Source organism: Pantherophis guttatus, chromosome 3 (genome assembly GCF_059756535.1).
Source record: "Pantherophis guttatus breed Tessera chromosome 3, ASM5975653v1, whole genome shotgun sequence".
NCBI lineage: Eukaryota > Metazoa > Chordata > Lepidosauria > Squamata > Colubridae > Pantherophis > Pantherophis guttatus.
This window is the reverse complement of record NC_142065.1, coordinates 182,684,165-182,828,343: the sequence shown is the minus strand read 5'-3', so window position 1 is coordinate 182,828,343 and position 144,179 is coordinate 182,684,165. Positions and strand designations below refer to the sequence as shown.

The 144,179-nt window shown below is 37.5% G+C and overlaps 3 protein-coding genes across 16 annotated transcripts; 1 reads left to right on the top strand and 2 right to left on the bottom strand.

The window, feature by feature from the left end:
• Window positions 1–28,018: 28,018 nt before the first annotated feature.
• On the top strand, window positions 28,019–55,801 carry IL7 (interleukin 7). Of its 3 annotated transcripts, none has more exons than XM_034430011.3 (6): window positions 28,019–28,717; window positions 37,482–37,556; window positions 44,408–44,490; window positions 52,901–52,966; window positions 54,619–54,741; window positions 55,425–55,801. In XM_034430011.3, exons 1-6 carry the CDS (start codon window positions 28,708–28,710, stop codon window positions 55,584–55,586), a joined length of 519 nt encoding a protein of 172 aa, XP_034285902.2. In that variant the 5' UTR covers window positions 28,019–28,707; the 3' UTR covers window positions 55,587–55,801. The 3 variants fall into 3 exon arrangements, with proteins under 3 accessions (XP_034285902.2, XP_034285901.2, XP_087746847.1); XM_034430010.3 differs by having other exon boundaries at window positions 44,366–44,490; XM_087890721.1 differs by lacking the exons at window positions 28,019–28,717; window positions 37,482–37,556 and adding an exon at window positions 41,415–41,489 and having other exon boundaries at window positions 44,366–44,490.
• Window positions 55,802–66,566: 10,765 nt separating this feature from the next.
• ZC2HC1A (zinc finger C2HC-type containing 1A) lies at window positions 66,567–91,045 on the bottom strand. 2 transcript variants are annotated; one of them, XM_034430008.3, is made up of 9 exons: window positions 90,809–91,045; window positions 80,877–80,953; window positions 76,643–76,759; window positions 75,382–75,523; window positions 73,319–73,467; window positions 71,837–71,912; window positions 70,736–70,838; window positions 68,308–68,418; window positions 66,567–67,381 (listed from the first exon to the last, which is right to left on the bottom strand). In XM_034430008.3, exons 1-9 carry the CDS (start codon window positions 90,822–90,824, stop codon window positions 67,210–67,212), a joined length of 963 nt encoding a protein of 320 aa, XP_034285899.1. In that variant the 5' UTR covers window positions 90,825–91,045; the 3' UTR covers window positions 66,567–67,209. The 2 variants fall into 2 exon arrangements, with proteins under 2 accessions (XP_034285899.1, XP_034285900.1); XM_034430009.3 differs by having other exon boundaries at window positions 90,393–90,843.
• A 7,982-nt stretch (window positions 91,046–99,027) lies between these two features.
• Window positions 99,028–137,529, bottom strand: PKIA (cAMP-dependent protein kinase inhibitor alpha). 11 transcript variants are annotated; one of them, XM_034430003.3, is made up of 7 exons: window positions 136,128–136,397; window positions 122,841–122,940; window positions 117,390–117,462; window positions 116,493–116,527; window positions 115,259–115,323; window positions 101,853–102,030; window positions 99,028–100,459 (listed from the first exon to the last, which is right to left on the bottom strand). In XM_034430003.3, exons 6-7 carry the CDS (start codon window positions 102,001–102,003, stop codon window positions 100,380–100,382), a joined length of 231 nt encoding a protein of 76 aa, XP_034285894.2. In that variant the 5' UTR covers window positions 102,004–102,030; window positions 115,259–115,323; window positions 116,493–116,527; window positions 117,390–117,462; window positions 122,841–122,940; window positions 136,128–136,397; the 3' UTR covers window positions 99,028–100,379. The 11 variants fall into 11 exon arrangements, with proteins under 11 accessions (XP_034285894.2, XP_034285895.2, XP_087746869.1 ...); XM_034430004.3 differs by lacking the exons at window positions 122,841–122,940; window positions 136,128–136,397 and adding an exon at window positions 136,404–137,529; XM_087890743.1 differs by lacking the exon at window positions 117,390–117,462.
• Between the last annotated feature and the right edge of the window lie 6,650 nt (window positions 137,530–144,179).

Sequence of the window (144,179 nt, the reverse complement as noted above, 5' to 3'; positions counted from 1 at the left end):
TAAAACTTTAAATGTAATGTAAAAATATGAAAAAGAGTAAAAAGATAAAACCAATACTTAATCGTCACTACTAACCTGCCTTCCACTGAGGACCTGTATACTTCACGAGTCAAAAAGAGGGCTGTGAAAATATTTACAGACCCCTCACATCCTGGACATAAACTGTTTCAACTCCTACCCTCAAAACGACGCTGTAGAGCACTGCACACAGAACAACTAGACACAAGAACAGTTTTTTTCCGAACGACATCACTCTGCTAAACAACTAATTCCCTCAACACTGTCAAACTATTTACTAAATCTGGACTACTATTAATCTTCTCATCGTTCCCACCACCCATCTCCTTCCATTTATGACTGTATGACTTGTTGCTGGTATCCTTACGATTTATATTGACTGTTTCCTAATATGATTTGATTGCTTATTTGTATCCTATGACTATCATTAAGTGTTGTACCTTATGATTCTTGACAATTCTTTTCTTTTATGTACACTGAGAGCATATACACCAATACAAAATTCCTTGTGTGTCCAATCACACTTGACCAATAAAGAATTCTATTCTGTTCTATTCTATTCTATTCTATTCTATTCTATTCTATTCTATTCTATTCTATTCTATTCTATTCTCAGAACCAGACACACCTTATATGGGCTGCATTACTCCAGATAGCCACTAGATGACAGCAAAGAGATAAATAAAGCTTTTCTCCTTTATTGAAATCTAGTTATCATCTGGATCTGCAGCCCAGCCTAAGTAGGGAAGCTGGCTAAAGGACAGAGCATGCATTGTTGCCTTGAGTAAGTGTCACTGAATTTAGTGATAATTATGTTCATTTTGGAATGCATAGATTCAGCTTGTAATACTTATAAATATATATTAAAAACATTCCTCCAACTGCACTGCAACTGTTTGCTTTTAATCAGAGATGCTAACAAAATTTAAACACAATCATATTTAGTAGAGCTATCTGGCATTTGGAGTGAGAGCCAATTTTCAAAACGTCAGAAGCACATAGCCTAAAACCAAAATAGTCCATTACCAAAACAAGGGGAAGAATTTTTTTTACGATGTGTGGCAGGGAAAAGACACAAGATTTTAAATTTGATCTCATTATAGATAAAAACTTGTAAACTTGTAATTCACTGGAAGCCTTCCGTAATATCTTTATTAGCATTTTTGTAATAAAATACCCATCTTGCAAGTCTGTTCATGCCAGATTTTAATCTAGCCTATTGGGAAAAGCCTGACACTGGATTGGATGCTAGAAAGCTGCTTTAGAATACTGTATACAGGTGTGCAACTATAGAGTCTTTCTGAAATGTTTTAAAGCAGCTGCATCTTTTCACATGTTGGCCACAAAGGGCTTGTCTGAAGAGTTGGCAATAGATGCTATGTTTGCACTCTCACGTACAAAGAATCATTTTGGAAGCAAATCTAACATGATGCAAAATATAAGAAATATAGAAACAGCTTCAAAACAAAAAGGAGGAGGGGAAGTATGTATTTCTACTTGAACAGTTACTCATTTTGTTTTTAAAAAATTCATGCTAATCTATCATAAACAAAAGTGACAACTGAAAGCCATGCAGACCATACTAATAAGGTTCAAAAGACAATAAATTAATCTGGAATTTGGCAGGTTTTACAATTGCTGCTTCTTTTGGGGGTGGAGGGGATCCAAAGCTGTATTTATCTATATGATCCACTCAGGATCACACACTGATTATAGCTTTTTAATTTTTGTTTCTTTTGTTCAGGCCTCCTGATATATATATATATATATTTGTTCAGCTGGCATCAATGGTGGGTTGCTACCAGTTTGCCCCGGATGGGCAAACCGGTAGTGGCGGTAGCAGGAGGCTCCGCCCACCCATCCAGATGCTTCTGCGCATGCACAGAAGCATCGTGCGAGAGCGTGCGCGTGCGCCCACGACCAAAATGGTAGTGACAGGATGATATTTAACATTAATTAGTCAAGGAATCATATTGGACAAGCATCCTCCTGCACTTGTTGGTGTTATAAACTACTGCATTCATTCTTCCATTAAGAATGTTTTGAAGAAGCATCTGAGCTTTTTCCAGTAGCATGCAGAAAGCCACTTAAAAAGGCCAAATTTCAAGCTGGTTTTACAGTGAAGCATTTTTATGAGCTTGTCAGATGAGGTTCATTAATTCCAAAGCATAAGAATTTGAAGAACTGAAACTTTACCTGTGTAGCTTGTATCCAGTACTGGAAGCCTCCTGTGTGAGCATTAATAACAATGAAGACACTGAAAGGGAATCAAACTGATTTGGAATGGTGAATGTTTAATGAGTCGTTTCCACAGTTCTAGCTGATGCATCAAATCAGTATTTTCTCTCTCTCCCTCTCTCTCCCCCCCCTCTCTCTCTCACACACACACACACACAAGAACATATTCTTCAGTATTCTGTACTGTACTGCATTCTGTACAATATTGTGTGAAAATATTTTAAAATACTAAATCACTCTGCCAGTGATCTTCATGTAGCCATAGAAGAACCTTTAGGGAAATGTCAACATGAAACTGCTGCTTTAACAAAAAGTCAAACTGAGTTCATGTGACTTGGACAGAGATAACAGCTCTCCTTAATTCCAAGACACAGTCCATCACTTTCCTGTGTAATTCCCCCCCCTCATTTTTGCATTCTAATATCATTCAACTCCAAATTATATCTTTTAAAAAGTATATGAATCTTCATTTGGATTTTACACACTTTCTTTAGCTAACATAAGACACCATACGGAATCTGCTCATTGTGTGTAATGCAGTCACAGTGATTCTTGCTTGTTCAGCTGTTTGTTCCCATTTTGTTTGCACATGTTTACTTTTCCAATTGAACTTCTAGTGCTTTATTATTGCTCTGTGTGAAAGATTAAAGATTCTATTTTCTGGAAAGTCTCCTGGGTGAATGTTTGTACTTCTAGTCATTGAATTAGCTTCTCCTCCCACTTCCATTCAATCATGTCCAATTCTCAAAGACTGCCTGCCATTTTCCTGGCAAGATTTTTTCCCCAGAAGTGGTTTGCCATTTCCTCCTTCATAGGGCTGAGAGAAAGTGACTGGTCCAAGTCACCAGCTGACTTTCATGCCAAAGGAGGCATTAGATAGAATTCAGTCTTCTGGTTTGTAATGTTGGAAGAAATACCCCTCTGGTTCAGTTCCAAGCTGAGAGAAAGGCACTGGAGACAAAATGGAGGCTAATTGGAAAGAGGGTCCATTTATTGATGAAGCAGAATCACATGGGTTAGTGATTCTGCGAAGTGACCACATGAAGTTGAGGGGGGGGGTTGTCTCTTGGGCTTTGCACTAGAGTTTCCTGTTCCTGTACAAGAACATGTATTCTATTGGCTGTTGTCAGACTCCAATGGCTATGTAGGGGTCATAGTTGGCGCTATAGGCAAAGTACAAATCCTAGATGTTTGTCTGAACTAAATTTGGTTGAAGTTTCTGAGGGTGATGCAATGAAGGGGCTTGTGTTCTGAAAGGGTGTTGGGCAATTCCTATTGTGGCTTAATGGCTTTTTCCTGTGTTGGATCTTGGGTGATGGCTGCTTGTAATCCTACCATTCTGCCTTTGTTTCAAAATATCCTGTCTTGAATGGATTACCAAATCTGCATTTCTAAAAGCTGGCCTCAGCATCTGCTGGGGCTATTAAGAAAGACTTGGAGGCTGCTTTCTGTCTCCAAGAGCATGTTTCTCCATTTCTCCTTTAGAGAAATATAATATTCTGCCTTTTTAATATTTCCCAAAATATTTCATTCTTCTGGGAGATGGGTGCTTATTTTCTACGCTAGTCTGATGCCTTGACCATTATATTAAGCTAGCTTAACAAGGAATTAACACTAGGAGGCAGCTTCAATATGATTAATATAGTGTCATTTTTCCTATGAGAAGTCTAGTGGGAGCAACTTCCCACAGAAACACAAAGACATTTGATATAGCATCAGAATGCTCAAAAGAGCCCTGTTAGATGGGCATGTGTCACTTTCAGAGACAGAAAACAATTTATTTGTTCATTCAATTTATACAGCCACCCATCTTACTTTTATGTGACAGTAGGTAATGTACAATTAAACATTTCTTTAAAAAAGAACAAAATATAAAAACAAATAAAAATAGAAACACATAGTAGCTGGGCCTAATTGTCCAGAAAATCAGCTTAAAAATGATGATGTTCTGTATCACTACTTTTAATTGCTCCTATCATTATGATAAAATATTTTACCATGGTTATGCTACCCCAGTAATATCTATAGCCCAAATGGCATTGTTGTATGGCTGTAAAAGCATTTCTTTCCTCCTTCTTTTGTTTCCCCGCTCCCATCTTCTCTTTTTCTCTCATAGACATATATATACACTTATTGTTATGCTGTGTCCTATCTTTTGCTGTCTGGTTCATGAATTATGTGTCTGCTTCACATTTGTGCCTTTTGCCAGGGTTGTTTGCTCATCAGAAGTTGATCATTTTTCATCAGCTATGTGATATATAGTCATTGTGTTCAACAGTAGCCATTCCCAAGCAGAAAACAAAATCTATATATGTGATACAGAATTTAAATGCCTTTGGGGCCAATCTCTTTGGCACATCAAAATCTAAGCCTGACATAAAATGGCACCTAACCACTTAAGTATATTTGCTGGCCTTGACAGGCATGATCAATTACCTCTGCACTCAACACCATAGTACCATGAATTAAATAATGGTAGAACTGATCCTGAAAATATTCAGCCTACCTCCTCAGAAGTCAACAATACATTTAATCTAAGCCAGATAGAACAGACAGTATATAAATAAATTTAGTCTTTATTTCTCCAAAGAATAAGGTTTAATTCAAGATGCTAGGTTATCTTGTTACAACTAATAGACTGCTTTGCTGCAGCTTCCAATGTACCGTAAATACAATGGCATGTTAATTTACAGAAAATGTGCTCTAGTAAATGGATAACGTTAAATGGAAAATTTAAAAAAAAACACCTTTGCTTTAGAGGCTTCTATGCTGGCTTGTTTAATTTTTTATTAAAGGGAAAGGACTAAGATTGGCAGAAATTGATGCAAACTTAACAGGCTGCATCTGACAAGCTTTTAAAAGAAATTCCCTTGAGTTTTGCCATGAAATATTATCTTTCACTCATTTGTATGATCTATCAGTCAGTATCTCTTCTGATCTCCTTTTCTTGTCCAGTGCAATGAAGCCTGCATCTAGGCATCCCATCACCAGATCTAACAAGTCCGAACAGAAGATAGTCATATAGATCTATCATGCTTTTATATTGCAGAAGCTGTTCAGTCATTTCAAATACTGTTTGCATTGTACTAAGGTGATTAGAAGAGAGAGCAGCTGACAGAACTGATTTCTGTGAAAGAGAGAGAATATTTCATGGCAAAGTTCAAGGGAATTTCCCTTAACAGCTTGTTGAATGGGATCCATATGACAGCAACTGTTTTCCTTGAAGGAACTGTGCAATTTAGGTTGGCCATTCAGGTATCCCATTTCTCCCACATTTATCCAGCCCTGTTATCTTTAAATACCATAATGGCAATATATATCCTTCCATTTAACATGGCTATAGTATTATTGAATAGGATATGGAATGCATGTAGAACATAACTTCTAGGACATTTTCTAAACTGTTTACCAGCAGTGGATATAGAATTTGGAAACTTAGAATGGGACAATCCATGTGGAAAAAATAACACAACCAGAAGAGACTCTGGAAAAAAATCTCTGGAAACGATGACTTTTTGGGGCAGGAGGGTGAAAGAACTAGGAGTGCAGATAGTTTTTCCATCAATGGAAAACCGTTTCACAAAACATGGCACAAAACTCTGAAAGTCAACAATTGACTACGCAAGTGATGACACCAAGAAAGATTTAGATTCTATGACAATGGCATGTGCTATCCTCAGAAAGGAGTCCTGGGATGAATTAGATATTTATTACAAAACTGGGAAAGAAACATTGAACAAGTGCCTTGTGAAATCATCAGAAATATATCAAAAATATATTAAACTAAAAGAAAATGGAGACAATGGAAAACAAACAAACCCAAAACTGAATCTGTAGCCAGGCAGAATACAAAGGGGGGGGGGAAGGAAACTCAGAAATTTTGCAGGTGTTTCTATAGTGATACCAGGAGTATGGGAAAAAAACAGAGGGAACCAGTGATCCTAGTTCAGGAAAACAAATGTGATAAGACAGAAGTCATTCAGATTTGGTGGGATGATACTCATGATTGGCACATAGCACTGGAATGTTACAATTTATTTAAAAGGAACAGACCCAATAGTAAAGGTGCAAAAGATACACAATATCCAGTATTCTTGTACCAGGGGTAAAATCCAGCAGGTTCTGACAGGTTCTGGAGAACTGGTAGTGGAAATTTTGAGTAGTTCAGAGAACCGGCAAGTACCACCTCTGGCTGGTCCTAGAGTGGGGTGGGAATGGAGATTTTGCAGTATCCTTCTCCTGCCACACCCACCAAGCCATACTCATCAAGCCACGCCCACAGAACCGGTAGTAAAAAAAATTGAATTCCACCACTGTCTTGTACAGAAAATCTGGAATCAAGATGGGCATCATGTAGAAAGTATGCATAAAAAGGAGACATAACAAAAGTAAAATTAATGAGGGAATTTATTATACATTGCCTGAACAGGCAAATGATACAGATAAAACACTTCTGTATCAGATGATTAGTCTTTCAAATAATTAAAGAAGACCGATAATAAGGAATTTCACTTATCTTGACATCTGCTAGGAATCTGCCAAGAGAAAGAGATCCCACAAATTCTTGTCATCTGTTGTTGAAAAAAAACCCCAGACCCAGGAAACTACAGACCAATCAGCCTAACATTAATACCTGAGAAATATTGGAAAAGATAATAAAAAAACAGATCTGTCAACACCTAGAAACGAGTAAAGTAATAACTAGCAGTCAGCACGGTTTTGTTAAAAACAGATCATGCCAAACCAATCTTATTTCATTCTTCAACATAGTGACTAAATTAGTAGACCAGCGAAATACTGTCAACATAATATACTTAAACTTCAGCAAGGCATTTGACAAAGTAGACCACAACCTACTTCTTTGTAAGCTAGAAAAAAGTGAGATAGCTAGCTTTACCACTAGATGGATTCGCAACTGGCTGACATACCGTACTCAATAATAGTCCTTAATGGGTCTAAGTCTACATGGAGAGAATAAGCAGTGGGGTGCCACAAGGTTCCATCTTAGGCCCAGTACTCTTCAATATCTTCATAAATGACTTAGATGAGGGAATAGAAGGGGAACTCACCAAATGTGCAGATGATACTAAGCTGGCAGGAATAGCTAACACTCTAGAAGATAGGCTCAAGATCCAGATGGATCTTGACAGACTTGAACACTGGGCTCTATCTAACAAAATGAAATTCAATGTAGAGAAAAGTAAAGTCTTACACTTAGGTAAGAAAAACCAAAAGCACACATATAAACTGGAGGAAACCAGGCTTAATAGCAGTGACTGTGAGAGGGATCTTGGAGTCTTAGTGGACAATCGGCTAAATATGAGCCAGCAGTGTGCAATGGCAGCTAAAAAAGCCAATGCAATCCTAAATTGTATTAACAGAGGGATACAATCAAGATCAAGTGAAGTACTAATACCACTCTATAAAGCCCTAGTAAGACCATACCTAGAATACTACATCCAGGTTTGGTCACCACACTATAAAAAAAGATGTTGAGACTCTAGAAAAAGTGCAGAGGAGAGCAACCAGGATGATTAGGGGACTGGAGACTAAAACAGAGTCTAGAACGGTTACATGAACTGGGCATGGTTAGTCTAGTGAAGAGAAGGTCCAGGGGAGACATGATAGCAGTGTTCTAATATTTGAGGGGCTGCCACAGAGAGGAGGGGGTCAAACTGTTTTCCAAAGCACCTGAAGGCCAGACAAGGAATAATGGATGGAAACTGACCAAGGAGAGATTCAACATAGAAATGAGAAGGAACTTTCTGACAGTGAGAACAATCAACCAATGGAACAGCTTGCCTTCGGAAGTTGTGGGAGCTTCATCACTTGAGACTTTCAAGAAAAGATTGGACTGCCATCTGTCAGAAATGGTATAGGGTCTCCTGCTTGAGCAGGGGGTTGGACTAGATGACCTATAAGATCCCTTCCAACTCTGTTAATCTGTTAAGTATTTGATAATTTCATCTGGTAGAAGTGGAAGACGGACAAAGGAGCCTGCTGTCCTGGAACTAACCTTTACCAAAATGGGGTCAGGTCAGTGTCTCTCACCACCTAATCTATTTTACAGGATTTTTGTTTTAAGGATCAAATGATGAATAACAGCCCCATTTAAGCTGCCCTGAGTTCTTACAGAAAAATCAGGGCATGAATGGAACTAATTAAGTATATGTGCTAGCTATAACCATATTTTGTCAATGTAAAAAGTTCAAAGATGATAAATCTAATCTTAAACTTGTTGAGAGCAAACTTGGTATTTTACTCTAACTGAATTAATGGCAGGCACAACTACCACCACAAATGAAACTCAGCTGTTTCTTTTCCAGGAAAAAAACCCTTCATGGAAACATTAAATATTGAATACACAGAAGAAATGATTTGTCAAGTGTAAGATACCTTTATTAACCTTTAGCTTTAAATGGTCCACTTAATTGCCATGTGGCTTGGGTCAAAGTTAATGGGAGAATTCTACAAAGGGGAGTTTCTAACACACGTCAATGACTAGAGCTGTCTTTTCTGTTTAAATGCTTTAAACACGGAATGACTGAGATATAATAATCTCAGCTTGAGGGATATAATTACAGATTTTCATGCAGACTTTGATAATTTTCAACAAGATAAATTGCTGGCAATTATAGACTATGCAGGACAGTGGCTTACATTCTGCTACCTTGGAAAAATATTGCTTTGCTTAAGGTACTTGAAGATGTCGATACATAAAAAGCAATTGTTTGGAACGTCTTTAAGGAAAAGCCATTTCTGCTTTTAAACATTTTATACAGAGGTACAAGAGTCACATTTCATATTATTGCAGCAAAAAAGCCATTTTTTGGACCATTATCTAGATAGACATTGAAACTCTTTGGTAGAATTGAACTAATGACATATACAGTATTTTGGAAATCATTTATCTCATAGGACAAGGAATCAATCAGTAAAGTGTACCTAAATACATACATCCCAAGTGATCTAAATGTATTTTCTTATCACAAAAATTTCAGCATAAATGGCAAAAGAAATAATATGCCTATCATGATCTTTTGGAATAAATGCCTGCATTTTATTCTGCACAATAACAGAAGCAACTTTATCTCTTTGATTATTTATGGGGAAAGTATCCTAGGTATTTAATGCAGATATTATTGCTATGAACAGTGACCTCAGCTGGATCAGATTCTGTCTGGGTTTTTTTCTGTCAGGTAGCTGGATGTACAAACAAGGTTGTATGAATGTCCAAACACTGGTCTTATTGGGAATTTTCCTCTCATTAGTACTTAAATGGGGACAAAGTTTTAAAGCCCTCTTTCTCATGCCATTTTGCCAATCCAGCCTCTCATCCCATTATTAAAAAAGAAGTAGACATATCAGCCCTAAACGCATGAATCACTTCTTAATTTGATCCACTTTTCTCAAGTTGTTTAGATTTGTTCTCCACTGAGACATAGATAATTTTCATGTTGTGCATCAACTTGCTATGTGCCATCAATGGCCACTATTAATTTTTCAAAGCAGGGTTCAAGATCAATAGCTAACTATTATAATTGTTATGAATGCCTGACACTTAATAGCTTTACTTTACTTTGCTATTTGAGGGGTGAATGCACAATATATCATCTTTGCTTAGTGGTAATTATGCTACTTCTCAATTTTTATCCTAGCCTATATCTGTCCTTCTATACTCATATACTGTCAAAGTTCTGACTAACGAACCCAAGCAAATCAGAACTCTTGAATCTTAGCTCTTTCTCAAAGGTCTGTCTTCTTTAATGAGTACATCATATTGGCACAGCTTCAATGGAAAACCAAATTTAAATCTTTCCCGCAGTTTCAGTATACTTAAACTAGGAAATAACCCCATCCCCAAATGTCACAGGTCATGTTGGCCAATTGGGTTAATTGGCGAGCTCTTCAGGGACTCCTTCTCCAACTTTATCTGCTGCCAGTAGAGACAACCTTGGCTCTCATGAAAAAGCTCTTTGTTGTGTCTAGCAATGCATTTCAACTTCCTTCTCCCCTTCCCCCGCTGTGTGGCAACTGAGGAACAGAAAGATGGCTGTGGCCAAATTCAGTTCGAAGTTGACATAAATAAATAAATAAATAAATAAATAAACAAACAAACAAACAAACAAACATATATATATATATTTGTTTTATTCTTTTATGATAAAATTCGTAGAACTAGGTGTTTTCTAGTTCTAACCTGAACTAGAACTATCTAGAACTAAACTAACTAGAATTCCTAGTTATTATTTATGTTAAATACAGATAGTCCTTGACTTACGACCACAACTGAGCCCAACATTTCTGTTAAGTGAGTTCTGCCCCATTTTACGATCTTTCTTGCCACAGTTGTTAAGTGAATCATCACAGTTGATAAGTTAGTAACATGGTTGTTAAGCGAATCTGGCACCCCCATTGACTTTGCTTGTCAAAAGGTTGAAAAAGGTGATCACATGACCTTGGAACATAGCAACAGTCATAAGTATGTGTCAGTTGACAAGCATCTGAATTTTGATCTCAAGATCATGGGGATGCTACAAAGGTCATAAGTGTGAAAAACGGTCATTAGTCACTTTTTTCAGTGCCGTTGTAACTCTGAATGGTCATTAAACTGTTGCAACTTGACGACTAGCTGTACTTGCAATATTCAGTACTTTAAAAATTTCTTCCCATTCAAGGATTGATTAATCTGGACATCTTTAATTCTTATGCTTTGTCATTTCAACCCATTGTGTATTTCTTTTCAAAATGCTTTGTCATTTTGACCCATTTGTACCTCTTGTGATCTTTTTTTTTTCTTTTCTTATGAGAATGAAAAAGTTATAATTAGTACATTCTCATCTGGAATACTGGATATGGTTTGGTTACTGCTATTGCACAGTTCCTTGTAACTAGGAGGGCAAGGAAGGGAAAGAAAGAGTCTTGGATTGGCCAGGAGTGTATTATGACCCAGGTGGTTGAGGCAAGGCAGGCCTCTAGAGAGTTCTTTATTTCTCTTAATGAATGTTCAAGCCAATATCTCTCCGACGACTGGTAAGACTCCAACCCCATGCTACCCTGAAGGCAGCCACGCTCAGTCTCCCAAAGACAGCCCTGGTAGTAAAAAGAAAGCTCACAGAGTAGGAGCATGCCCACAGGGCAAGGTCTAGGGTTCCAGTTCCAATCCACAAGGCACAGTCCAGGCACAAGACAAGGGCAGTCTTCAGGATAAGAAACAGGTCCCAACCAAGAAGCAGTTCCAAAGGCACAGTGAAGCAAAGGCCAAACATAGGACATAAGAGAAGCGCTAGGTCCAAAATGAAATGCGAAGAGCAATCTTCCAAGCGACGCAAGGCAAACAGCAACAGGCATGAGTCAAAGCCGGAAGCGTGTAAGCCAAAGTAAACAATTGTTCCTGGCAAAGACTAACTTCCCATAGATTCTCCTTAAGTTACTCCCCACCAGGTGTTCCTTGTGAGGAGGGGTGGGGCAACCTCTTCCCGAGTAGCCTTGCAGCCCTTCTCTGGGCTTGCCTACTCTTCACTATCCTTACCTTTAGATCGAATAGAGTAGGCAGCTGTTCCTCATCAGAGATCAGCTGCCTATCAGCACCACTGGCAGTCAGCAGCTGATCTCCTCTGTGTCTGTGCAAGCAGGCAGCTCTCCATCTGGGGCCCAGGACAGCATTGTCCTCAGGTCCTGGTGTACCTTTTGGATAGTCCCAGTTCCAGTTCCAGCTCCTCCTCCTTCGAACCGTCCTCTGATTAGGTCATGACAGAATGAGAGGTAGAGGCCTGATTTGCTTCAGACAACTACTTTTAGAAACTAATTTAATGGGTTAGTGTAGCTGACTATTGCTTTTGGATAGACTGGGAAAAAGCCAGTCAAATTTTCACTGCCATATGAAAATAACTATAGGAAAACCAATGGCAACTTGAACTATGAGTAATATGATTTATTACCAGATTTATATAGCTGCCCATACTATAGTAGTAGTAAGAGTTCTGGCTAGCATACAAAACAGTAACACTAACAAAACTCCCAAACCAAAAATAAAATCAAGAAACCTCTGTAAAACTCTGTAATATTCACAAAAACTCATGGCACTCCAGACTAGTACTTTCGCAACATCTGTATACCATTATGCTGCATTCTAGCCTCATTGTATGCTAGTGTTTTAGGAAGTGCCAGCTCTATGAGGCCTTCCAGAAGGAAGGGGGCTTGCCAGATTTCTGGGGGAAAGGGTGTTCTATAGGGCAGGAGAAGCTACAGAATAAGCGCAAGTCCCACTAGATGACACATTTAAGGGAAGGGACCTGGAATATGCCACCCTATCTGATCTGGTGGAACAGGAAGATACCCAGGGAGAAATGTCCTGCAGATAAATTTGGTCCGGGGTGGGTTCTACTTACCTTTACTACTTTTTGCACAAGCGCAAAAGCTTCTGCACCTGCGCAGAAGCGTTTTGATGATGTCGGGATCGGTGGACGGAGCCTCCCGCTGGTTTTACTACCGGTTCTATAGAACCAGTGCCAAACGGGGGCAACCCACCACTGGTTTCGTCCCATGCCATTTAGGTCTTTAAAGGTGATAATCAGTACCTTAAACTGCATCTAGAAACTGGGAGTCAGTGCAGCTTGCACAGCAGTGGTGTAATATGAACAAAATATGGAACAGCCATCACTTCATGCATTGCCACATTCTGGACCAGCTGTAGTTTTGGGATGATCCTCAAAGGCAGGCCCTTGTAGAGTGCATTGCAGGACTGACTACAGGCAATACTTCTGGGTCCAGGAATGGCTGCAATTGGTGCACAAAAAGGTCACCTTAAAAAGCCTGTATTGGAGACCATGCATGAATAGGACTTATTTTCAGAATTTACTATTCAAACTGTCCAGACTGGATTTAGTGCAGAACTAAGGATGTTGAATATGCTTCATGCCCCTTACAATATGCTTACATAGTCTGTACATGTATAAGTACTGAGAAGAGTATATATCAAGATTAGTATAATAGAATAGAATGGCTAGAAATCTGTGCCTTTTTCAAGAGCAACATTTCATGTAAATTAGAGGTCTAAAGCCAATGATACCGATTTTAGTACTTCATCATGGCCTATTGTACTGACTAGAGAGTGGCAACATGGTGAAGACAGAAAATCAAAGATTTAATCTGTGTCTTCTGTTTAATCTATGCTGTGCTTGCTTTTTAAATGAGTTAGTTGGAAGGATGATACCAGGCTCCTTCTGATTTCAACTACAGATAAGAAATCTTATAGTGCTTTAATCTGAATCATATAGATAGTGCTGTTGCTTTATATGGTGGTTCAGAAACTATAATCTGTTTTCAAAATCTTTATGAAGCCAGTAAAAGTTCATTATTTCCAATTTTGTAATATATTAGTATATACTATTAGTAAAATTTGTTAGAGGTTAACATTGGAATCACCATCTGTTGTCTAATTTATTGGTAACAGAAAGTTACTGATGTGTTTATATGTGACAGATCTATAGCTGTCCTATCAGTTACAGATCAAACATATAAACAATATGTCAGAATGTAGTTATTTACATATGGGCTGGACCATATCAAATCAAGTGAGACTTTATATGTGGCCAAAGGTGTTTCCACAGAAAGCCATTTTTCAAATTGGGATTATCATCAGGACACATTGAGTCAGTGGTGAGAAAGGAAAGGAATCTATATCACAACAAATTATTTTTAAAATTATATGTATCAATAAAATCAACTACAGTGATGCATGTAATGTGTATTAGTGCAAATGATTTATAATACTTAACTAATGTCAAACAGCTGTGATTATCCCATATATTGAATATATTATTTCTAGCCAATATTCTGGTCTCATAATCTACTTTGCCTGACATGTTTTTGACCCAATATCCTGGAAACAGTTGTGTTTTGTAATATATAATGTATGGTAGTACATAGACTTCAGAAATATTGTGCCATTTTGAAAACAAATTATATTGCATATAAAATGATCATCTTAAAAATATTTACTGAAATTTAATAACATTGGCATATATATATGCCAATTATTAAAGAAAACCACAATGAATAATGAAAGACGAAACTTTTGTGATTTTTAAAACCTTGGGAAAAGCTATAGTGCTAGAAAAAGAGAAATATGAGTGCTTGGCAACTGGCAACTATAGCTGCTGCATCCTAGGGTCATATGATTGCAATTTGAAATGTTCCCAGCCTGCTTACAACAAGCAAAGTTAATGGGGGGAAGCTAGATTTCTTTAATGACCATGCGATTCACTTAGCAACTGTTGTGATTTTCTTAACAACCATTACAAGAAAAGGTACAACTCACTTAATGACTGCTTCACTTAGCAACAGAAATTCCAATTGCAGTTGTAAGTCAAGGACTGCCTTTATCTACAAAAGTTTAAGTGAATTGGTTTATATATTGTTTATACAACGCAAGTAAGTATGTCCCTTAGATCAGGGGTGTCAAACTCGTGGAGTCATGGCAGTGTCATGTGATGTATCATGACTTTCTCCCCTTTTGCTAAACCGGGTGTGGGTGTAGCCAGCGCATGATGCATCCGGCCCACGGGCCATGAGTTTGACAGCCCTGCATTAGATAGTAGATTTTGGTCATACTAAGAGATAGCAAATTGTCACCTGATTCAATTTTTACTGCCATAATAAAAATTCCAAACTACAGAAGGGATTTTTTTTATCATCTTGTTATTAATTTATATTAATTTATGTTAATTTAATTTATGTTATTGGATTGTTACTATATTATCTCAATATAGTAATCAACTGATTTTCTTCTTTTAAAAAACACAAACCAGTAACATGAATTAAGTAACAGGAGGATAAAAATTCCCCTATATTTCATTTCAGATCCTTCTTTTACAATAGAAAAGCTAATTAAAATAAAATATTTGCGGAAACTCGGGATAAACATTATAGGGTGGATAGATAAGGGGAACTTGAATAAGTTACCCAGAACAATTTTAATTCCATGCATATGAATTTTATTCAGAAATACATTATATCCATCTACTAATCAGGCAACATCTAACATTTTTCAATAAACTCAATATAGGCCCGAAAGAGCTTGTGTGGATAAGGGTTAAATTGCAGGATTGACATATATATAAACATGTAAACATATGTTTATATCCTCACTAGATCATGGAGTTCACCAGATTATCATCTTTGGGTCAGTAGCTTTTATTGTTGTGAGGATATATGAACTACGTTGAACCACTAGAAAAAAACTGGGATTGCAATAAGATATTGGGTAATCTTTAATAATTCAATTTCTGTGAAAACGTTGCATACCAATGAAGCTTAAAATTTGTAATAATATTTATTTTTGTGCTTATCAAGTCAACAAATGTATTAATCTTCTCTGAAGAGATGATTAATACATGATTTATGAATACATAATGCCTGCGGTGGTCTGCAATCTTTCGAACAACTGCTCTGTCCTCTTACTCCATTTTAATATGATTTTTAGTGCTGCTCAAAAGATAGTTTGGGTTCCCTCTGGTGGTTGATTCAATTTGTGACAGTATTCTACAAAAGATGAAATCTTATTAATAAAGTTTGAACTTTGCTAAAGGAGCAAATAATAGCAATACTTTTCAAGTACTAAATCCTATTTACAATGAGGGATACATTTCCAAATTGTTGTTTTACTATCTGAAGTGTAACTGATGTGAACACAAACATCAGTACCAGCGGCAACAAAGCCATATCAAATGGCTTGCATCAGACTTTGAGAATGCACTGGTTCTTGCATTAGTACTGTGTTTTCCCGAAAATAAGACCTATCCCAAAAGTAAGCCCTAGCTTGGTTTTTGAGCCAATATAAGCCTTACCCTCCACAAAATAAGCCCTAGTTAAGACCCCCACCCACTCCTGGATGAATGGGGTGGGGGGAGGTGCATGGTAAAAATCAAACTAGGGTGGGGATGGGAGGATGGAGCTGCCCTACTGGTACTTACCTTCAGACAGGTGCAGACAGGCCTCGCACACCCCTACACCTGCCTCGCCTTGCCAGCCCACTTCTTTTGCAACCACTTGCCACATAACAGAGCTCCATCAGCTGCAGAGGCCTTTTGTGAAGGCCTCTGATGGCGAAATGAGGCCAGGGGGCACCATGTGCATCAATCTGGAGCTCGTTTCTCAACTGCAGTGGCCTTTTCTGAAGGCCTCTGACAGCAAAATGGAGGATGGGGGCAACATGCGCAAGTGGCGACAAATGGCCGCAGAAGAAGTGGGCCAGCAGCAAGCTCCTGCTGGGCAGGTCTGTTGATGCCATCACCACGAGGTGACTCAGTGGAAGACATCACCCAAAAATAAGAGCTGGTGGCTTTTTTGGTGGAAAAAAAATATTAGATAGGGTCTTATTTTTGGGGAAACATGGTATTGAATATGCTATCCGATTTAGAAGATCTAATTCCTCAGGAACATGTTATTAATATTTGAATTTTTAGAAAGTAAAATTGTAGCTCTCACAACAGTTTAAGATTTTACAGTAGTCCTCGATTTATGACCATATTTGAGCTCGCAATTCAGGTTATAAAACGTGACGATCATTAAGCAGGTCATCAGGTGATTGTATCTCATTTTATGACTTTTTTAACCATCAACATCAGCACCATCAGCTGTCAGCCGTGGAGGCCATCTTTTCTTTGGATCTTCAGGGCTGCCACATTTAGTGCTGTAGGAAACTGGGAGGAGGGATTGCATGGAGTGGTGGAGATATCTAGCCATAATAACATTCCTTTCTCTGAGAGTCAAGGACTTTTGGGCCTGCACCTAGAGTGGCGTGACTGGGAGGTATCTCCAGTTGGACGGTGCATTGATTGGACCATGTGATGGACATGTGGGTGCAGGGGAAGGGACTTGGACTTTCTTTTGGGTGGGGAAAACCCGGAAGCTTTCAGATTCGGGTTTTCCCAGATGTGCCAATATGACATTTTTAATAAAATGGAACTTTGAGGAACTTCTAGCCTTGGAGTCTTCTTTCGTTGGGGGTGTTACTTGGAACCCTGACACCAGCAACAAAACTACATCAAATAGCTTGCATCAGACTTGAGAATGCACTGATTTTTGCATAAGTATTGATATGCTATCTAATTTAGAATATAATTTCTCAGAAACATGCATCTTATTAATATTTGTATTTCTAGAAAGTAAGATTATAACTCGCACCACAGGTTAATATTTTACAATAGCCCTTGATTTACAACCATAATTCAGCCTGCAGTTCACGTTATAAAACATGACGATCATTCAGTGGGTCATCAGGTGAATGTTTCTGATTTTATGATCTTTTTTTGGCTGTCAAAATCCTGTGATTATAAGTGAAGTTATTGTTCACTATAGGGCGCAACCTTATGCTCTAACAGTATAAATTATATCTAGACTTCAACAGTTATTTTATAGAGAGAGAGAAAGGATGTCAGGAAAGAGGATTTTTGGGAAACAGAAAATGAATTCTTAGTTCAGCAGTTAAGAGTCATTTTCCAGGGGCTATGGGTAGCAACACTATGCCAGAACAAACTCTTTTGTCCTGCTTACAACTTAACCATTAAGTAACAGCAGGTATTTTCTCTGGAAGAAATCCCAGAGGACCTGCATAATTATGGGAGATACAGCATAACAACTCTGTTGGCTGCACCTGTATTGAAATCCCCATTTCATAAAATGATTTACTGTTCCACCCCACAACCCTTTAAGTAAAGCTTTTTAAAAATGTATTTTACATTTATTGCATATTTATTTATAAATATTTATTGCACATTTATAAATATGGCAGATTCTGAAAGCCACAAATGACTTTGGCAAAAAGGATTACTATGGAATAGGTACAGTAAATATAAATGTAAATATTTGAAGTACAAAAACCTTGCTAAAAAGCACAAAAATGTATGGCTTACTGCATTACTATCATGATAGGAACTTGTCTTCAAATCAGGAGGATGGGGAAGAAAGGAGCCAAAACATCAAGTGTGAAGAGTCCTGTCGCTGGACAATACTGTGACTGGTGACCCCACTCTGATTTTGACAGATCCAGCAAGTTCACAGAACCCTTTGTTCACACCCACTGAAATAACTCAGATTTAAAATGTTTTGGTGCTTAGTCTTAATGGGACCGAAGACTTGCGAGCTGACCTTTGCAGATCTGAGAAACAAGTCAAAAGGCATGGAAGCCAAGAAAGCAGACTCTGCAACTATTGTTTGATGAGTCTCAGATGTGCACTGTATGAGGTTCAGTATGCCTTATTTACTGTGCTTATTTCTGTTTGACATGCCAGGCCTAATACTGCTCCTGTAACTTTCTGCAGCACAGAATATTTTTCCTATTCCACAGAAAGGAATAGTATCTAGGTTGGTCATCCACACAATAACAGGTGCTGCTTTCATTATTATATAAATATATGCTGTGTAAGGATTGCCTCTCCTTCCAACTTAAGAAAGTAAAAAGTCTTGAAATGTGGTTGTTCAAAAGGATCCTTTTATTAAGCAGAAGTGATAGCCACTTAAAGCAAGATCTGAATACCCTTAGGCAAAACAAGTAGGATTAAAGCAGTAGAGACCCTCCCTTTAAGTCAGAATGCAGATTTTAACCAATACACAAGTGTGAAGATGCTTTCTTTCCTACTTTCCGTGAGAACCTGAACAACCATGCATTCACACTGTTATCCTTTAAAGTGAAACAACCCACATGGCTATCATAAAAATTCTTCCAGGTAAAGAGGATCTCAGGGCTCTTTGGTGCCAGGATGTAGGTTGTAAAATATCTGTTGACACAGGCAATGCTAGTAAATCGAATCCAAGTCTCTCCCTTCCTCCAATTGAATGGCAGTATCACTTTTAGGGATCTGACATGCTGCATCCTTCACACTGGGGAAGCAAGAAGTAAATTCAATTTTATTCCCATACTTTTAATGGTTCTCCAAAGTATGTGGGTTTAAAATATGGAAATGTCCATAGGGAGATATTCTTTTGAAAGCCAATTTGGTGCAGTGGTTAAAACTTAGGTTAGAAACTGGAAGACTGTAGGTTCTAGACCTGGCCTAGACGCAAGCCCAGCTTACTGACTTGAGCCAGTCACTCTCTCTCAGCCCTAGGAAGGAGGCAATGGCAGACCATTTCTGAAAAACTTGCCAAGAAAACTTTAGGGTTACTCTAGGCCAGGGGTGTCAAACTCGATTTAATTGAGGGCCACATCAGGGTTGTGTTTGACCTTGGGGGGCTGGGATGGGCGTGGCCAGCTCAATATCACTCATTGGGGGTGCCTGTGGAGGCCTGAGCACTCTGCCAGTGAAAATGGGCTCCCAAGCTCCATTTTCAGCTGCAATGGCCTCTTGCAACCCTCTATCAATAAAGGTTGCCAAACAGAGCTTGGGAGGGCTGCACACAGTCCTCCCAAACTTCATTTTCAATGGCAGAGGCATTGGGGAGCAGTTCTTCATTGTTTCCAGGTAGAGCCCGCGGGCAAGACCTAAGCACCCCATGGGCCAGATCTAAGCACCCCACGGGCTGGATCCAGCCTCCGGGCATTGAGTTTGACACCCTGCTCTAGGCAGTTGAAAGGAATCAAAGCTCACTAGAAGCTCTATCACCCTCAAAACATATTACATATTAATAAATAATTAAAAAAATACATGTCAGAAATATAGCAACAAATGCAAAGAGTAGAATGGCTGCTAAGGATAAGAAGTGATAGGAAATGTTACTTATGTACTTTACCAATGAAGTAATACCATATAGCAGTCTAAAATATCTGTCTGGGTGAGTTGAGCACTTTATATGCACTTGATCCAGATATTAAAGTTGCTTAGCTGCATCACTGCCTTATATGTGTAAAATAACAAAAAAGCTTTTTCAGCAGGATAGCAGAAAAACTGACCTTGTAACAGAAGTTTACAAAGCTCCCAATGTTTAGGATGCCTAAAGTATTTATACAAATGCATGGATAGGATTGGTGCTAGACACCTATTCATTCACAGCACAGCAGAGCACAATGTTGTATACATTGTGAGGTTTACAAAAGATCTCTGTTCTGTAAAGCATTTTTTGGAACCTTGCAGACACGATGCAATGTATAATCTATTCTAAAGACATTTTGTTGTAAATCTGAAATTATTTTGTAGCCCAGAGTCATGGTTTATAGATAATGGAGTGTGATAATAATGAAAAATGAGTGATTTATCTAACAGGTAAATCCCAGTTCCTGCTAACTCAATGTTAGTCATGGGAAGATTATGATATGAATATTATTCATTTATGCCAATAGGTTTTTAATAGACATTTAGATAAGGGGTATTAAATATACTGAGATATAAAATTAAAACTGATGAATTCAAACCTTAACATCTTTTTCTTTACTTTATACTGTATATTTGAAATTAAGATGGTTAACAGAACTAAGTAAACAAAGCATTGTGCATATTCTTTTTCGTTAGTATCTACTGTATTATCTTTTGCAGAGTATCAATATTTTGTACCCAAACACTGCAAAGATGATGTTAAAATAATTCCTAGTGATCATATAAGAAAGAGCAAAGAGGGGCAGTTAGTATTTGATTAACCAATCATCATAGCAAACTTAAACTCAGGCATACAAGTTTGTAATCAATAGCAAAAATCTAAAAAAGAAAAATGTGAATATCTCCAAGACCTATAATCTTTTATGGATTTTATTATTTATTTTTTCTGGGTTTATGTGAATATACTTTGAAAGTGGCTTTAATCCTTTGCTATTGTTGTACTCCTGTCAATATATGTAATATTCAGAGAGGTTGGAAATTGATGTTTGGCACCTCTTCAGAGATAATCTAGCACATATTTTGCTCTATCTTTGAGAGCACGGTAAAGACTGTGAAGATGCAACAGAAGTTAAGATCCAGAAGAACTGCTATAGTACTCACTCTCTGCAACATCTTAAGGTAAGATTTTCTCCCACTCTCTTATCCTGCAAGAGCCTAAAGCAGGGGTGTCAAACTGGGAGCCCGTGGGCCAGATGCGTCAGGTGCAGGCCACACCCAACCCAGCTCTGGGGAATGGGGAAAACGTCACGAAACATCATGTGACAGCAATGTGACACGGTGAGTTTGACACCCCATGGCCTAAAGAGGTCCATATGGGAAAAAGTCACGGTGGAGGTGGATGCTAGATTGATGGCAGAATCTACCTTCCCACCCTGCTCTCCATTCATCAATTTTTTTGCTCAACATATTTTTCTCATTGTGTTGCTTTATTGTCGTTTTTTTATTGTTTTATTATTTTGCTTCTGTTCTGTTTATACTCTTTTCATTTTTCTTCCTTTTTTATTGTAAGTCATCTAGAGTAGCCACATGGCAGCAAATAAATTTAACAAATAAGTAAATATTAAATAAGATGAGAAGCAGGAGAGAAGATTATTCTGTTGGAAATAATGTGTGCAGAGTTAGACCATGGACTGAGAATGAGTGGGTATGAAAATTCAAAGGACACAGAATTTACATGACAAGCGTAAATAAGACTGATGACTATTAGAACAGGAAAAACCTTCAGGGGAAACCTCCAAAGATTACTAATATTAATGGGCAAAAAGGGCAAGGTTAGGTCTTTGTTATATTTTACTGTTGCTATGGTAGCTTGGTATTTTTCTCATTCCCCTTTGACCCATTAATTGGCATTTTAGAAAAGGACAAACCAATATAGAAAGTATGTTAAATTGAAAATTATATATATTTATAAATATAATAAAACTTGTTAAAGGATAAAAGGAATATGTAAATACATACATATACATATACATATACATATATACTACATATATGAATAATAGATTAAATCGATGTTAATGAAGAACAAAAATAGAATATAGTAAAAGATACTATATATTTAAAGATGTACATAATGTATAAAATAATAGGCAATAGATTGGAATTATGAAATTTGAATTGTTACCAATAGTTGAAAGCTGTAAAAATGAAAATGTGCTTTTAAAACTAAAAATGGTTGAATAAAGACTATTTAAAAAAAAAGGACAAACCTTCTTCCTATTTTCTTCCTTCTTGTTCTTCTAGTCTTCTACTCTTGAATCTCCCTGCATTCTCCATGTGACTTGATCATTCCCTAATCAATGACGAGATTAAGTCTGAGAGAGAGCTCAACTAAGGTTTATCTTTATCTGACCATATTTTAATTATTTGTTTGTTTGTTTGTTTATTGTATGGCTATTTATTTATTATTTATTTATCATATGGCACATTCACATCACATTTCATAAAAACACAAGATATAAAAATACAATATGATGTGTCAGTCTAGATCACGGGTGTCAAACTTGTGGTATTATGTTGTCATCACCTGACGTTTCATGACATTTTTCCCCTTCGCGGAGCTGGGGTGGGAGGCCTGTGTGTAACATATAAGCTCTATTTTGGCACTCTTGACACTGTATGTTGGATAGTTGGCCACTAATATATATTGTTTACAATTCTTCCTGTTTCCAATTCTCAAGACTTTTGTGAAGGACCTTTCTCTCAATAAATATAAAGAATCATTGCATCTAACTCTCTCCTTGATTGGCGTTAATAATCCAATGTCTTGGCTGCTGAATCTCACCACAATATTTTCTCTGTTATACTTTCTAGGATTTTCTCCCCTTTGTTCTTATGGTCCTATTGAGTTAAAATTTATCTATGTATAAGAAATGTATAAAAACCTGTATAAATATGTTGTGGGACGAGAGTGTAGCAAGGTAAAGAGAAATGGCCACATTATATTTTTCAAATTCTGTAATTTAAAATAAAATACTATTGCCTTTCACCCCGTTTGCAAATTCATGGAAGTAAGAAAGTAGATGATAACTGGACACAAAGTTTAAAAAAATTTCAATCCTTTCTCAGATTACACTTAAATTTTACTACCTTGTTTTCCCGAACACAAGACACTGTCTTATATTTTTTTGAACCCTGAAATAAGCGTTTGGCCTTATTGCCATGTGCTCAAAAGCTCGATTGGGCTTATTATCCGGGGATGTCTTATTTTGGGGAAACAGGGTAATACAGAAAGAAGCAAAATATTTTAACATTGAACATAAGGATATTTGTGAAAAATGAACCAAAAGTTAATTTTAAGAGTGCCTGCCATTATAGATATACTGTGTTTAAAAGATCTTATGGAAGAACAAGTTATACTGGAGGAATATAAATCTGAAAGTGGATTTAAAAATGACAGACTGCCAGAATGGTATGGAAACATGCTACACTGTATATATAAATGAAATGGCTGATGTCTTAATAATTAAAATGCACGTACACATAACAAACCAAAAGGTTGATCTGGATAACTTTCCTATATTGGATTTACAAAAGAGTTTGTGAGAAGAGACAAAAAAATAAAAACAAAGTGTTGGGACATTATTAAAAGGCATTAAAGACCAAGATTGTTAAAAGTAAGAAATTAAAATGGATTTATTTGATCAAGATTAAACTTAGATAAATTATTATCTGTTAATGGATTTATGCTGACCAAGATAAAGGATATGTTTACAGACAAGTGATGGAATAGTGAAGAAAGAGATGATTTGTTGAATTTTAATAGGTGGTGGTAATTCAGTAAAACTATATTGTAGTGATGAAGGAGAAAGATATTTCTTTATATATTTATTTTCTTTTTCTTTACTGTATTCTTATTTTTTCTTTCTTTTATATTTTTCTTTTTTGCACTTATTTTATATTATCTTTATTTTGTTTGTATTAGTTTATATGTTTTAATTGTAAGGTGAATAAAATTATGTTTAAAATAGGAAAAATAATTGCCGACAACAAAGAGTTAAAACAAAAAAACACAAAAGTAGGAATTAATTCAAATTTAGAAACAATGTGTCATTTTAGGAATAAAAGGAATGGAAAGAATGTTTTTATTCATTTTAATCATTATTTTATATTTATGGCTGTCCATTTTTATTTGCTACATTTTACTATAATCACTATATTTTTAGTATATTTCATTCATTATAATAAAAATGAAAAATATTTTTTTTAAAAAAAATCATATAACCCAGCAACCCTTGCTGGAGTTGGTTAAAGTTGGGATTCATTAAAAAAATAAAATGATGGATGCAGGGCAATGTAACAAAACATGTGTCCTCTTCTGTCCAACATGAATAATTCATTAAACTTATTAATAAAGTTGATTACCTTCAGTGAGATGTAAATGCAACTGAGTTGCTCAGATCCCAACCTAATGGCTCTGCTTGAGTGGGTAAATCTGTGTTAGTGTGACTAATAAACTGGACTGGTAGAAGATCCAGCAAAAACAAAAGGAACTAATAGGGTTCCTAATAGGTAGTCCTAATAAGTAGGACTCCAGCTACAACCATAATTGAGCCCAAAATTTATGTTGCTAAGAGTGACATTTGTTAAGTGAGTTTTTTCCCCATTTTACAACCTTTCTTGCACAGTTGTTAAGTGAATCACTGCAGTTGTTAAGTTAGTAACAGAGTTATTAAGTGAATCTGGTTTCCCGATTGACTTTGCTTGTCAGGTCACAAAAGGTGATCACATGGCCCCTGGACATTGCAATCGTCATAAATATGAGTCAGTTGATAAGTGCCTGCATTTTGATCATGTGTCCACAGGTATGCTGCAATGGTCATAAGTGTGAAAATGGTCATAAGTCACTTTTTTCAGTGCTATTGTAACTTTGAACAGTCACTAAATGAAATGTTGTAAATCAAGGAGTACCTGTAGTCTACCTATAGCCATGACTCCTTACTACAAGAAACTGAAGCTAATCTTTGCCAACTTGCATCTTTAACTCAGGAAATGTGATCCAGGTTATGGAAAAGGACTGAGTGTGGAAATAACAATACTGCAAGTAAATGGAGAGATTTGGCTTCTTCATTACCTGGATGGGAAAGCCAGTGCTACCACATTATATTTCATACTCTGGGAACAAAGTCCTTGGCTGAAGCATATTAAATGTCATTGGGAGTTTTGAAGATTAATTCTTGGGGGTTTAGGGACAAAAATCCAGAACAAATATAGAATAAAATTAATGTCCTTTGCTATCACATACTCATGCTTAAAATATGTAACATAAGCGAAATGAGCGTAAGTTCTCATATTGCAGGAAGTACTCAAGGGTTTTAGGTTAGCCAGATTCTGGGACAAATGGAATTAAAAGAATCAAAAGAAGATGCAGTTAGAAAAAGAATCATTAGCAAGAGCTCCTTAAAAAGTTACATATGAAAAGGAAGCTCCAGAAAATTCCAGTAAGAAAGAGCGAAAGAAAAACAAATCAAAAACCAGAGTACAAATCAAAAACCAGAGTACAAATCTTTGCACAAAACAAAGATCTGAAAACCAGAGTAGAGAATACAATGTAAATGAAAAGGGAAACAGGTTATTAAGTATATATAGGCAATGTGGAAATGGTATCAGAAACATTTCCCTATTTGCCTTATTTCATCATTTCTTCTTTAAACTCAGATAAGCAGCTAAATTCTATTAAAGACAAGTCTTTGCTTCAATGATACTTCAGCAAAAGGCAATGCATTTCATATAGTAAAATTTACTAAAGGAGAAACATAGCCGATGCTTCACCAGAACTCGTCACCAGTGCTGAGAATATGTTCGGATTTATTTTTTTACTGCCATAAATTTATGAAACTCATGTCCAATTTTCTCTGAATCCTTTAGTCCTCAACATTTAAAATGATCCATGATCACATGATGCAATCCTTTTTTCCATCCTTGGCAAGGCACATTACTATTACACACTCCTAGCTTCTAACTATAGAGTCAGCCATGACTGAATGGATGCCATCATCAACTTTTAGCCATAGTTTCTTTCTACACTTGAATGGCTCTTAGCTTGGTAATTTCTTATGGACGGAGACATTACACTACTTTACACACACTGCTACATTGAAAAACAGTTGTAGAATGGATTTCCCACCTACTCTTCCTCTTAGCTGAAGATTTGGACATACTCTTGAATAAGTTGTACAGTAGCATATTCAGTATCCTATGACTATCACTAAGTATTGTATCTAATGATTTATGATGAATGTGTTTTTGTGACAACTATGATCATGATTTATCACTTGTTGCTTGTACATATACTGAGTGCTTATGCACAGGAGACGTCCAATCACGCTTAGCCAATAAAGAATTCCATTCCATTCCATTCCATTCCAAATGGCATTTATTGTTGTAGGATATATGAATAATCTTGAAATATGTCAGAGTTTGTCTCTGCTATGTCTTACATTCAAAAAAAGGACAGGCTTGAGTTTGTTTCTTATATTTTCTTCTTTCTCAGGTCTAAGTAATATTTTCTGAACCATCTCTTCTCCTCCTCCCTTAATAGTTCATTTATCCTTTTCCCGTTCCCAGAGCCAAGTTTACATCCCTTTACTACCATTCTTCTGAATATAGGATTACGCTGAAAAAGGACACTTGATATGTAAATAAACTAATGGCCCTGAACGCAGATTTAGCGCTGCTCTGCAATTATGTTAGCCCCGAGTTGAAAAGCAACGTAAAGAACAACTGATAGGCTTGAGGAGAGTTGTTGCTGCTTGACTTTAAACTCCCATACTTCCTTGCTGATCAGTTAATGCTCAGGCTGAATTAAGTTTCTGAGCAGGATATGAGGGAGAGTCTGGTCTGAAAGAGCGGGACTCTTCCAGTGCTGGAAGCAGAATGGTCCCAGAGGATGGGATTTTGTACTGGGGAGAGAGGAGTATGGTGTCAACTGGATCCTACCATGTGGCGAAGGGAGTCACTTGACTGTGTCACTGACTGAAGATCAGATTATATCCATGGCAATATCTGGATCAGGAGAAAGGGGGTTGTAATAGTGGTACACATAAGGATAACTTTAGATATCGCTGGGATATGAACATGCAGGAAGAAAAAGAAGAGTTTGTGCTATGGTTAGACACAAAGTGGGATCTCAAGCTCTCAGCCCAGAATTTATATCATATAGTTGTCCGTCTGACCTTGAGATCTTTCTCTCTCTCTCCCTTCCTCTCCGTCTCCCTCTCCCACACACAAATTTCAAAACACAACTGTAGCAACTATCACCAAATAGAAGGATGGGGCCAGAAAAGACTTGAAAGTTGTGGGATCCTCCCACAACTTTCAAGTGTCTTGAAAGTTTAGGGACTTTCAAGTCTCTTCAAAGTTTAGGGACTTTCAAGTCTCTTCAAAGTTTAGGGACTTTCAAGTCTCTTCAAAGTTTAGGGAATGCTTAGGGACATTCATGCCAAAGCAGATACGAACTCCAGATTATTCCATACTCTTTTATTTAGGATACAGAGGTATACTACTATTAATTTTCTCATCATTCCCATCACCCATCTCCTCCCACTTGTGACTGTATGACTGTAACCTGATTGCGGGTATCCTTATGATTTATATTGATATTGTTTCCTGATTGCTTATTTCTAACCTATGACTATCATTAAGTGTTGTACCTTATGATTCTTGACGAATGTATCTTTTCTTTGATGTACACCGAGAGCATATGCACCAAGACAAATTCCTTGTGTGTCCAATCACACTTGGCCAATAAAAATTCTATTCTATTCTATTCAGAGCACAAAAAGGATAGGAGGTCAGGGATCAGTTTGCGGGAAGGGGGAGCGGGGATGAATAGAGAAGAGCCACATGTCTCGCGAAGCCTGAATACCGACAGGGAACTGAAACTTGCCAGCCCACTCCCTTTGGGAGGATTCCCCCCCCCCGCCCCGCCCCAGCGTTGCACTTGCTGCCATTTTCCCTAATGGTTCTTTCCACGCATAAACGGAGCCTTGGCAAACCCTCTGGTGGAGTGGAGACGAGGGTGATCCCACCTCCTTTGTCATCGGGCTATTTCATCCCGGAGAGAAGTCCCCAGCAGTTCCATCGACGCCCGTCGGCGAGCAAGGAGAACAGCGGGAGGGAGCGGAGGAAGCGGTGCAAAGACCGCGCGGGCCAGGCAGGGCGCAAACATCCGCGCCGCGCAGTGGGCGCGCGCCTTTCCGCGCTTCTTTCGGCAGGTGGAAAAATGCGCAACTCGACCGCAGCCGGGAGTTCGAAAAGCTGAAAGAAACCTTCCGAAACTAGCGGCGCTCGTTCCGGCCGGAAAGCGAAACTAGTTCGGCTCATACGGAAGTTCTCGGCGGTTTAAAAAAAAAAAAAAAAAGGCAAGCCTGGTTCGGCTCCAAGAGCGGCTCCGCAAGCTTTCCTCTCCCCTCCGCTTCAACTAAGCCCCAAAGTGGTCTAAAGGCGAGGCTACTGTAGGACGGCTCCCCGCCCAGCCTTTTTATTTAATGTTAATTATTACGGAAAGCTCGTTCTGCTGGCCGTTCGCAGCCCTCAGCACAAGACGCCGCCGCGGCCAGGATTTTGCACCGGGACGGTAGCGCCATGGACGTGACTCCGGCTCCATCATGAGCAAGCGGCGTCCGGCTCGCGGACCATGTCCCATGGTAAGGCGAATGGCGCGCCCTCAGCCGCGTCTCCATATCCGGGAAGAGCGTGCGCCACGCGCTCTTTTGGGCTGGCCAGGCGTCGGCGGACGGAGGAGCCTTTCCCGCCCCCTCAGCCTGCGACCCACCTGGCTTCTTCCCGGCCCGCGCCGTTCTCGGCGTCCTTTTCTGCAGCAGCTTCGCCGAGTGTGGTGTCAGGTTTTGCGGGCTTGCGCCTCGCCTTTTATCCCTTTTAGCCACCGGCGGGGCTTTCCCAATTTCTAAGAGAATGAAAGTGGAAGCACCTTATTCCCAGCAGCTCAGGGAACAAAATACCCGGAATGTCCCGAGGGGAAGCCAAGGGAATGGATAGTGAGAAGAGCAAGGCAGGTCGGAACGAACCCTTGTCATTAACCCTCAGGGTATTTTGGCTCCTGTTTGGGAAGCCTCCGGCGGCTTCACACACCCAGAATACCGAGAAAACCCACCTCTTTCCGACTTAGCCGGGCCAAATTCCAGCTGCTGCGGCGTGGGTTCTGCAGACCGAAACTGAATCGGGGCTTGTGTGCACGAATCGTTCGCGCTATTTTTTTTTCGGTTTATCTCTCGCCTTTCCCCTCCAATAAACCTTTCTAAAGTTAAAATAAATAAATTAAAATTAAAAGGCCATAGCGATGAAGGTGACATTTCAAAAGCAGTCACGTTTGAGATGAATTTCCGATAGTAGCCAATCGATGATAATTCTGATAAATTTGAAGAAGAGGCCTGTGGTTTTCCATAAAGAAAAACAACAACAAGGGAGGTATAGAGAAGATTTATAGACATACAGAGTTTGAACCAAAATCAGGGTCCCCTGGACGTTTTGCAAGCAGGTAACCTGCTCTTTTCAAATGTCAAATAGAAAAATGTAATAGGCTCTGAATTGTCATAATCTCAATATAATCCCAGAAGTTTTCATTCCCTGGAACGTTTGCTAAAGATAACATTTTAAAAAGTGTTTATTTCCTATTAAACTATTATGATAGAAAAATCATAGGTTTTGTCTTTACTCACATTCTTTATTTTAACAGAAGCTTAATCTATAGTAAGGTAAAGGGGAAAAGAGGCTTGTAATGCTTGCTAAAATCTATGGGGCTGCCTGTTACCTTCCTTCTGCTAGGCTTTCTGGAAGTCATGTGTCTGAGCTGAAGCATGTTTCAGTTTCATTGCATCCAGGCTGAATGAGAATTATAAAACTGCCAAGTTCCAATGTTTGCTTTTAGTTCCCAGAAATGATTGGACTATGCCCGCTGATTCAATAAAGTTACCAGCTGATGATCAGAATACTGTATTGGAAAGGTATATATAAACTGTGGCTCCCCATTCATTTGCCATTCATTGATGGGAGTTCTGTGTAACTTTGCTCCTGCCAGCTTTTTGCTCAATTGCATGTTTATTCACATGCTCACGAATCCCTAATCTCTCTGAATTGTTGAACTGGCTGTAAAAACAATGTAAGAAATTACTGTTTAGGAGCAGGTTGAAATTAAGAATTATTTCTGAATGTGCTGAGGATTGTGTTAATGATACAGTACCCACCCCCAATGGATTACCCAGTCAGAGTGCTGTCTTCCTTAGTATCGTCACTTTTTTATATACAGGTAGCCAGTGGTGGGATTCAAGTAATTTAACAACTGGTTCTCTGCCCTAATGATTTCTTCCAACAACCAGTTTGCCAAACTGCTCAGAAAGTTAACAACCGGTTCTCCCAAAGTGGTGCGAACTGGCTGAATCCCACCACTGCAGGTAGCCCTTGATGTATGACCACATGCACCACAATGGGGTCCAGAATTTCCATTGCTAAGCAAGGTGGTTTTTAAATGAGTCATGCCTGATTTTGCAACTTTGTTGGCTACAGTTGTTAACCAAATCACTGCAGTTGTTAAGTGAGTCACACGGTCGTTAAGTGACTCTGGCTTCTCTCATTGACATTACTTGTCAGAAGTTGTCTGAGGAAGTTGCAAATGGCAATCACCTGATCCGAGGATGTTGCAATTATCATAAATATATGCATCTGAATTTTGGTCAGATGACCATGGGGATGCTGTGACAGTCATAAGTGTGAGGACCAGTTGTAGGTCACTTTTTTCAGTGTCGTAACAGTTACTAAACAAATGGTTATAAATTTAGGACTACCTGTTTACTTGTAGTGCCTAATGGAATATAAAGTGGGAACCTTTTTTCAGAAGCAACTATTTTATTTGGGCAGAAGGGCAAGCCAGTCAAGAATTACCAATATGTATCTTCTAAATCAGCAGTTTCCAACCTTCCCTGTGAATGACGGGCAGGCACACCCCTTGTGCAAGGAGTACTTCATGTGCAAGCACGAGGGGAGCATCGTGCGTGAGTGCAAGCTCCTGCTGCAAGCTTTGCATGCATGTGATCAACTACCACTTGCATGGCCCAGTCCCAAACGCGCTGCAGCCCAATAGTGGGCCATGGCCCAAGGGTTCAGAACCCCTGTTCTAAATGCTACTTAGGAAGCTACAATCCCATGTGTTTTCAATATGTGCAACACATGTAGGAAAGAGGTGGGTGGTTGATTGTCCAATTGCACTGAAAGTAGCTGCTGACAGTCTATGTGGGATTATTCAACTATCCTATTGAGTTTAATTATACGTACTACTAGTTAAATTCATGGAAGAACATAATCTTAATTATACTATTTTAAGAATAATCTGTATTAAACTCATTGGGATTTTTTCCATAATTTTTGTTAAAGATTTAGTAACAATAATAAAAGTAAAATCAACTCTGAAAAAGGAGAAATAGAAAGAAAGTTGTTGTCAGTCGTGAAGTCGTGTCTGATCCATCACGACCCCATGGATAACGTTCTTCAAGGCTTTCCTGTCCTCCACCATCCTCTGGAGTCTATTTAAGCTCACACCGATGGCTTTAGTGACTCCATCCAGCCACCTCGTTCTCTGTTGTCCCCTTCTTTTGCCCTCAATCATTCCCAGCATTAGATAGCATTAGATAAGTCTTCATTCTTATAAGGTTACACATATCTCTTCCCATAACACATTTCTTATTTATATGCAAATCATAAATCATCAACTGTTCAGTCCTGATGTCAGAAAAATGTCTCTAAAGGGCTACCAGAGGTGTATAGAAAAAAGTCTTGTTTTAATCTTCATCTGATAAATTAACAACATTGCTGACATTTCTGAGGTGATAGCTACTAATGTCTAGTCCCATTCTTTGAAAATCTCTTGAAGTGTTTAGAATGTTAAAGCGCCTTATGTCATTTTATAAGTTGCCATACCAAATGCAAGTTTACACTTTTTTTCTGTCTGGAATCTTTTGTCTCTCTAGTGTGTAATTTTTGAACTCAGTCTCTCGTACAACTTAGACAAAATACCCCAGTTCCCATAAAATGCTGTTTATTTAATTTAATCATTTACAAAATCTTACAGTAAAAGTCTCAATATTACCTAGATCCTTAAACTTACCTAGATCCTTAAATCATGTATAATTTCCTAAGATCAAAATCTTAATCGAGGTTTTTGCCATTTATTTCCAATTCTTTAAAATTTAAGTTTAAAATTTTATAGCCTTAGAGTAGTAAATAAATAATTTCAGACATTGATTAGAAAGGTTAGCTAAGATGGTAAACATGATAAATTCTTCATCTCCTAGCACTCAGACCCACAGGAAACTTCTCTTATCTATCTGGAGCATGTGGCCGATCTTTATCTTCTCCTTGTCCAGAGAGGTTCTGAAGAATTGGTCCACTTGTTGGCTCTTTGGTCTTTGTTGCATTTGTCTTCTCTGCTTTAAGATGTTCACCAGGCCTCCCCTGAGGGAGTCATTTCAGTGGGACTCAGTGGGACTTATTTCCAAGGATCACAATAGTGACACAATATTTATTTATTTATTTATTCATTTATTCATTTATTTATTTATTTATTGGTTCGATTTATATGCCGCCCTTTTCCAGAGATTCAGGGCGGCTTACAATGCGTTAAGCAATAGCCTTCATACTTTTGTATATACCTGCTTAGTAGGGCTTTCGGGCCCCCCCAAGCGGTGTTCTTTTTTATACAAAGTCAGCTTATTGCCCCCACAAACCGGGTCCTCATTTTACCTACCTCGAAAGGATGGAAAGCTGAGTCAACCTTGTAGGGGTCTGCAGTTTGCATATGTGCAGGGATTTTCCTATCTTGGAGGGCAAACCTCAGATAAGGAAGGTTATTTGCACGTAGGCATTAAGACCCTAACTCTGTAAATAAGAGGAACAGCAGGAGAGGAAATGGGATATATGTGTATTAGACTTTAATTAAAGTCTAACATTATAAGTGCTTAAGCAAAGCAGTAATGGTTAACCAAAGACTCTAGTTACCTGGAAGATTCTGTAGCCAATGAGATGCTGCCAAGTACGCTGTAACTTGAAAGTAACAAACTATATAATGTCACTATGTAAGACAATAAAATCACCACATATATCCTCAACCTTTGTGTGTGCATGGTCACTCTACAAACCTTGAGCCTGGTGAGATTTGAACTTGCAGTAATTGCAGGCAACTGCTGTTACTTAACAGTGCTTTAGTCTGCTGCGCTACCAAGGCTCATGCTATCACAGTTACTCAACCTAATCTAGATTTGAAGTACTATAATTATAAAAGATCTGTGTATCTTCCTACAGTATTTCTAATAGTGTTTTTATTGCTGTAGGTTTCTAGGAGTTCAAAATGGTACATGAACTCAATAAGAACAATCCTTTAGGTTTATTCTAAGCAGCACAAGTTCATAGAGTTTTTCTCGTTAAATCTGCTTTCTATATTGTGTTAAAACATTATTTGACTCATTTGGTTTGTTTGGGGCTGGCCATTTATGGTTTATTTAATAAAAGTTGATTAAATAATGGTTAGTATGCTGAGTTTTAATCAGCGAAACAATTCATCTGTTAAACTACTGAAGTTCGCAGATGACACAAAAGTGATTGGTCTCATTCGAGACGATGAATCCGCATACAGACAGGAGATTGAACAACTAGCCTCGTGGTGTGACAGAACAATCTGGAACTGAACACACTCAAAACCGTAGAAATGATGGTGGACTTTAGGAGAAACCCTCCCATACTACCACCGCCTACAATACTAGACAACACAGTATCAACAGTAGAGACTTTCAAATTTCTAGGTTCTACCATATCTCACAACCTAAAATGGACACCCAACAATAAAAATGTCATCAAAAAGGCACAACAAAGAATGTTCTTTCTGCGCCAACTCAGAAAGCTCAAATTGCCCAGCTGATTGTTGTGGCCTGCCAGTGGCCTGCGCAGATCGTGGCTGATCCCAATGAAGAGGAGGCTGGTGTGTCGCGCCAGCAGCCTGCGCAGCCAGCGCTCATGTCGGACAGTGAGGAGGCTGAAGAGGATGTGGTGCCAGAGGCAGAGACTCAGCCAGGGCCTTCAGAACCTCCAGAGGTTCCTTCAAGTAGAGAGAGCGAAGTGGAGGAGCCTCTCCTCAATACGCGAGCACACAGGGCCGCCAAAAGGCAGGAGTGGCTACTCAGGAGGCGGAGGTCTACTCGAGAGTAAGGCTTGAGGATAATTGGCCACTCCCTTAGCCTATTTAAGTCTCATGCTTCTTGCTGGAAACAACTCGTATTTATAATCAGAGTATTTTGGTTTATCATATCTTGTTTTCTGGGCTGGTTGCCAACCTTTGCCAGTCTTGTTTATTCTTGCTACTTAATAAATTTGATAAGGACTGTTGGTGTGTGTCAATATTCTTGGAAATCCAGAGCTGGGGCAGAACACTGATACAGTTCTACAGAGGAATTATTGAGTTTGTCATCTGTACCTCTATAACTGTCTAGTTTGGTTCCACAACCCAACAAGACAGACACAGACTTCAGAGGATAATTAGAACTGCAGAAAAAGCAATTACTACCAACCTGCCTTCCATTGAGGACCTGTATACTGCACGAGTCAAAAAGAGGCTGTGAAAATATTTACAGACCCCTTGCATCCTGGACGTAAACTGTTTCAACTCCTACCCTCAAAACAACACTATAGAGCACTGCACATCAGAACAACTAGACACAAGAACAGCTGTTTTCCGAACGCCATCACTCTGCTAAACAAATTATTCCCTCAACACTGTCAAACTAGTTACTAAGTCTGCATTACTATTAATCTTCTCATCGTTCCTATCACCCATCTCCTACCACTTATGACTAACCTTGTTGCTGGTATCCTTAAGATTTATATTGACTGTTTCCCTATGACAATCATTAAATGTTGTACCTTATGATTCTTGACGAATGTATCTTTTCTTTCATGTACTCCGAGAGCGTATGCATCAAGACAAATTCCTTGTGTGTCCAATCACACCTGGCCAATAAATTATTCTATTCTATTCTATTCTATTCTATTCTATTCTATTCTATTCTATTCTATTCTATTCTATTCTATTCTATAGAAGAAAAATAAAATGATCTATATTGATAGTATTGTCATTTTTATTGAATCCTATTATTGTATTCCCCGCCAATAAATATTGTATGTTTAGATATTCACAGAAATACAAATTTGAAGGGGCCAAGACGCTATTATCCAATTCACTGCTCATACTAGGAATCCACCTTAGAGAATCCCTGATAAGTGGCCTGCTGGCTAATTGGCTTTTGCTTCAAGAAACCTCCTTCAATAATTGTTTCCACTATTAAATTGTTCTAATCATTATCAGCTGACATCCAATTTTTTATAAAGAGATAGGAGGAGAATATTATTTTATGTCTTGCATTCTGAGACAATAGAAGCTGAGTTTGACTTTCTGTTGTGTATTCCTTCCTGTTAGGAATCTTATTAATCTTTTCTCAAAACTGAAAAATCTGGGTTCCCATATTCTTTCCATGTAAGATTTAATTTCCAGTTCCTGATCATCTGTTTTGCTTTTCTCTAAAATTTTTTTTCCAGTTTCCCTAATTATTTCTTAAAATGTAGTCTCAGAATGGAAGTAGAATAAAATGGAACTTACTTCCTGTGATTTGAAAATTTAATTTCTTTGGAAGCAGCCTAAAATTATGCTTGTCTTTTTATTTTATTTTTTTATTTTATTTTGAATTTGTATACTGCCCTTCTCCCTGAGGACTCAGGGCGGTGAACAGCCAAATAAAAACATCAAATACAAATATTAAAATACAGTTAAATATATATATATAGATTTGGCCCCATTAATTAAAACGATAAACAAAACAATTAAAAACACTAAAAAGAATTAGGCCAGCCCGGCTTGTTGGAAAAAGAAGGTTTTAAGGGCACGGCGGAAGGCACTGAGGTCATGGATTCTCCTTATCTCTGGGGGCAACTGATTCCAGAGGGTAGGTGCCCCCACAGAGAAGGCCCTCCCCCTGGGGGTCACCTGCCTGCATTGTTTGGCTGATGGCACCCCGAGGAGGCCCTCTCTGTGGGAGCGCACGGGTCGATGGGAGGTCGTCGGTGGCAGCAGGTGGTCTCGAAGATAGCTAGGCCCTATGCCATGGAGCGCTTTAAAGGTGATAACCAACACCTTGAAGCGCACTCGGAAGACCACCGGGAGCCAGTGCAGTTCACGCAGGAGCGGTGTTACATGGGAGCGCCATGCTGCTCCCGTCACTACCCGCGCTGCTGCGTTCTGGACCAGTTGGAGCCTCCGGGTGCTCTTCAAGGGGAGCCCCATGTAGAGAGCATTACAATAATCAAGGCGAGAGGTTACGAGGGCATGAGTGACTGTGCACAGGGAATCCCGATCAAGAAAGGGCCGCAACTGGCGGATCAGGCAAACCTGATAAAAGGTCCCCCTGGTTACAGCCGTCAGATGTTCCTCCAAGGACAGCTGCGTATCCAGGAGGACTCCCAGATTGCTAGCCCTCTCTGTGGGGGCCAAAGACTCGCCCCCAATAGTCAGTGATTGAGTCAACTGACTATATCGGGATGCCGGGAACCACAGCCACTCAGTCTTGGAAGGGTTGAGCTTGAGCCTGTTCCTCCCCATCCAGATCCGTACAGCCTCCAGGCACTGGGACATCACTTCAAGGGCATCGTTGGGGTGGCCTGGGGTGGAGATGTACAGCTGAGTGTCATCAACGTACGTGGCTCACCCCAGAGCCACGGATTATCTCACCCAGCGGCTTCACATAAATGTTGAACAGGAGGGGCGAGAGGACCGACCCCTGAAGCACTCCACATATAAGAGGCCTCGAGGTCGACCTCTGCCCCCCTGCCAACACGAACTGTGACCGGTCGGAGAGAAAGGAGGAGAACCATCGTAACACGGTGCCCCCCATCCCCAACTCTTCCAACCGGTGCAGCATGATACCATGGTCGATGGTATCAAAAGCCGCTGAGAGGTCTAACAGGACCAGAACAGAGGAGCAACCCCTGTCCCGAGCCCTCCAGAGATCATCAACTAACGCGACCAATGCCGTTTCCGTGCTGTGCCCAGGCCTGAAACCAGACTTTTAGCAGTTATGCCATACTGGTGACTCATATTCAGCATGTTATGTATAATTTTAGATATACATTCACACACACTGTTCCAAACCCCATTACTATATGCTAGATTCCCTTTTCTGAGCCAAAAAAAATTTGAATTTATATTCATTTAATGTCATTTTGTTCTTTTTAGTCTATTTCTTTAACCTTTCAAGATAATTTTGCTTGCTATTTCTCTGTTCTAATGTATTAGCTTTGTGATAACTTTTATGTCATCTACAGTTCTAATTAATACATGTTCCCTTTCTCTCTTCATCCAAGTTGTTCATGAAAATGTGGAAGAATACCGGACAGAGGATCTGAATCCTCTGGTATCCTGCCTGATACCTCACTCTGGTTTGTATATTTTTTTCCAAGTCCATACTGCAGTATATTATTAATTATAATTGTATTATCAGGAACACTTTTTCAAAATTTTTGATGTATTTTGTCCATAGGGTTCCTGCTAGGATGAAACAAAATTAAAAACCAAATTTAACAATGGTGTGTTTTGATAGAGTTATGCTGAATATTAGTAATAATTCCATTAATTTCATGATACTTAGAGAGCAAAAAATTTATTGTCAAATCCAAAATCTTCCCATTTATTTAAGGTGACCAGATTTTAACATTGGTAAAGAGGGACATTGTGGGCGTGGCTTATTTTGTGGGCGTGGCTAGCTGGTCATGTGACCGGGTGGCCATGGCTATGTGTATAGGGTAAGGTGAACAGATTTTAACATTGGTAAGGACACCATTGTGGGCGTGGTTTATTGTGTGGGCGTGGCTTGGAGGCCATGTGACTGGGTGGGCGTGGCTAGCTGGTCATGTGACTGGGTGGCCATGGCTATGTGTATAGAGACTACTCAGAGGGCTGAAAAGTCATTTCTGACAGGTCCTCACACTTTTGACTGGTCCTCACACTTATGACCATCCTCACATTTATGCCCGTGCAGCATTCTTAACAACCATGTCACTCATTTCACAACTGCTTCTCTTCACCATGGTGACAAGATAGGGCAAAAACGTAAAATGTGAGGACAGTCGTAAGTTCGAGGACTGGTCAAAAGTGTGAGGACCAGTCAAAAATAACTTTTTCAGCCCTCTGAGTAGTCCATATGCATAAAAGGATACAGTAATAGAGAGGGATGAAGGAAGGGAAGGGAAATTAGAGTAGGAGTGACGGTAAGAGAGGGAGGAAGAAAGGAGGAGAAGGAGAAAGGAAGAGGAAATAGGGAGGAGAAGAAGAGGGTGGGGGGAAGAGAAAGTAAGAAGGAAAGAAAAGAGAGGTGGTAGGTTTGAGGAGAAAGATTGCTGTACAATAAAAAAGATGAAAGGGAAGAAAGCCAACCCCAAACAAATATAAAGATATTAAGATAAAGAATGAATTGTTAAACTTTAAAGAATAAAAGAGAACAAATATGAATAAATAGCAATAATTAGAAACACACATACAAACATACAATGTATTTTCTTTGAACAGAATATTTGGCTGGTTCACAAATTTAAACAGTGTTTAGTCATTTCAATTTAATTTACAATTTCTATATTTCCTTTTTGCCATATTTATTCCTCATCTATTTTTTTAAAAAAACAATATTATCCTTCATCCTCATCTCTAATCTTAATCAAATTCAATTTTTCCCTTCTATTCTATATTATACCCCTTCCCATTGTCATCTATTTTTATATCCATCCTCACATTGGTTAATTATGTAATATGAGTTGTTTAATACAAATTCAACATTTTAATATAAATCAATTAGTTATATAACTATCTTTTTTGTATATTAATCAATATGAACATGAATATTCCAATTATTTCCATGCAATCCAATTTCTTACAAATCAATTAATTATATTTACCAATAATAATAAACCAAATAATTTCCCCCATATATTCCTCCAAACCACAACTTAACCATTTCTGCTTTCAACACAGTATACAGTATTAATAGTATCTCAATTATTACAATTCCCTAGTTAAAAAGAGCTTTTTTTTCTTTTGTGTTTTAAAATCTTGAACTCTCCTCTTTTGCCCTAAATAATTTCCCATTGTTTACACCTACCTTTTTTGGTGAGGAAAAGGAAAATAAATCTGCTGCCTAATTTTCCAACGTTGCAAGCAAACAGCAAAGCAAATAGCCTGTTTTACTTTCAGTTTCGTTTTGAGCTTGGTTTGCACAAAGAGAAAAAAAAAACTGCTGAGCAATTTAGCAAGCGCAGAGCCCTGCGCAAATCAGAGCTAATCAACGTAGGGCGGCCCTTTGAAGCCCCGCGGCAAGGGTTTAAACAGGTTTTTTTCCTCTAGCCATCAGCGGTGACTCAGGAGGCAGCCGGGACTCAGGAGGCAGAATGAAAAATCGGGACTTTTTTAAAACGCCGCGGGACGCGGGACAAATTGCTCAAAAGCGGGACTGTCCCACCAAAAGCGGGACGTCTGGTCACCTTACATTTATTGGATGTCAACCCCTGCATTTTTTTTACTTTCTCAAAGAAAACAGATGGTATTTGACTAGACAACTACCGTACCAGTGCCTGTGGATGATTTGTAAATCCCTGTAAAGTTGAAGATCAAGGTCCTAACCCTTGCCTTATATTACTATCAGGCCTGACTTGGAATCTTCCTCCATCCCCCAGTTTCTCATAATGGCTTAGTGAAACATATATACTGTTTTCAGAGCAAAGTGAGCCTTAGTAGAAATGGCAACATGCTATGTTCTTGCTGTATTTATTGACCAGCTGATATATTCATCCTTTTTAAAATTAGAATTGCGCTTGCCAAAATTTGTTTCCAAGCTGATGTTGGGGTAATTAAAACCCATCATCTCTGTAACTGCATGAGTTTCAAAAGAGTTTCCATTTGCTTGTGGAAGTGATAATTCACATCTCTTCTATAGGCTGAGTAGTAGTGAAGATAAAACATTCCTTCATTTATCGGAATTGTTTGTTTTCAGCAGGATCAACAAGTTCATTTCCTTGGATTTCTGAGCAGCTGTAGCTATTTTTACCATATACATTACTTCCTCAATTTTTATTGCTTCTGTTCCTTTTGAACAAATTGTATTTCTCGCCTGTTCCATTCAGGGAATCATTCTACCAAGTCTCACTTATCCAATTAACATCATGTTTACGTTTCTGCAATATTAGAATTTAAGCTCATTTTGCTTACTTTACGTATTTTAAGCATGACTTTGTGACAGCAAAGGACATTAATTTTATTCTATATTTGTTCTGGATTTCTGTCCATTGGGAGCTTTGAAGAATTCATCTTCAAAGCTCCCAATGACATTTAATATGCTTCAGCCAAGGACTTTGTTCCCAGAGTATGAAATATAATGTGGTAGCACTGGCTTTGCCATCCAGGTAATGAAGAAGCCAAATCTCTCCATTTACTTGCGGTATTGTTATTTCCACACTCAGTCCTTTTCCATAACCTGAATCACATTTCCTGAATTAAAGATGCAAGTTGGCAAAGATTAGCTTCAGTTTCTTGTAGTAAGGAGTCATGGCTATAGGTAGACTACAGGTACTCCTTGATTTACAACATTTCATTTAGTGTCTGTTCAAAGTTACAATGGCACTAAAAAAGGTGACAACTGATTTGTATTTATGATGGTTGCAGTGTCCTTGGGTCATGTGATCCATCTTTTGCGGCCTTCTGACAAGCAAAGTCAATGAGAAAGCCAGATTCATTTAACAACCATTTTATTACCAACTACAGTGATTCACTTAATAACTGTGTCAAGAAGGGTGGTAAAATGGGGCAAAGCTCACTTAACAACTGTCCCGTTTAGCAACAGAAATTTTGGGCTCAATTGTGTTCATAAATTGAATACTATCTATATCTGCTTTCTTCTTATAAGTAGGCTGTTTTCTTTTAAACCTGATCTATTGTTCTTTGTCTGAAGACTCAAGAGTTTTTGTCCTGTGAGTCCTGACATACAGTATTTCTGAGCTTCATTGTATTACAATGCAACTTTTATCTTCTCCTATTATACTGAGTTCCACAGCTGTAATGAGTTGGAATTAGGCATAATATTTCTTTTAAAAAGTCATAAATGGTGCATATCTGTTTGGCAGATTTAGTTCTTGCCTAAACATGATCAAAAGTGCAACAGAAGTAAAGTAAGAAACTAAGAGCTCTAAAACTCATATCTGTTGTTTCTAATCTGTTGTTTTATTTGATAGTTGTACTGTACGTTCCCTTTTTGTGAGATGGACAGCTATACAAATTGGATAAATAAATAAATAAAATTCATTGTGCACTGGACTTGAAATGCAAAGAAGGTATAACAGTTTTTTAAAGTTTTAATTTAGGTTAGCAATTGAAGACAAGTTGCTGGGATGATAATAAGGAATCTTTGTTGGATTTGCACTGCATTGGATTTACCCTGATTTATTGTCAGAGTGTATATTCAAATGAAGCTGTAGTTTTTGATAATGGTAGCTCTTGAGTATATGATTATTCTTCTGCATTTTATCTCTCAGTTAAAATATTTTTGCATGAAACTCTGCTTAAATTACTTATTATTGCAACTCACTGCACTATATTACATTACATAAGGTTACATTATTATTAAATTAACAGGAGTTTAGAACGAGACTTTCTGTGATCACCTCAATATTATAAATTCAGTGTAAATCCATTATTTAAGTCCATCTGTGCAGAAATTTAGAAATGGATCTCATTTGTTTAATATGCATCAGGATGTTTGTTAAAAATCACTATTAACACCATCAGAACTTCTTTTATGAAGTTTTTTTGTACATCTTATCTGAATAATATCTAAATTGAATTTGTATAGTGTTTTTCCAGTGACTACCCTAAGATCTGATGAAAAGCAGATGTAACATCACCTAGTTTTCCCTACCTATCCCTTCAGTTTCTAGCTTTCTTTGCCATCTATCCTGAAGGGTGCTGATGAGCTCAAGCATTTTGAAATATTTTAATTGATTTAAATATATCTGGCCATAATGTTTTCATGATACAGTACCTCCAGATTTGCTTTTTTTGAAGGATTTTGGCATATCTGTATGCAATCTGAATTTTCATCAGAGAGAAATATATTTGAGTGTATTAAATGAGTGAATACTTAATCATGCCTTAAAATAGTGTTTTTTTATGCTGTTGAGGACCATTGTAAAATTTTGCAAATGTATGAACTATGCAGTTAAAATCCTTTCTATCTGTTTTTTAAGCATTCAGGGAATTCACATTTTTCAATGACTAAATTTATAGTAGCATTTGTGAATGGTTCTCCGTTCCCTCTAAAGGCTCTTTGAAACTAAATTGTATGCCAAAAAATATTGGTACAGAATTAAGAATTAATTTAGCAGTTCAGGCATGAACTAAGATGCCAAGTGGACTTTGGCCTAACCAGCTGATTGTGAGGGCATGTGGAGAAATGAAACTGACAGTGGTTGAGCTTCTCTTACCTGACAGCGCATATGTAAAGGTGTGTCTGAAGTTGTCAACTAACTGCCGAAGATTTCCCCACATGCATTGAGTTCTGGCCAACTAATCAGTAAATTAAGAATGACTATTGTGGGGAGGCTGCAGGTTGCTACCAAATCAACATCCATGGAATCTCTCATTAGAATGAGTCTTTAAAGATTGCTGTAAACTTTCCAGTAAGTAGCATCATACAGACAATTAAAAGTCAATTCTCCTGCTCTTTGTTTTCTGAGACTAGGTGTCATATATGTATATAGGATGTTCATAGAATCATAAAGCCGGAAGGGGCCATTGAAGTAATTAAGTTCAAACATCTGTTGCAAGAATCCAAATTAAAGCATTTCAAATATCTATCTAGTGTTGAACACATTCAATTAAGAGGCACTTATCACCATGATTGAATTTATTGTCCATAATGCTAGTAACCGTCCTTAATATTTAAGCAGAATCCACCTACCTGTAATTTAAATCCTTGTCTAAGTTTCTGGGGCAAAAGAAAACAGGTCTGTCTTCTATCTTTTAAAATATTTAAAAAGTGCTACCATAACCCCATTTTCTTAGTTGTCTTTTATCCAGGGTAGAAGTTTCTATTGCTAATAATTTATCATCTTTTTCTGTATCTTTCCCAAATTTTCTGAATACTTTTAAAAGTTCTATGTAGAACTGGATACAGATCTTTATTTTCTTCTATATATTGAAGATAATTTTTCATTCAAATACCCACTTACCTCTTTATTTCATTTATGTCATTCTAGAAACAATTAAACTTTATTGATATATTTATTTGAATTTATATGGCTGTCCTTGTAACAGTGACTCAGAACAGCTAACATAGAATTAAAGCTAAATCATCATCATCATCGATAGATGGACAAAAATGCTAAATCCAGTTTAAACATCTGGCTTATTGTAATCATCCATAATATAATGGCAACTAATATTCATCTCACAGGACTCCTATGCGCAGGAAAATAGCTTACATAAACATTAAAAGTTTCACTCAATCTTTCGGTAGGCAAATACTCAGCTGAACGTTTTGTGTGGAATTGAGTATCATAGTGGATTGGGCCACATTATAAATCAGGAAAAGATGAGGAAAGAGTGCCTTTATTCTTAGTTTTAGGAGCAATTTTGAAAAATAGTGATCTTGGTATGTAGCTGATCATAACAGATTCTGGGGACTGCAAAACAATCTTTGGTGCTGTATGTTAAACATCTAATTTATTATGTATTTCCAGTGCAGGTAATCCTCAATTTACAACCATTCATTTAGCAAGTTACTGAAGTTAGAACACCAAAAAAGTGACTTTCAATCACTCTTTGCACTTCCAACCATTGCAACATCCCCACAGTCACATGATCAAGTCCAAGTGTTTGGCAGTTAGCATGTATTTGCAACACTTGTAGCATCCTGTGTCATGTGATCACCATTTGAGACCTTCCCAACCAGCTTATGACAAAGTCAATGGAGAAAGCTAGATTTGCTTATGACGACCGCATGATTCACTTGAGTTCAGTAATTCACTTAACTGTGGCATAAAAGATCATAAAATTGGGTGCATCTCACTTAACAACTATCTTGCTTGACAGTGGAATTTTGGCTCTGATTGTGGTTGTAAGTTGAGAACTCTCTGTAGTATTGAATATTATGGCATGTTAGCATGTATGATACTGATGCTCATGGTAATACAATCCAATTCTGATTTAGCTTCTTTAAGGTATATCTTCATGATTCTGCCATTGTTCTTAGTTCTGGTACCAGAAGCCTCATCTGATATGACTGAAATCCGAAATGATTATGAGAATATTCTAGTCAACATGATTAATCATCTGGTGGGTAGCATTTTTTTGTTTGCATTTAAAACAAAGCTACTATATTTCTTTACAAGACAGTTTTAACGTAGATATCTGAAGAAATGACATTAGAAATAATTTATGTAGAACTTGCAGACAGAAATATAGTATTGGTCAAGAAAAAAATACCCTTAATAAGGGGAATGAGGTGATGGCATTTAAGCCTGTTAAGCCTGTTCCACTTCTTATAAATAGTGATGGAAATGTAGATCCTATTGCAATGGTTCATTTGAGTCAATTACTGCCTGATCTAGAAAGAATTACTTCTACTGTCATTTTTTCCCTCTCTCAAGGCAAATGTATTGCCTCCCTAAGTCAGTTTGTATTTCATGTAAATCAAGCCTTTGCTTGATGAGTTTTTGAAATGGATTACAATCACCTGAATTCCTAACAGAATATGCAAAAATGAGCATCAAACAGGGGACCTTGCATGAACAATGGAATTTGTTCAATAAATTGGACCAAATATCTGGATCATCCTCTCCCTCCCTGGGGTTTTATAAGACCTACAGTAAGACTTGATTCCAAAGTGAGCCAAATTCTTAGATTTATAGGAGAGAGTAACTTTTTTTAAGGCACTTGGATTATGCAATGATCCGGCATTAGTTCTCAGTCCTTTTTCTACAGGATTGAGACTAGACTGAGTAACCAGTCTGCTCCTTATAGTAAGTATGTAAGTAAGTAAGTAAATATACTAAAGTAGTAAGTTTATAAATTTTTTAAAAATCTAGAAATTTGCCTATCCATCAAAATTAAAATGAGTAACAAGTTACTGCAAAGGAATATAAGGTGTCCCTGAGCTAGAAATTGAATAGTGCCCTATTCCAAACCCAACTATAGATAGTGACCATAGTTGGGACTAGCAAGTGGTTACTAAATGAAAAAAATAATGTGACGACAACTGTGCTTAGGATCTTACAACTATGCTTAGGATTTTATTTCAATTTATTTTTCTTTTACCTTTCCTGGGAAGGTTGCAACTGCAGACATAGGTTGCAAAGTTACATTTTCATCACTGTTATAACTGCAAATGGTCGCTTTCTGAGGCATTTACTAAGTGAAAATTATTTGTATGATTTGTATGATCTTTGCTCATACTGTGTGCATCTGTTATATGCAAAACAAACTCTGAACTACTTCCCATAAAAGATATTTCTCTTTGAAAGACCCGTGAAATAATGTATCTATAAATCCGTAGACTTTGTTTTTAATATTGAATGTATTCTACAGACTAGCATGCAATGCTATATAAAAAGATGGAGTTGGTTGGTTGCCAGGAAATTCTATTTGTGTGTCCAGCTTTTTGATTTCAGATACTTATATGTGATTTTTGGCAACTTTGATGCAGTAAGTATTACTTGGTATTGTATGTCAATCAAAACCTCTTCACTTTGTAAGTGCTGGTTCATAAAATTAAGATTGCTACTAAATATACAGTGGGGCAAAAAAGTATTTAGTCAGCCACCAATTGTGCAGTTCTCCCACTTAAAAAGATGAGAGAGGCCTGTAATTGACATCATAGGTAGACCTCAACTATGAGAGACAAAATGAGAAAACAAATACAGACAATCACATTGTCTGATTTGGAAAGAATTTATTTGCAAATTATCCTCCCAGATGTTTTGTAGTATGTTTTCAGAATTGCATTATCCAGCTGAATTCCAAGATGGAGGACTGGTAGGATATATGCTTCTCTCGCTCGGCTTTTAAGTTTTTATTACGTCTTTTATTGCAGTTTCTTTTAAACTGTGCTTTCAGCTTTTACTACCCCCCCCCCCCGATTCTTGCAGGGAGTTTTAATGCAAAATTGCATACCAGTTAATTTTTCAACTCTCTCCCGGCAACTCCCATTTTACTCTGGCAACGAGCCCGGTTTTGCAATTCTTCTGATATCTCTGTTTGTTAGGCCTAATTACCTGGCCCAGCGCCCTGCCTTCATTACTCATATTGCTTGCGAACAACTCGGCAAATGTTCCCTATGAGCTGCTTTAACTGCTCTGACTGCTTTGATGTATATGGGCTGACCTCCGTTGAAGCTTTACCCATATGATTTGTTTCTAACCGGGGGACCCTATAAGCCAGGGATTGTTTTAATCTACTATCAGAACGTTAACCTGCTTTGGGCCTTATTACTACCCAATATCCTCCACCAAGAGATCAACTGGCTGCCCTGATATGAGTCCACACAAACGTTGTTCCTTGTCCCCGAGGGACCCCTGTGTGGAGACCTCCCTTGAAAACACAATGGGCCCCTTGCCTAAGATCAAAAAGACTGACACCATGAAATTGAATCAAGATCCGAACATATCAATTACTTCCTTGGACGAATTCTTCCAAAATTTAATATCTCTAGAGTCTCTGCCCACCTCTCCTTTGGAAGAATCGGAATCCCCGGCTGCCTCACTCTGCAACACACCTTCTTTGCTGGACTGGCCGACACCATCAGATGCTAGTTCTGTCTTGCCCTGTTTCACTGCTTTGCCGTCCCCTATGACTCAGTTTAGCCGTCGGATATCCGGCTTTTGCAGCAGTTCTGTCTCCGTCTGGCTGACTCTATTACCCTTTTGACATCCTCTGTTGGAGTGCTGGAGGGCAAAGTAGAATCCCACTTTGGGGACTTAGTAAGTCGGCCTCAGCATCACATTCATGTAGAACCAACAGACATGCACTAGGCCCGTCCCGAATGGATAGCCATCTCCCTCCACGACTGACGCCGTTAGTGAATCTCTAATTGCTCTCAGCCAACCTATGTCTGAACCTGGCCCATTCTCACTTTAACAAGCAAGACTGGACCAACCGTAAAACCATATTAGACACATTGAGGCTCTTATCCAATTCTCACATCCTGAACAATGAGCTGCTTTCTGTGGAATGGCTTCCTAGCACATCCCACCACAAACGCCTGATTCTCAAATTCAGCTCATCCAAGACCACCTCGCTTTTATGTGGTCTTCGCAACCATCTGACCCACTTTGGAGTCTTCCCTCAGAGATGCTTTATAAATATCCATCTATCCTCCCTTGGGTGGAAGCCGATCAACGTGGACACTTGTCGGACGGGGGCGGAGTGCAAGGACCTTCACACGGAAGCTGGTAGCCTTTTGAGGGATTCAACTACCAGTTCCACAAATCCGTTGGCGACCCAGCAACAACAGGAGGACGACCTCCGGACTAGAAATGTTGCGCTCCCAGATCAATCCCTCTCTACCTCTGATTCTGAAGGCCTATCAGGCCTTGGCCCCTTATCTCTGACCACTTGTTCCCCTTCTGCTCCGAGAATCTCGCCTCCCGAAATGCCACTCTCAGTCCCCGCAACTGGCTGGTTTGATCTTTCAGACCCCTCGGGCTCCCCCTCTTTCCCCGTCTATCATCATCACCAAATCACATAACGGCTGCATTTCTTTTGATGACAACAACACCATACAGTTGTCTCCCCCGACAGTTCTTCCTGTACGACATTCAAGCCACTACCGAGACCAGAACGACAACTTCAGTCCAAATCTGGCTTCCCTTCAGAATTCTCCAAGAACTAATAATGACCCTAAAACTAAGCAAGGAAACCAAGGCAAGATAACAGATTTTTTCCGTCTAACTGTTCCCCGGTCCCTCCACCAGCCCCCTGTTGCTTCTAAATGACAGTCAAAGATCCACTCTCCAACTCTCCCTTGGTCCATCATGAGTTGGAACATTGCAGGGTGGGCGTCCAAAAAAGCCGACCCGAACTTTTTGAACTACCTCAAAAACTTTCAAATTCTCATATTTCAGGAAACATGGGAGGTCAATGACATTTTGCTATGTGGTTTTGAAATCATATCCCTGCCAGCCCGTCCCTCACTGCTTGGTGGTCGTTCGAAGGGCGGCCTTGCAACAGGTATCTCCCTGGATTTGCACGCAAACGTGGCTCTTGTGAACTCTCTTCCCCCTTATGCCCAGGCAAATTTGATATCCGTCGGGAAGCTCTTGCTCCTGGTGTTTAATGTCTGCCTTCCTCCTGGGGGCTCTCACTGGGACTTGGATGAGCTGTGGGCCGGTCTGGAAGACTTTCTCATTACCATCATACTTAGATTCCCTCATTCTCTGGTTCTTCTTGTGGGGGATCTAAACGCCTGCATTGCGGGGACTTGGGAAACCTTAGTTGCCTCTCGCTGGTGGACAGGCCCGGCCATGGATGACCATCCCCTGGATACCCTGAAAGGGAGAGTTTCCAAGGATCAGAAAGTTGACAAAGCCGGGACCTGTCTAGCTCTCCTTACCGTCAAACTAGACCTTTTCCCCCTTAATGGCAGATGTGGGGAATTTACCCACTTGGCCAAAAATGGCAACAGCGCAATAGACTATACTTTGGTTTCGAGAGCCTTTTTGCCATACATTCCTTCAAAGTAGACGACAGGATTTTCAGTGACCACCTTTCTCTCATTACAGTTGCACGGCTATATAGATCTCAAGGCCATCCCACTCACGCCTTAATAGACTCTAATCCCAGAGGCTCCCCGATGTTGCTGAAATGGTCAAAGTCTCTGGCCCTTTTCCACACACGCTTTTATCATCAAGAAGCAGCCAATACCTTGCCAGCCTTAATCGGCACCAAGGCCACACCTGGCGTGCTACTGACCGCCTTCACTGAGTATCTAAACGGTCTTATAGCCTCCTTTCAGCCCCTTACCCTTATCCCTGGTAGAGTTTCCCAGAGGAAGGGAGCCCCTTAGTTTAACTCACAGTGCAAACAAGCCAGGAACCATATGAGATTTATATATTCTGCCCACAAACGAACAGGTTCATCGACGCCCCCCCCGCTTATTTCGAGGCCAAGAAAGCATACAAGCTAGCCCTTTCAAGAGCTAAGCAAGACTGGCATCGGCTAAGGTGGGACGCATTACTAGAGGCGGCAAAATCCAGCAACCCTCGAGATTTCTGGAGTCTGTTAAACAGGAGGCCAACTAGTAGGCTCACTCATTCCATCTCTGCCACTACATGGGAACTCTTTCTACGCCGAGTCTTTTATGACACTGACATGCCAGTTTCTTCGACCTCAGGCTCTCTTCCTAACCATCTTCCCAGATGGCCTCCTGTCGAACCATCCACGATTGCCAAGCTAATCGGACAACTCAAACTTTGAAAAGCCCCCGGCCCGGATCTCATCCCAGCCGAAGCCATCCTAGCCCATAAGGACTGGTGGACCCCGGTTCTTACTGAGGTATTCAATGCGATCAACCAAACGGGCCTTATCCCCAAGCTATGGAAGGATGCCATAATCATCCCAATACATAAGAAAGGCGCCCACTCTGATCCTGGCAACTTCCGTACCATCAGTCTTCTTTCAATTTTGGGGAAACTCTATGCCCGCTATCTCCAGTCCAAACTGGAGTGCTGGGCTGAAGAGGCCGACCTGTTCGGTTATGAGCAGGTGGGGTTCCATCCAGACCATTCTACAATTGACCATGCTTTGATCCTCCACCATCTTGCTGTAAAATATTCTACCCCCGGAAGGGTCGTCTCTGTGTTGCCTTTATAGATCTAAAGGCTGCCTTCGACAGCATCCCTAGAGCTAAGTTGTGGGCCAAACTTTCCGCCTGGGGTATAGACAAAAGATTACTCTGGTTTATCTCCCAATTGCATGACCAAACAGAAGCAAAAGTGCGCCTTGCCCCGCAGGGGGATCTTTCTAATGCTATCCCAGTTAACAAGGGTGTTAGGCAGGGGTGTATACTGGCACCCTTTCTCTTTAATTTATATATCAGTGACTAGAGAAAGGCATTTTTGGATCACATGGTCTACATCCATGCCCCTAGATTAGCTGATTATAGATGTCTGCTTCTGCTCTACGCTGACGATGCCGCAATACTTTCATTTTCCCGGGTGGGCCTATGTAGAGCCTTAAAAATCCTTTCTGCTTATTGCTCTGCTAACCAACTGCATATAAAACACTCTAAGTCTAAAATCATGGTTTTTGCAAGAAGCAGGAAAATTTATCATTCGAACCTTGATTGCATCCCAGTGGAAAGGTCCACAGATTTCAATATCTAGGTATCCTCTTTCAATTCAATACCAAGTGGCCTGCACAGGTTAAGTCTCTCTGTAATAAGGCTAAGATTTCCACCCATGCCCTCGTGCACTTTTTTCATACTGAGGGGGCTCATCACATCCCCTCAGCAATAAAAGTCTACAGGGCAAAGGTGATAGCTGCTATCACCTATGGTGCCCCCCTATGGGTCCAATCCAACATCTCTTGAGTCTGTCCACAGCCAGTTCCTACGCCGTTTGATGGGAGTCCCTCCCTGCGTAAGTAATGCTGCAATTCGTTTGGAACTGGACATATCCTCACTTGCTACAATCTTGTGGAAACGTGCAATTGGCTATTGGTTGTCCCTGTGGAATAGACTCCCAGGCTATTACCTAGGCCAATGCCTATGGCGGGACTCTTTTCATAGTCCCTGGGCCCATAATATCCATACAAAACTTTTGAAGATCGGGATTTCCCCCATTGAAGCTTTTACTTTAGGCCCTGATGCTGCCAAATCGTTGATTTTTCAACGGCTGGATGACATTGATAGACAATTAAATCTGGCAAACGGATCGGGAACATGCTCATCGTTTTCCCTTGGTATTGTTCCCTTGCCTCACCCTCCACCTTATCTCTCCATGTTACACTCTATCAAACATAGGCTCGCATTTATGAAGGCACCATTTAACGTGATCCCCTTGAGTGTCCTCGACAGTAGGCTCTCGGGGGGAGTAAAATCCATCTATTGTACATGTGATGGCTGATCCCCAGAATCTCTGTTCCACATTACATTCGCATGTCCCCACTACCGAGACATAAAATCAAGATTCATTTCTCCTATTTCCCAGAGATTCCCTGGTTCACCTGATCTGTTCAGCCTTTATGTCCTACTCCAGGACACAGACCCCAATATAACTCCAAAGGTGGCAAAAAATTTTGCTGCAGTCGTGGCTGAAAAAAAACGGGGGAAGAGACGGGTAACCCCTACGGCAGAGGATCACTAGTATTGTTAGTACAGAGTGTATCTAAGGCAATAGATGGTGTACTGTCACATGATCTATTTTTGTAAAATTATACTCCCCTTCTATGTGTATTTTAATTTGGTCTTTGACCGCAATAAAAGCTTACTTACTTACTACCTATGATGTCAATTACAGGCCTCTCTCATCTTTTTAAGTGGGAGAAGTTGCACAATTGGTGGCTGACTAAATACTTTTTTGCCCCACTGTAGATAACTTTCAATAAAATAGCCTTTTCCACTATGCTGTTTTCTAAACTTGCTGAAAAAAGGCAAGCTAACCAGCATGTCTGTGAATAGAAATTGTATTATTTGCAGGGCATCAGGTACAGAGGATAATATATATATATATATATATATTTATCTATCTTTTTAGTGCTAATATGTGATATATTTGATTGATATATTTTAATAAGGATGGTTTTTTTAAAGCATTGTTTTTTGATGGTATTAATATGTAGTGATTTTGGTATATTGTGTTAGGATTTGTTTTGTTGCTGTCTGAGAATTGATCACTGGATTGGACACCGGAGTTAAAATGTTTGTGCTAAGATGCTTTGGAACCTTCCCTTATCCTCCACTGAAGATTATAGAGTCCTTTTACAGGCCAACAAGTTTTCTTTCAAGAGAATAAGAATGATTTTGCAGATTTGTCTCTATGCTGTAGCCCCATAACTCCAAATCTGCTTCAGGGTGTTGGGAGCTTTTCACAGCAATCATGGAGTCATGGTGCAGGGAGATATATAGGTAAGAACAATTGGGAAAATGTGTTCCTTTCCAACTCTGGTGATAGCCCCTTCTGCTGGACGAAAGGGCATCCTAACAGCAGAAGGAGCTCCGTGGGATACTGTCCGTTGTTTTCAAGCTTTCAACTTAACTAACAGAATCCATTATTGAAACTGAAATATCTATAGGTTATCTCTTTTGATCTACAGTGGGTGTAGTGATTAAGATACTGGACCTTGGATTATAATCCTTGGACACAGAAGTCAGCTAGATGACTTTGGGCTAGGCATTTTCTTAGTTCACAGAGAGGTTGCTGTGAGGAAAAAATAGGAGGAGGAAGTGTTGTGCACGCTACCTTGAGTTGTAGAACATTAAGGCAGGAAAAACAAATCTACTGAAAAAATAATAAATTTAAAAATTATTTCCACGTATTTAGTGCATTCCAAAATATCCATGTATGATTAGTGATTGATAACTTAATTGTTCATATAAAACAATTTAAATATTTAGAAATAAACTAAAAAATTAATAACTCTAAATTGATATGTTAGTAACACTACATAATTTAAAACTAAAGAGTAATATTCAGTACTCAGATGTAAAATAATTAATATAGTGCTTCTTACATATGATTTTTTTTTATAGGAGACACTAATTAATCAGAACATCACATCCAGCTGTAACGGGAGATGTTACCCCTCTTCATTTGAGGTAATGAAGATACGCCATGAGATAATCTGTCTGTAATTTGACAAGCCAATTTATGTAGCAATATGTAATTGTTGGGGGTTGAATCTGAATTTTCAAAATGTAAGGACGTTTTATAACATTTCGCCTAAGAAGCATTTTGGAGTATTCATTTACCACCATTTTGGCTGGTCATCAAAAAGGTATAGTGCAACTATGAATTATATATATAAATAATGTGTGTGTGTATGTATACACACATACACACACACAAATTCGTACCTTGCATTTTGAGAATTATACTCTTTCCAACTATTAGACAGTGCTAAAAGGTTTGGCTTGTTTTTTATTTAATACATTAACAAAAATTACTTTCCGGCTTTGCATTGATAAGATATTTTAATCTTTCTTCACTGCTGCTTCTGTGCAGGACAGGAATTTAAATAATCTGTCCAAGGCAAGAGTATGGGAGGAGGTACATTGATGATGAATAGCCTTTCAGAGCCATCGAATAAGTATTGCTTTATTTCTCAACACTACATGGAATTTGACATCTATAACAACGGTTGCATACTGTAACTATCTTCATAATAATCTGGTTTAAACATTTGACTTCCATACTTCCATGCAAAAATAATTTTGTTTTTTGTTTTGAATTTGAAGTGAAAACTTGCTACTTTTTTTCTGCTTCGAATTTGAATGGGTAAATAAATATTAGACCGAAAAGTACTCAGCAATTTCTAACTTTAAAATGGATTCATTGTTGAAGCAGTTTTTCACATAGAAGGCTAAAGGAGGTAGGTAATAATGGGACTGGGAAGACTCAACCCAAACCATCATGTGACTACAGAGTTCATTATGTGGTTCCAAGTTAATCAATCTGTCTCAGCCTAAAGTTCTTTAGTAAGGAGAAAATCATAGACAACAATTAATAATGAATCATTTTTGATAATGAGAATGCTACCCCTGCCAGACCAAACTGGTTGGGCGGATATAATGGGAGGCAAGCAGTCCTTCAAGTAACCTGGCCTTGATGCAGAACTTGATAGATACAACCTATAGGCAGGTAAATGCAGTGAAGGAAAGAGCTTAGCTGAAATAAAAGGAATAGCTGTATTGTGGTCCTCATTCCTTAAAAAGGCTATGTATCTCAGGCTAGAAAAGACTTCCTTGCAGTAGGAGACAACAAAAACCAAAACCAATAGGAGCTTAAATTCCATTGTAACAGTACACAACATAACACATTTACTCATCAGAGTAAATTTCCTGTTAGCTGTTTTAAAATCATGTAGAGGTCAATATATTACCTCTATGTCTGCTGTGTATTTAAGAAGCAATCTCTTGCTATTAGGTAATTTGCAAAAGGTGCTTTGAATAGAATGAAATCCTAATCCTGACATCAGTAGACTCTTGGATAGTTTCAATTGAAAGAAATTTATTATACCACATATCATAGGAAGCATTCCAGATTATAATGTATACCTAACTTGACAAAACATTGTTTATTAGCATCAATATTTGTAACTAGTGTGCATCTGTGTGCTTTCCAGTCTTGTTGCCCTGCAGAGAGACAGCTCTGTTTTCTTGACCTTTTCTGCCGTCTAATTTGAAGAATAACTAACATGGTTATATATAGAACATAGATCCCCAATTTAATAGGATACATTTCTTTACAGAATGCCAGCATAACTTGCCTGACATTGTGTCTGAAGATAAAGACAAATTGTACTAAAAATTTTCCTGATGTAAAGAACAGCATGACCTCTGTTACAGAGTCGACAACAAAAATATTAAATAAGGTATGTGTTTAGGAGAGTTTCATTGCTGCCTTGTTCCTTTGCATTTTATTAACTTAATAGTTTTTAAAAATCCAGAATAATTAGAATTTATGGAGGTAACTGATAACTCATTGTATATTCTATGGGAAGAAAAGGTATAACTATAATAGAGGAAAGATGCTTATAGTGAGATATAAAACTGTAATTCACAGAAGTCCATTATACTGAGACATCACAAAGTTTAGACTACCCAGTGCATTCAAAACTAATTCAAGATATTTAGATTGTAAGATTTCAAGTCCAAACCAAATATTCAGGAGATTAATAATCACCGGAAGAGAAAACCTGTTGGTAATATTTTAGAATTCTTACTTGCTAAATATTGGAATAAATGCATTGTAGTAATATGCTCTCATATGGCTACCTAAAGAAGTACAAAAGAAAAAAAAATAACATATTTTCTTTAGAATTCTCTCATATGTAAACACTAATTGCCCTCATTCACCTATGAATGCAATAGAGTAGCTCTGATTTTTCCATAGCATTTTCATCAGAAAGTGACTGGTTCTAATCAAATTCTGTCAGTATCTTTTAACTGGCAACAAAGGTTAGATCATTTTTTACAGCCACGTCTAACTGAATTACATACTGTTCATCGATAAATATTAATTATAAACAGCTTATACGTTTATGTTTTGATCTAGAATGGTTATACCTTACAACCACTCAACCACCGCTGCAATTATCGTCAATGCAGAAAATACATCAGAAAATTTGACTGTATCTATACTTTGTGTTGCCTAAAGAATGTTGTTTCAGCCTTGCGTGTCTGGTGGCAGAAGTTTCTTTATCATAGTTATTCCTAAAAGGAATAAAGCGATAAGTATAACTTTTATAAGAGTTAAGAGCAGCTTTTATAATCTAGATATACATCAGACTTTTTCTACAGAAAATTATGCAAATATCCTCCGCTAATTCCTTGACAAGACTGTTGAATTTGTTCCATGAGTCCCACAACAGAAAAAAATGGAAGAAGAGAAGCAGGCTGCCAACATATCAAAGTTCTTAAGTGCTAATGAAAGAAGAAGAAGAAGAAGAAGAAAAAAAGTCAATAGATGAAATGTTCCATATTTATTCGTTTCTGTTTTACAACATATACATGTGCTGTATATATTTTGCATCCTAAGAAATTTTCATCAACATAAGGATTCCTGAACATATTGTCTTCATACGGTAGTTAATAGATTTGGAAAGAAAATGAAGAGTGATAATTGAGAGCAAGGTAGCAGTTTGGGGAATGGTTATGACAAAGGTACAAATAGATAGCTTTTAAGAATTAGGACTATGTATTGAAAAAAATTTCTTTATTGTATGCAAATCATAAAGGTTTTTGTTGTGGTACTTCGCAAAAATGAATAGATATTAAGTTTTTTTAAAAAATAAACCATCAGCCCTCTATAAATGTTTATTTAATACAATACCATTATGGTTGTCTCTAACTTGAAATTTTATGCAACTGATTTTATAGTATTAAGTTGGCTATAATTATGTACTCTACATATTGCAGTAAGTAATTAACAATGCTTAATCGCAGCTGTGCCAATTTTTTTTAACCTATGGGAGAATATTAGAGGATGAGGGGAAAGTATTTGCTTGATGCCCCTTACTGACTATAAGTATTAGGGATGTTCAAATGTTTCAAAGTTCAGAAAACTGTAACTTGAAACATCCCGTTTCATATTCAGGCATGCTGGTCTAAACTTATTGGACATGCGCTGACCCTGAAACATTCTGACAAGTGTTTCATGCCTCTTGAAATAGGACTATATATCCTGCACGCAGCACTTTTAAGAGTCACAATGTTGAAATACTTCAGATTCAAAATATTATATCTGCTCTTTAAAAAACCATCTTAAGATCTCATGTTCAGAGATTAAATTAATAAATACATTCAGATTGCATAGTCCTAGCCAATTTCAATAGAAGGCACAGATACTGGACATGTATGTACAGATATAGGAGGTTCAAAAATCAAAGCAGGGCTCTTCCAAAGGAACTCCAAACTAAAATAACAATTCTAAACCTTGTTAAATTATTCAAAATGGAATAAATAGTGTCTTTATTTAATGCCACCTGATTTAATCTTAGAATGTGTGAACGCAAGCAGTGTGTTTTCAAAAATAGACTAATATGTGAAAGCTCCTTCAGGTTATCTATTGGTGCCTTTATAGATATGTTCATGATTTTTTTGCAAAAAATATGAAAGTAGATTCTCCCAGGTTCAGAGGTGGGTTTCTGCAGGTTCTGCTTAGTTCTGGAGAACTGGTAGCGGAAATTTTGAGTAGTTTGGAGAACCGGTAGTAAAAATTTTACGGTATCCTTCCCCTGGAGTGGGCTGGGAATGGAGATTTTACAGTATCCTTCCCCTGCCATGCCCAACAAGCCATGCCACGCCCACCAAGTCACACCCACAGAACAGTAGTAAAAAATTTTGAAACCCACTACTGCAGACAGGTTGTTGACAACAGGTTGTTGTCTTATGAAGATTCTCAATCATCCAGGTCATGGTTGCCCCAAAGGTGTTTTTTCCAAAAGGCAACTGGACTTTCTTGGTTCTTTTTTCGTTGAAAAAATTCTGAAGAACTAATCTGAAGAAGCTTTTTGGATGAGAAACAAAATGTTTTCAAAGAAAAAAAACACAAGAAAATCCAGTTGCCTTTTGGAAAAAGCATCTTTAGGACTTCTAGGATGTTGTTTTGACTTCCCAGCCAGCCTTATGAGTTCCTGGCAGTCTTGCTTAATAGTATTAATTTGTTGGCTCTGCTTAGCTTTTTTGACTTGCTAAGATTAAAAAGAAGATGCATAGCTCTATAGAAAGTGAACTCTTGGAGGAATAGGAGAATTGGAGTTATAACTCACAGTTCTAGCTTCTAATTACAATGAATGGAAAGTCTTAAATGAAATCGGTCACAATATTTGAGAGGGAGCAGTGAAATTTGAGACAATACATTGGCAGAATTCTCTCTCAGACTGACAACAGCCCTACAGAACACAAAAGTAACCCATTTTTCTCAAGTTTCTTACTTTCTACTTACTTTATTTCCACAAAATTTACATGTGGAAAATGTACATTTTTTTCCTCTTACCTCCACATTCTGTGTATGGTAAGTCTTGAACCTAGCATTTGGCTGTTGAACCTTTTGGGGGGAAAAAACCTCATACCTGATATGTACAACCCAGAAAGAAGAAACATGTTCTCAAGTGTGGCAGGCCACTTTGTTTCTGTTCTAAAGTATACACATTCCTCATTTATCCTCCTTCGCTCATTTAGTATGCTCATTTATCAATGCATAGCTAATTTGATTCAAGTATCATCTTGCAAACACCATTATCCTTGGACACTGTATTGGTTCAACTCAAAACATTTAATGAAAAAAAAAATAGGTAATTTGTACCAATTCTCATATTCAGTTCCAAAGAAAAGTACTTTATGTTCAGTTCCAAAGAAAAATACAGTTTTCTATTTTTACCAACTCTCCTTGACATATCTATATAAACTTCAGAGGAAAGTAAATATTTACTATTAAATATTTTTCCCCAAGGAGCCATGGCTATGGCTAGACTGACACTCCAATAAACAAGAACATATCTCTAACTAGTATATTTTTATTTTCCTCCACTACCCGTCAGATACAGCTTTAAGTGAGTGTGTAATAAAGCTACTCAGCTGCCCAGTCACCAGGAGATGGGCAGCATATACATTTTATTAATTAATATCTAATATTAGTAACTCCAAAGATCATGTTTTCTGAAACAAAATTAAATCAAGTAGAATAAATTAGTCCTACAACTTGATAAAATAGAAAAATGTGGGTTAGATAGCATCATCACCAGATGGATTTATAACTGGCTGACCAACTGCACTCAATGGGTAGTCCTCAATGGAACTGCATCTACATGGAGGGAAGTATGCAGTGGAGTACCCCAAGGCTCTGTTTTTTAGGCCCAGTACTCTTCAACAATGATTTGGACGAGGGGATAGATGGGGAACTCATCAAATTTGCAGATGACACCAAGCTAGCAGGAGTAGCCAACACTCCGGAAGATAAGCTTAAGATACAGAAGGATCTTGACAGACTTGAACATTGGGCACTATCTAACAAAATGAAATTCAATGGTGAAAAAAGTAAGATTCTACATTTAGGCAAGAAAAACAAAATGCACAGGTACAGTATATGTGGTACCTTGCTCAATAGTGGTGGCTGTGAGAGGGATCTTTGAGTCCTAGTGGATAATCACTTAAATATGAGTCAGCAGTGTGTTGCAGCTGCCAAAAAAGCTAACACAGTTCTAGCTGCATAAACGGATAGAATGACATGTTATTTCAAAGCATTAATTATTTATGATAATTTCTTACCTGGCAAAGTTCAAATATGTTTAATTTCCTTAACATTGGAAATAATTGAGATTTGCAAGATTGATGTTAGCAGATCAAACATGGAAACTGAAGACATGCAAGATAACACTAAAAGAGCGTTGATAGTACAGGGGTTTAAGGCACCCTGTTATTAAGCTGGTTATTAAGACCAGCTGCCTGCAATTACTGCAGGGTTCGAATCTCGCCAAGGCTCAAGGTTGACTCAGCCTTCCATCCTTTCTAAGGTAGGTAAATTGAGGACCCAGTTGTGGGGGCAATAAGCTGACTTTGTATAAATATACAAAAGGATGAAGGCTATTGCTGAGCACATTGTAAGCCGCCCTGAGTCTTCGGAGAAGGGCGGCATATAAATCAAATTAAACAAAAAACAAAAAACTATGGTTTGTTACCAGGCTGTAGTAGCAAACTTCCAGGGCCAAATATTATTCCCTTCTCCCGGACTTTATTTTGATGGGACCTGGGAAAGCATGTCTGAAATGCTTTCTCAACTTACACTTCTATTTCTTTTTCCTAAATATGTCATTGCCAATCCTCTAATATATGCTTTACTGGTATCCCACGTTTTGTAAAAATGTATCTTTTTTCTTATTCTCTTTTTTAAAAAAAGTCAATTCTTTTTCCATATATTGTTGGATTTTTTTCTCTTTTTTTCCCTTTCCATGTCATTATTATTGGATTGTGGTCTGCCCATACATTTATTCCAATATCAATTTCTTGTATTTTAGCTATTAATTCTGTTGACACCCACATCATGTCTATTCTTGACCACGATAGATGTCTATTTGAGTAGAATGTGTATTGCTTTAGACAAATGCATAAGAATTTAGAGGAAGAATATAAGAGATTAGAGATGGAACTACAAAAAACCCGCACTATAAAAAGATTAAAAATCTGTTGGATTTGAAAAAAAACATAAGATGAATTTAATGGAAAATGAAGAATTGGCGAATAAAATAAAAGCTACAAAGCAATTTTTTTTTGAAAATGCAAATAAACCAGGATGATGGTTAGCATATAAAATGAAAAAAAGAGAAAGAAAAGAAATTAATAAGTACATTAATAGATCAAGATGGAAAGATATGTTATAGAAGTGAGGAAAAGAAGAGAATAATTGAGAAATAGTATAATGAATTGTATCAACAAGAAACAGTAGAAGATAAGATAGAACAATATTTGAAGAAAATGGAACTGCCTAGAATCCCAGAAAAGTTCAAAAAATTATTAGAAGAAAGAATATCTATGATGGAATTAATGGAGAGAATTAAAAGACAGAAAAATGGGAAGACACCAGGCCCAGATGGATTACCAGCAGAGGTATATAAAACCCTACAAGATGTACTAAGCAATGTGTTGCTGTAAGTATTCAATGAACTATTACTTAAAGCTAAAATTCCAGACTCATGGATGGAGGCATATATAACTTTAATACCAAAAGAAGAGGCACATCTGCAACAGATAAAGAATTATAGACCGATATCTTTATTAAATGTGGATTATAAGATTTTTGCATCAATCATGGCTGAAAGATTAAAAAAATTACTAAATGAGTTTATACATTTGGATAAAAATGGCTTCTTACCAAAAAGACAAATTGGAGACAATATGTGAACTATATTAAACACATTAGAATATTATGAACTACACTCAGAGAAACAAATAGCGTTGTTATTTTTAGATGCACAAAAGGCGTTTGACAACATAAATTGGCAGTTTATGATAAAACAGTTGAAAATTATGGATTTTGGAGATAAATTTATAAATATGATCCAAACTATATATAGAGACCAAGCGGCAAAGGTGATGGTAAATGGTGAAATGACAGAGAAAATATAGATTAGAAAAGGAACAAGACAAGGATGCCCTTTATCTCCATTATTATTTATATTAACATTAGAGATTTTAAATAGAAAAGTGAGGCAGGAAAAGAAAATAAAAGGAATGAGAATTAAAAAAGAAGAATACAAACTACAAGCATTTGCGGATGATTTGGTGTTTATCATGGAAGACCCAATAGAGACAGCACTAAAACTATTAAAACAAATAGAAGAATATGGGAAAGTAGCAGGTCTGAAAATCAATAAAGATAAGACAAAAATATTAGTTAAAAATATGAGAGAAAAACAAAAGAGGGAGATGATGGAGAAACTGGACATTCAAATTGTGAAGAAAGTGAAATATTTGGGCATCTATCTGACATCAAGATGTGCAACACTCAAGGAAGACAATTATCACAAACTGAAAAATTGAAATAGACCTGGAGAAATGGGCAAACTTGTAATTACCACTAATGGGAAGAATAGCATTAATAAAAATGAATGTATTACCAAAAATATTATTTTTATTTCAAACTATACCAATAAAACTGGAGAAAAAATACTTTGAAGAGTTGAAGAAAATAACGTGGAAATATGTGTGGCAAGAAAAGAGAGCAAGGATTAACATAAAAATGCTACAAGATGCAAGAATTAGAGGTGGGTTTGGCCTTCTAAATTGGGAATTGTATTATCAAGCAGCAGCGTTAACATGGATTAAAGAATGGATTTTATTAAGGAATACAAGACTACTGACATTGGAGGGTCATGATTTACGACTGGGTTGGCATGCCTTTTTATGGTCCAGGAAACAAAGGATACATGGATATTTCAAAAGACATTATGTAAGAAATGGCTTGCTATCAGTATGGGAAAGAGTGGAAGAAAAACATTATTTGAATATTCCAACGTGGCTTTCTACAATAAAGGCGGTGACATACCCAAATATTGTGAACATGGGGAATATTGTTAGATATAAAGACATTTTGACAGATTGGAGAGAACTGAACAAAAACAAGAACTAGAAAGTCAAGAGATTGAGATAGATTGGTATACAAGACTGCAAATACAATCAAGATATGAAGCAGATTGTAGACAATATGGTTTTAACTTGAGGAAATCAGAACTGGATGAAATATTGACAGGAACAGATGAGAAAATGATTAAGAAAATGTATAATTATTTATTGAGTATTAGACTAGAAGATGAAGAAGTAAAAGAAACAATGATAGCATGGGCAAAGAATTTTGGATACACCATAGAATTGGACAAATGGCAACAACTTTGGGAAAGAAATTATAAATTAACAATGGCAATAGCCTATAAGAAAACCTGTATAAGATGTTTTATAGATGGCATGTGCCACCAGAAAGATTAGATAAGATGTTTAAAGATAAATCAGCTAAGTGTTGGAAATGTCATCAGTTGCCGGGATCATACTATCATATGTGGTGGTTGTATAAAGAAGCAAAACAATATTGGGTGAAAATACAAACATGGTTAGAGGGAATATTGCAGCAACATATAGAGTTAAAACCAGAGATATTCTTATTGGAAATTTTACCAGAGAATTATAGCAAAGAAGATACATATTTGATTATGCTAGAATTGTATTTGCACAAAACTGGAAAGCAGATAAAATTCCGTTGGAAGGAGAAATTATAAAGAACATTTTAGAATGTGCAGAAATGAATAGATTAACTGAGAATAAAAGATAAAGAGGTGTTGATGTATTTCAAGACATGGGATAAATTTTATGATTGAAAAGAAATAGAAAAAAAATATGAATAATGACATGGAGATAAAATAGATAGAGAATAGATGGGAGAAAACAATTAGAAAAATAGATACCCAGATGATGTCAACTAAAAGGAGAAAGGGGAGAGGGGGGGTAAAAGAGAAAAAAGTGAGATATTATAAAAATTTACGCAAATGATTAAATAAAAATTAATAATTGAATAAGAAATTGAAATGAGAATAAAGATAATTAGGAAATCGGGGCTGCTCGAATATCACTTAGATTGAACTGAAAACAACAGGAGAAGGGAAGGAGTAGAGAGAGGAAGGGAAAAGAGAGGAGAGGAGGAGAAAGAAGAAAGGGAAAAGGAGAGGAAGAAGAAGGAGGGGAAAGAGGAAGAGAAGGGAAGAAGGGGGGAAGAAGAGAGGAGTGGGGGAAGAGAAGGGGAAGTAGGAAAGAGAAGGAGAAGAAGAACGAAGGAAGTAGGAGGAGAAACAGGAAGGAAGAGAAGGGGAGAAGAAAGGTTGGAGTAAAGGTAAAGGGTAAAAGAGCAGCCCCGAAAAAGTAAAAATTAATGATGAAAATGACTGTGCATGTAAATGTGTTTATGAAAAATAAAAATAAAAACTTTATAAAAAAAATCTTACACTTCTGACGCAGGTTCAAATTTCTTTTATTTTATCTTGATTGCAGCTTTTCGTCCTGTTCCTCAGCATTATTCCTTCTATCCATTACGCTGACAAATTAAACATTCAAAACTTGGAATATTATTGCAAAAAAAGATGAAGAATCTCAATCAGAATAGCTCTCACCAAATAATATAATAGAATGTCAGTCAGAGCCCAGGGTTCTTCTTAAGAAAAATTCTCACTTGATGCCCCAATCTCCAGTTCTGCAGGTATTTCTTCAGAAAGTGGAACTAGGACAAGCTGTTCGGCAGAAGCATGTTGTTCCATGGTGGGAAAGAGAAGGTAGTTTCTTCAATTTCCCCTTCCCCCATTCTACAAGTAGATACAATTCATTTAGTACTAATACTTACCAATTGTTTTTTACAGTTAAAGTATTGTTTTCAACAAACTTTAACAACTTGTGACGTAGGAAAGAAATGCCTGCATCTTAATACATTATCTTACTGGATGTCCAACCAATACTGCATAAAATTATTAAATCTCAAATTTGGAAATTATTTTACATTGATGAAAATTAAAATTAGTTTTAAATTTTGACCTTTTTAGAAGCCCCATCATATTCTCAAGTCTTACTTAGTAAGGCTGTGCAATGTTTCAGATTTCTCCTTTTAAAAGAGCTGCAGAATATGAGGGAGCACAACAGAGGCATGAAGGTCTATAGCACCTTAAATAAGCCACATAATTTCCATGAAAAGAGATGGGTGACTTTGAAATGTTGCAACCAGGGGCAACATTTGTACTTCCAAGAGCCCAGAAATGGGTTATGGACATGCTTATTAATATTTAATATTACTGCTTATTAATATTTAGCTTATGATTACTTACAATTCCAATATTTTTAACATTTTAACAAATGTACATGTGTTTTTTCCATAAGTGAAAATAAATCTTTTTGTTCAGTTTCATTATTTTCAGCCACTTTTCTAACCTATCCAAATAATTCTGATTTTTTAAAAAGATTACTAATTGTCCCATCTGAAGATCATTTCCTTTACCTCATCCAAGTCAAAAAACTTGATGAGCAGCACCAAAACAACCCTGTAGTATTCTATTTATTATTGTACTTCACTCTGATGAGGAACTGTTTTTACAGTTTCTCCGACTATTATTTGCATGTTCACTCAATAGAATGCCATGCTATATATACCATACTTACTTAATTAACTTCCTATTCAGGATGTCATGATGTTTCTGTTAAGACGAACAAATATGCCCAGTCTTTCACAATCAAAAGTTAATTAAAAAATTAAGAAAGGAATGTTGCTTCGTTGGTTCTTTTCACATTTTCTTCACATTTTCTTCAAGATGAGAAGTTTGATCAGACCAAACTTAGATGATTTCTTAATACTCTTAAGAAGGAATTTCTGGAATTCAATATGTGAACATGTTCAAGGCCAACAGTTATTTCTTATGTTTCTACCAAGCCTGACCTGGAATCCTGTTCCTTCAATCTGCTCTTCATAATTGCATATTGGGACACACATTATTTATTTAATTATTTATATCCCACCTTTATTATTTTTACATGTAACTCAAGCTGGTGAATGTACCCTAATGCAGCTTCCTCCTATTTTCCTCATAACAACCATGTGAGGTGAGTTGGGTTGAGAGAGAGTGATTGGCCCAAGGTCACCCAGCTGGCTTTCATATCTAAGGCAAGGTTAGAACTCACAGGCTTCTGGTTTCTAGGGCAGCACCCGACTTCCACCCTCTTCCCAGCAAAAAGTATGTCAATGTAGTTACTTGATTCTGCCCTTGCTTTCCAGTCTCATTTTTACTCATTTTTACTGAGCAGCTGATACATTTTTTCTGTTCCTTAAACACCTGGGAAAGCTCTCTTTTTTTTGTTGCTGTTTTAATACGTACTTTCAGCTCATTCTATGGTAATATTTCCCAAAACAATCCCTAAAATCTGAGTTACTTCCACATTTACTTCCTCGGACATCTTTATTTCTATTCCTATAGTTTTCTACAAAGATTTATAATTATGTTTTAGTGTTTTCAATTTTTAGGAATTCTCACCTAATGACTTTATTTCCCAATAGCTTTTTCCTACCCATAGAGAAAGATTCTTTAAGATATAAGAATTATATACACAATGAAAGTTTTATTAACAAAATTCTAGGTTACATAGAACAAGCATTTATACAATGCTTTTGTTCTTAAAGAACATTTAGGGAAACAAAATTTACCTAATCAGAATAATGCTCATGTAACTAGTAGAAATTAGACTACTGCTTTGTTATGAAGACCAGATTCATTATATTAAAACATATCAAAGAGATGCAATAAGATGTAATAAAGCATCTGCAGGAACATGTGAAACTTTTTAATACAACAAATGTGGGTTCTTTGGTGAATAGGATGCATATTAAGTTATACTAACAGTTAATAGGCAAGGCAGAGCAGAATCCACATAATCCATAGACCAAGGAAGAACTACAGTGCATTCTGAATTTTTGTTATGTAAGCTCCACCATACCAGTGTATTTTAAATAAAAAAACAAAAATGCTAATCTACATTAAGATATTAAAGATTGATTTTCACTAATACACATAAAATTAGGTAACAATACAGAACTGGAATACTACATTTATGAATGTTTTTTAAAGAGAATTTTAACACACAAATACAATTCTATACTAATTAACCTGTTAATTCTTTTAGTTAAAAATTGCAGTTTGCCATTGGCCAATATACAAAATAGGGACAAATCTTGCTCAATGCATTTTTAATTGTCATCTGCCACAGCAAGCAGGTTTTGACTAGAATGAAGATAGCATTAAAAATCCTACATCATTCAGGTCAAAAAATGGAAATTGACTTGTTGTTTTACTTAAATTATTACCAAACTTACTAAAAAAAAATGTAACAATACTAATGTAGTTTGAGTTTAATATAATTCTTTTTGTTTTAGTTTCAGAGGACTGTGTAAGAAATGATAATGGTAAAGTCACCCTCAAGTCAAAGTAATAGGAAGAAGAAAAATCATGATTGGGATATCATTTTCTGAAACAAGTGTGTCATAGTTATTATAAAATATTCAATGCTTTTTTGTTGGTACATTTCAAGCAATCAAAAGGAAATTAACTTAGACCATATTGGCCAAGCTTTTAAAACTGATCACAAACCTGTTTTTTAGGAAAAGAAGTTGATCCTAAGAACATGATTAAATTATATTTGACAATTTAATTAATTTATTAGCAACTCAATCTTTTTGTATGAAACACATGGGAAGTTTTCCACATAGAAAAATATCTGTGCACAAAAACTTGTTATAGCTTTTTGGAACAAGAAAGCAGGTAAAATGCCAACTAGTTAGCTATATTAGTACATGTGAAACTAGTAATTTCAATTTACATTAAACATATACAAATAATAAAATGTATGACTGTCAATCAACAAGCTCGTCTAGGTTATCAACCAAATATCAATCAATATTTCCATGTATAACATATTTTCTACTGGAACACGTTCTTTAGACCAAATGATTCAGGGCAAAAACTACAAATGAATAAGAACATTAATATATATGTATATTACAAAAAACCTTAGCGCTTGATTTAAAGTTTTGCTCCATTAAATATTCTTCAACAATATCTCAAGTATACCATCTAGAATGGCACAGTTTTATGTATCTAACCATTTATATACAACGTATTTATATATCTATATATATTATTTCACAACAAAAAATAATTGCCCAGAACATAATATGGTGCCTTAGCGCAAATCCCGGTGGAAAAGTATAGCAGAGATTTTCATACAGCCTTAGCAAGAAATCTATCTCTCATTTTACATTACAGGTGTATTCACAAAATCATTCTTCGAACACCACATTCACAGCAGTATTTTGCAGATTCAATTGGATATTTGGTACCACATTCGTAACAGAATTTTGGTAACTGTGCAAGAGAATTTCCCTCACTGCTTTTTGAACTTCCTCCATTGATAGATGAACAGTCTCCACTGTCGAATCCGGGCCTATGTCAAGCATTACAAATTCAAAATAATAAACACAACAAAGATTAGAGGTAAAGAAATACGTATTTCAGCGATCTCTAAAATATTCTTTTCAGTAATAAAGAATTAATATATTAATTTTTGACTCAAGTAAACAACTTGCCCAAAGGAAACTTTTTCAGAATTCTGCTACTATGTTGACTAAATGTTTTATGCTCCACATTTTCAGTGGAAAACATTGCACCAATTACCTGAATTACCTGTAAGCATTTATGTCTCATTTAGAAATTCACATATAAAATGGAAGCCAAGGACTAAAGAAAACATTACATGGAAATTTGGGGATATTAGGATCCCTTACACTTTTAAAACTGCTGAGTTGCTCTGAAAATTAAGGACATTATGTTCAGGGAACATTTACCAATTACCAATGGAATATATTTTGGTATATGTATATGTTGGTATACACATTAACAAAGAAGTACAAAACAGAAAATATCTGGCTTAGTCCCCTAGAACTTAAAACAGAAATGAGAAGGAATTTCCCCACAGCTACTTCCTTGCTTTGTAAAATAAAATTGGCTGGGGGAATATCCTTACACTATAATCCCAATTCTCTTGTGAGGTATCTAGTTTGACTATTAGGAATATGAATAGATTTAATTTCAGTAAGGCTCTGAAGCTATGGGGAGAAAAAAATAATGACTTTCAGAAAAACTTGACTAGTTTAAGTCAAGTTCCACATTTATGTTGATTAGATTAGAATTTTTTACTTGTACAGTGCAAGATACATTTCACTGAGAAATGGTTCAATTTCATTGATTTAAAAAAAAAAAACCAAATCTGACCCTTTATGCTTTTCTCTGTATTTTCACATTTTTATCCTTTTCTTTCATCTGGCAATTACTTCATCTTAATTAAAGTCAATAGATGCAAATATAATTTACCTGGCTGAATAAGTTTCAGTACCAAATGCTTTTCTTTTGTTTGCCATCATACCCGGACCGGTGCTTCGTGTCATATTAGTAGATGCTCCCATCCGTGGTTTCATGGGCCCTCTTAAAATATATTATTATTAAATGAATTAGGCAGAATTAAAGTTAGCCAGTATTTAGGTTTATCCTAAACCTAACAAGTATGGCAAGCTTGATTAGATGCATCTATTTTCCTACATCAAATCCCAGCACAGCATATTCCATAGACCTGCCTAATTATTCCAGGATCTTTTCAGTGTCTATAGCTGCTGTGGATATTCCAGCACAACATATCCCCTTGTCTTGTCCATCCCGTTTTTTTCCAGTCTTCCCTTCCTTCCCTCTTTTTGCCTTTTCTTGGCTGCTACTGATGTCTCAGCATATATCCTTGTTCATCAGCAGATTTTGTCCATTAAATCAAGAGTTTATCATCACAATTACAAAAATTACAAAAGTTAGAGTGCCTGGCACTAATTGATAAAAGTTTAGGAAACAGTCATTGTTACTAGTATTAATGCAAGAGTTTGCTAAAGAAAATTTGCAAAATCACTATGCACTTTCCTGGCATTGTCATTTTATATCATTGCAATTAAATTGCGCAGTTCATCCTTTTCAAAAATGCAGAATCGTACGCTTATTTAATGTAAATCAAGTCCTTTGCTTTATCATGGGTTTGCGCTGTAGAATAAAAATATTAAGTATCAAATTATTCAGAAAACACAAAACAATGTTTGAGAGATTAAAAAATATTGTGCGTTAAAAGCACTATCTGTCTCACACAACAATTTATAACAAAACAGAACAGCTGGAATTTATCCAAACTCAAATTATTTATTATCATCTTCAAATTATTGTCTGATTTTTATATAAGATCAGAAATTCATTTCTTAAAATTTCCTGCTTTTGATAGCATTATCCACTTTTTATACAGAAGCTACATGTTGCCATCTAGAGGATAAAGACAAACTATTTTACTCTTTAATTTCTTTATCATCCAGAAATTGAACACAATCAAATGTTTTATTTCAAAGGAGAAAACACCTCCAGCTGGTAAAAGAAATAGGAGGTTAATCAAGAGGCTCAACATTTCTTTATTCAAAATGTTCAAAACTATAGTATCACCACAGGTGAGAAAGCATTAAAGAGATAGAAGAAGGGTTAGCAAGCAGAGCCAAGCAAAATATCAGAGCCCAAACTGTTTTAAATGATGGCTGCATTTATAAATGAAATATTTGGAGCTGCAACCTGAAAAAGTGGGTAAGCTTTCTCCTTTGCCCACCCCTCACAACAGATAGATGGAGGTCTTGTCTTGCCCTGAAAAATGCTGTATCTTGTTGAAAAAAGAGCCTTGGTACTACAGTGGTTTAAAGCACCCTGTTATTAACACAGCTGCCTGCAATTTACTGCTGGTTCGAATCTCTCCAAGGCTCAAGGTTGACTCAGCCTTCCATCCTTTCTAAGGTAGGTTAAATGAGGACCCAGTTTGTGGGGGCAATAAGCTGACTTTGTATAAATATACAAAAGTATGAAGGCTATTGCTTAACGCACTGTAAGCCGCCCTGAGTCTCCGGAGAAGGGCGGCATATAAATCAAATTAAAAAAAAAAAAAAAAAAAAATTGCACAAGCCATAATACAGAATGCTACAAGCAGAAGTAGAAGGAAGCAATTTAAAATTTAATCACTCCTAAAGTGTGCCAAAGGTGCCTAAAGTACAGGTGATACAACAAATGATTGAAGCCATTAAACCTCTTAAAATAATTTTATCCAACTTGTAATGAAAATCATTTGTAATTTTATATGCATTAACACAGCTACACAGTCACTGAGAAATGTTATCTCAGGATTATAAAGAATATTCAATAGCAAATCATTAATTATTGATAGTTGAAATCCATTTATAACCTTAATCAAATCATTCATGGGAACGGATACATTTATAAGACATTTTGATATAGACTGTCTGGTAATGACTCAGAAATTAGCCTGGCTCTGAGTTTAAGAATGGAATAGGAATAGACCTTTTTAAGGCTAAGATTAAATCAAATATTTAGTTATCTGTAACCCAAAACAGCTTCAAATCATATTTTGAGATACAGAAAATGCGGTTAAGGCAACCACATGGGGTCATATCTGAGATATGAGTTGCTTTTGCTTTCAGAATTCTCACTGCCACTTAAATGGCATAACTACCATTTAATGAATGACTATAATTCATTGATAGGAACACTCAATATCTCATTTCTTCTAATGTTCTCATCAGGGAATGCAGACTAGTTGGATTTTGCATACATTATTATCAGATTTCCATGGAAATGAAAGCAGATCAAGTATAGTTCTAGAAACTTTCAGCATCTTGTCCTGTGAACCCCACTGTCAGATTTCTTTTAAGAATATACTTACCCTATTTGTGGACTCACTTTCATTACGTTTTTATGAGCTGGAGAACTCTGGATTTTGTTTCCCACTTGTCCACCTGGAGACAGTGTTTTATTTGCAGAGGAACCTTGTCATGAAAACATGAAAAACATTGTTTCTTTCACTACAAGACTGAATTTCCACATTTCCATATCTTTATGTACGGTCTAAGACCTCAGTGCAAAGCCTAATAGAAAAATTGCCAAAATTAGATTGTACCATGATGGGTACAATCTAATTAATACAGTCATACCTCAAAAAGTTGAGCATGAGGCCAAGAAAATCAAGTTGATACTCAGGAAAATGCTAAATTTGATCTAACTTAATTATAATTTAATCAAAAGTATTTTCTCTCAATCTATGGATGTTTTACTGTTCTTTTTCTTTCACATGAAGAATTACAATTTAGCAGTAACGTTTAGATGGATTTGGTTGCCACTCTTAAGATTTCAGACCACCATAGGATCCCTCCCCCCCACTGTGACTCATTTATTCAGAAATAAAGGGCAATATTAAGTCAGCAAGTTTAATATTTTAAATGGCATTGAAAAATAAGACCCTTGTCCTACTCTTTTATACAAGATTAGAAATGAGATTCCAATGCTAACAATTTCCTTCTATAGTATTAACAAGCCAGGAGAAGCAATGAGAGAAAGGTAGGGAGATAAACGAGACATTAATATAGCAGTGACTACTCAACTCACTTGTTCATTCTTCTCCCAGGAATCTTATGAAGCAGGACACTGAAAACAGCACAACTGCTTTCAAAATTATTCATCTCAGTTTTTAAAAAAGCATCTTGAAATTGTCATTTTAATTATTGAGATGTCGTTGCAGAGAAGAACTTAAAATGTTTATTATGGCAGATAATCACCTCAAACATATGATCAGAACTTCATTCACATTCTGCATATTAGAGGTTCATCTGTATTAGCACTATCTATCCTAACTTCTAGCAGCTTGGGCTAAATTTGTTTTAAGATTTAAATTTCCTCTGCTGAGGGAGCTACAAGAGAATGCCTAATTACAAAATTCCAGACAAAGGAAACACACACACACACACACATATGCACACATGTTCATTACTTGGTTGTGGTAAGCGTGATAAGGCTGGCGGTGTTAGCCCTGAAGAAGGTATCTTCTTTACTGTTGGTGTCTTGTACTGAAATAACAAATATGATATCATTAAGCCAGTAATTTAACAGGTTAAATAACCTTCAACCATCATGCTGATTCAGTGTTACATTTTTAGTGCCCCATATTTAAGGCAGACTACCTACCCTTTTTATATATTACAGTTAAAGCATGCTACTTTGTTTTTAACAAGCATGATAACTTCCAACAAGGAGAAACTTCCAACGAGGAAAAGTATTGCAATATAACAAGAAGAAACCAGCACATCCATCAAACCACAGACGAATGGTCACAGTGTCCAGGAATTATATTCAACACATATAGAGAGTCCTAGGCTCTGATGGTTGTTCTACACTGTAGCAGTAGTTCTCCAAGATCTCTAAAGAGGAGACTCCTCCCTTCCTTTTCCTCACCCCCTCCCTAATTAATATAATGATAAATATGTAAAGCATGAGCTTTAACACTGAACACTGAGCTTTCACACTGAATCTAGATAAATTCTATGTAATAGAAGTGTAAAGTAAAATTGGTATTGGAATACATATGGAATGTATGGCTTGGCTTGGCTAACCTTTGTTTCTTACTTCCCCCTCTGAAGAATGGAAATGACTCTAAACTTATCGCAAGTATAGATATTAATGCCACTGAAAATCTGTCATGATTAAATTATGGAGTCTATTACCATAAGGATGCTGTGACAGCCATGATCTTGGATAACAACTAATGGAGGTTTATATAAATTAATGGAAGATAAGCCTACTTCTAGATAAATTATTTATGTGATTAAATACTCTGGCATATTCTGCATAATAAAGAGGACATTGAAAAGACTTCAAAGCAAACAAGGTACTTTTGGGAAATGATTTAAGTTAAAGTGATTAGACTTTAATATTTGTTTGCCTTTTTATTTCTTCAATGAAAGCTAAAATAGATTAAAATAATGTCCTATCTGTAATGTTCAACTTCCCATAAAGGCTTATAAAAGGTAGTATGTATGGGTTCTGTATTAATTAATTACTCCTGGTGTCTTTGTTCCTTCCTAGATTTTGTCAGATTGTTTTCGTTTCTTAAATATCCAAAAGAAATAATGGAATGGAATGGAATGGAATGGAATGGAATGGAATGGAATAGAATAGAATAGAATAGAATAGAATAGAATAGAATAGAATAGAATAGAATAGAATAGAATAGAATAGAATAGAATAGAATAGAATAGAATAGAATAGAATAACAGAAGTTAGAAGGGACCTTAGAGGACTTCTAGTCTAACCCCCTCTTTAGTCAGGAAACCCTATACCATTTCAGTGTTGGAACATTCACAACTTTTGGAGGCAAGTTTCAAGAACTATCAAGTTATGACTTAACTTTAAAACATGTTTGTTTTTAAAGCAGTAAAATTAAAAGAATGAAATGATGGATAGTAAATTTATTTACCTGTGTTCGAGCAGGAAGCTTCCCTTTAACTTCACTAACCACTTTCCCTTTATTAGAAATACGTGCTGCCTGTTCTTTGCAGAAATTGATATGTCGATCAGCTGCATTTTCATTAAATCGCCTCTGGCAGTATGGGCACTGAATATAATCTATATTCGACAGATACAGATATATAACAAAGTAATGGCTATTCATTACTTCATTCACTCAATTAACCACAATTTTGCTCCCAAGAAAGACTTAGAATTAATATCCTGATGTCATAACATTTATAACAGCTGCTATTTCCACCAAAAATATATGTCTGTGTGTGTGTTGAATATTTCATAGGACTATATAAATTCTGCAGGGGAGTGGAGGGGGAAATACAGTACATCAATCTCTAGAATGTATGTAAATTATCAAGTTTCTGGAACGCTCCATTATTTTCTTTTAACCACCCAGCTAAAAACAAGCTTCACTATATTTCTGTCTACCTTCACAATTTCCAGATCTCTGAGTCTTATTTCAAAATTCTGAGAATAAGCAGGGAACCAATCAGTTCTCTTCCATCTAATCAATAGAACTCTTAAAGGAACAGATTCCAACTACATCCCACCCACTGAGCTGCTTCAGAGTTCAGTGGTAACTAAATAGCCCATCACTTCTATTCCATATGTGCTAATATTTTTTTTTTTATCTATCTATCTATCTATCTATCTATCTATCTATCTATCTATCTATATCTATCTATCTATCTATCTATCTATCTATCTATCTATCTATCTATCTATCTATCTATCTATCTATCTATATATGCTTTTATGTGCATATTCTTTTTAGCCAGGTTTTACCTACGTAAGCTATGCAGCCCTGGTTCTGTGAAATCTCATTCACAAGTTTGTGGGCTTTTTGTTTCTTGCTGACAGACAGCAGACTCTGTGCTGTTGTTATTGATTGATTGATTGATTGATTGCCTGGTCTCTCACCAGGCAGCAAAGGCCTGCTGGCTGCCAGAAGGAAAAAAAGCCCAGAATCGAGTAGATGTGACTCCACTGAGCTAGGGCTGCAGAAAAACCTTGGTTACATAGGAAAAACCTGGCTAAAAGAAAAACACACACACACACACACACACACATATATAAATACAACCTGTGTCCATCCATCTAAGTGTTTGCAAAGAAAAAAATAAAAGTTCTTCTGTTTCTTCTGTTTCAATTACAGAAATGCTTGCAAAGTGTGATGAGGGAAAGATACCAGTATATTTGCAACCACATAGTTTTTACAGCAACTCTAGTTTCATACAACAATACAGGACTCCCATGTTTGTATGGGATGAGTAAAAGGTATTGGCTGACGGCTGGCTTTAGCTCAGAGTCAGGGGAAAAATCAAAAGTGGTGGGTATTGTTTTTTTTTTTAATGGAAGTTTAAAACTGATTTAAAAAGTAGATTCAATTATACAGTTGTCTGAATTCTTTCCCTAGGACAATTAGACTGAACAAGGTCTTACTTGTGGTCACACATGGGGAAGCAAGAGAAAAGCCAAATAATTAAATCCCTGTAGGTTCCTTTCCAACTCCAGGTGTAAAAGGTTTTAGTGCGAAACCTCTGACAAATAATCAATGACAAATAATCAAGGCAACAGTAATTTACGACAAACATGCCACTTTTACTGCTGATGTAAATGTGCAATTATTTCCTATATAATAATTTAGAAATGATTCAGTAGAGGAGCGTTGTGTGAAGATAAAAAAAAGAATCATGGTATCAGATCTGGGTCAGTCATTCATAAAGGATATACTGTATATAATTAAAGTTTTGCATATAAAGAAGACAGATATACAGAACAGACATGATGGGTACAATCTAATTTTTTCAAAGCATCCAGTGTTCCTAAAGATTTACTCTCTGAATAAAAAAAAAAAAAAAATCAAATATAGAGGATTTCGGATATAAAGGTATCTGTCCTAAACAAGCATGGTGATCATGTACGATTGATAGATAGAGCTATGTAACTATTCAAAAATAATGCTGCATGAACATATGCTAAAATGTATACATATCTCAAATTCAAATTATATACCAGGATCATAAGAAGGAGGTGGTGGCGGCGGCAATTTTCCACCTTCTTTAAGAACCTGATCTACTCCTTTGGCTGCTCTTATAGCTGCTATGAGCTCCTCGTGCTTTCGTCTCCAGCTTGATGGTTTCTTTGGAGGTTCTGGCTAAGGAGACAACACAGACAGCAGACATAGTTTTGCAATGTAAAACGTGTGATTTCTCGTGTACTCAGTACAGTACGCAATAACCCAAACAACACCAGCTGAATAAAAATATTGTATTATTTTTAACCAGGCTATCTGCCAAATTACATTTAGTCTTTGAGACAAGCGCCATGATAGCACTTATGAAAGAAAAGTAAGCAAACAAAAAGTAAATTTAATATTCCATGCTAGCTGAACTCCAAGTAATAACAATGTCTGCTTATAATCACTTCCTATTCTTCTGAATGCTTGTTGCATTTTCCCTGTTGTCATTAAGAAGAGTTATTTTCTTGTTTTCAATATTTCAATATAGTTGAATTAGATACTGCATTAAACTTAAAAGTATTTACTGTTATATTAACTGCTGATATAGGAATACATAACTATATTAATTTAAAGCATTAGGTCTACCCAAAACCAACAAAATACTGTATATCTAGTACAGAGTGTAGAATTATGTATTTTGTATCTTTCTCTTATGGAGAAAACTAAGCTTCTGAGATGCAGCAATATTCAATAGAACACAATAATATTATCTGCTTTTTTTAGTTTTCTTTAAAAAAATCTTATCATAGACAATCAAATGCCAAAATCTTGCCTTGTTCCTAGCGGCATATTACCCTGCTCTAGTTTTCATTATGGGCTGCAATTCTTCAGGATTATGAGCTCATATAATAGCTTCTATAGTATGGTAAAATAATAGTATCTCCTTCTAGTCAAGCTTGACTTTTCCCTGTTAAGTTAATGAACACATCATGTGTTTTCAATTTTATTACAAGTACTATATAAATTATTTGCCTCTACCTTTTCTCAAAACCAACCTACAGCCCTAGTATTCCTAGTAATATACATTCTTACAATATGTCTGAAATCAGCATTTTGAGTTAATGATAAAGATAATGCCAAGATAAAAAGAAATATTATATGAGAAGTACACTGAAAACAACTAACAGTTCCTTAACCAAAGAAAAAATAAAACAGTACACTACTTTGGATAAGTTCCTAAAAACTCATAACATATTTGCAACCAATATTAGTTTTTTAAAAATAATACCTATATTTCAGCATTTATGTACTTACCCGTGGTTTTATAGGCTTTACTGTGGAAATATCAGTTCCCTCTGCTCTCTGTCTGCTAGAGTCAAATGTTTTTCTTTTTTTAGCAGCAGTTTTTTGGCAAATGGGAGAATGCTTTTTCTGTGAAATGAAAGGTTTAAAAAGTGGAATATTTATATTTGGATTTTAAAAAATTCATTATTAGCTCCTTGTCGTGTAAGAGAAGCAAAGAACCCAAGAGATAAAGCTTACAGGATGTCCTCAACCTACAACTATAATTGGACCAGAAATTTTGGTTGATAAGCAATGTGGTCATTAAGAGAATCATATGATCAGACCTGATTCTACTACCATTTTTACCATGACTGTTAAGCAAATCACCCTAGCTGTTAAGTAAATCCAGCTTTCTTGCATTGAGTTTGCTTGTTAGAAGCCAGCTGGAAGATCCTAAGCCACAATCATATGACTGCAGGACACTGCAACTGTCATAAATGTGAGCCTGTTGTCAAGTGCCCAAATCATAATCATATGAAAGCAAGCATAGTGTGATGATCCTAATTTAAGGACAGGTCATAAGTCACTTTTTCTAGCACCATTTTAACTCCAAACTATGGTTAAATACATGGTCCTAAGTCAAGGACTCCTTGTATATTTATTATATTAATTTACTTTATATGAGGTTCTCTCTATAATCTACTCCTAGGGTAGTTCGCCTCTGTTGGAGCCTCAAGCCAGTTGGCACAGCCAGGTTTTCAGGCTCTTCTGGGAGAGGAGGAGTGTGGTGCAGACCTCGCCTCCGGTGAGACAATATTCTAGAACAGGGCTCAACTTCATTGAGGACTGCATCAGGGCTGTGATTGACCTTGGGGGGCCGGGCAGGCATGGCTGACTGGGTGGGCATGGCCAGTTTGAAACCACTCACTGGCCGTGGCCAAATGATTGGGCATGACCAACTGGGTGGGCATGGCCAGCTTGATGCCACTCCACAAACTGCTGGCATGTTTCCTCTTGCACTGGGTAGACCAGGCCAAAGCCACGCTGGCCTGATGTTTCCTCTCTACATTGGGTAGACCGGGCCAAAGTGACACGGGTCAGCCCCTTACATTTTCCAGGATGGCCCCGCGGACCTTGTGTTTGACATCCCTGTTCTAGAAGGTGATGGCCAGAGCAGAAAGCACTTTATGCTTTTCATGTCTATTTGCAACTTCTGCAGGGCAATATTAGCAACTACCATAGATGTCCCAAAAGCTTTAATCTGGCTACATCTTAAGCACCATTGCTATTCCAAAATATTCTCAGTTCTTCCCCAAGAGCATGTATAGTGTCATCTGACCCAAGGAGCCCAGCATTTGGCACTGTATTGACAATCACTGTCTTGTCTAGCCTTGAGGTTTTCTTGATAAAACACAGAAGTGGTTTACTCCTGTGCAGCATGAAATACTTTCATCATTGTCACTAAAAGAGATCATTTGTTTCCAGAATCTTCCTATGGGCTAGAACCCGTGCAAGCTCTTGCTTGCTATAGACGGGGAGCTGAGATGATTTCATACCTTGGGTGACTCTGCTATTAGTACCTATTCTTAGAATATAATGCTCTTCATTAATTCCTCCCGAGATCACATTCAAACTGCCTTTAGGGGAGAAGCTAAGATACATGCTAGCAGCTTTTGAAATAAGCTTCTGACTTGCAACAGGTTTTACTAATTTGGGAGTAACCTGATGCCTTTAAAATGTCACCCAGGTACAAGAAAATAACCCGGACCAGCCCCAATAACATTACCAGAACCCACAAATCTAACAAGGCAACCTGACATTATAAGGCTGCTGTAGGACTTGAGGGGCTACTAATATATTTAATATTTTTTGCCTTGATTACTGGGTTTATAAATAAGCTATCTGAACACTTACTTGTATATGATTCAGACTGATCCTGAAAACCTAACAGTTAGTTTTTAAATCAGTTCTGTACCCAGGAATAGGCTGGGTCATTAAAAATAATGAATCTCTTGGTCCTATAAAAAGATGGGCAAAACATAAGGCTCCAATGTCAAAATTATTCTATATGAGTGGAAAATCCAGATGTTCCACTTGATTGAAAGAGTTGCCAGCTCCCTCTTCTACACACTTGGCCAGGGTCAACACTATTAAGAACACTATCTTCCATGTCAAAATCCTGATAGGAATTCAACAAATGGCATCAAGAAGAGCTTCTACAAAGGTCTGTAATAGTAGCATAAATCACAAATATGGAAATGATGAACCATAAAAGGAGAAAGGAGAGACAATTTTTTAAGGAAACATTTCAGTGAAATGGAAGTTCCATTGTCTGGGAAAACAGAGACCTACCAAGATATTTGCTTGTGAATTTTGGTATCTGGCAATTTCCCAGTTAACACCATGAGGACGGTGGGTTAATTTTAAACAATTTTAAACAATACTATAGATATTATTTTCAACTGAAACAATATTGAACTATGTATCAATATGGACTTGAATTGAGCATTCTAAGTATCTTGAATAAGCCTCTCCTTCATGCTGTCCTTTTGTACCTGCTCTTATGGGAACATGAAAAAGGAGGAAGAAGAACATTAAGGAAGAACATTCTTTTTGGGTCTTTTGAGTGGTTGATTATGCCTTATATAATACCATATTCCCAGGCCAAAAACTGACCAAATAAATGGAGGAAAAAGCATTATCTTGCCTAGACCTTCAAATTACACTAAAGAACTCATAGAAAATACCAAGGCTTCTACCAAAATACAGAATCAGACAAAATTCGGCACTTTTTCCACAAGTAAGCTTCCAGCCCCCCTGTTGTGGTTCGCCAGCAGCCTGCAGAGTTAGCAGTGGAGTCGGACAGCGATGAGGCTGAGGAAGAACAGGGGCCAGTCCTGGAGGCTGGGGAAGGCACGGGCAGAGATGGGACCAGGGCCATCGGGGAGTGATGTGTGGACTCCGGAGCCTCCAGAGGTTGACAGTAGAGAGGCAGAGGAACAGGAGGAGCCTGTTCCTAGTGCACGTATGAGAAGAGCTGCCAGAAGGCAAGAGCAGCTAAAGCAAAGAGGACGTCTCGGGAGTAGGGCCAAGAGATGTTTGGCCCCTACCATAAGGCTTAAAAGACCAGCAACGGCTCTTGGGCTGTTTGTCGGAAAACAACTTTGATAGTATTGCTGCACTTATCTCTTGATGGCATCTTCTGCTTTTGAACTTTTGCCAAGAGAAGCCTTTGGCAGTTTGCCTAATTATACCAAGGTTGGTGATTAGACTGAAGAATTTGTGTTATGAAGAGCTTGTTTTAATTTAGTTTTGACTACACTGAGAATGAATTAATTCTCAGCTGTTCTAATAAAGTCTGTTTGTTTTGGAACTGTTTGCGTCGATTACTACCTACTTAGGCTTGGGTCACAACACCCCCTTTAGAGATTCCTTGGGTCAGGACCTTGATGCTATGGCTAGAGCAATAAAGGCTGTCTTGGAGACCTTAGTTTGGGAAAGGGCTTCTTTATTCATAATGTTCCCTGCACTTAAGCAATATCATGTATGGAGTAGCCCTTGTGAAAAAGAGCACAAAGGATGAACTGAAATTACTTTACTCAACAAGGTTCTGCAGAAGCTCAGTTCCTGTCTCCTGGAGACTTCTCTACAGGCTGAAGTGAACAAGCAGTCTTCCTGTTGCTGAGGGAATGCTGCAAACATAAATGGCAGCTCAGAGGCTTTTGCATTATTGGACCTTCTGACAAGGTCAGAGGTAACTAGTTGCTTAACCAGCCTTCCCACTCACCTATACCTAAGAGGAAAAAGGAGAGAGAGAACTTCTGAAGCTTCTTTAAAAAAAATGGGCTGAAAGCTGGCAGATAAAAAGCTCTGTTCTTCTATACAAAGCAGAGAAAAAGATGATGGGGACATGTTCTGCCTTTTACGAAACAGCATATAACTGTTGCATTAAAAAATCCCATCATAGCAATAATAATAGAAATAACACTTAGACTTATATACTGCTCCATAGTGCTTTGCAGCATCACTGAGTGGTTTACAAATGTTAGTTTATTGCTCCCAATAATCTGGCTTCTCATTTTATTGACCTTGGAAGGATAGAAAGTGGAGTCAACCTTCAGCACTGTTAGGATCAAACTCCAGGCAGTGGGCAGAGTTAGCCTGCAATACTGCATTCTAATCACTGCGCCACCAGGGCACCTATCATTTCTCATCTTGATTTAAATAAACTCATCTGACATTATACTCATATACTCGTACTTACTAATGCAGGTAAAAAAAAAGTCCTTCCACAAATCCGACATGGTAATAATTCTTCAGGCTGTTGTGCATTTTTATAATCTGAAAAAGAAAGATACACACAATTGTTGAGGCAATAGAAATCCTACTTAACATTTCTTGGCCAACAACAATATGTTGGTCTACTTAAAATGGGCTGATACTTAAGCTAAACTATAATTATAATTGTGAACTTGTAGATTTATTTCAGAAAATGCTCTTTAAAGATGGAACTACTTTGCATTTCTTACTTCTAAGCATTACATACTCTTTTTCCAAGCTTTGTCTACAGTACTGATAAATTTATAGTCCTTGGAAAGATTCCCTGATAGAATAATAATAATAATAATAATAATAATAATAATAATAATAATAATAATAATAAAAAAAAAAACAACTAGATAAGTGTATAGATAATTTGAAGGACTTGAATGGTGAAATCAAGGAATTCAAAAATACAAGAATCTGGAAAGAGACATTCTTTTATTGTTTTGTATTCTGCATGCCATACTTCCCATTAAACATTAAAACAACAGTACCATATGTTTTCTTTTTCAAAAAAATTAGTGCTTATTTAATTTAGGAAAGGGTAGAGTAGATAGTACTCCATTTTTTATTTTTTTTTTGAAACAAAGCGTAGCACATCATTCAGAATGTTTTGATAATTAAACCGGGCAAGAAAATGAATTATTTTGGAAGCACAAAGGACTGAAGTGTTTTTGATCATACTGCAAACAGACATAATAAAATGTATTAATATTTATGTATTATATAACAGACTGAACAAAGGATGATAAAGCAACTCATGGTACTCTCCAGTCACATATAATTTTTGGATTCTATATTGGAATTATCTGGAAAATCCATAAAAAGAAGAAAAGAAAAGGAAAACCATAATTTCCTAGCAATATGTTAATAATATCAATATCCAAAGTTTTCTGAGGGAGATATAAAATGAATGTTTCATTATCAAGTGAATAATAAGCTATTAAGCTTATCTGACTAGAAAACAAAGTTTCACAGGCAATGCAAAGAAGCTGTAAGTCACAGATGATTGCCAGAGGAATTTGAGTGCCATTATTTCCCCAAAAAGAATGTGGAACTGGGCAGATATTAGTCAGTTCTGCCAAGGTCTACTACATTCCTAAAGAAAATAATTATTTAATAAATAGCTCATACAGTTATTGCTCATACTCAGGGAATCTTGAGTATATGCTTTTATCTTAGGTTTTCAAAATAATGTTAAGAAAATAATTGCTTATAAACTTATATTTTACAATGTTAACCACTTATCCAAATATAAATCACTATTTTTAAAAGAAACTAATTTCTTTTAATGATTTTCAACCAATCTGGGATATGTATTATGTTCTTTTGGCATAATGGTAACAGATAGTCCTTCACAATATTCAATAATTTCTATGTGATTGAACAACAGCAGTACTGTATTTGCTTTCAACAATCTCCTATCTCTGAACTACTACTGTTGGCATATTTCCAACCAACTGCAGTTTTATTTGCCAAAAACAAGTAATCCATTAGGAAGCTAAATATTTCCTTTGTTTTTCAATGATGTAATACAAAGAATGAAATCATGAATGATCTTTTATGCACAATCTTTCCATGTATAGTGAATTATGTGCATAAAGGACACAATTACATTATATGCATGTAACCACACACATTTAAAAAATGTTATTAAAAATGAAGCTGAAACATTTGGGATGTTAGATTTGCAGCCATAGATTTCTGTATATACATATAGAAAAGGAAGCAGACAAATGTTTTTATTCATAATTCACAACATAACATGTTTGCCAGCACTTTAAAGTAGGCCAGTTCATGGCAGAAATAATAGGAATTGCGTTCTGGGACCACATGATTCTTGGCTTAAAAGATCTAAGAATACCCTCCTCACCTCCAGAAAAAATGGAAGCACGAAAAAGAATACTCAACATATTTTTTAAAGAACTGTAGATAATGTTCTAAATGAATGTCAAATTAGAATAAATATCCATAGATTAGAACAAATTTAAACTTTTTAATGGGACATCTAACTTATTATAATAGTTCAGTTTTATGAGTTGAACTGGAGTTTGTAGGAGCAAACTAAAAAGATACTAATCTAAATATATTTTCCAAAGAAAATAAAGCAGTAACTCAGATAGAAATCAATTAGACACAACAAACATTTGACTGAAAGGGAAAATGGTGTTCCGGTAGGCAAGTAAATCCTGTCCCTCCTCCACTTTCTCAAAGGCATTCATCCATACGCATCTCTATATGTACATTCTCAGTGGCAGATAAACTTTATACTCAGCCATAGACATTATGACACAAAGAATGCTTACTCAGAAGAGGAGAGGCAAGACCACTTGAAAAACTAACAGCTCAACAAAACAAATTCTAAGGCCTCTTTGTTTAACTCAAGTAACTTAAGGTATTCACCCCATTACCTCACCATCTTAAGCTCAAAAATACACATACTGCCGTAACCTAAACTGTGTGCTATACTGATTAAGTGCATAGGTAAACGTAAAGATGTCCCTGTCCAGTCATGTTGCTCATCTCCGTTTCTTGGTTGAGGGAGCCAGTGTTGTCTGAAGACATTTTCCATGGTCATGTGGCCAGCATGGTTTATATGCCAAAGGCACATGGAACGCTGTTACCTTCCCACTGAAGTGGTACCTATTAATCTACTTGCATCTGCTTGCTTTTGAACTGCTAGGTGGGCAGGGGCTGGGGCATGAATGGTAGCGACTGTTGAGTGGTGCTTGAGCCTCGAACAAGGGCTGTCAACTTTCCAGCTGCCAAGCTCAGTGTCCTTAACCACCTAGCCATTGCACCCCCATGATTAAATGTATACAGTATTATAATTGGTATAAATCTGAAGAGGGACTGTAACATCTCTCCCTTTTAGACTTGTTTTTACCTCTAGTAGCACTTCAATGAAGGTGTGCTGGTCTCTGGTTTAAATGACTTCTACAATTCTCTTACAGCTTTCACTTTTCAAATATCCTGCTGATCACTTAATTACCTAAGAAAGGCTTCTATTTCTTCAACTATACCAGATCAATGGCATAATTAATAACTTTTTGCATATTTGGATAAAAATTCCAATTTCAGGATGTTTAACTTCAAAGTTAAATGAGGAAATATAACTTCAAATTTGAATCAAGCCATCCTGATCAAGAAGTCACACTGGCCCTTTAACAAATATAACACAGGCAGTCATAGGTACCACAAAGTAATAAATGATTTAAGTCTTTGCATATGAATACCAAAATTTCTTACAATTTTGGAAATCTTGCATAAGGTCTCATTTTAATTCCCTCAATGTAGTCATAATGCAAATATATACAATGACATTGGCAGGCCAAAAAGCATTAGCAGCCATCAGTATATGGAAAAGTGATATGAATCCAGAGCCATACTTTATTCAGAAGCACACAATCAATACTGGAAGTCTGCCTACTTAATGTGACTGAACATTTCATAATGAAACGAATCCGGCATTATAAGGGTAATAGTCATGTAATAGTCTGCCTTTTCCGTCCCTTCTACCCCAATTAGCTTTGTGTGAAGATTGGGACCCTCCCCCCTTGAGTAAACCTGAAAGGTGTCTGAATGGTGTAGAACAGCGGTCACCAACTGGTGGTCCATGAGAAAATTTTGGTGGTCCGCAGAAAAATTATTTGCATTTTTTTATATTGTACTAAATCAGGAGTCCTCAAGCTATGGCCCTTGGGCCGGATATATGCAATGAAAGTTTATGTTGCTGTAGAGAGTCTCTTAAGGGTCTTTTTGTGTGGATTGGAGGGGGGCAGAAATTCTGACTTGAGGTCTGCTTCAACCTCCTGATGCGGGGCTTTGGGCGAAGGCTGGAGAGAAGCGCCACTGGTGGCGAAGAGCCGGACAGCCTCGTTCCAGTGGGACTGCATCATGGCCTGGAAGTGGCTGACCACCTCAGCATCCAGATTCCGGTTCGTGGCCTTGCATTCCCACAGGTCTTCCCTCTGCTTGGAAAGCCTATGCTCGTGGTCCTCAGTGAGGTGCTTCTGCTGAGCCTCCTTTTCGGCCAGATCCAATTTGAACTGAGCCTGCTGTTTTGCCAACTCTTTCTCGTGGTCGCTGCTTAGCTCCAACAACTGCTTCCTGTTGGGGCCCTAAGGAGGCCGGGCAGGCAGGCGAGGAGTGGCTGGGACGGGAGGGGCGAGTAGAGGCCATCGAGGCGCCCCTCAACATGAGTGACATCGAGTTGGCCATGCCCATTCAGTCAGATGACCACGTAGCCATGCCCACCCAGCCGGTCATTAACCAGATCATATTAGTGGTCCGCAGGATTTAAAATTATGAATTTAGTGGTCCCTGAGGTCCAAAAGGTTGGTGACCCCTGGTGTAGAAATCTACACCAACTGCATCCATTCCTGGATTGTGTAGAGAAAGGCAGAGTATAGTCGGAGAACTGCAAGGGCTGTTAATGGATAAAAAGGTCTGTAAAAAAATGTAATCCTAGGAGAGTAAGTGTAAGAAAGAAGCTTAAATAATCCTGCCTTGATTCTTATTGGTATAAGGGAAAACAGAGAAATTCTGGCAGAATACCCAATACATTACTATAAAGTTCCAGTAATCTTTGCAGCATCTGTTTTCCTGACCTGGTACACTTTGAAGGGTTGATATTGATCCCGATATTCTGCCAGTCTCCTTTTATCTACTCTTATATTTCAGATGATTTTTCCCCCCTTTGCTTACTATTCTCCTGAACCTGAGATTTCATTTACAGCATCTTTTATCTATTACATTCGTTCATCATTACCTCTGCCTCCCTGTACAAACCAGAAAGGCCTTGCTCACAATCATGCCTTGGTTGCCCCTTGCTTGGACTCCTAAGTGTATACATAGGATTTTCCTTGAATACTATGTAGTAGATATACAGTAACTGGTTCAGAACCATGTGACACCACTAATTTGTCAGCTGTTCTGACTCCCAGCAGGCTTCCAGGTGTTAATTCAAGGTGCTGGTTACTATCTATAAATTTCTGCATGGCACAGGGACATGTTATTTGTGGGTCTATTTCTGATTATTTTTAATCTGTCAGGGTAGGCATGTTCCAGGTTCCTTCAATGAATTTTTTTTTTTGCTTTGTCCTACCCATGTTCAGATTGTCTTGACCCTGTTGGTCTTTTATGAGGCCATACAATCCTTACTGTCCTCCCAGGCCTTGGGCCAACGTATTAGATGAGCCCATATTATAATGGTTTAGGGAAATTATAGTGATTTGCCTTCATTTATTTTTGGTGGCTGTTTTAACTCAGTAATATGTAAAGCACACGTTTTATTGTACTACAATTTTGGTTCATTAAATAATGTGGTTTTAAAATAACATAGAAGTATTTCCATGTGTTTGTTGAGTTTCTCTCTGGCTAAATGATACTTGACCTAGTAGACTTTCTGTCAGCAGAATAGGAAAATCCTCTAGAGCAAATTGAGAAGAAAAGCTGCCAACAAAAAAAAAAAAAATCTGTGAAAATTGTTTCCCTTTTACTAATCAAAACATTTATTAGATGTAATATTGTTTTTCTGAGAAATAATTGGATGTCATTCAAAGAAATGTAAGTGCAGGGTATTAGTGCTTATTCCATACAGTCTATATATCTATATCTAATTCTAGAACCGAAATAAAAGCTATAATGAACCATCAAATTGGAATGGGCCATTTAGACCACTTAGTCCAAGTTGTGCCTAAGGCAGCAATCCAAATGGATTGCTTTCTCACAGATGGTTGTCTGTCTTGTTTGAACACATCCAGCAAAGAGGTCCATCATGCTCTCTAGCAGGCTCTGTGTTTAAAAAAAAGATTCTAATATTATTTTAATAAATATTTAAAAATGCAATCAGTAAGAAACTTGAAAAGGAACGTAGTAAGTTGAAAAGATGGTTTAAATTTGGTTTCTTTTAAAAGGTTTTTCTAATATGTAAGCGGTATCTACTTTTCTGTTGTATAAGACCATCATTTTTATGAGTCGGTTTGAGTTGAGTATTTATAACAAATTTTAAATTAATAAATCATTTGGTCTTGCACTCTAGTATGAAGGGACCAGATCTTTTTCTGTGTCATATTCTTCAAATAGTTGGAAAGGGCTTTTTTATTCTTGTCAGTTGTTTAATTTGGGACCAGGTTATTTGAGGGACCGTCTCTTGCCGGTCACATCTACCTGACCCATCAGAGCAGGCAGGCAGGAAATGCTGTGGGTCCCATCCCTGACGGATATACATCTGGTGGGACCCAGAATAATGCCCTTCTCCATGGTGGCTCCCTCTCTTTGGAACATCATTCCCCCAGAGATTAGAATGGCCCCCACTCTAATACTCTTCTGTAAGGCCTGGTTCTGCCAGCGGGCGTGGGGGACCCAAAGTGGGATGGAGCCTATTAAATGGCTCGTGTGATCTGCTGTCACTGGGCGGGGCGGTGATTTTATTATATTATACTATATTAATTTATTTGATTCTTTTTATTAATTTTATTGTTTTAAATGTGGTTTTATATTCTGTAAGCCGCCTTGAGTCGCAATGGGTGAATAGGGGGCAATATAAATAAATAAATAAAATAAATAAATAAATAAATATTTTTCTCCCTCAAAATATGAATTTTTAGTTCACTGATCATTTTTATTGCCCTTTTCTGAGTTAATTCCAATCTGTTTGAATCCTTTCTAAAATGTAGCCCAGATCTTGACATAATATTTAAAGTGTGATTTGACTCAAGGCAATAGGGTGGCACTAATACTAGAATTTAGAAATGATACTTTTATTGACAGTAAATAGAACTGTATTGCCTTTTTTAAAGCTATCATGTTACAGTGGTTATACATATGCATATTACTGCCAAGTTAGGTTTCCCTATTTTTATATCTGTGCATCTGAATAATGTTCCTAAGTGAATAACTTAGCTTAAACTGAATCAGTATCCTTTTAAATAAATCTAAATAAATGATTTACCTTAGAACTTACTAACACATATGAACATCTTTGATCTTTATTTCAAATCAGTGACTTTGGGCAGTGAATACTTTCTTTCGTTTCTGTATAAATATCTGTATAATCCACAGGATAAAATTTGACAGAGAAGTTAGACCAAAACTCTGTAAAAAAATAAATAAACAATATGGGTATAATTGATTGGGGGGGGGGAAATAAAAGTTTTTCAAATGGGGGGCTTTGTGCATTGAGCACTATTATATACAAAAACAGTTAGATTCAAGTATGGTATCTTGAGGTTTGTTTGGCTTGTTTGGCTCCGTACTCTTTGTAGACAGGTTTTTCTGAAAACATCACACTAGAATCTATTCTTGTCCAGTAATAAAAACAATTTTAAAACCAAAAATACTTAACATTCATCCTATGTTCTTGACTTAGGTTTATTTTAATAGTACTTATGATAGTTTGGTCATCTTCAACTGTTCTAATATACATTCAGACTTTTCCATTTTTAAATATTAGAAATCTAAAATTTCATTAATACTGACTTTTACTTCACAAAGACACCAAAGGTTAAGTTATGATAGGCGTCACAATGGGAGGAAGCAGGAAACTATCCTCCTTTTAGTGCTGGGATTCATGCATGGTTTCAACAGTTGACAAACTCATGGTTTTAACAATTTTCCAATCAAAATAGGAGAAAGTACACTCAAAGGTGACACATCTTTTGAGTGCACAAGACATCAGGCCTCCATATACAAAGCTGTGTCCTGTTAGACCATGCCAATGGCTTTCCTAGACAAGCTTAGAATATAATAGACAAACTATTCTATTCTCTGGCCAGTTGCTTTAGCTGTCACAAAGTAGCTACTCTTTTGGATAGGCTTCCCTGATCCCTTGGGTTTGCTTCTGCCCACTCTATTTATCCATCCTGTTTAATGCTATCTTCTTTTCTTCCTCACCTGTCTTCTTATTCTGTCCTCTGCCACAGCAGCAGATAAAGGCCCTAGACTGCAATATTCCATGACACCCATGGTCACCCAGGGCACCAAAATTTAAAATTATACAGAACCCAAGCTCAGCTTACTGTTTCTTCTCCTGCAATCACTATTATATATATTCTTCACAACCACAACACTAATTTCACCAAGGAATGTGAACATATTACAAAAATTGTTTTGTAACACAATTCATACATTCTATTGCTATCAGCCATGCTGGGCAGTTAATAGAATTGAAGCACAGCACAAAACATCTAGATGGCATCAGAAGATGAATAGAGGCGCACTGCTAATCAACTAATTTACCTAAATTGGCATACAGTTAATATCAACAGTTCTGAAGAGAACTGATGAGCAGACAATTAAAATGGGATTAATTTAGTCCCAAATCAAATTCATAGGCTTACAGCATTGTTAGATATACCTGGTGTGATGCCATAGTGAGATCAGTTTAACATTCCTTTTCCTTGTCAAACTCAATACATTAAAAAAACAGCTGAAAGCCCAGAAATACTGTTAATTAGATTTTATTCTCTGATATTGAATCAATGTAAAATATGTTAGATTCATAAAACATGCATTTTTGCTTTTAGTATAAATATTTTAACATCCACACACACTTAGATTGAAGGTATACATTTGGGATTCATTGCTCAAATAACTAGCTATATGCATAAATCTTCACATATTTTCAAATTTACCTAAAGTAATCCTGTGTACCAAAATAACAGCTAGTTTTTCAGTTTGTATTCAGCGCATCAATTTAAAAGAAGTTTATACAGACTGCTCTTTTTCTTAATAAAAAACACTTTCTTTTGCACTACATATAAAATTAAAAACGTAATTAATAAGAAAAGCATCGCTGATTTTGATTTATGAAATAAAAGAGGCTGAAAATCAATTCAAGGCAATCCCACACAAAGAACAACAGAGATGCCAACACACTTTAAATAGTGCTGTCATCATCCTCGGCTAGATTAAATGAGGATTCTGTTGACTAAATGTGGCAAGAAAGCTTTGCCAAACCCAATTCCACTACAGGGTAGGTTTTCAAAACCAACAAAGGGCTCTTTCCAAGAGTAAACGGTTTAGTAGGCCTTTTCCACAAATGACAATAAAATCCCCCTCCTTTTTCCCCCCCTCTTTTGCATCCCTAATTGAATACAAACCCTCAACTGGCTCTAATACATACTTACATTGAAAACAGTTCTCTCAGGATTTCCATGCTAATATTCATCATATGATGCATGCTAGCCCCAACTTTCCCTATCACCACTTCTGAAAATACATTACAAATAGGCAGGGAAAAGAAAAAAAAAGAAGAAAGCGCATTTACAGGTACCCACTCACCATTTTCAGCCCCTCCCCCAAGTGACTACCTGGGTGCCCCAAGCGCAGTAGCTAACAAACTGCTTTTATCATCTAATGAGTTCAAAACCTGACCTCGGCGTGACCGACTCGCAGAAAAAAAGATGCGGGCTGAATGACATTGGCTGGCAGAAAGGCCCGTTTTGGAACTCACCAGCCATCCCTCCTCCAAAATGACCGCAGGGGTCCCAAACGCCCCGGCATTAACCGAGCTACCGCAGGAGGGATGCGGGCAGCGGCTGGAATAGACAGTCAGCCAGCTAGCCAGCCCCGACACGCCCAGTAACTAACGGGAAGGAGACGCGCCTTGGCTGGGAATGGGGTGGGGTGGGGGAGAAGATGCAAACCCTTCGGGAGACCCCCGTCTTTCCTCCTCGGCTCCTTCCCGGGAGCAAAGAGTCTCCTCCCGCCTTCCGGGAGGGGAGACTTCGGCATTAAGAGGTGACCTCCCGCCTTCTACCCTTTGCTTCCCCCCCCCCACCCTCTCCGGGGCCTGGCGTCTCTCTCTCTCTTCCCGCCAGCCTGGAGGAGCAAAGGGTCCGCGGCTCTTCTCGCAGTCCCCGCCCTTACCCTCCAGTTCTTCCATGGCGCTCCCTGCCTGTCTCGGGCTCCCGGCCGCTGCTGTAGCAACACGGCCACCTCCCAGCCTCTAACATCCCCGGCGTCGATTGGTTTCCCAGCAGAAGGAGGGGGGAGTGGAGGGCGGCGCGCCTCGGCACGCAGTGCGGATGGGCCGGACTAGGCTGCGGCTGTGGCTCCGTCGGAGTTAGCCGCGGTTTCTTTCTTCTGCGCGGTCGCCGCCCTGGCGTGGAAAGGGCGGGCTTTTCGGTGTCTTAATTTCTATGCCTGGGCGTTTTTCTGCTTCCGATACCTTTAATTGGGCCTATTTCCCAAGGAGAAAACTTTTTTTTTTTTCCCCTGCCCTTCTGGCAGAATATTTTTCTTTTGCACAGAAATACAAGACATTTTTTTTGTTTGTTTTTGCTTTTCCAGCAGGGAGGGGAGGATTCACACAGTAGTTGTTGGCGTGGTGGGAGTCCTGGTGACGGCAGGAGTGCCTTTTTTTTGATTTCCTAATAATGTCTAATGCAGTGTTTCTCAACCTTGGTAGCTTGAAGATGGGTGGACTTCAACTCCCAGAATCCCCCAGCCAGCAGCGCTGGCTGTGGGTTTCTGGGAATTGAAGTCCACCCATCTTCAAGCTACCAAGGTTGAGAAACACTGCATTAGACCAAATTGGCTTATTGATGGAGAACAAACATATCAGCAGGTCTGCAGTCTGAAATGCTACCTGCTTCTTCCCCATCCTTCCCAAACATTTTATAAATATATATTGACAAGAAAAAACATTTTAAATCCATGGATGGCTTAGGACCTGGTTATTTACGGGACTGCCTGCTACCACCAATAGCCTCCCACCGGCTGGTACGCTCTCATAGAGAGGGACTCCTCCGGGTGCCGTCAGCCAAACAATGTTGACTGGCGGCCCCCAGGGGGAGAGCCTTTGTCGGCATTTATTAATCCCATGTTTGGCTCGGGAAAAATCACCCTGGTTTAATTAGAGGAGATGGATCGTGGCTCCTCCTTGTTGCAATATTCTGAAAAGAAACGCAAAGAAAAGTTTCTAATAAAACTCATTTATTTGTTATAAAGAAAATAAAACACCTCACTAACTAAGAAAAGTAATTGCTACATTTTTGAAAATAAATCGGGCCAGCTGCCTTTCAGCAACCGGCACTCCCGTGGCATGAGAACAAAGGGAAGAGTGTGTGAAGCAAGTGAAGGAATGCAGACATGCGTAGTAAAATACTGATAAGGAACTTGGCAAACTACAGTAAGTCTATTAGTCCAAAAATAATGAAGCTCAGCTGGGAAATAAAATAACGCAGTGACAGCCTTCTCTGTGGGGGCACCTACAATCTGGAATGAGCTCCCCCTGGAGATATGGAGGATCCCGGATCTGCGCACCTTCCGTCGCGCTCTCAAGACTTTTTTATTCCATCAAGCTGGCCTGGCCTAAATCTTTCCCCTTTAAAATGTAAATTTTAATTTGTTTTTAAAATTATTGGGTGTTTTAAATTTGTCTCGGTCAAATTGTTTAATTCGGTTTTATTCTGTTTTTAAATTTTATGTGTTTTATTCTGTGGCTGTTCACCGCCCTGAGTTCTTCAGGAATAGGGCGGTATATAAATCCAATAAATGAAATGAAAATGAAATGAAATGACTGTATTCATATAATACAGTGTTTCACAATCTTGACAAATTTAAGAAGTGTGGACGTCCGACACCCAGAATTCTCCAGCCACCATTGCTGTCTGGGAAATTCTGGAAATTAAGCCCACACATCTTTAGGCTGCCAAAGATGAGCAACGTTACTCTAGAGCAGTGTTTCTCAACCTTGGTAGCTTGAAGATGGGTGGACTTCAACTCCCAGAATCCCCCAGCCAGCAGCGCTGGCTGGGGGATTCTATGAGTTGAAGTCCACCCATCTTCAAGCTACCAAGGTTGGGAAACACTGGTCTAATGGGACGTGAATGAATATCAGATCAGATGAAGTAAAGCTGGCCACATTAGAGCAGGGTTCTCCAACCTTGACATCTTTTGTGACTTGGGAACTTCAACTCCCAGAATTCCCCAAGCAACATGGCTGACTGGAGAATTCTGGGAATGGAAGTCCACAAGTCTTCAAAGCTGGACGCTCCTGCATTAGCAGCTCAGTAAAAACAACCAAGATGCAAAAAAGTTGAACAGCATTTTCACCCATGGGAAGTACAGTACAAAAATATATAGTTTACAACATCCCTCGTCATTCATCACTCAGCAGTGGTCATAGAATCGCTTGGGTCTATGGCCTGCTTTTAAAAGGCAAATTTTCAATGCCTTTCTAAAACCAGAGGAGGGATGGGGCTGAATGGGCCTGGGGGAATGCTATTTTGGAGGGCAGCAGTAGTAATAGGCACATTTCTGCAGTCCTACAAGTTGGCACTGTTTAACTGAGGGGAACTGAAATGTGTCCACCTAGTCAAGAGATAATGGAATAGGCAGAGACAACTGGACACAGGCAGAACGTTTTATAGATTCAGTGAAGCGTATTTTTGGAATAAAAATAAAGGGCAATTTCTTTAAATTTTATTCTTGAGCCAAATTGAAGCTGAAACAAACCTAGAGAGGTCTTGCAGAGTAAAATGGGTAAGCCTCACCTCTCTTCCCTTATTCTCTGCATGGCTTATCCAATGACCTGCCTACCAGTCATCAAAAATCATTCTTTCTCTGTTCCTTGTGTTTTATTGTCCTCTGTCAATAAATAGCATTTTAATGATTATATAAGTTGTATTCAACTACCAACTTTAAAAAAAAAGAGCTTAAAAGACCAGGCCTATTGACATACTTGGATGTGGGAGCTTTTCTTCTTGAATTGGGAAAAATGGAATATGTACTTACAGTAGATAAGATATAGCAGAATGATGTGGATGAATGGATACTGTTACTTGAAGCTGAATTTCTTCATAACGTATGTTCAAGGTTAAACCATTAATTTACATCAGTGATAGAGACATTTGTTATTTCTAAGATTAGTAAAAAACAGTGTTGTAGATAAATGGCAGCATTGCCATTTTTGACATTAAAGAGTTAGTAGTTGATATAGTTAGTAGAATATCAAAACTGATGAGCTTTTCCCAAGGGGGAGATTCAATTCTTGTACTTATTCTTAAAACTGGTAGTGAGGGAGTCAGTATTTGTGAAGGTTTAGTCTGCTGTATAGTCTGTTTAGTCTGTACAGTCATCTCTGGCCTTTCTTTTGCCACTTTTTGGTTAAATCCCAGGAAATACATAACGAAAAAATTTCTGTTTTGGGATTTTGTTTCAAAGGAAACATTCTCTGTCACTTTGCCTGGTATAGTAATCTTGTAAATATCACTAAAAAAACATTGGCAAGAAATTTTAAAGCACCGTATTTAAATGTTCAAAAACAGAATCATGTTTCGCAGGGAAAAGAAACATTTTGAAAATTAGAAAAAATATACACGATGCAAATACCATTTTTAATTAAGGAATTCTAATACAGTAAAATGTGAAATAAAATAAATGAATATGTACATATGTAAGTATGTTTAAGTAAACTATTAATCATGAACAAATATTTGCTATGAACATTATAGCCACAATGACATAGTCAAAGGTTCAGTGCTTCATCAGATATGCAAGATTATGAACAAATAAGTAAATTCTAATTAAATCACAAAAACACATTTGTCATTAAGATGTTTTTCTAGAATCATTGTTTTTAAAAATAATTTATGATGATGAAAATATAGTGTTAGAACTCCCTCTGCTGGCTCTGAAAAATAATTCTGATTCCCATTTGCTATTACCTTTACTGCTAGCTTCCAAGAAGCAAAGTCACAGGGCCGCAGGCAGAGGTTGCAAATGGTGATCACATGATGTGGTGCCTAATGTACACCTGCACGCTCACCTGTCTGCTGTGGTTGCAAATGGAGCTGCTTCCATAGCCATCAGGGGTTGGGGATCCCTGGTCTATTGTACAACTGCTTGTAATTTAATTGGGTTAGGTGTTACTTGATTATGTTAAAGAATAGAGGAAGAATTTGATGTTTTGCAGAAATTTTGGAATACAAATACCATAACCCACAAGTTCATGGCCAGATATAGAGCTGTCAAAAATATCTAGAATGGCTTAGATTCAGGGGTGGGTTCTACTTACCTTTACTACCGGTTCGCAACGGGATCGCGCGCATGCGCTTGTTTCACGCGCACCTTGCTTCTGCGCATATTGCTTCTGATGATGTCAGGGTCAGTGGGCGGAGCCTCCTGCCGGTTTTACTACCGGTTCTATAGAACCGGTCCGAACCAGGGGCAACCCACCACTGTTTAGATTGCATACTTCTGCTAGGGGATGTACAGGCTTTAGAACATTTTCCTTTGTTCATAGTTTCGTAGTAAAAATTAGTTATTTGAAGAAAATTGGAAATTAATTTCTTCAATGTTCCCTTTCAAGTATGAGGAAAATGCTGCAGCTCCAGAATGATGTATGGGAATGCTTTTTGTCCCCAACCTGTTGCTCAGTGCTGACAAAGTATACCTCCTACACATAGGCTGGATTCCCATATTATCTAAAATGTATTTATCTTAATTAAGATTATGTAACATTTGATTTTGAGTGTCATATTGTGTGCAAAGCCAGCAATTGTAACTTATTCATGGCTTAACAAATGTTAAATTAATTCAGTCACATCTGTCACTGTCATGTTTTTCCTGATATGTATTTTCTTTATATGATCTGGAGCCTGAATAAGAGGGCAGGGATAAATATTTTTGTTTCAGGTTTGAACAAGACAATTGAAATCTTTTTCTTTCTTTCCAAAATACTGAAAGCATAAACCAGATTGAGGAAGGGAGAGTTATCATTTAAGGTAACTTGAAATGTGATATGTTTTTTACATGTTTGTCAAAGACTCCCATCCTGTTTTGATGTCACTGATGTCCTTTGGTAATAAAGGAAATATTGCTAGAAATTTATATATGTTGCAGATTTAGAATTTGCAATCAGTCTGTAATTGGATTTCTGTACATTACTTGTAGCTTTGCTAACAAAGTCCTAAGATCATGTCCAAAACTGTGGTATGACTGGCTAGCATTTCTGCTCAACACATTTTTGGCACTGTGGGTATTCCAACAAGGACAGCATCTCCGAACTTCATCTTTTTTCTTACAATTGCAAATTTATTCAGTATAACCTCTCTGTGGATGGTAGGATTTCTATAGCACACTTAACACAACATTGGCAAACCTTGTAATTTCATGATCCTCTAAAATGGTAAATACATTTATGAATCCCTTCCCTTCATGAATAAATCTAACAAGCTCTACCTTGGTAGCAGTGAATGTGCCATTTGTTTTAACATTAAATGGGTTCTTCATTATCAATTATCCCATTTATGTATACAGAGTTGGAACTCTTTCAGGACTTGTCCTGTTACCTTCTGAGAACACAGTAAAAAACTTGCAGGTGCAAAACAAGAATTCTTACAGGGCTTTGATTTTGCAAGTTGAGCCAATTGAGGATATACTTTCTGCTCTCGATAGCAAAACAACTGTTCCCATTCCCTACTGATTTGATGTGTTTGCTGTCAATTAGTTGGTGGCTGCCATATAAGAGAGGTCCCATCCTTGCAACTCCTGTATGCCAAACAAGTGGGGCAAGGAGCCTTGGTAGTACAGTGGTTTAATGCACCCTGTTATTAACACAGCTGCCTGCAATTTCTGCAGGTTCGAATCTTACCAGGCTCAAGGTTGACTCAGCCTTCCATCCTTTCTAAGGTAGGTTAAATGAGGACCCAGTTTGTGGGGGCAATAAGCTGACTTTGTATAAATATACAAAAGTATGAAGGCTATTGCTTAACGCATTGTAAGCCACCCTGAGTCTCCGGAGAAGGGCGGCATATAAATCAAATTAAAAAAAAAAAAGTGACTGCCAGTGTCTTCTGGACTTCAGCTTTATGCATGCAAAGATGAGTCATATAAGAACCTAGTTCTGTTCTTGCTAGACAGCTTGTCTAGGCAAAGCAGATCTGAGTTCTCACAGAATTCTGCTTTGCATACATGATACCCCAATTACAACTATCCTCAGATTTGGACTTATAACACACTTAGAGAAATTTTGCCTCCATGCATGGGGATTTAAATCCCTCAAGACCATCTGACTGGAAACCTCAACACTAGTTCTGAGATAAAATCAGGAAGAGAGAGATGCTGTCAGGTAACAGAATGAGAAGCACTTGTTCTCAAAATTGTCAGCTTTAATTACAGGACCTGCATCTAATTGTATGCACAGCAGGATATCTGATAGCCATAGAACTTAAGACTTATATAGCACTATGAGCAGCTTATGGTGTCAGCATATTGCCCCCAACAATCTGGCTCCTCATTTTACTGACCTCGGAAGGACAGAAGGCTCAGCCTCTTCAGGATTGAACTCCAGACTGTGGGCAGAGTTAGCCTGCAGTACAGCATTCTAACCACCAGGCCTCTTTGATTACCTCCAAGGTGTCCTAAATTATAGACCTATATAAAACCATACATGAAATGAATATTCAAGTTTTTCTTCCTTTCTCATAATTCTAGTACTTGAGGTTGTATATTAAACTAGAATGCAGGGGACCAGCAGAGGAAAAGATTTTTTCACATAGCTCATAGTTAAATTGTATATATTGCTAGCAACTTGCATGATTTTAAAGATGCCTGGAAATGTTCATGAAAAATACTAGTTACCGGACCTTTCGTCGTGCCCTAAAAACATTATTCCAACAAGCAGGGCTGGCCTAAATAATAATAATATTTTACTATTTTAATGGGTTGTTTTATTAGAGTTTTTGAGCAATTTATTTGTTTTAAATTGCTTTTAATTTTTATATTGTCATGGTTTTATTTCTGGCTGTACACCGCCCTGAGTCCTTCGGGAGAAGGGCGGTATAGAAATTTAATAAAATAAATAAATAAATAAATAAATAAATAAATAAATGACATGAAGAAGGTATTTCATCCTAGTCTTGTGAGTTTTGAAAATGCATGTAGTTACTAAGTTGGCCACTTAATAACACAGAATGCTGGAACAGATGGCTGAAGAGGTTCAGTTCATACATTTTTATGAGAGAAAAGGATGCCGATAATTTCTGGTGGAAAGCAGATCAAAACCCCCAACTATTCAGGTAAAACCTGAAAAGAAAATTCTATTTTCTAAGCAATAAAGAGAAAATAAAACAAAGTTAATTACAGTTACTGAAACCAGGACTTCTGCATTTTAAATTTAGGCAGTGGTGAGGAATTGTTTTTCAAATCCTGCATTTTATTTTTTTATCTATTAGATATTTACCCCACCTTTACTATTTTTATAAATAACTTTTGATAACTTTTAAAATGCTTGATTCTTTCCTTTTTTCCATGTCATTTGACATCTCTCATTCCATTTTTTACTTTATTACCCTCTCACTTAGCATGGTGTATCTTGTTAGGGGAAAAGTGCTATTCAGGATGAAATTGAGACTGTAAGGTCTGTTGAGGAGATACACATACTGTGTAATTAGAAAGACTATCATGCTTAACTTATTCCCTGGAGGAACTGGAGGCTGCCTGGTGCCAAACTAGCTGAGAATTCTGGGAATTGAACTATTGAGAAGACCGCTTTAACAGGTGTCATAGATATGTTAAGAGTGGCTCACTGAGCATACTTCTTAAGCATAAAAGTGACAGGTATGCACTGTTTCTCAATAGTGATCCATCCAGTAGTGGGTTCCATTTACCTTCGCTACTGGTTCAGAATCAGGAGTGCGCACATGCTTCGCTTGTAGCGCTTCTGCGCATGTGCAGAGCGTCCATGATGACATCCAGGTGGGTGGGCGGAGCCTCCTGGCATCGCCGCTATTGGTTCACCCGAATCGGGGCGAACTGGTAGAAACCCACCACTGGACCCATCCCTGCATGACATACAGTATCTCCAATGAGTCCTAGAAGATACAAAACTGGTGAAACAGTTTTGGCTATATTCCTGAGCTCCTGAAGTGTGTTAGATGAATTAGATATACAGTTCTTGCTGTAGAAATCAGGCACACTGTCAAGAGCTAAAATTAAATGATGGAAGATCATCTCAATGGAAACCTCAAGTCAACATTTGATTGAAAGTGGAAGGTTCTTCACTCAAAACATGTATATAACTAATGATCGTCTATACAAGCAAAGGCATAGAGAAGCAAACTATGCTAATGAGTCATAAATATTCTGCTGGTTGTTATTTATTAACACCAATTACCAAATTCAATGCCAATTAAAGTATTTACAGACCTCACACCAATAATGTCCATGTGACAACCGTAAAATAGTAATATTGTAAAAACAACAACCATAGTCACAACGGTAATGTATGTTTCGTTAACCAATGTTTAGATTTACTAAAAAGCAAAGTTACACTAATAGTTTAATAAAATTACAAGTATTTGAAAAGTGCATGGCATTTGAAATAAAGTTGAAATATAAATAAAGAAACAAACATTAGGACTTGGGACAAATTGTGATTGATATCCATTTGATTGCCACAACAAAATAACTTTTTACTTTAATATTGATTGAAAAGTGAGAAGACTCCAATTCTAAAAGCTATAATAAATTCTTCTTCATTTTAGGAAGTAGGTCTTTACTAAAGTGTTGGAGATTTTATCTCTCACCTGCTATGAGCTCATATCCTTTAATATGTACTGTGCTTACTCTTATGCTTTAGCAGTTACATAGTTGTCTGAACAACAAAAATACTCCTTAAAGAATGATTCTTGGATTTCCAACTACCCACAAGCAAAGAACTGTACTGAGAAAACACAAGACACACCTGACTGTACATTACTTATGTTAAAAGTTTATCTTGAAAATGAAAGAATGCCGATTCATAACTAAATGAGCAATTTCATCAATTTAGCAAGTGATTTGATGATCATGTGCACACAACACATGGTGCAGAAAACAAGAAAAAGAAAACCCTAGCTAGCCCTTTCAAACAAGTTGTAGAAAATTCATAGTCACAGTTGCTTTCATGAGCATTTCAAGAAAGGGCAGTGTGGAGCATCTAAATTGTACAATATAAAACATTGTTAAGTAATGTAGCTGAAAACAGAAAAGCAGAGTTCTTTAAAAACAAACAGTGCTTCCTTTACAAGTGATTTTTTAAATAGGTGAATCCTCTAGCCAGACAATTTCAGAAGATCACTGAAGCCATTGTGATACAATCCAATTCAAGTTTCTGTTCAGCTGAATGCTATTTTTGCTACAAGATCTACATCATTTGTATTTTGTATTTCAATGTGGGCATTTGTTATAAGATCCATCTCTCAACAAAGTCTCCTGATCAGTAACCAGGTCTCAACCATTGCTAACAACGGTGGAAAAAGTTCTGTCTACTGTTACCACCTTTATTCCCTCTTTTTTGTACTGCATTGTGCAGGTTCTGGTAACGAGATTCATCCATTTTAAATCTATTTTTTGTTCAAGTGACTTGCTCACAAGATGCAGGCTTTTTTCCAACAGGCTTTTGCAATTGGAAAATATTTCTACAGTTGTCACTGTCAGTCAACCTAAAACATCAGCTTTCTTCTTTTGCTGCTTCCCCCTGGGCTTCCCCAGTTTGTTCGGTGGGGTTTCTTTGTGCATCTTCTTCCCCTTCTATAAGAAACAAAGGCAATTTTTAGTAAAAATAGCACGAACAATGCAACTGAAATTTGCATATTCAACTGTGTTCATATCTGGCAGATACAGAGGTCTGGGTTGGTTTTAAGCAACACTAACTAATTACCTAAGTTATATATAATGAAGAAAATGAGATTCAAAATATAAAGGCAGACTGCCACTTAAGTAATGCAAAAATGCTGCAGAAGACTTTAGATGGGGCTTAATTCATTATGTTAGAAGTGACTGGATAGCACTCTATAGCCAAAGAATGTGCCATTCTTAACTTTCTATCTACAAAAACTGATTTTAGTATTTCAGAGGAACAAATTTAATAATAGACATAAAACAATGTATGATGTAGTATGTATGTAATGGTTTTTTATATTCATTCTCCCACACTTCATAATTATGGCATATACCTCAGCATATTAGTTACCCTAATGGTGACCTTGAGTTATGAAGGGGATAAGACTAAGATCTATACCACTGTTCTTGCCTTTCTTAAAATAGCTAAATGTGTGTGTGTGTGTGTGTACAAATATATATACATTCATACATACATACATATATACACTGTTTCCCCCAAAATAAGACATCCCCTGATAATAAACCCAATCGGGCTTTTGAGCGCATGGCAATAAGGCTAATTTCAGAGTTCAAAAAAATATAAGACAGGGTCTTAGCAGAATTCTATGTAGGAAGAATTTAACTACCACAACTATTAAATTGTGTCCTGAATTAATCTTGGCTTAAGATCATTGCCTCTTGACCCTACTTACTGGTAGCTTATAAATAAATTGGCCTATGATCTCTACTATGGCCATGAACTCTACCTACTCTGTATGAGATACTTACTTCCCTGTTCTGGAAATATGGGCTAAGCTGTTCTCATAACAACTGGGAAACATCACTTCATCTCCTGAAAATGCATATTTTAAAAATTCAGTCGTAATCATATTTTCTCTAATTTTAGCCTGAATAGCTTGTGACCCATCATATCAACCAAGACTTACCACTAATGTAATAGGCTTAACAAACCCTTGTAAATATTTTATCCTTCCTCTTTCTCTATGACTGTAGAAACAAAGGGGTTCCTGAGGATTTAACTGATAGATCATAGGTACAATAAACGTTTTATCATTTCTTAGTTTATGTGTGTGTGTATATGTATAAACAACACACATACATAAAACATATATACACACACACAGACGCACACACACACACACACAAAAATTATACTTGATCAATATATACAGCGTGTGTGTGTATGAATATGTGCATGTGTGTGAGTGTATGCCAAGTATAAATTTAATAGTGCATAGATATCAAAACTAATACACTGCTTTCAAGAATGATTCCTCTTTGCTAAAATATGGATACTTACCAGTTTTATTTATATCAAGTTCAGATAATTTCAGGGATAGTTCACTAGAATTCCCACTTGTTGAAGACACAAGTATATCATGAAGAGCATTTCTTCTTCCAGTTCTTCCTGAAGCAATGAAATCTGCATATGTAGATTCCACATCAGTCATTGCTAACAAGTATCCTCATAGCAGTATCTTAAAATAAACAGAGAAACACAGTCTCTTTACTGCAAAGAAGGGCATGCGGTTAAGAGATAGAGAAAATTTGAAATGTTTTAATATAAAAATGATATACTTGATTCTGAGTGTACCATATATGATTATATTCAATGCTCCTATTGACTATTCTATATACCCTGTCTCCAAAATAAAAGCTGAGATCACAAAATAAGGCTCAAATGAAAAACATAAATTATAAATAGTACCAAAGCACACCAAAATAGAGAAAAGCTACTGTATGTAGATTACAATTTCATTGCCCAAATGCTTTTCAAATAAACAGTATTTATTATTTATGTTATTACTTTTATTTTTTACTGTAAACTGCCCAGAGTCATGAAGCTGAGATGGTAAACAAGGTAAAGGAGTCCCTGTGGATTTTACTCTGCTAGTTGTTGCCAACTATAGGAAGTGGTGTTCATCTCAGTTTCAAGGCCAATGAGCCAGCGCTGTCCAAAAACAATTTTGTGGTCATGTGGCCAGCATGACATCATGGAGTGCTGTCCCTTCCCATTGAACTGGAATCTATTCATCTACTCACATTTGCATGCTTTTGAACTGCTAGATTGGCAAGAACTGGGGCAAGGACGGGAACTCACCCCGTCACACAGTGGGTCTTGAACGTGGGCTGCCAGCTTTCCAGTTGACAAGTCCAGTGTCTTAACCGCTGAGCCACTGGACTGCCTTAGAGTGGGCAGAAATTTTATTGAATAAATAAGGTTTTAGGACATGGAAGATTTTGGCAGACCTTGGAAAAGTTCCACATCAATGATGTGATAGCTGAAAAGATGGTCAGTCTCTCTTCACAGATCTCACCAGAGGTGAACAGAAATGGAAACTAAATCCCCTGTGCATAATACAGGGACAGCATGAAGTTGTCTATATCAGAGCAGTGTTCCTTGAATTATGTTTTGTGGAAGGCCACAATGGTGTAAGTCTTGAAAGAATAATTTATTTACCATATTTTTTGCACTATAAGATGCACTCCCCCCCCAAGTGGGTGGAAATATCTGTACGTCTTATAGAGCGAATATTGCAGTGGGGGGAAGGGGGGTTGGTGTGGCTCTCACTGCCGTGTTACCGCTGCTGCTATTCGCCACTGCCACGGAACGCAGGAGCCTTCGCTGCTGAGCAGCTAATCAGCAGTTGGATTGGCCTCCCAGAATACCATCGAACAGCCGTTCTAGCGGCAGGGATCGCTGGCAATTGCCAGCAATAGGTTGTAGCAATCCCCGCCGCCCAGAACAGCTGATTGGTGGTATTCCGGGAGGCCAATCCAACTGCTGATCAGCTGCTCGGCAGCAAAGGCTCCACCATTCCCCGGCAGTGGAGGCAGCTCAGCTCAGTTGACTGGTGGTCAACTGACGAGCCACATGCTGCGACTGCGATAACGTGCTGAAGCTGACTAGGCTGTTTGCTGTTAGGATGCTAGCCAGATGAATACCGGATGGATGCTGGGAGGCAGAGGCAGATTTTTTTTCTCGTTTTCCTCCTCTAAAGCTAATGTTCATCTTATGATCCGTAAAAGATCTTAAGATGCATCTTTTTTGCATCTTATAGTGCAAAAAATACAGTACTTAAATATATATGCCGCTTAACAACTCTGGGTGGTTCACAAATGAAAAGAAGAAATGGAAAAATACAATACAATATACAATAATGTACAAAAATGAAGAATAAAATATAGGGAGGATGAAGAAAACCATGCAGGAATGAAAAAATAAACCCACATAAACCAAATAAGAGTTTTGTGGGGTTTGGATCTTTTCAATTTCATTAGTTAAAGAACCCTATTTACATATAAAGACATAGTTGCATCTCTCTTCCCAGACATCACACTGAAAGATCAAGAAAAATAATATAACAATGTGGATAAAACCAAAGTAATATAAACTTTTAAATGAAGAGGCATTGAAGGTCCTATTCTTTTTTCTTCAACGAATAAGATTGATAGGATTTTAAATATTATAATTATTTATTGATATTTTATTATTTAATTAATGTCTATTTATCTCTTATAGTTTATGAAACTATTTATTTTGTTTCCTTAAATATATATTTATGTATAATATTATTTTTTTTTATTTTTTATTTTTATATGCCGCCCTTCTCTGGAGACTCAGGGCGGCTTACAATGCGTTAAGCAATAGCCTTCATACTTTTGTATATTTATACAAAGTCAGCTTATTGCCCCCACAAACCGGGTCCTCATTTTACCCACCTTAGAAAGGATGGAAGGCTGAGTCGACCTTGAGCCTGATGAGAATTGAACTCGCAGTAATTGCAGGCAGCTGGATGTTAAATGCTGCCTTAGTAAGAGGCATTAGCCTCCTACGCCACTCAGGCTCCTTGTATGTTATATATGTATGTTATAATCAAAAAAGGAAGGGAAAGTTTAAAATATCCATCTGCAGGGCACTTAAGAATTGGTACCTAGAACTAACTAACTAACTAACTAACTAACTAACTAACTAACTATTTATTTATTTATTTATTTATTTATTTATTTGATTGATTGATTGATTGATTGATTGATTGATTGATTGATTGATTTATATGCTGCCCTTTTCCGGAGACTCAGGGCGGCTTACAATGCGTTAAGCAATAGCCTTCATACTTTTGTATATACCTGCTTAGTAGGGCTTTCGCGCCCCCCCCAAGCGGTGTTCTTTTTTATACAATGTCAGCTTATTGCCCCCACAAACCCGATCCTCATTTTACCTACCTCGAAAGGATGGAAGGCTGAGTCAACCTTGAGCCTGGTGAGATTTGAACTTGCAGTAATTGCAGGCAGCTGGTGTTACTTAACAGTGCTTTAGTCTGCTGCGCCACCAAGGCTCTCTATGCATTGTGTTTTTAAAACTGAACAGCAGACTCAAGCTAACATATTTTTGTTACTTAAAATATCGTTCCCACACTCCCACCAAAATTTCTGCAATTGCTCATACAGGGGGTTATGTCAGTGGTGATAGCAGCATCTAATAAGCACTTGGCTAGCATCTTACCCTGTCCCCTCCTGAATTGAAGGAGTCGATTTTAGGTTGAATACAGATATTGGAAATGTTACTCTGGTTCCTTTTAATCAGCTTCTATAAACCGACTGCTTTCAGATGGAAGAATACTCTTGAGGCAGACCTGCTCTCTTAACAAGTACTTGGATATTTTTAGTTTAACCTCTTTACTTGTGTAGTTTTCCCCTCTTTTCCTTTGCTCAAGCACAGCCAAATCTAAGCCTTCATGGAGCTGCTAGAACAGTTATTTGACAAGCAGGAGGATAGGGATTAGGTACAACATTTTATGCAAGCTAAATATAGCCATATTGAATATCTCCAAGCAACTTATATATAAGCGGCATGTGACACAGCCATCTGCTCAAACACACTACTTTAATCTAGTAAAGAACCTAAACTGGGGCTCATGAATTCATTAAAGCTCTCCACAAGAGAATTACCTCAAGAAATCTTTAAACTGACAAGAGCTTCTCTCATGCATCCATAATTCATATCTGACAGACCTTTTTCTAGGACAGGGATTAATGTTCACAAACTGCAAAATTGGAATTCTAGTGAGAGCCAAAATTCATCATCTTTAGAAAGAGCTACAGTAATCTTAGAAAGTATAATTTTATCTTTACCGGATCACATTATTTTATCATTCACCAAATAGTTTGAGGTTGGTTTTATTTATTTACTGCATTGAAATTGCATTGAAATCCAGATCAACCTGGATCTGGAGCCAACCCAACCATTCTGAGACACAAAGCACCAGTAAGAATGGCATCCTTTTTCCAGGCCTAGAGCAGTTTCCAGCCTAGAGCAGTTGGGATTAAGAGAATGATAGCCCAACTTCACAAGTATCATTTCTCTGCCAAAATAAATTGTATCACAACATTTTTTTTTTTAAAAAAAGAATGGGGTGAGAATACTCTTGCAAACTATTCCTTAAATCTTATTCTTTTCTCATTCCTGTAAGCATAGAATTTTCTCACTCACTTTAGCAATCTTCATCTCATTCTTATGCAGGGCTTCATTTTAACTCTTTAAAAATCCTTATAGGACATGAGTAGAATGCTGCCCTTTCCTCAGCTGGTAAATATTTAAAAGGAAGCACCTTACAACATACTTTTTAATTCACCTTCCCTATAACCTGGAGGCCTTCTCCCAGAGTGAGAAACTGTAGTCTTCAACATATTTTGGTCAGGACTGAAGGATGCTGAAAATTTTCAGGCTATCTGTAGTCTACCAACACTCCATGTTTTGTATCCTGAGAACAACTTGGAGAGGGATGGGCTAAAATGGTTGAAGGGTTTTTTTGGGGGGCGGGGTGGGGAGGAAGAAGAAGTGAAGTAGGATTAGTTTAAGGAATCCAGCTTGCCTCTTTAAAACCCCACTGTTGTTATAAGCCACATAGCCTACAGTGCACCTGTAACCATAAGGATGTTGTACAGCCCTGATGAATGAAATGGTTGAACTTGCAAGACCCAAGTTCAAGTACTCCCCACATCATATAGCTTCCCAAGTAAATTTGATCAATTACTCCCCCTACAGGTTCACCTTATTCCTATCATAAAGAGCTAAGCTCTTTAAGAAGAAGAAAAAAGAATATACTTATGCAATAAACAAAAATAGTTGGAAACCAAATGATTGCATCAAGAGTGTTGGGAGGGGAAAAGGGAGATGTGTGTAACTACTTTATATGATGTCATTTCTCTACTACATCAATGTAGGAGTCTGCATATGGGCAGGAATTTTCCTATCTTGGATGGCAAACCTTGGATAAGGAAGGTTACTTGCACGTAGGCGCCAGGAAATGGCATTAGAAGATAAGACCCTAACTCTGTAAATAAGAGGAAAAGGAGGAGAGGAAGTGGGATGTGTGTTAGATTTTAAATATAGCTAAATATTATAAGTGCTTAAGCAAAGCAGTAATGATTAACCTATGATTTAAGTTACCTGGAAGATTCTGTGAGCCAATGATATGCTGCCAAGTACGCTGTAACTTGAAAGTAACAAACTATATAATGTCACTATATAAGGCAATAAAGTTACCACATATTTCCTCAACCCCTTTGTGTGTGTGGTCATTTACAACACATCAACTCTTGACCACAAAATAAATCAACATGTACACATTTGAACATGTTTTCAGTTTGGCTATTTTCCTGTTGCTCACAGGAAATCTCTAAGAATGTGGAAAGATACCCATTGAGGAATAAAGTAAATGGAGTAATGGAGTAATGGCAAGAATTGAATTTTGTGCAGCCCTTCAAAACACACATTCAAATCATTGGTAGGATCACTTTTATTTTTTATACTTATTGTATTATTTTTATTATATTTTAGAATAAAAGATTTTTTCTTAAAAAGCTGCAGCTAGAGGGCAATGTCATAATAAGATAGTTCCATGGCCTCTGTGAATTTACAACAGTTTTTTTCCTTTTTCTTTTCTTAAAAGTTGCTCCTATCAATTGCAAAAGTGCAGGCAGGGACATTTTATTTCTCATCAGTAGAACTGTATATGAGACAACACCATATTGTTATGGCCTTCTACCGAAACTGAATGCTGCAAATAGCTGCCCCTTTTGTGAAGAATTAGAAGAAATGCATATTCAATAGGTGTTCAGTATGATGGGGTAGGAAAGGCAGTGAAGGAAGCCAGGGAGATTTGATGGGAAGGTAACAGCAGATGGTCTGCTATTGATGTGTTTGTGTGAGTGAGTGTGTGTGTGTGTGTGTGTGTGTGTGTGTGTGAAGCGTATAAGGTGACATAAAAGAGAAAAGCCATTGGAAGAGGTAGAGAGAAGAGATATGGTGGGTTATAAACAGAGAATAGAGTGAGTAACCAGAATGATAGAAATATACAAAAAGAGAAAAGGGCAGAGGGTTTTTTTGGGTGGGAGGAGGAGAAAAACCCAGAAAAGTTGGCATAGAGGGAGGGGTATCATAGGATACATCCAACCTCCTGCCAGCTGGCAAAAGGCCACATGTTTTCAGCCGAGTCTTTGAACAAGGAGCTGCAGATGTGCCACAGATAGCTATCTGAATTACACCTCAGGGAGCTCTCAGTTTCCACGGCCAAACAAATAAGCAAAGCAACAGGAGAACTAGAAAACATCATACTCTGTGGCTGATTTAGGGCCTAGAAGTAAAACATAAGAGCACCAGCATGCCTACCATCCCTGTTCTAATGTTTCCTTTATTTGTATCTATTTTATGTATTCAATTCATGCAGTGGTGAAATGTAAAATTTGTTACTACTGGTTCTGGCTTGGTGGTGGTGGGTAATGTGACTGGGTGGCCATGGCCAACTTTTTTTTTTAAAAGCATTTTTTCTACAATCTCTTTGGCCGAAAAAATGCTTTTAAAAGGCTCTGACGATCCCAGCTCAGTTGCCTGATCGTCAGAGGCTTTTAAAAGCATTTTTTCTACAACCTCTTCGGCAGAAGAGGTTGTAGAAAAAATGCTTTTAAAAACCTCTGATGATTCCAGCTGAGCTGTGCGATCATCAGAGACTTTTTTGTTTTACTTTTAAAAGCATTTTTTCAGCAGAAGAGGTTGTAGAAAAAATGCTTAAAAAAAAGGCCTCTGATGATTGCACGGCTCAGCTGGGCATGGATGGGGGGAGGGATTTTTGCTACTGGTTCTCCAAACCACCCGCCGCCATCGCTACTAGATCGGGCGATTTGGTCTGAACCAGGAGCATTTCACCCCTGAATTCATGCTTTGCAAGGCAAACCCCTCATTTTCTGGATTGTAACTGCGGAAAGGAACAAGTTAAGTTGAACCTTAAGCTGTCAAAAGTGCCTTCCAGAGCCTTAAGTTTAATTTTATTTGTTAAAATGGTAAACCATATTAATTCTTTATTAAACCCAGGCATTCCAGCAGAACATCCTTCCCATTATGTTCAAATTTGACTTTTACCATATGTTAATTTCTCATGTGATCTGGAATCATATTCTAGGTATGTTTTTGATAACACATTCCACTGCAGGACAGGCAAAAAAAGAAAGTAGCAAGAAAAATAGAACAAAGGGTGGGGAGGAACAGAAAGAAAATTTTTCAAGGATTATTTAAGAGATTTTGAACATACCAGAAAAGAGACACATAAATAAATAATTCTTTCTCACCTTCTCTTAAATTAAAACTACCACCAAAAGGCATTGTTTTCCAAACTAAAAACCAAGATACACATATCAAACACAGAGTTTAACAGAGTAGAAGAGTAAAATTGGGAAAGACTATATTTTCCAGATCAAAGTCTCTGATTCTTTAAATATAAATATATATAATAGTGTCATATTACTACCGTTAAATTTATATACCCCTTTTCCTCCGGGAATCGAAGACAACTTTTTAAATTAAATTTAACTCTACAGCTGAATTCTGAGATGAAGTGCAAAAGCACTGGGTAACTTAGCAAATAATTCTAAGCAAACAACTCCTTTCAAGCAAACAACAGTGAGACTCTTGATATTAATTTAGTCCAATGTCACATACTAATTATCCCTATCAGATTGCTTATTTACAGCAATCTGTTAAGGTAGAAGCTGACAATAAATCTTGTTTTCATGACCTACATAAAATTGTAATCACTATGTGGCAGTGAATATTCTGTATTAATCAATTAAAGATGCTCTAAAGCCTTTTCATGCTAGCTGCATATTATTGCTTTGCACACCCACATCAATGTCAATTAAAAAATAAAATCATTTAAACAAATAAAAAATTATGAAACTGATTTTATATGAAAACAATGGGCACAGCCTTGAGTATATGAATTTAAATATATGCATAGAGAATCAGAAATCCTAACCCTGTGAATTATGAAAATGTCCCACTTCCTTATCCCAATAAAAGATTAGCCACATTTTGCGTAGTGGCAAGCTGTAATTCATACAAAAATAAAGTGAAAACTTCTGAACTTCCTTTCGTTATGACAATCTGTAGAAATTGGGGAAGGAGTTCAGTTTATTTTTAACTATTTTTTATATAGTGGTATTCATCAGTATTTTGGAATCCATTGTTCCTTATAAGAAAACATACACATGCAAGTTCTGAATTTAAAAAATTCCCTACATTAATGGTTTATTGGCTACAAACTGACCATAGCCATCTGGTTAAAGGTTTTGGGACAGAAATCAGGAGACTGAGAGTTGTAGTTTTGCATTAAACATGAAACCAGTTGGTGACTGTGGGCCAGTCACTCTCTTTCAGGCCTAAGAAAAAAAACAATGTCATGCCACTTAAAAAAAATGTTGCCAAGAAAACTGCATGGATTATATGGGTCCTATAGAGTTGGGTAGACAATAACGTTTAATAATATTAACAATCATCATTATGGAAAATTGACTACTACCTTGTGAGAATGGTAATGCATGTGACTGTGTGTAGTTTTTAAAATTAGCTTAAATTTCAGTTTTGGCCCTGGATGAGGGAGTGTCAAAGTCATGTGTTGCTAAGCCTTGCTATACAAAATAGCAGCTGAAACAGGAATAGTATTAGAGTTTCCTAATGCAGCAGTGTTGCAGGCAAGTGCTTCCCTTTGCCCCTCTATTTGGAGTTTATCTGACATTCACTAAGTTGATCATTTACCTAGTCATAAATTAAGCTAACATTTATCTTGCCATAAGGCAAACAATGCAATATTTATATTTAATTTTGCACAACTGTGTAAATTGACATAAATGCAAACTTTTGCACATCAGTTGGTAAATCTAGGATTTACAGTGTCTGTTTTTCTACTATAGCTATAATCCTGGTTTAAGGATTAAAATGATATTGAGAAATAAAATTTAAAAACTGATGTTATTATCCAAGCCCATATTTTATGTCTATGAGGTAGAAAAGACATTATAAAATTCTAACCTTCATTTAATGCTTATATTTAAACCAAAAAAAAAGAAGTGGGGGGGGGGGAGGACACAATGAAAATAATATTAAAAGCTTGGAATACTTATAGATTTAGAATAGTATCCACAATATGATCTAATTAGCAAATTGTCACTGCACCTCTTGTCCAAATATTTTTGAAATAAAACAGGAATCATCGAAGATGGATGTCTATGGTTCTTCTAACAACATTTGAAGGAATCTACGAAGGAGGAACCAGCACATTACTTTTCTACTACAATACAGTAAACATTTATCCAATCTGGTTTTACTGATCCATATTGACCTATTACAATATCTGTAAAAGGAAGCAGGTGCATTTAAAAAATCTTGAAGTCAATTCAGTAGGCATTTTTATATCAGGCCCATCTTTCAAAACAGTTATGAAGAAGCTTTGCTTCAAAGGGAAATTTATATACTGAAAGCTTAATAGAGAACCAGTAAAGAAGAAGAGGATTTCAGCAAGGATGTGGAACAGCAATTTAACTTTCTAATATGACCAGCCCCAGCAAGCTAGTTTCAGATAAATATTATTCATATTCAATTATTTAATGTAAACAACCACTTTAAAGCTTGATGCATAAGAAAATTGGCTTGTTGCAGTTTTATGTTTGTTTTCCAATTATTGAAAATATATGCAAAATTAGGAGAATAAATTTTCTGAAAAAGCTGCCTAAAATTATTTAAAATGGATATAATTTATGTGTTCAATAAACTGTATTGAGGTTGCAAGGGGGATTTGGTTTACCAAATTGGGAATTGTATTATCAAGCAGCAACATTGACATGGTTAAAAGAATGGATTGAACTAAGAAATATAAGGTTGTTAACATTGGAAGGGCATGATCTGCAATTGGGTTGGCATGCCTTTTTGTGGTATGATAGAAATAAGATACATATTTTCATACACATTATATAAGAAATGCATTGCTATTGATTTGGAAAAAGGTTAAAGATAAATACTATGTGAAAATACTAATATGGTTATCAACGATGGAAGCTTTAATACACCCAAATGTTTTTAATTTTGGAAATATTGTTAGATAAAAGGACTTGTTAACAGATAAGGGGGAATTAAAAGAGAAACGAGAACTGGAAGGACAGGGGATTGAGATAGATTGGTATATGTATATGCAGATAAGGACAAGATATGAAAAAGATGCTAAATTACATGGTTTCTATATCGAAAGGACTGAGTTAGATAGGATACTCACAGGAACGGAAGAAAACGTAATAATTTTTTTTTATAACTTTTTGTTATATATTAAGTTGGAGGAGGAACAGGTGAAAGAAACAATGATAGCTTGGGGAAGAAATTTTGGACATTCAATTGATCTTGAAAAATGGCAACAACTATGGGAAAGGAATTATAAATTAACGATGTCCATCTCATACAAGGAAAACCAATACAATATGTTTTATAGATGGCATATGCCATCGGAGAAGTTAGCAAAAATGTTCAAAGATAGATCAGCGAAATGTTGGAAATGTCACCAACTACCAGGATCTTATTATCATATCTGGTGGACATGCCCTGAAGCAAAAAAATATTGGAATAAAATTAAAATCTCGCTGGAAGAAATGATACAAATACGTATTGAATTCAAACCAGAGTTGTTTCTATTGGCTATTCTACCTGACAAAATTAAAAAGGAATATATTTATTTGATTATACATCTAATAACAGCTGCAAGAATTGTCGATGCTCAAAATTGGAAATTAGAGAAAACACCTTTGGAAGATGAAGTAATAAGAAAGATCTTAGATTGCGCTGAAATGAATCTATTAATTTTATTGATTAAAAATAGGGAAGAATCAGAATACTTTAAAACATGGAATTATTTTTATTCTTGATTGCAAAAGAGATATAAATGATTAATTTTATAAATATATATAAAAAACTTGATAGTAAGAATATGATTATAGTAATGAATTTGTACAATGGTTTTGAAGACAGAAGAAACTGTTGAAACAAGAAGAATAAAATGAACTGAAGAATTCAACACAGGGGAGGGCTGATTGATGTTTTAAATGTTTGTTTGGTTTTTTTTAAAAAAATAAAAAACTTTTATTAAAAAAATAAACTGTATGAATTACTATATTTTATATGGAATCTTTGCAGATGTACCTACAATTTCTCCTAGCTTTTCAATTTCTTTCTAGAAACAAACACTAATTTTCTCATGCTACCTCAACAGCTTCCAAATTTCTAGAAATGTTATTTTTTGGTATGCATTCAAACCAAATTCAGACCAAACACTGTACTCACCAACACTGTGTTTGCTTTGGTTGGATTCAGTTCCAGTTTATTGTGTGATCATTTGAAATTGATCACAACAGATTTTGTTAAGACAGTATATCAAACAGCACTACAAAGCCTTTAGAGGACATGCATCCACATGCAGTTGTTAATATTTTGCTGAGATATTGTTTAGCAACCTGCATTTTGCTTAGACATCATCCAAGATTTCTGTATGTTTCTGAAAAAGTTTGAAAAACTGCCACAATCAGAAAGAAAGAATAGCCTATTTCTTTGATATGTGTTGATATCTTTCTGAGATATCTTCAAAACAACACACCCTTAGAACTCTGAGTTTTTATCTGTAATTTATTTGACAATTCAAGCACCAAATGTCCTTGCTTTGCTGCCTACAGATCTCATTACCTGTTGTTGTTTAGCGCCTTGTGATTCTTCATAGCCCAATGGATATAATATTACCAGGACTGTCTGACATTTAACCTACTTCTTGGAGTTCTTATAATATCATATATGTGCAATCATTGGTACTGTCTTGTCATCATGCCTTTGGTTAATCAGTTCCTGGCACATATGTAGATACAGGAAAGTTTATGTATGTGAGAACAAAGTCATTAGTCATCAGTTCATAAAGGCCCCGAAGGTGACACTGTCGCTGCTTATTTGATTCTACCCTAGAGCAATTTAAACTTTGCTATGCCAGACAGGAAAAATCCTTCATTCGAAATCCTTAGTGATACATTAACATAATTAAGCATGAAATATTTAAGGAAAACCAGAAGATGGAGCTTATACTGTACACTTAACAAAATGGTTCTCAACTAGTAATACAGGTTGTTCTCAACTATGAATCACAAAAATTCTGTTGTTAAGCAAGGCAATTGTTAAGTGAGTTTGGACCCCATTTTATGACCATATTTGCCACACTTAAGTGAATCACTGCAGTTGTTAAATGAATAATGCAGTTGTTAAGCGAATCTGGCTTCCCCCATTGATTTTGCTTGTTGGAAGCCAGTTGGGAAGATTACAAATGGTGACCACATGAGTGCGAGACACTACAGCCATCATAAATATATGCCGATTCAAATACCTGAATTTTGTTTATTTGACTATGGCGATACTGTAACGGTCCTGTGTGAAAACTGGTCATAACTCACTTTTTTTCAGTGTCCTTTCAACTTATAAAGGTCATAAAATGAATGGTTGTTATATGGAGGACTACGTGTATATTTCTTGCAAATTATCTTAACAAAACATAGGATAAGGCTTTAGGCTGCCTTGGGTGTCTGGATGGAAAGCAGGCATCAGCCTACAAACTGTAATAGCCCTACTCGCATTGGTAGATTCTGCTGCTAACTTTAGGCTCACTTGGTTGGTTGGCTGACTGGCTGGATTGGGAGCAGGCCAAAGGCATGTAAGGGACTTGTTGGGATTGTAGGGGAGATGGATGGATGCTGCAGTGTCCCTGCGGTTGGTTGAGAGGATGAATAACTGCAGGCGCACCACAGTAGCTATAACTTTGAAACTGGGTCATAGGTAGCTTCTGAGGGAGTCTGTTGTAACTTTGAATGGTCATTAAGTGATCGGTTGTAAGTCAAGGACTACTTGTATAGGCACTCAAATACAGGCAAAGACTGAAATTTTTTGATAGTGTGACTGATAGGATATAAGCACAACTTTACAGCACAATTCTATGTATGTTTACTCAGAAATAAAGCCCAATGCATCCAAAATATAAAATCATTTCATGTCACAGGAAGAATTGCCATCAACAGATGAATAAAATGTACACAAGTGCACAAATGTGTGCTAACAAATTTAGCACTGGAAGTTCAAGAATGTGCAGGCTCAGGTAGATTTCTTTTTATCCATGTTATCAGTCTAGGAAGGAAGGAAGGAAGGGAAAAAAAGAGTACCGTACAGCAAATAAATAACCTGCTGTACAGATGGTATCAATGGAAGGTATTTTATTTCTGAAACCATGGTCAGCACTACCCAGATAGATTGTCAGTAAAAAATTAATTGTACTTCACAAAGACAGGTAGCAATATTGGACTTACTCAGAATAGATTGAACTCATCCTGTTGAGAAACTTGAAAATAAGGACCTCAGGTAAAGTTGAGTACTGTTGAAGTCAATGAGAGTGTAGTTGAAACAACTCAGTAAATAAATGACTTTTTTTTCAACACAAGTATAAGCAATTTTAGTAATTTATCACTTTTTCTTAAAATGCAACAAATTATTTCTGCTTCCCATAGCTCATCTCTTATCTATAAACAAATCTTTACACCTCAACTTAAAATTCTAGTCAACAAAAGTTCCTTAAGATTTACCTTATCTATTTTAACCTTGATCAAATAAACCAACTTTATATTCCTTCCTTTTACTTTTAATAATCTTGATTTTTAATCCCTTCAAATGCCCTAGATTTCTTTTAATTTTTTTCTTGTCCCTTTTCACAAAATCCTTCAAAACTTTAATCTCTTTTATAAATCAGTATAAGAAAGTTATCCAGGTCACTCTTCTGGTGTTATTTGTATACACATTTTAAATATTAAGTTATCCAGGATATTGTATATCCAGTATAGCATCTTTTTCCATATTATTCTTATAACCTGTCATTTTTAAAACCACTTTCAACTCAGTCTCAATCTTGTCAGGTAAAATCTGTTCCTCTTCCATAGTATCTTTTACACAGAATCTATAGAGGCAGATACTATTAAAATTAACTTCTGGGCCCACTGTTAACAAGTATTTGATATGGTTTGATGTATGACCTGCCCCAATTATTACAACTCAAAAGTTGCACATGCCGGAAAGTCCCTAATCTATTTAGATTAAAATGCAAAGATTAGTGGCTTTATATAAGGAAAAGTATTTTTTTGTTATGCTAAGCTCCGTTTCTTGTGTCTGCATGGATAGTCCATGTAATTTTCTATTTAAAAGTGATTCATCAAAGCTGTTTCTTTTTCAATTTGCACTATAAAAGAGATTCTGCTGGGTAAAGGCACCAGACTAGAAACCAGGAGACTGTGAGTTTGTCTTACCTTATGCATGAAAACTAGTTTCGTAACTTTCAGCCAGTCATTCCCTCTTAGCCCAACTCACCTCATAAGGTTGTTGTGGGGAAAATAGGAGAAGGAATGAATATTAGGTATGTTGGCTACCTTGAATTATCTATAAAATAATAATCCTTCAAGTATTAATTAAGCCTGACCATCCTAATGTTTTCCAGATCAACCATAATCCAATTGCTAAATAATGAACATTACTTATAGTTAACAGATCTCCTACCTGGAGTGATTTAATTTTGTTGTTAACTGGATTCTCTGGGCAAATGACAAAACAAAAAAATAGAAGCAAGATTAAAAATCCACACACTGAAGAACAAAACAGAAAAAAGGAAACCAGCAGCAGGAAAAAAGACATATTGTAGATGAATTGACTAGGAGTATGCATATAAGGTACAAAACTCCATGGGAAATATGATTAACTAGTTGAATTGGATACCACTAACATTATCCACTTTCGTCAGAGAGGCCATTCAACATACAGTAAAGTCCAATACATTTGAGAGGTACTGACTAAAGGAAGGCTCATTTAAAGAAATGAGTGGATATGTCTCCTTCAAGAATAAATTAATATGATAGTCCATTAAGATAAGAAGCTTTTTTGGAGCAAAATCCTACATGCTTTTCTCAATCTTTTCCCAACTCAAGTAGTTATACCGTTGAGGTTTTTATTTATTGCTAGCTTAGCAATGCCTTTGCTTCTGTTGCCAGGCAACTCTAGTATAATTTATGCTATTATTTCATCAGGAAGGTCTGAACAGGCCTTTTGCTGTTTCCAGCATTATTACATAGATCACTATAGTTCTTCTCACTGCATAGGAAAAAAGCCATTATAAAATTACATTTAAATTGCATTGAAAAAAATGGGATTTGTTTTAATGTCTTTTAGTAAACAATGAGAAACTTTCTGATAAAATGCAAACTTAGAGATTTCATGCTTATTTAATGAGAATGCAACGAGTACTTTATTAGACACTTTACAATTGCTAAAATAGAAATGTTATTTAAAATCTTTACCATTGTTGAAATACATCTGTCACCCTCTCTTTGATATGTGAAGAAAGCAGAGAAATGTTTCAAGTATTTAATGCAGTTATTTTATCACCACTTTTAACTGTACCTAAAAAATGATGTTTGTTGATGGTATTTAACTTCTTGTTCAATTACAGTCCAGAATCAGTCTCTACATAGCTCTATGATTAACAAATACAAATTGATTTTAGTTGGTCAGTCATTTGTAGCTTGGTATGTCTACAGACTCAACATAGATGATGAAAAGTAATATACCTTTCTGTCTCTTATGTATTGCATCAATTGTGTTATCAACCTGTCTTGCTCTAAACAGTTGTCCACCAATACTGGCAGTAAGAATAAAGTATGCAAGGCAAAAAATGGATCACAGCACTAGGACACTAACACTCTGATAAATGAGTAGAATGAGACCAATTTCCTCTCTTCATTCTGGCTGCCAAGATGCAAGCAATGATTGGATGGATGTACTTTTAGTCTCTCATGTAATATCTGCAGACAGAGCTCCTTTATATCTTCCTGACAATAGCTAGGTGCCTTCCAGGAAATATAATGCAAGAATGGCCTGTTCTGGTGTTATCTGGTTCTGTTATGCAAACTCAGCTACTTTATATTGTAAACCATGTTTATAATATGTGTTGAGTGAACACAACCAATTGTGATTTAATCAGCAATACTTAATGAAGTAAATTGTGGTTTCATGTATGTATGTATGTATGAATCCAGGAAATTATTTTCTCCATAAGGCAGATTTGTTTACAAAAATGAGATTTGTACCATTACTTAATGTAAAACTTCTTTGTGATAGTTCTACATAAAGAAAAAGTTCTGCAAAAATATTGCGTGATCGGAGTTCTTTTATTCAATGCGCTATAGTATAGACTTGGAATGGGTTGATGAATCAGTTATTTAGCAGAGTAGAGTTCTAAATTGGACTAGTTTACTTTTCAAAAACAGAATTTGCCACTTTATGAGAAATGAGCATATTTCAGCCCAAGTATTTGGTTTTGTACTGTGACATATTGTGTTATTACATTTAGTATTTCTTGCTTTCTTCAGGTTAACGTTGGTGAATGCATCTGGCTTTTTGGAACTTATTGGGAAACATAAGTTATTTTATAAAATATTTTGTAAAGAGCCCTTGTGTATACATTAATTTGGGTAGAAACATATTCAAATTATCCAATTTAATATTTTCCAAGCCTCAATTCAAGGGTGGGGGTAAGATAAAAATTAAACAAATAGAAATGCAGATGTCTGTATACTTCAGTATTCAAATTTGGAAGTGTAGGAAATAAACTTTATAATATTCGAAGGATAAACTATATACATGCACCAATTCTTCTCGGCCCCATATCTTTTCCCAACCACCATTAATTTCCTCTCTACCTTTTCTTCTACTGATTCTGCATCCCCAGCATGGGAAACTGAAGGAGCAGATATCCTACCCTTGAATAAGATTGTTGCACTTACCAGAAATTAAAATATTATAAAGATTTCTAAAGTGGGGAGACTAATGGAGTACGTACTGGAGATCTCTGGCATAAAATATACCGGTAATTTTATTATGAACAAACTACATGATGTAAATCATATGTTGGGATGCTGGGCTTTCCAACCTCTAAAGAAGGGACAGAAATGACCACTTATTTGATCAAACCTATACCTACTGTAAAGCAATGAAATCCTAGTGTCACCTCTTTAGGTGATATTACGCCATCATCTTGCCCAATATATTCCCTATTCCGATGGCTGAATAAGGCTAACAGTCCAGCATTAATGGTTGCTGATCAATATTCATTAATTATATTGTTCATAGTAAAAAAAAATCAACTTTAATCTTAGTTTCATTACTGGGCTAAGACGCTGAGCTTGTTGATCATAAAGTCGGAAGTTTAGTGGTTCAAATCCCTAGTGCTGCGTAACTGAGTGAGCTCCCGTTACTTGTTCCAACCCAGCAGTTCGAAAGCACGTAAAAAATGCTAGTAGAAAAGTAGGGACCACTTTGGTGGGAAGGTAACAATGCTCTGTGTGCCTTCGGCGATTAGTCATGGCGGCCACATGACTAGAGAGACGTCTTCAGACAGCGCTGGCTCTTCATCTTAGAAACGGAGATGAGCACAGCCCCTAGAGCCAGAAATGACTAGCCCGCGTGTGCAGGGGAACCTTTACCTTTTTATAGTTGTGAACCGGAAAGAAATGGCATAAAAATGGCAAGACGAAAAAAGTATTCTTGGTTAGAATGGACTAGGACAGTGATGGCGAACCTATGGCGCGCATGCCACAGGTGGCATGTGGAGCCATATCTGTGGGCACATGAGCGTTGCCCTAGCTCAGCTCTAGCGCACATACGTGTGCCGGCCACCTGATTTTCCGGCCATCTGGGCCCACTGGACGTTGGGAAACGGGCTGTTTCTGGCCTCCAGAGAGCCTCCGGGTGGGTGGGAAGGCCGTTTTCACCCTCCCCAAGCTCCTAGAAAGGCTCTGGAGCCTGGGGAGGGCAAAAAATGTGCCTTCTGGTATCACCGTGCCATCGCATGCCAATAGCGGGGGGAGTGTGGGGGAGTCGCACGTACATGCATGGGGGGCAGGGCACATTGAATTATGGGTGCGGGCACGTGTGCACGCAACCCCCCTGGCTCCCCCCGCTTTTGGCACGTGATGACAAAAAGGTTAGCCATCACTGGACTAGGACCTCTCAAATAAGTAGAGACAATCAATCTCCTTTGAGAAAGATTGCTTATGGTGAACAATGAGAGAGCTGGTTTCTAAAAATCATAGAAATACAGAATGCAGTAAAGTAAATATAAGGGACAGACATAAATGAGATACAGGTTTGAATTAAGCATCTGGCTGTGATAAAGAAATGTCTGAAGATACAAGAACTTCACACTATTCTTCTTTCAGAAGGGACACACTTCTAAACATTTGCTTCCTTTGTTCTTTTTACTGATAGCCTTATATAGTATGTTAGAAAGTGCTCCAGCAATGAAATCTTAAATAATCATATACTGAGTATGCATTGAACCACCATATAGAGAAATTAAAAAGACAAAAGGAAAAAGTAAATGTAAAAAAGATGTTTTATTCAGTGATGAAAATATCTAAATATGTTATTATTATTAAAATAAACTAAAGGTGAAAATAAAAATGATGTAACAAAAATATCCATAAACTATAAATAACTGTAAAGGTTATTTTTGGCAAACTTTTCATTAAATCTAGATATAGTATGTCATTTTCTCATTTTAAGAACACAAAGACTTTTCTAAAATAAATTTTTAAAACAAATTTATATCCTAGAGACATTCCTTAAAATTGGGAGAATAACTTTCTTTCTAATTAGCTAAAATTTTCCTCACTATCATATTTCAGGCTTGCCAGCGCTTAAAATTGCCACAAAGTGGCAAAATCTATATTTTAGGAATATAGTTGAATATTACATTGTTACCCTTAACATTTATAAATACATAAATAATTTTAATAGTAGCATATGCTCTCCAAATAGATCCAGAGGACAGAAAGTATAATATCTTATATAAGTATATACCTTCACCCATCCTCCCCACTGCCTACACACATAGAGATAAGAGAGGGCGGGAAGGAAGACTGAAAGACTGAAATACTTGGGAATCCAGTAGGTTAAATCATATAGTAATCAAAATTTAGCTGAAGATATTATTGGATCTTAGTCTGCAATAAAAATTTTCTCATTAACTTATTATCTAGCTGTCTAAAATATTTACCAGGAATTAACACTGGAATTATTTTTAAGATACACATTAATCCTGATGTAATGTTCATTTTGATAGCATTAATTTTACTCCAGTGACTTATTGGGAGTTTTAACCATGTCACAAAATGAAAAGTTAGTGAATCAGATACCTAAAAGCACACTAATTAAGACTCAGGATTAAAATTCTATGTTACTGCTACATGGAATATAACAATAGGATTGTGAGTAGTTTTTAACATACTCTATTGAAATGGATACTATAATTAAATCTGATTCATTTGGGAAGTGGATTCACTTATTTGTTTGGAATAAAACAAGTATGGATGATATGCTACATAATTACAGGTGGTCTTGTTTAATGACCACTTGTTCAGCAACTGTTAGAACTTACAACTGTGCTGAACAAGTGTTAAAGACTGGATCTTTATTATTATTTATTTGTAATATTTGATTGATGGGTGATAATGGAAGTTGAGAGATCAAGATCTAGGATGACTGCAGTACCTCAATATGTCTCTATCAAATGTCATTGACAAGTTCAATCAATGTTGGCTCTAAACTATGACCTGGTCTGAAATCCAAGTGCAACAGATGCAGGTAATTTTCTCCACGGCCCTCTGGAGCTATAGTTTGACTACCTTTTCAACAACCATACCTTAAAAAAAAGGAAACTAAACAAAAGCATCTGGAACTGTTGGAAAGCTGCACAGAGCTGTACACATTGAAAGGAGACAAGCAGTTCTTTAACCTGTTGCCATCTTTACTCTTTTTCCATTTATCTCTATGCCTGGGTGGGGGGAGAAATCTGCTTTCTAAAAATATCTTTATATTCTTATGTCTGACAGATATATCAGAACTAATAAGTGAATAACCCTTGAATAGTCACAAATTACAACTGGTGTGCAGTTCAATCAAATGCATAGCCATAGGTCCTCCTTGAACCCTACAAACTGCTCCTTGTCCAGACTTCCTCAAACGAAACGAAAAGATTTCTTCTATCTCATATGAAAGTTTGGTTCGCACTTTTTCTTAAGAGCTTTCTTCAGTTATGATAAGTATTTATATTTATCAGAGAGCTGAATCCCTCAATTACTGCTTCTGAAGCTATCTGTCAGGAGAAGCCTGACAGATAGGTTAATCAGATAACTTTCCAAAAACAATAAGGCACATTTATTGATGTATTGTAAATTTGAAGTATCTATTTTGATTTATATGGTTCCTATATTTGTTCACTGTTTTGTTTTAAACTAGAAATGTACTGTTAAACATTTTTAAAAGAAATTTGTATGTACCGACGTGGATCGGAACAAATGAATTGAATTACTGTCTCCACAAGCATGACTTTGCTTAATTCAGATCTAAAGACCTAAGAAAATAAAAAATCATGTCAATATCTCACCTGATTCAGCAGCAAAATATGAATCCATAATCAATGTCAGACTTGTTTTACATAATAACAGCTTTGTATGTTATTTTAACAAACTACACACAAAAGACCTTAAACTAAGCCAGAATCTAAAAATAAACAGAATCATCTATCCAGATGGTAATTACTTGGATAGAACCATTTATACATGTTATTCTCCCCCTCAAAAAAAATTAGCACCATCGAAAGTCTAAAAAGAACTTAATAAGTTGTACAGAACATGTATATTCAAGTCTATACATATAATACCTATCAATACATTCACGCTATATGTGTATAATAGTGATACTAATGTGTATAATATATGAACATACAACACATATTAATAAAGAAAATTCCATAACCAAATAATATATATATATATTGTCAGGAGTGATTACCTGAAAATGATTACCATTGTCAGGAGTGGTTGAAAGCTTAAGACCTCTTCAATACTGGGAGAACTCAGATCGATTATGGTTTCAAAGTCAATTTGAAATTCTGTGAGTAAACAGAAGTAGACCAAGCTACCTTATCAGATATACAGTTCTCTACTGAGTTTTTTTACAATTGTAATATAGTTCAGAGGCTATTTCTATTTTGAAACAATGATGAATCAATGTGACATGGGCGGTGGATAGGTTCGAATTCTCATCTTATCACCTCAGACTTCTTCCACCAACTGCCTCAACTCTCCAGGTGTGTTGAGATAACAATTAAGAACTGTGGGATTTGAGGGGTAGTATGTTGTACTCTTGAAATCTTTAATTTCAAAAACTAAAATATTAATTTTAAAGGTGATCTGGGATCCTCCAGGATCTTCCATTTTGTATTTATTTAAATGTATACCCTGTCCATTTATTGAGAGATATAACCTATATTCTATTCTTTATTGATAATTGGAATCACTAAAAGGTGGGCTTACATAATGCCTGTATTAATGTATAAAACTGAATGATTCAATCAAAATATTATGGTTGAGCATCAAATGAGAAAACAGGCTGCTTTGGGACAACTGTGCAGGGCTTGAGCAATGCATCAAAATTGCCCATTTTTCTAGGAAGTGTATAGGACTAAAATTATTAAAGCATGAAGACACAGACTCTATGATCACTATTCATGCACATAAAAGCTATCAACACAATCTATGCTTGGACATTTTTTTTTTAAAAAAAAAGCCAAATGAGATCCAGGTCTTGGTCTTTTAATCTTTTTCTAAGCACATCCAGTGGTAGAACTTTCCTGAAGAAACTATTACAAAGGGAGATTACTTAAAATTCTGAGCTTGAGCTTGTTGTTTATTTCACATTCTCCATGTGTATTCTTGACAACTTTAAAAAGAGAAAGACTGAATTTTTCACACGCCTTGCTATTTTATGATTTAAATGAGTCTTTTTTATTTTACTGATTGTGATCTGAAGCTTGGCAACAAACCCAGAAATTACCCTGAAATAAATTCAGGAAAAAGAAAACAAGCTAAACTTTCCCACAAACAAATCCTTGGAGTGACTGATCCTTAAGAAATATTTTCCCACTTCTTACCATCAGTTCAGTCTGGAGGACATGCTTTAGCTTTGGTTCAGAATTATGAGTGGACTGAATTATACCATTCCCTCTAGATCAGTGGTTCTCAACCTGTGGGTTGGGACCCCTTTGGGGATCGAACAACCCTTTCACAAGACCATCGGAAAACACATATTTTCAATGGTTTTAGGAATAATTTTATGGTTGGGGGTCACCACAACATGAGGAACTGTATTAAAGGGTCGCGGCATTAGGAAGGTTGAGACCCACTGCTCTAGATTAAGGATCTGGTTGAATACATACTAAATACTACAGATAGTTCTTGAATTATGACAATTAGGAGAATTTCTACTGCTAAGCAAGAGGGTTGTTAATAGTCATACCCAATTTTGCAACTTTTTTTGCCATGGTTCTTAAACAAATTACTGCAGTTGTTAAGTGAATCGTGCAGTTGTTAAGCAAATACAGATTTCCTCATTGACTTTGCTTGTTAGAAGTTGGCTAAAAAGATCGCAATCACATGAACTTGGAAGGCTAAAACATGCTGGTTGCTGGGCAACCAAATTTTGATCACACAGCTATGTAAATGATCATAAGCGCAATGACCAGTTGTAAGTCCCTTTTTCAGAGCTGTTGTAATATCAAAGAATTGCTAAATGAATAATTGTAAGTCTAGAACAACCTGTAATTTGGAGAGTATGAATTTGTGCCTGGGTCCAAAAATTAGATGTGCTCTTATCAATGAACTGTTATAATTCATGTGTCAGATGAAGAAAATTTAAGCAAATTAAACTTAGTTTGAATTTGCATAAATTCAGTTTTGTCTCTCAGAAAGAAGTTCTATCTTCTGAATACTATTACAAAGAAAACTGTCTCATAGACTCACCAAATTAGTCTCTGCTGATAATGAGTCTCTCTCTCTCTCTCTATTTTCTTCTTGAACAACTGCCTATTATGAACTATAGTGAATTCAAAGATCCTGAGTGCACTTACCATATTTCCTATCATGCCTTGAATTCTTCCCATCCTGAGGAAGCTGATACGTCTCTTACAAACCAGTATAGGATCTCAGGGAATGAAGCTTCTAGCAAGATTATTTTGACTTCTTCACCAAAGCATTTCAAGTGTGCTAGGTCAGTGGTCGGCAAATCACGGCTCGCGAGCCACATGCGGCTCTTTGGCCCCTTGAGTGTGGCTCTTCCACAAAATACCAAAAAGTCCACAAAGTGCCGAAAAGTACTTCAGCCGGTGAGAAGAAAGCTGCACATGCGCGAAGATGGTGGCAGTGACCGGAGGTCTTTTCGGCACTGTGCGCCAGTGGCTGGGTAGAAAGATCAAAAGGCACGGAGCAGCCTTTAATTAGGTAAAAGAAAACAAACCATTGAGGGAAGGAGCCCACTGAAGCTGCCGGCGTTGCAGCCCCCCCTCCCCGCAGCTTGGAGCTCCAAGCGGAAGAAGTCCTCAGCTGTTGCAAAGAAGCGGCAGCTCTGGGTGAGCCATGTCCACTTCTTTCTCTTTGAGAGCTGCTTTGCGAACAAGGTGCAAAGCAGCTCTCAAAGAGAACGAAGCGGGTGTGGTACACCCAGAGCTGCCACTTCTTTGCAACAGCCGAGGGCAGAAGAGTTTGCTCAGGAGTGACGCCAGCAAGGAAGGCGGCTGGGTCAGAGGGAGGTGTAGCCCGAGCTCTCTGGGACGGGTAAACAAGTGTGGGGAGGTGAACGGGAGTGGACTTGGCCCTCCGCGTGTTGCATCCCCCTCCCCCTACTTTTTAAATTGTAGTTAAAAAGAACTAATTAAGTTAATAACAATGTACCTACCTATATAGTTTAAGTTTAAAAAATTTGGCTCTCAAAAGAAATTTCAATTATTGTACTGTTGATATTTGGCTCTGTTGACTAATGAGTTTGCCGACCACTGTGCCAAGTGATGATGGAACAGATGTCTGCTCTCCAAGGTCCTGAAGCCTGATAGTTGAAGAACTGGATAGAAACCTGCTATCTCCACCTTCCCATTTAGTTGCTTCTTGTTGTGTACTCCCCACCATGGCCAGCTTGCCGCAAGGCCAATTCAACACAGGACAGCTCAACACAGGACAGCTCAACACAGGACAATTTATCAATTCAATTTAATTATTTAAAATAAATAAAAAAAATTTAATTTTAATTATTCAGATTTCATTTTGCCCCTCCTTTTACATCCTTTCTTTAATGATTCTATTCCACCATTCCTTTGATATCAGTATAACTCTTGTCTTGCAGTGTGTTGTCCCACAATAATTTGGCAATGGCAAGTTGTCCCATGGCAAGTTGTCTGCAGCAAGGGATGGATAGGACGTGCCATGCCATTCAGGAATGGCACACAGGGGAGGCAATGCAGGCTGTAAGAGTGTGTGGGGCTGCCCAAGAGCCACTACAACTGGTTGGGTACGGTTGGGTTGTGGTTTGGGAAAGGTGCTTGGGAGTGCACAAGAGGTGCTGCTTTAGTCAGGAAAGATGCACAGGGGGTGGTGTGGGTCAGAACATTGCACTGATATGTGCAAATAAGTGCTCCATAAGTCATTGAATGCATGCATGGGGATGCATGGAAGCCATGGGAGTGGCAGAGGGAAGTTTGTAGGAGAGTGGCATGGGTCAGGAATGGTCTATGGGTGTTCCTTCTTCTGTGTTCCTCTATTCTGTTCCCCTCCCCTTTCCAACAGGCAAGTAAGTGACTGTGGGAGGCTGTAGGGGACGGGAGAGAAAAGATTGTGAGACTGACTGGGAAACAGTCCCAGAATTTTCAAAATGAAGATCATGTGATCTCAGCAGCAGCCAGTAACAATGAAGCAGCCACAACTTTCCCAAAATGTTCTGACCATATTCAGGAGATATAGATCCCAGATTTTGGACACATTCTATAAATCAACCCATTTGAAGTAACTTAGTTAAAAAAATGTGGGCCTACGATGCACCATTTTGCCAAGATAAAGGTCATGACAATGAGAGTTTTAGTAGTATGTAGATTATCTGACTGTCAGTTTGAGCAGATAATGAAATATTTGATGAAACAGGACAGAAATTATTATGCAGGACAGAAATTATTATGTATACCACTAAAGCATATAACAAACAACATGATCATCTCATTTTAGTTTAAGACTATTGTCACACACGGTGCATGATGATTGCATGAATTAACTAATTTGTGAGTCTGTGATTATACTTGTAAAAATTATAACTACTGTGCTATGATTATGTACCCTCAATTTTGCCAAGTCTCTAGTTACAGAACTGTGTCTGCTCTTTTGATTTCACAGCAATTATTTCTGGATAGATTTGCTAAGAAGTTCATTGTCATTCTCATTATAGGAATTTTTTTGGGTGCAGATTCTACTTTGTATCATTCGGAGCCAGTTTGGTCTAATAGCTAAAATCTGAGGCTAGAAACCAGGACATTGTGAGTTCTAATCTCACTTTAGGCATGAAAGTCAACTGGGTGACTTTGGGTCAGTCACTTTCTCAGCCCATGCCAGATTCAGTCAACAAGTCAGTTGGTCAATTCCTGTCACAAGCAATAGACTAATATTCAATGTAGGGGGGAAAAAGCAGACCCAGCACTTGTGGAAAAATGCTAAGAAGGGGAAAAAAATCATTGTGAGTCATTAGTTTCTATTCTCTAGTGAACACAACACTTCCATTGACTGCCCAAATGCTGCGTCAACATCTGCACCTACATACAGCATTTTACACAAAGAAAAAGAGAAAAATATTCCAACAATGTATTCTGGTCAGCAGAAATTCAAATGAACTATGCACAATGTGTGAACAATATGCAGAGAGATGCATCCAGCTATGCTCTCCTTAGACATCAAGGAATTTTTTTAGGAACAGCTACAGCTAAGGACAGGCGGCAATAAATAATATACATCTAATTAAAACTTACTCTATGTTCAAGGTTAGCACAGGAAAAACTAGGTGAGAAGAAATCAACTAATTGGTTTCTGATTTCTACTATTCTGAAGTTCTTTCCAAAGAAATGTTTTAGAGCCAATGGGCCATACTTAATAGCTATGGTTTAATAATTAATGCTTATATTTATTAGATTCTAATAGAAAGCATGAGTCATATTTATTACAAACATGTAATAAGAGATAAGTATTTTTGACCCCAATGATATGAATTCCTAAAACATCTAGGAAGTGGTGTTATAGACATAGTGTAGCCTCTGTTCAAGACATAATATTGAATCAAACTGCCCTTTCAATTCAATATCCACATGAAAATTATTTCATTTCTTCTCCTGCAAAATGACTCTGTCTCTTTGTCCTATCACAAACATATCTATCCGTGTTTCTGCTCACTGGGTGAAGTAGTTGTTACATATCCTTTATAAATGCCTCCCACACTTATATCTACTTTAAATGGCCAACAATATCCTTCCAAATTTACTGAACTTAAAGAACAATTTTTGAGAATCATGTTTTCCTGATTGAATAATAATATTATTGATTGAATTTATAAGTTGCCCAACACCTGGCAACTCTGGGCAGTTGACAATTTGAACAGCAGAGAAGCAGAGAATACAAAAAACTCAAAAACAGCACAAGGCAAGAGGTCAAAGAAAAGAAACCCAGAGGAGGAACAGAATGTAAGAAAGGGGCATCAACTGGTCTCTTCAAAGACTTGGGCAAAGAGCCAGGCCTTTAATGCCCTTTGAAATACCAATAGGTATTTGAATTTGAGCTCATTCCAGAGGACATACACTACTACAGAGAAGATGGGCTTCTGGGGTTCCAATAGATGGCATTGTTTCATTGATGGAACCCAGAGCATGCTGACTATGTCAGGTTGAAACAGTTGGGCTGATACCTTGGGAGACAAGTGGCCCCTCAAATAATCTTTGCCATGAAGGGGTCTATATATATAGGCCTTGAATGGAACTCAGAAGCAAAATGGCAACCAGTGCAGCTTGCAAAGAAAAAGTGTTAAATTCTTGTCAATATATTTTTTCACTAGTTTGCTTCTGGGTCACACTTCATTGTTTAGTCCTAAACTGTTTTCTTCTAAAATGTAGTCACAGAATCTGCAAAACTCTAATCCTAAGTAGCAGTCCTGTATGCAGGCTGAGCAAAACCAATTTATAGCTCCAGGATTTTTGTCAGCAAATATTATTTCCCCCACCTTGATGCCTTGATAGTTTATGAGCAGCTTCATTATTTTGAACTGCACATTTTTTCTCCTCCCACAAACTACAATAATCTGCAGACAAACTGTAAATTCAGAAAAAGATGGTGGCATGCCAAGATTTCAGTGGATTCCTCTTTAATATTAATACGAACCTTGGTCATACCGCCCAACTAATTGCCATCCTATTATATAACAGCCACATTATAAAGCACTTATTCTGAATCTATTTTACTCACAACTTTCTGTAAAGGTCTAACAGTATAACAAAGTGGCTTTTGTAGGAAGCTATCTGTAGGTACATTGTTTAGTCCAATCTCAAAGAGATCGGAACATTCTTGTATCAGTATCAGGGTGGATAAAAATCAATGATTTTTTTAAAAAAATCAAAAAAATCGGATTTTTTTATTTAAATCAGATTTTTTTTATTTATATTGAATTTATTTTAATAAAAAACTTTTGGGGTAAAAATCTATCGTAAGATAGTTTTCTATTTAAGATACATAAATAATTTAGTTTATTCAGCATGAAATGGAGCTTAGTTATGTAGCACAAGGCTGTATATTCTGCAACACTGGGACTATCGGTGAGTCAACAGCAGGTCAAAGGAGTGGCAGAGATGACGGTTGCTCTTTAAAAATTATGATTCAAATCGAGTCGATTTAAATCAAGTCTTTTTACTAGTGATTTAAATCATGATTTAAATCGACTCGATTTAAATCAAATCCACCCTGATCAGCATTGTCATATGTTTCTGTGGTTTGACTTTTAGGACAAACTTCAGCAAGGTTTAATCTATTTGTGTGAGAAACTTAAGCCAGAGTAAAATACATTCTTGACATGATTTCACACTTTATTCAAGTAGTAATGTATGACAATTTAAGAATTCATATTTTATAACATCATTTCTATTTAAAAACGTAGGAGAAAAGTACTGATCAAAATATATTTAAAAACTCAAATGCAAACGATGCAGAAATTCTACATTAAAAGGGTGAAGACTGACTATAATTTTATAGGCTGAATTAAAGATAAATCTTTTACAGATTTTCATGAAAGCTAAAACAGAGGAAGGTAGTAACTCTGAAGGAAGCGTATTCTACAATGAAAAACATGGAACAGTCTCATACCAATCTGATGGTTCATTGCAATCATTGGGAAGTCTTCAGAATTTCAAACAATAACACTTCAGCCTTATTAATAATGCTGGGTATGCTACAACTGAGCTACATGTTGAATTTGATAACATCATAAAAGCCATCTCCAGCATGCTCATGAAATGTTTTTCTGCATATAAAAAGACTATATTAATTTGGCAAATTCATAATACAGGCAGTATTTTATATAGCCAGGCTGTAAGCCATTAGTATTTTAAAGAGTTAAAAACAATATCTGAGACTTGAATTTGGGAATCAGTTGGCATTTATTTAGCGTAGGGCGGTGGTGCATTGAAACCCAGGAGGCTACAATGCTATCGCAGAGTAGATATTTGACTGCCTAAGATTGCTAGCTTGTTCAGTTTGCGCTTGTATGCTATCAAGGGTTTACCACAGGGGGACAACTAGCTCTGCACAGAGTGACTAACAATGTTCTGCACGAGAGTTGGTGTCATCTGGGGCTTTTCTCCTCCAATTTTGCCTCTCAGTCAATCAGGTTTGGAACCACTTACTTCCTTTCTTCTGCATCAAACACCATAGTTTTTTCCCCATCAGAGTGGTACCTATTTACTTGCATTTTGCACATTTTTGAACTGCTATGTTGGCAGTACCTGAGGCAAGTGATGGAAGCTCACTCTGTCATGTGGTGTTAGGACATGAACCATTAGAGTACGGAAATCCAACTTTCTCCAGTCAGCAAATCCAGTGTCTTTAAGCCACTGAGCCATGCACCTCTAGTCAATGGCAATTAACTTCACAGTTACCTCAGCCCAACTCCCAAGTTCCACTAAAGTAGAAGTAACACAATAACATAAGCAGGCTGATAAATCCAGATTCATAGACCACAACTACAAGGTAAGCCAGAAAGAAAACTAGCAAAATAACCTTTCTTCTGTGCTTGCCTGCAGTTGTCTCAGTTCTTTAAGCACAATGTACAATATCTACATGTAGGTGACAAGTAAATTAACTGTCAAGCATGACATAGGATGCTAAGTTGGTTAAAGGTAGCAAGAAAACATGAAACTGCTAGTCCACAACTACATTACCTGCTTTTTAAAACAGAGATGAATAATAGCTTTTCATACTTCTATCCAACTTCTCTTTCCCAATGCTATTATTGGATTTGGCATGCATAAGCTATACTCTAAATCTGTAGCTTATCCACCTGTTTACAAGAATCATGAGAGGGGCTGTCACCTGAAATTTACCTAGATTGAACTTATAGGAGAAACAATGTACAATTTTTCACCTTAATCTCTGGCTCTGTGTATTAATCAATGTCAACAAATGACCAAAATAGGTGAAAAAATTGAGTTACTTAATTTAATTTCAGACATAACTTTTCTTGGTATGCTATGATATTCAAAATAGCTTTGTATTTCAACTTTATGGTATATTTTCTGTCATCCCTGACTTTGATTTTAGCTTCTCTATAGCTATATTTCTATAATGTAGAATACAGTTTGATACAAAAAAAGGTCCTCTTTTGGATATTCTGAATTTTTATCTATCTTTGACATTGAATATTATCAAGGCTTGTTATGAGTCTTAATATATAAAGGAAGTCTGAATAAAGAAAATAACACTAAAGTTTGATGCCTGTTTCATTTTATAAATAAAATCATTAACAATGTGAAAAGGCTGTTGTCCTGTAGCTTCAAGAGAGAATGTGTGACTGGCCATATAAGTAACTCAGGGGAGTAGGAACTTGAAACTGAATCTTCTTTGTCCAAATTCAACAATCCTATGCTACCTTTGCTCTACATATTAACTGTGGAAGGCCACTTATATGAAAAGAATAAAAGTCAGACACTTGTTAGTTTTTCCTTAGAAACTAGGAACTTGGCAGATGAGGATGTCATGATTCTTCCTATGATATACTGATATTATATAGCAATAGCATAGCACTTAGTCTTATATACCGTTTCATAGGGCTTTACAGCACTCTACGCAGTTTAGAATCAGCACATTGTCCCCATTTTAGTGGGCCCTCATTTTAAAGACTTCGAAAGGATGGAACGCTAAGTCAGCCTTCAGTTGATCAGAATCGAATTCCTGGCAGTGGGCAGAGTTAGCCTGCCATACTGCATTCTAACCACTGCGCTATCATGGTACCACATGCACATAATGGGGGAAAAACTTAATGAAAAACAATGAACATATGTAATCTTCCGTGAATTCAACTACCTCAGTATCTTTATCATGCAGAGGAAGTCTAGGTATAAGGAGTTACATTCTCAATGTTTGTTTGTTTTTTAGCAGATAAAGATATTTTTATCTCTAAGTGAGGCCAGGCAATGAATCTAATATTGGGAGTTAGGTCATATCTATGTTCCTCACCTTGTCCAGTGCTACCTTTCCCTTCATAACACATGATGAATCTCCAAATAGACAAGCTACTCTTGGATTCCTATGTCTGGCTGCTACTGTGCCTGTAAATAATTCTTTAGTGCTGGCCAGGCTTTCTATCCCACATGACTTTTCTTTTTCTTTTTTAAAAGGAAAGTAGCAGGGTATGAAACAAAGCATCTGCTTGCAGAATTTCCACCCCAATAATTCTTCTTCTTTACGCTATGCCTAAAATAGGAGACTGCAATGCCTAGTACTTAATTTGATGATATGTCTACCTATCCAGAAATAGGTAAGCAGAGATAGAAGGGAACTTCCTGTTGGAGAAGCTGATCAAGGAAATCATTTGGCATTCAAGTTACTCTGTCCTGTGTAACTTATAATTTTAAGGCAACCATTTTATGAGGGTTCTCCAAGTATGGTCTCAACAATCCTAGTGTTCCCACAACACCAAAAGGTGACATATCCCTGAGCTATTCCAGGTATGAATGCAGGAGGTGCACTGTAATAGTCATGATACCTTATTCAGAATATATATCCTAAATACTGAACTACAAGTTTTGCTCAGAATGGTATTCTAACTGAACACATACTTAATCTGTGTGCATCTATAGTTCATCCCTCAATCATGGTATCATATTTTTGAAATAACCTTAGCTCACCCTCACTGATAAGACTGCAGGAATTTTCTGCATGTTGTGCAACAATTAGAAGCACAAGGATTCCATTTAAATACTGGCAGCCCTGGGTTGATTTCTTTACCGTAGAGTTCGCCAACCTTTCTGGCTTTGTGGACCAGCTAGGGGGTGGAAAGAGGGGATGGTTCTGCACAAATGGTTGGCACGCACGCCCACTGTTCACACAAATGGAGTGTGTATGCGCACCCACTACTCTTGCAAGTGGGGATATGCGCACGTGCAGTCTCGCCCACTCCTTCCATGGCCCAGTTCCGAATGACTCAAGGCCCAGTAGTGGGCCATAGCCTGGGGGTTGGGAACCCCTGCTTTACAGCTTCTTTTTTCATTTTAGAATTAAAATTTATCTCCTTTTATTTGATTATTTATTTATTATAATATGCCTCCTTTTATTTGAGCGTATGTAGTCAGGATTCTCATCATCTGAATTTACTCTCTATTCTTTCCTCACCTCCTTTTTAACTACATAAACTCCTGCATAAATTCCTACATAAACACCCTAGTTCCAACAAATGTTTCATTATTCAACTATCTCAGCTAATAGTAAAGTAATGAGATCAGCTGAACCATGGTGTATACTGAAGAATGAAGGACAATTAATCACAATAGCCAAGATTTCTACTTGTCAATATAGGCTTCGATTATAAGCACCCTTTTTAAAAGTTCTCAATTATTTAGAAAACACGTATATTAAGGATAAATAACAAACAACACTTTTTTTTGGTATGAGACTAAAGCTTTGTAATAGTTTACATGTAGAGTCCCAGGAATTACATGTCTTTGGCCCCATATGAAGAAGGCTAAGATTCTTAAGCATATATTTATGAACATGAATCACTTCTGTACCATACTGATCCTCATTGTTATCAAAATAACATCTGATTTATTCTCCTTGGATTAAAGAGGGTTAAAAATTATGAAAGAGGGTTTCACTATTAAGAGAATAGTAAAATGTGGTATTTAGGCAATATTAGAAATGCCTTCCAGTAAGCATTTTTCTTTTTCTAGTTTTGCTAACCAGAACAAATGCTGATTATTTATTCCTAGTTAATTGCTTTCAACAAACAGAGGAAGCTTCCTTGATGCTCAACAGACTATTGGCATAACACATTTCACATTCTGGCACCAAGTGCATTTTCAAGCTGGAAACAGTTTCATTTATTGAAGGGAAATCATCTAGACAACCACCAAGTGGGGGGGAGGAGGGGGCTAATCCAAATGCTTCCAATATTGAAAGCATCCAACAGTAAATATGGGGGCTGCTTCTTGGCACATTTTTTGTAATTGAACACAGGAGCCCAGAAATCTTTATGGGAAAGGAGCTGGTGAGAATCTCTATGAATTGAATTATTATGACTTTGGTAAATATAATTAAATGGATGGTTACCAACCCAGCCTAGACAAAATTATTCAACTCAGAATTAAATATATGACAATCTTACATTTGACAGCGCTTTCAGGAATTTTTTTACAGATTAAGGCTGAGAAAAAAATAACAAAAACCCACCGATGAACGCTAGAAGGCAACAAAGAGACACAGAAGTCAACTCTCTGCTGCTGCCTAGTGGTCGTCTGACTTTATGCAGCCCAGATGTGCTAGGTATATCTGTTATTTAGCACCCAGGAATAGGGCTCGCTCTTCAAAATGAATAGCCAGCCTCCTCCACAAAACGTTGATCCTATTCCGAATCGGGTAGGTGAAGTATTGCATATCTAATAAAGGAGAGCACATATTCCATGCTTGCTCGCTCGCTCCCATCCAACCAATACATTTAAAATTATCTTGCTAAACCATGGGTCTGGGGAATTACATTTTTGAGAACAGGTTCTTGAACGCATGCCATCAACCACTCACGGATACTTTATATCAACCAGCACTGCAAATTTATGTGTATGAATTAAAATGGCTGCTTGTGCAGGAGAAAAATGGAGGTAAGGTAACCTTTAAGAGCAACTCTCGGGGTGGTAGCAGGAAAAATGAAGAAGGCGGCGGCGGGGGGGGGGCAAGCAACAGTGAGATCGAGAAGGAGGATTAAGAATAACCCTCCCCACCCCCGAAACCGACTCTTCCCACTGTATATATAGCCTACCTTTCTATCAACGTAGAGTTAACATAAGTCACACAGTTTAAGCTCCGTAGCCAGCCCGATGGAATTTATTTTTGCCTGCCGAGATCCCACCGACCACCTCGGACGCCTTTCATTGAAGCAACACGCAGGTCTCCGAGGAGGCGCAATCCAGGATTCGCCACACCGACCTTCCTCCCTTATTTTTTCTTCCCCCCTCCTCCCGCCGCCCCTCCGACCGACTCGCGACTATTTTTAGGCAGCCGAGAAAACAAGCGCTGACCCTTCGGGCGCGGGGAGGCGCCTTCTGCGCGCGAAAAGGCCGGGCTCTGCGCCGGGGGGTGGGGGTGGGCGCGGGGGGGGGAGGTGAAGCTCCTCGCCGCTGAAATCGAAGGATGCGCGTCCCGGCCCGCAAAAGGCGCGCGCTGCTCTGCAGGGGAACCAGCGGCCGCCCCCCTCCCAACTGCGGAGGCGGCTCGAGGGAAGCTGGCGGGGATTCCGGCTTGGATTCCGACAGTTGAAACGCTCCCTCGATTAGCTCCCGCTTTCCAGCAGCCCCACCACGCGTCTTTCCCCGAGCGGGTAAAACGAACCACATTCACACGCCTCTGGCCAAGCACGTGCTACGCCCTCCCGTCCCCCGCTGGCTCCCGTTCCCTTTTCTACCCCACCCCACCCCACCCCACGCCGTTTAGTTAACGCCTCGGGAGGAGAGGAACGCGCGCGTCGACTCACCTTTCCGACGACCGATTATTTAACGCGTCTGCTTTTGGCCTCTGGCTGCGGCTAAGCCGCGGCTGGGCGCTTGTTTTCAGCAGCTTATAGCCCAGCCGCCCCTTGCGGCTGAGGTTTTTAAAAGAACGCCGGGGAAGGAGGGTTCGCCCGGCAGATGCCCGGGGGGACTCCCGCTGTCAGTCATTCCCCGGCACACAGCTTGCAGCTGCTGATTCCAAATTCACGGCAGTCCTGCTGCATGAAGTCATCCGCTGCTCCTCCTCCCCTATAGCTTACCGCATTCAGCTTCTACACCGTGGAGGGGTGGCGAAAAGGGTTTCCCCCCCCCTTCCCCGTGGAAAGCTGGCTGGGTCGAGGATGCGCTTTCCTGGATTTCAAGTGACGAGAGAAGTTCGGCGTTTCTCTTGGAAGGTTCGCACGTACCAACCGTTCTTCCTGGAAACGGGGGGGGGGGCTTGGAAGGCCAAGAGAAATTCCCCACCTCCCTTGGCTCCGACCCCGATTTAGGAGGCTGAATGGACTCTCCCACTCACTAGAACGCCTCTTTTCCCCCTCCTCGAATTTGTCTCCCAAGGGCCGGCTATGCTGTGGAGAAGGCTTGGCGTTTATGTGGAGAGGGAGCGCCAGCGCTACAGCTTTCCTTTGGACAGAGCGGGCTGGAGGGCGATCAAACGAAAACCTGGTTTTTCTTTTGCTTTGCTACCCGGTCTGGGGGGGACGGAGGGGAAAAGCAGGGCACAACCCTTTCCCACTGAAAGGTCTCCCGGAGTCTGTATGGCTCTCTTTCAGCTTCTTAGGGCAGGAAGTAAGTTTTGTGTGTCTATACACGCATATACGTGCATCTATAATATACACACTCAAATGCACACTTGCAAGAAAAAAAATAATATTCTATTTTTGTTTTAGCATTTCTTCACTTGCTCACCTGCTTACTATAATGTTAGCACACAACCTGAGCCATTTCTTCTGCATATTCTTTCAGCTAGTCATCCAGAAAGGGTTAGACAATTAGTGGTGGCATATCTGCATGTTTTGTTGTAGCTGCTTTCAGATTTCAGATGATCTTAAGTGAGGTAAGAAGAAGGACTCTTGTTTAGCAAGAGCATCTATAGAGGAGGTCATCTTCCTCTTGATGTGGAAGCATTCTGCTATCAAAGGGGATAGTGGAATGAATAATCTATGAGGAATATTGCTTATTGATAATATTGATAAATATTGCTTATCAACCAACAGGTAGATTTTCTCCATGATGAAGTCTCTGTAACCTGTTCCTTCAAGTCTTCCAATGGTGTATCCATTACTATCAAACTTGCTGCTGGTAATCTTTTTCTTCTCTTTCCTTCCATCTTTCCCAGCATTAGAACCACCTCCAGATACCTAGATATTTGATAATGTGTTGGAATAATTTAAACCTGGTCATTTGTGTCTTGAGTGAAAACTCTGGATTTATTCATTTAATGATCCATTTGTTTGTTTTTATGATTCCCCAGGGTAGTTTCAGGACTTTTTTCCCCCAACTCCAATATTCAAAAAATACTTAAGTTCTTTCTATTCTAGTCCAACTTTCACTTCCATATCACATAGCATACCACTACTTCTACAATTTTGACCCTAAGTATAGATACATTACAGTATCTGAATCTTTTTTAAGATCTTCATGGCTGATCTGTTGATTGCTCTAGTCTGCAGTATTTCTGGATTGCCTAGTCTTTTACTGTTGATGGCTGATCATAAAAGGCAGAAGTTGTCTATTAATTCAGTATCTTCTTTGTCAAATGAGGGATTTACACCTTCCTTATTTGAGCTCTCAAACTAAGAGGTAAATTCTTATACTATGTCATGCCCTAGTATTGTACATTCCATGACTGAGATGGGGAGATATTTTCTACCACAATTGGTAACAATATTTTGGTCACTAATTAATATGGCCACATGATGTCTTGCTTTATGACTGAATTAGCATTTAGCTAATTGGTTGCTGCATTTGGTTGCTGCATTTAGCAACCAAAATGTTGGTCCCAGTTGTGGTTATAAGTCAAGAACTACCAGTATATGGTTTTACACATGACCATCAGAGGTCAGTATATCAGCAACTTCAGCCCCACTGGTACTCATCAAATACACACAGCTGTTATAGGTATTATTAGATCTTATGTACTTTACACCCCTGTACTAAGAATTGAATTCTTAGGCTACTGTGTTTTATATTGTGATGCCCTGTGATGCCTTTAGATCAAAGAATAAACAAAACTTTTATTGATTTTTAATGGTAGAGCAAGGGGACAGTTTTGCTTATAAAACGTTGTGAACCGATAGTAAAGGTAAGTAGAACCCACCCCTGTTCTATACATATAAATGGAAAACTTTATGCAATGGTGAATCCTGATAAAACAGGATTCTCAAAATCGTCAGCCAACTATCCTATTCTGTCTAACATGTGGATTAACATTTCCCAGTATTTACTTGTGATGATGTCTGAATTCTGTCTCAAGGATCAGAAAATAGTGAATACTGTACCTCAATTAGAATGAATTTCAATTGCTAGACTGATAGACTATAAACCAGTGGTGAAATCCAAATGTTTTTACTACCGGTTCTGTGGGTGTGGCTTGGTGTGCGTGGTGTGGTGTGGCTTGGTGGGTGTGGCTTGGTAGGCATAGCAAGGGAAGGATACTGAAAATCCCTATTCTCTCCCCACTCCTGGGGGAAGGATATTGTAAAATCTCCATTCCCACCCCACTCCAGGGGAAGGATACTGCAAAATCCCCATTCCCTCCCCACTCCTGGGGGGGAAGGATACTGCAAAATCTCCATTCCCACCCCACTCTGGGGCCAGCCAGAGGTGGTATTTGCTGGTTCTCCAAACTACTCAAAATTTCCACTACCGGTTCTCCAGAACCTGTCAGAACCTGCTGGATTTCACCCTTGCTATAAACCAATCTAAACGCTTGAGGTTAGATTTTGCTTTTTCTGGTTGCCTAGAACTTACAATAACATTTCCAATCTGTTACCTACTAGTTATTTTGAATTAAAACTCCCATTGCACTGCTAACATGGACAGCACTAAGTTGAAGAATAATAGCTCAGAATAATATTATTTCTGATGCTGGACATGTGAGTGTACTAATGTGTTTCTTTCAACATGTTCAGAGTTGTTGTCTCTCTGCATAAAATAACTACACCCTAGAATAAGACACAGATTAGTATTATAACTACCTGATATATAGTAGTCAACATAGGCATGTATTTTCCAGGTTGCTACATCATATAGCTTTCAATATGGATCAACATGCCATTCCTGAACTAAAATAATTTCAGTCTTTTTCTAATAGATTTTATCCTATTATACCATCTGAAGGGAATAGTTCTTGTCTCCTATCGCCATACACTATATTTAATGTTTTCTGCTCTTTCTTGTTCTCTTTACTACCACACCTATAGAGTGATTTTGAATATAAATGGCAGTGTTCCTTCCAACATGACTTTATACAACTATTTTTAATTGCTTGCAAAAAATAGCAACTGTATATGCCAGTGGTGGGATTCAAATTTTTTTACTACTGGTTCTGTGGGAGTGGCTTGGTGGGTGTGGCATGGCTGGGTGGGCGTGGCAGGGGAAGGATACTGTAAAATCTTCATTCCCACCCCACTCCAGAGAAAGGTTACTGCAAAATCCCCATTTCCTCCCGATCAGCTGGGACTCGGGAGGCAGAGATGGTGCCAGTCAGAGGTGGTATTTGCTGGTTCACCGAACTACTCAAAATTTCCGCTACCAGTTCTCCAGAACTGGTCAGAACCTGCTGAATACCACCTCTGGTATATGATGTTTATATTCCACATTTTGTGTTCTAGTATTTCTTGTGATGGGCTTAAAGCATCAGAACAATCAAAGAAAAGGCATTCTGGAAATACAAGCTCATAAAATAGAATTTCACATGAGATTTAATTTTGAACCAGTTATGTCTTCAGATGTTGGGAGGCCTGAAGACAAAAAACAGAACATTGGTGCCTTAATCCTTTAATATCTGCTCTCAGAAAAAGAAGTCTGAACATTTTGATCTTGTTCACTCCAGTGACATAATGATGTCACCAGCTGCACCTCTTTTATTTCCCTGGCAAAGGAAGTAGAGAATGTTTATCTATTCTGTTGCAGAGTCATTGCCAGTAGAAATAGACTTTACTGAATCGCATGATATCATAAAAATGCTATTGGGAATAACCATTTTCAACCATGTTAGAGTTCTTAAAAGGCCCAAATGGTCAAACCTGCTATTTTAGTAGCTATTTTTAGAATTTCATGTTACCATTTTATTATTGGATCAATATACAAAATGAGTTCCTGACAAGAAAGTTTTATGAATTTCCTTTATTTGCTGCTGAAGCAGGCCTGGAAGGGCCATTCAATCAAAATGAGTATTTATATGTGTGTGAGTAAGAAAGAGGGAGGAAAGAGTGGCAGAAATAATAGTTGTGTGTTTCCAAATGTTTCTTGGGGACTTCATAACATCTATAAATGAAATATGTCTTACCTGGTGAATAACAAATAAAACTCCTATGAAAACCAAAGTTATGAGAATGCAACTTTTCCAGTGGTGCTACATAGAGCACACTAGTTCCATTGAGCAACTCTAAAGATAAAAACAAGGAGCAACTGTGTTTTGAATGTTAGCAGGAGAAATGAAATGGAAGAAGAGCTTTTAGTCAGCCTTTCATTGGTGCTGTAGCCAAAAGGTGGAATCAGTTCAGGAACATCAAACACACTTAAAAACAGGTTTTAAAGTTATTCACATAGTATAGATTATTTTTGATGGTCTAGTTTCAAACATTGTTTTGAAAAGAGAGTTTCCCCCATATTTTATTTCATATTTTCAGCTGCTTCTTGTTTCAGGATCCATCTAAAAATGCAAAAACAAAATGACTGCCATAGTAGAAAACGTTCCTTATTTGTCAGAAAACAAACGAATAAGGTTAAAGGTGCCAGGCTAAACTATACAGAGCACAGCAACAGACGCTACAGCTTTAGTTGAATCTGGAATGGAATGGAATGGAATGGAATGGAATGGAATGGAATGGAATGGAATGGAATGGAATGGAATGGAATGGAATAGAATAGAATAGAATAGAATAGAATAGAATAGAATAGAATAGAATAGAATAGAATAGAATAGAATAGAATATTTATTTATTTTATTTAATGGGACTTGTATGCCACCCTATCTCCACAGGACTCAGGGCGGCTCACAACGATTAAAACAGAACAAACCATTAAAACAGAAGTCCAAGTTAAAATTAAGAAATTCAATAAAACCCAGATTAAAACCCCCATCAGTCCAAGGCGGCCAGGTGAAATAGCCACGTTTTCAGCCCACGGCGGAAGGAGCGAACGTCAGGGGCCAGCCGGAGTTCCAGAGGGAGTTGATTCCAAAGGGCGGGTGCACCCACAGAGAAAGCTCTCTCCCTGGGGGTCGCCAGCTGACACTGTCTGGCCGACGGCACCCTGAGTAGACCCTCCCTGTGGGAACGCACTGGGTGATGGGAAGCTGTTGCTGGCTGCAGATGGTCCACCAAATATCCTGGGCCTAGGCCATGTAGGGCTTTATAGATAATCACCATTACTTTGAATCTCACTCAGAGGGAACTGGCAACCAATGCAAGTTGCGCAGGAGAGGTGTAACATGGGACACTCCATCACTACCCACGCGGCCACATTCTGCACCAGCTAAAGCCTCCGAGTGGTCTTCAGGGGCAGCTCCATGTAGAGAGCATTGCAGTAGTCAATAGGAGAGGTGACGAGCATATGAGTGACCGTGCATAAGGCATCTCGGTCCAAGTAGGGGCGCAACTGGCGGACCAGGCGAACCTGGGCAAATGCCCCCCTGTATAGAATAGAATAGAATAGAATAGAATAGAATAGAATAGAATAGAATAGAATAGAATAGAATAGAATTTTTTATTGGCCAAGTGTGATTGGACACACAAGGAATTTGTCTTGGTGCATATGCCCTCAGTGTACATAAAAGAAAAGATACGTTCATCAAGAATAATAAGGTACAACAATTAATGATAGTCATAGGGTACAAATAAGCAATCAGGAAACAATATCAATATAAATTGTAAGGATACAAGCAACAAAATTACAGTCATACAGTCATAAGTGGAAGGACCAATCCAATTTATTTCTGAGCTTGAAGGTGTGATAGGTTGGATTGAATGAATAAACTGAATTTTTTCTGATGTACTTTCTGATATATTTAACTATATGTTAGTTGGTTAACCTTATAAGATATGTGCAAAACAGCCTGTTGAGAACATTATGCTTTCCGCACAGAATGCGCTGTTCTGATCTCTTTGGAAATGGTTCATCCATTTCTAGAAATGTTTCTTTCTGGTAAGAGCTAATTTATGTAATCAAGAACAAAGTGGAGAACCTCTAATGATAGCCAGTGAGTATTACATGACAAAAGGGTTGATGAACTGATTATGGTCTATTGTGGATATATCAAAGGAAAATTGTTCTCAAATTTAGCATCTTATAGGAACATGTAGGTCAAATTATTGATACTGTTTGATATTTATGTATTTATCAAATTTGTGTTGGGAAGTTTGTGCAAGATGGTTTCCTTACATGCTGATGGCAGAGATGAAAGCTTCAAGAGTTGAAATATGCCAACAAGTGTCACACTATGAGAATGAAAGCAAGGAATTTTCTCAGTGATAGTCGATAAAACAGTAGTTCATGGAATATCATCATAAAGCATCTGTGAAAAAAAAAATCAGTAATCAGATTCAGGTGAAAAACTCATGGTTATGACTTAAATTTGAAGTATCTTTAGACATTCCAGACCAGTGTTTCTCAACCTTAGCAACTTGAAGTGGCGTGGACTTCAACTCCCAGAATTTCCCAGCCAGCATAGCTGTTCTAGGTAATTCTAGTTCAGTGGTACAATAATTTATGTTCTATATCCGTGATGGCGAACCTATGGCATGTGTGCCAGAGGTGGCACGCAGCACCTGCTCTGTGGGCACATGAGCCATTGCCCCAGTTCAGCTCCGCCATGAATGCGCGTGCGCCTCTTGCTGGGCAGCCAGTCTTCCGGTCCATGTGCAAGTGTGGGCAAGCGGGGGGGCAGGGAAGATGTGGGGGATGCATGTGGGGGGCCGTGCGCACATGTGAGGAGGACACATTCATGCTTGGGGCTGCATGCGTGGGGTGCGTGCACGTGCGGGGGGATGGGATGCATATCGGGGGCACACGTGCATGTGGGGAGCCACACATGCACAGGGGTGGGGCGCATGCAGGGGTCATGCATGCATGTGCGGGGGGTGGGACGCTTGCATGGGGCAGGGTGCATGTACGGGCTCCACGCGTATTGCACTTTGGGGGTTTGGGTGCACATTTGCGGGTGCGCATGTGCACATTCACAGGCACACACACTTTGGGCACTCGGTCCAGAAGAGGTTAGCTATCACTGTTCTATATCAACGGTACATTATTTTATAAAAGTTCTCTTTAAGATTATAACATAGTGTAAATGTCAGTCCTTTCATATATTTTCCTACTGTTCCATCTATACATTTTAACTAAAAATGTTAGCCCACTTTATCATACATTATTCCACTTATTCTTTTGTTTCAAATTCCATTAAACATTTCACATTTTAGTGATCACATATTCATCAATTAGACACTATTTCATTCCAAAGTCTTAACAATATTCAATACCAGAACATTGGAATTTTTTACAATATTCAATACCAGAACATTGGAATTTTTTTGATTTCAAATCAAGGTTCTAATTTTCTCAGTGATCCATGCGTGTCTAGCAGAACCATGCAGAAACTGTCCCACGTTGCTTAAGCATTTCCTTTAAAACAGTTTTCAGAGCTCAATTTCTCTCTCTATGTATTTTCTTCACAATGTGTTTATTGTTACTCCAGTGACAATATAATGAATGGCCAGACAATTCATGCATTGTCTAGAGCATTGTGGCTCCAGGGCGTACCAATATAAATGATTTGTACCAAAATATATGTTTTACATTATTGGTTCATT

Coding starts and splice junctions, on each gene's coding strand:
- ZC2HC1A (XM_034430008.3), bottom strand. Junction 73,468..75,381: donor ACCTCCTTCTTATGATCCTG/GTATATAATTTG, acceptor TGTCGAATATAG/ATTATATTCAGTGCCCATAC. Junction 67,382..68,307: donor ACTGAAACTTATTCAGCCAG/GTAAATTATATT, acceptor TGCTTGACATAG/GCCCGGATTCGACAGTGGAG.
- PKIA (XM_034430004.3), bottom strand. CDS start 102,003: ATGACTGATGTGGAATCTACATATGCAGATTTCATTGCTTCAGGAAGA. Junction 100,460..101,852: donor ACTTGATATAAATAAAACTG/GTAAGTATCCAT, acceptor TGTTTCTTATAG/AAGGGGAAGAAGATGCACAA.
- IL7 (XM_034430010.3), top strand. Junction 37,557..44,365: donor CTGCCTGATACCTCACTCTG/GTTTGTATATTT, acceptor ATTCTGATTTAG/CTTCTTTAAGGTATATCTTC. Junction 54,742..55,424: donor CAACAAAAATATTAAATAAG/GTATGTGTTTAG, acceptor GTTTTGATCTAG/AATGGTTATACCTTACAACC.